At 34.8% G+C, this 144,179-nt stretch overlaps 1 protein-coding gene and 1 long non-coding RNA gene across 3 annotated transcripts; one reads left to right on the top strand and one right to left on the bottom strand.

Moving 5' to 3' along the window:
- Positions 1 to 21,027: 21,027 nt before the first annotated feature.
- LOC141559407 (uncharacterized) lies at positions 21,028 to 27,184 on the bottom strand. Its single transcript, XR_012487389.1, has 3 exons — positions 27,074 to 27,184; positions 26,940 to 26,981; positions 21,028 to 21,615 (listed from the first exon to the last, which is right to left on the bottom strand). It is a non-coding gene; the product is annotated as an uncharacterized LOC141559407 (long non-coding RNA).
- Positions 27,185 to 32,594: 5,410 nt separating this feature from the next.
- LOC141560811 (uncharacterized) lies at positions 32,595 to 115,228 on the top strand. 2 transcript variants are annotated; one of them, XM_074299556.1, is made up of 8 exons: positions 32,595 to 32,810; positions 38,027 to 38,071; positions 46,859 to 46,951; positions 54,685 to 54,762; positions 54,850 to 54,942; positions 84,696 to 84,779; positions 112,051 to 112,198; positions 114,387 to 115,228. In XM_074299556.1, the coding sequence occupies exons 1-8, from the start codon at positions 32,711 to 32,713 to the stop codon at positions 115,063 to 115,065; spliced, it is 1,320 nt and encodes a 439-aa protein (XP_074155657.1). In that variant the 5' UTR covers positions 32,595 to 32,710; the 3' UTR covers positions 115,066 to 115,228. The 2 variants fall into 2 exon arrangements, with proteins under 2 accessions (XP_074155657.1, XP_074155658.1); XM_074299557.1 differs by lacking the exon at positions 32,595 to 32,810 and adding an exon at positions 33,345 to 33,350 and having other exon boundaries at positions 38,023 to 38,071.
- Positions 115,229 to 144,179: the final 28,951 nt, after the last annotated feature.

Consider the following 144,179-nt stretch of genomic DNA (forward strand, 5'->3'; position numbering starts at 1 on the left):
ATTAGTAATCAAATTAACAAAAACCATATGATCATCTCAATAGATGCAGAAAAAGCATTTGATAAAATCCAACATCCATTCCTACTAAAACACTTGAGAGTATAGGAATAAATGTACTATTCCTTAGAATAGTCAGGAGCATATATTTAAGACCATCAATAAGTATAATATGTAATGGAAATAAACTGGAACCTTTCCCAATAAGATCAGGAGTGAAACAAGGTTGTCCACTATCACCATTACTATTCAATATTGTATTAGAAATGCTAGCCTCGGCAATAAGAGTCGAGAAAGAGATTAAAGGAATAAGAGTAAGTAATGAGGAAATCAAACTGTCACTCTTTGCAGATGATATGATGGTATACTTAGAAAACCCCAGAGATTCTAATAAAAAGTTATTAGAAATAATTCACAACTTTAGCAAAGTTTCTGGGTACAAAATAAATCCACATAAATCCTCAGCATTTTTATACATCACCCATAAATTGCAACAGCAAGAGATACAAAGAGAAATTCCATTCCAAACAAATGTCGAGAGCATAAAATATTTGGGAATCCATCTACCAAAGAAAAGTCAGGAATTATATGAACAAAATTACAAGGCACTTGCCACAAAAATAAAGTCAGATTTAAATAATTGGAAAGACATCCAGTGCTTGTGGATAGACTGAGCGAATATAATAAAGATGACAATACTCCCCAAACTAATCTATTTACTTAGTACTATACCAATCAGACTCCCAAGAAACTATTTTAGTGACCTAGAAAAAATACCAACAAAGTTCATATGGAAGAATAAAAGGTCGAGAATTTCAAGGGAATTAATGAAAAAAAAAGTCAGATGAAGGTGGTCTAGGTATACCTGATCTAAAGCTATATTATATAGCAGCAGTCACCAAAACCATTTGGTATTGACTAAGAAATAGACCGGTCGATCAGTGGAACAGATTAGGTACAAAGGACAAAAAAGGGTACAACTATAGCAATCTAGTGTTTGATAAACCCAAAGATACCAACATTAAGGATAAAAACTCATTATTTGAAAAAAAAACTGTTGGGAAAACTGGAAATTAGAATGGCAGAAATTAGATATGGATCCACACTTAACACCATATACCAAGATAAGATCAAAATGGGTCCATTATTTAGGCATAAAGAATGAGATCATAAATAGATTAAAAGAACAGAGAATAGTCTACCTCTCAGACCTGTGGAGGAGGAAGGAATTTATGATTAGAGAAGAACTAGAGATCACTATTGATCACAAAATAGAAGATTTTGATTACATCAAACTAAAAAGTTTCTGTACAAACAATACTAATGCAAACAAGATTAGAAGGGAAGTAACAAATTGGGAAAATATTTTTACAGTTAAAGGTTCTGATAAAGGTCTCATTTCCAAAATATATAGAGAACTGACCCTAATTTATAAGAAATCAAACCATTCTCCAATTGATAAATGGTCAAAGGATATGAACAGACAATTCTCAGATAATGAAATTGAAACTATATCCACTCATATGAAAGAGTATTCCAAATCACTATTCATCAGAGAAATGCAAATTAAGACAACTCTGAGATATCACTACACACCTGTCAGATTGGCTAAGATGACAGGAACAAATAATGATGAATGTTAGAGGGGATGTGGGAAAACTGGGACACTAATACATTGTTGGTGGAGTTGTGAAAGAATCCAGCCATTCTGAAGAGCAATTTGGAACTATGCCCAACAAGTTATCAAACTGTGCGTACCCTTTGATCCAGCATTGCTGCTATTGGGCTTATATCCCAAAAAAATACTGAGGAGGGGAAAGGGACTTGTATGTGCCAAAATGTTTGTGGCAGCTCTTTTCATAGTGGCTAGAAACTGGAAAATGAATGGATGCCCATCAATTGGAGAATGGTTGGGTAAATTATGGTATATGAATGTTATGGAATATTATTGCTCTGTAAGAAATGACCAGCAGAAAGAATACAGAGAGGCTTGGAGAGACTTGCATGAACTGATGCTGAGTGAAATGAGCAGAACCAGAAGATCACTATACACTTCAACAACAATACTGTATGAAGATGTATTCTGATGGAAGTGGAAATCTTCAACATAAAGAAGATCCAACTTACTTCCAGCTGATCAATGATGGACAGAAACAACTACACCCAGAGAAGGAACACTGGGAATTGAATGTAAAATATTAGCACTACTGTCTATCTACCCAGGTTACTTATACCTTCAGAATCCAATGCTTAACTTGCAACAAGAAAATTGGATTTACACACATATATTATATCTAGGTTATACTGTAACACATTTAAAATGTATGGGATTGCCTGTCCTCTAGGGGAGGGAGTAGAGGGGAAAATCTGGAAAAATGAATACAAGGGATAATGTTATAAAAAAAATTACTCATGCATATATACTGACAAAAAATTATAATTATAAAATTAATTTAAAAAAAAAAGAAAGAAAGAATCTGTTGATCACCTTTGGAAAGAGATCCCACAAGGAAAATCCCCAAGGAACATTGTTGAAAAACTCCAAAACTATGACTTCAAGGAAAAAATTCTTCAAGTTGCCAGACAGAAACAATCCATATATCAAGGAGCAACAGTTAGGATTACCCAGGATCTAGCAGCTTCTACAATAAAGAATCAAAGGGCCTGGAATACCATATTCTGGAAGGCAAAGGATCTGGAGTTACAACCAAGAATTAACTACTCAGTGAGACTCAACATCATCTTTCAGGGGAAGATATGGAGCTTCAATAAAATAAAAGACTTTTAATCATTTCTATTGAAAAAATCAGAACTAAACAGAAAATTTAATCTATAAACACAGGATTTATCTAATCTACAAACACAGAGAATCATAATAGGTAAACAGGTGAAAATATATATATACATATATATATATATATATTTAAAGGTTAAACAGTTTACATCTCTAAGTGAGAGAACAATACCTATAATTCTTGAGAACTGTATCTATCCCTGGGACAGTCAGAGGGGACATCACATGAGAGTGTGGTTGTGAATGGTCCCGATGTGATGACATCAAAGAAAAAGACATTAAGAGGTGGGAAAATGTCTGTGGCAGAAAAACAGGAAAGGAGAGGTATTATGGGACTATTAGATCATATGAAGAAGTACAAAAGATCTATTTACAATGGAGGGAAAGAAGGGAGAAGGAAGAGCATTGTCTGAAGCTTAATCTCATCAGTTTTGGCTTTGAAAGGGAATAATTTAATCATTAATTTGGGTATAGAAATTTATCTAACCCCACAAAGTAGGATGAGAAAGGAAAAGAAAAGGGAGGGATAGGATATAAAAGAGAGCAGAAACACTAGGGGGAAAAAAGGCAAAAGAAGGGGAGAAGGGTTGATAGAAAATAAGGTAGTGGATGGAGTGGGTAGAAAGAGAATGTTATTAAGAAAAGGGGAGATAGGTGAGAGGAAATAAGATAGTGAATGGAGTGGGTAAAAAAACACATAAGGACAAGGTGGAGAGAACAAAAGTATAGACATGGGAGAAAACAGGATGGAGTTCCCTCCATCCCATACAGAGCTAGTAATCATAACTAGTTATATGAATGGGATAAACTCTTCCATAAAACTGAAGTAAATAGCAGAGTATATTAAAAAATAGAATGGTGACTCAGTGAATAGAGCACCAGCCCTGAAGTCAGGAAGACCTGAGTTCAAATCTGGCTTCAGACACTTGACACTTCCTAGCTGTGTGACCCTAGGCAAGCATTTAATCTCAATTGCCTCAGGAAAAAAAAAGAATCCTGCAATATGTTATTTACAAGAAATGCATTTGACAATTTGACATAGAGACATATACAAAGAAGAAGGCTGGAGCAGAATTTATTATGCTTCAGCTGAAATAAAAAATGCAGGAGTAGCAATTCTGATCTCAGATAAAGCAAAAGTAAAAACATTTCTTATTAAAAGAGATAAGGAGGGAAAGTAAATCTTGATAAAGGGTACTGTAAATAATGAAGTAATAATGATACTTGGTGTATGCACCAAATGGTAAAGTAGGCAAATTCCTAGAGGTTTTAAGCCAGTTACAGGAAGAAATGGACAGCAAAACTATTCTAGTGTGAGACCTCAACTTTCCCCTCTCAGAATCAGACAAATCTAACCACAAAATAAACAAGAAAGAAACTAGGGAGGTTAATAGGATCCTAGAAAACCTAGATATGATAGAACTCTGGAGAAAATTAAATAGGGATAGAAAGGAATACACATTTTTCTTGGCAGTACATGGCACCTACACAAAAACTGACCTTGTTTTAGGGCATAAAAATCTCACAATTAAATGCAAAAAGGCAGAAATAATAAATGTTCCTTTTCAGACCACAATGCAATAAAAATTCCATTCAATAAAGAGCTAGGGAAAGATAGACTAAAAACCAATGGGAAATTAAATAATCTAATTTTAAAGAATGAGTGGGTCAAACAACAATTCACAGAAACAATCCATAATTTGAAAAAATAGCAATTATTCATGGCTAGGCCAAGGTAATATGATAAAAATTAAAATTCTGCCTAAATTGATCTACTTGTTCAGTGCCCTGCCAATCAAACTGCCAAAACATTATTTTATAGAACTAGAAAATACAATAACAAAATTCATCTGTAAGAACAAAAGGTCAAGAATATAAAGGAAATCAATGAAAGAAATATAAAAGGTCACTGTGGCTTAGCAATACCAAACCTAAAATTATATTATAAAGCAGCAGTCATCAAAACCATTTGGTACTGGCTAAGAAATAGTGTGGTAAATCAGTGGAATAGATTAGATACAATGAGATAATAATCAAGGCCTATAGCAATCTAGTATTTGATAAATTCCCCCATTCCAACTATTGGAATAAGAACTCACTATTTGACAAAAATTACTGGGAAAACTAGAAAATAATATGTCATAGCATAGACCTCCATCTCACATCCCATACCAAAATTAAGGTCAAAATGGACACATGACTTGGACATAAAGGATGATACCATAAACAAATTATGAGAACAAGGGATGATGTATCTAATAGATCTTTAGAGATGTGATCAATTTATGATAAAAGTTGAACTAGAGAACATTATGAAAGGCAAAATAGACAACTTTGGTTACATTAAATTAAAAAGTTTGTGCACAAACAAAGCCAATGGAAACAAGATTAAAAGAGAAGCACAAAGCTGGGGAAAATCTTTACAGCCGGTATTTCTGATAAAGGTCATATAAAATTATATAAAGAACTATGTGAAATTTATAAGAATACAAGTCATTCCCCCAATTGATAAATGGTCAAAGGATTTGAACAGACAATTTTCAAATGATGAAGTTAAAGCCATTTATAGTTATATGAAAAAAATGCTCTAAATCACTATTGATTAGAAAAGTACAAATTAAAATAACTCTGAGGTACCACCTCATGGTTCTTAGATTAGCTAAGATGATAAGAAAAGATAATGATAAATATTGGAGGGGATATGGGAAAACTGGGACAATAATACATTGTTGGTGGAGCTCTGAGATGATAAAACCATTCTGGAGAATAATCTAGAACTATGCCCAAAAGGCTATAAAATTGTGTGTACCCTTTGACCCAGCAGTGCCAATACTGGGTCTGTATCCCAAGGAAATCATAAAGGAAGGAAAAGGACCCATATGTGTAAAAATGTAACAGCTTTTTTATGGTAGCAAAGAATTAGAAAAGGAGTAAATACTCATCAATTGGGGAATGCCTGAACAAGTTGTGATACATGAAGGTAAAAAAAAAATAATGAACAGGCTGATTTTAGAAAGACCTGGAAAGATTTACATGAACTGATGCTGAGTGAAACAAGCAAAACCAGGAATACATTTATACACAATAACAGCAAGAATGTGCAATGATCAACTATGAAAGATTTGGTTCTTCTCAGTGGTTCAATGATCCAAAGCAATCCCCATAGACTTTGGACAGAAAATGCCATCTGTATCCAGAAAAAGAATTAAGAAGACTGAATGTAAATCAACACATACTATGTTCACTTCTTTTTTCTGTTTTTGTTTTTATCTCTCCTATGGTTTTTCCCTTTTTTTGTTTTTTTGTTTTTTCTCTCCCAACATGTTTCATAAAGCAATGTGTATTAAAAATAAACTTAATATAATTTTTAAAAAAGAAATGAGGCCTTTATCAGAGACATTGACTATTAAAAATTTTCTCCCAGCTTTGTGGTTCCCTTTTAATCTTGTTTGTGTGGTTTATATATGTGTGTGTATTATATATATTAACATATATGTATATATCTATATATACAAAAACTGAAAATCACAAAATCTAACTGAAAAAAACACATACCATAGTAAGCCCTTCTTTGGAACTTTGCATCTTCCTATGAAACAGACATGTTACATCGGGAGAAATGAATTAAATAATAGTTGGATGAAAAAAATTCATTAAATGCTAATTGCATGAAAAATGCTACACTAAATACTAAGGATACAATAATATAAGTGGAAAAGCAAAATAGTTACACTTTTAACAAGCTCACTTTTTTGGCTGAATAGTGTAAAACAGCTGGGGTTAAATGATTTGCCCAGGGTCACATAACTAGTAAATATTATGTCTAAGACCAGATTTGAGCTCAGGTCCTCCTAATTTCATGGCTGATGTTCTAACTAAGCAACAAACTCACATTTTAAATATGAGAGACAACATATATTTGAGGTTTCAGATTCAGAGCAAAGGAAAAGACCTGATGTTCCCTAGGTATGATGGTAACATTGATAGAGCTATTCCTGAAGTCATTTCTGTCGTGCATTCATCTCTAATTACACAAAATATGACAATATTGCTCTAATTTCACTCTGTTTAGACATATAACATGTACATGACCATACCAAGTACTAAGTATATGCTTAACTATAAGTACATTGCTGACCAAGATTCAAGTACACCTTTTGGCCCTCTACAGTGGAGGAGAAATACTAAGGATATACTAACATAATACATAACTCCAATAAAGTAGTTGCATTAATTTTATTTAGTGGGATGATAGCTCAAGTTATATGTCTAAACAATATATGTGATGACTATAACAATATAAATGAAAAGAACAATAAAAAGGATACTGAACCATGAGTAAGTGCAACAACAAATCTTGGTCCCACAATAGAGTATGCTATAGATGTCTCTCCTCTGATTGGAGGAAAAACAATCACTTAACTTATTGGAGCTTCAGTTTCTTTTGCAAAACAAGAGAGCTGAACTAGCTGATTTCTGAGTTTTCTTATAAATCTATGATCTTATCATGCAAAAATGCAAGTGGCAATCTCTGCAATTAGCTACTTCTTATTTACCCTATATATACATCTTGTATACACATGGTTGTTTGCCAGTTTTTTTTTGTTTTTTTTGTGAGGTCCTTGAGGGAGGTACTATTTTTACCTTTCTATCCCTAGTGCTTAGCTCAGAGCTTGGTACATAGTAATTACTTAATAAATTTTGTGTTAACTAATATGCAAAAATAAAAGGAATCAATAAGAACTATCTACAATAAAATAGCCATCAATGTCTGAAAGGATAGAGGCATTGTAAGCCATTTAAAAGAGATTCTTCTACATTCCATTAGTCTCCCTTTTTCTCTCCCTCTTTCTCTCCTCTTCCACTCCTTACCAAGCATAGAATCACAGAGCAATATAGAAGAAAAGGTTAATAAACATTTCACAAAATGCTCATGATTGAGTGAAGAGAAGAGATAAAAATTAGCCTAAGTATATCACCAGAAAAAAATAGTCTAAGAGCATTCAATTCTTTAAAAATCATAGTAGAGATGGAATTATTTTTTCAATTGTGAAATACATTTGATGAGTTCTCAATGATTCTTAGACCTCAGCAACATTATCTTACTCTATGAATTATTTTAAATGCCTAGACATGACAGATTCAATAAGATGATTCTTCTTTTCCTCAATTGGAAAAGAAGATGGCTTTATTAAGAGAAAGAAATAATCTTTCCATAAAGTCAGTTGGCCATCTACAACTCAACCCTCTCAGTACTTGGTTTATAAAACCATTCAAGTAATCTTTAGTGGCTCAGCCCTGCAAAAAGGATGGGTGGCTAGAACCCTGGTTCTTATTACAGGCAGTTCTATAAAAGAGAAGGGGATCTTTTCAAGACAGCAAAACAGACATGAGTTCAAATAGATCTTGTCCTTGGAATTCCAGCATCTGCCAAACATTCATAGAAACAGTTTGAAGATGAGTTGTTTCACTAAGGTCATCAATCTTCTTGCATAATCCCTTGAGCACTCAATGTCTTCAGTCAGAGGGTTACAAAAGTTGTTTCAGAAATCCTTCATTAACTATCCCTCTGGAGTACAATTTACCTCATGAAATCCCATGGACTTGATCTTAGACTCTTAAAAGAAAGCACAATTTGACCTTGATTGACTACCAAAATCTACTGTGTACAATACAAAGAGTTTTCCTTATAACAATATAAGGAATAAAGTTATTTAAATAATAATCTTAGAAATGTTTTTAGGAAACTGAAACCCAGGAGAAAATAAAATTATTTGGGTTGGGGAGGGGCTGGCATAAGAGAAGGTAAGAGGAAGAAAAATGTTTACATCACATTTGATTACAAGTTATTTCAAGAATTGGCTTTGCAGAGGGAAAATAAATAAAGTACCTTTGATATGATTTATGATGTGGGATTTGGCACCAGTGATGGCAAGCACCAAAAGTTAGAGTTCAGTCATGTGAAGAATTCACAATGGCCATTCTCTTTGGTAAAAGGTAGATTTATTTAGAGGAATAGGTAACAGACAAAATGAAGGGATAGAAGCTGCACCCCATCACCTTCATTTGAGAATTAATAGGCTACTAGTGAAATATAGGTTCTGATGTAACCAAAGACTAATGTGATGGCTCTAGAAAGGGAGAGATTTTATTCCTAGTATATGGTACATAGTGTTATGCCACAGTTCTTTTTTTTATTGTCCTGAGCCAGTTGTTTCCCTAATATTCTGAGTCAGTTTCCCTAATTGTTCTGCCTCAGTTTAAAATTGTTCTGCTCAATCCTGCAAAACCCTCCCTCTTAATCAGAATATTTGATAAGTATAAAAGATCTTATACTTTAGAATATCAGAATGCCATGCCAAGCTATTAGAATATCAGATAACCATCTTATCAAGATGCCTCTCCCCATCTCCGGGATGCATCCCCCTATTATGTCATCCCCCTCTCCAGTGACTCATCCCACCCTGTCAGAGTCCCATTCCTGCTCTCAGCACCATGACTTCACCCTTGCCTCAGTCTACTCCCTGAGTCTGAGCCACGTATATATATGTCATTGAGAACTCACATTGTTTGCTGAATTCTTGGAGACCATAATCTCATTCAGCCCTAGGACCAAACCATGGATCCATTTGGTCCCAGTAAATCTCTCCCTTTTAAATAAATTATTAAATACTCTCTAATCTCTATCTTGCCGCAGTTTCTCTAGCATTACAAAAGTAGGTGATTAATAAGTGCTTATTGTTTCATCAATTGCCTTCTACAATATAGTGAAATCAACAAAAGTATGTCTTTAGTCCTATGTCTTCCCACTTGAAATAAAAATAATAGCAGCTGCCATTTAAGGTTTACAAGATGCTTTCTTTGCAACAATCTAATAAATGAGGCAATGAAGGGATTGCTAGCCTAATTTTCAAGAAAAAGAAACCAAGGTTCAGAGAAGTGACTTGTCCAATCACAGAGATGCTAAGCACTAAGACCCTACATCTTCAAATACCAAATCCTTTCCTTCCCTCCCCTTCCCTTTCTCCCTCTTCCTGTCCATCTACCTATCTCTGTCCATCTGTCTCCCCATCTCTCTCCTTCTCTCTCTCCTCTCCCACCCTTTTCATCAAATCCAAGGAAAATTCATAAGACAATTTAATTCACCAAACACATATCAAGCAATTATTTCATATAAAGAAGGCACTATGCCAGTACCCTAGGATACTAAGTAAAAAAAATTAAACAGTACTTTCTTTCAGGGACCTTATAGTTTATTATAGTTGTATTTTTACTAGTTTCATTTTTAATGCAAAGCATATAATTATGTATCCCCAATGATTGGCATACAGAAGTCATTTAATAAATACTAGATAGATTTTTAAAAATTGATTTAAATTGATTTTAAAAAGATACAAATAATTTTCTAAAAGTTGAATTATTCCATTAATCACCATCATACTCAGACAGCTTACATGTATTTGGCACTTCCCAATTTATAAGAATTATCTTTCCCAATCCTCAAAGTAGTCCAGAAAAAGTTAATATACATGTTATTATCCCATTTTAGGTATGAAAAAAAACCCCAAAGAATTAAGTGGTTTGCTTAATGTTACACATGTAGTGAGCAGCAAAGCTGAGAGCTGAATGCAAGAAATGTGATTCCAGTCTAATGCTTTTCTGATTTCCCCTGAATCCCTGGAAGTCAAAATAAAAGTGGGAGTAATAGGTCATTTTCTTCAATTGACTTCAAAGAAAACATTGTTTAGAATCCTCCAGTAATTTTTGTCTTCAGTTACTATTGTTCTTTTGCATGCTATTTCTAAATTTCTGTTTAGTAGACAAGAGCAGGAAGCATAAGGTATGTCTTTTTGTACAAGTACCCAGATCCATCAAGTTCTTTATATTACAATAATGGCACTGATGTGTATATCAGAGAGCTTTTGGCACAAATTTGATCTCTCAGTGAAATTGGCCCATGAATCCCCATCCCAGTTGAGATTATGTGACCCTTTCCCTTCTATTTTCCTAATGGTTTTTCACTACAAAGACCAAATTGAATGAATATTTCAGCCATCCCCAAGATTTGGAATTAAATTTATCTAGTATAAATCAATAGAATGGAAATCAAAACTAAAAGCCCAGAATTATTTTTGTAGGGCTCTTTGTATAAGACAACTTTGCATTTAACCTCTGGACCAACTGGCAACTCCCTAACTCCATCTCAGTCACTGAATTCCTGTTTCCCTTACATTAATGTAATGAAGCTGTTCTAAGAACAGACATTAATGACAAGTTCTATTAAAACAGGCTTATACAACTTTGGTTCACTCACTATCATGAATTGTAGGATAACTAAATTAGAAAATTATAAATTGACTTTAAGTGTTCAAATTCCAGTTGGGAGAGAATTCAGAATTTTCTTCCTGTATCAACTTGCCTTCGTTATTTCCAAACACAGATTCGTGTATTACATCATATTTTAATTATTTTAAAATTCATAAACAAGCATATGACATTCATCATTCAAAAGACAGGGTGTGTAAATAGGACTCACCCTAAGCAAACTGTGAGGTTATCAAGTTAAAATTATACTGGAGTTCACTTTTTACCCTTCATGTATCTCTTGTGGCTGATTCATGGCATATTCCATACTAAAAGCTCACAGGATATCCAACAGCTATCCAGTCCCACCCCCTTGTGGCAGCATCCCAGAATAGTGACCAATGACCCTATAGTATACTAATAATGACTAGCTTTTCCCCACAACATGAATTAAGCCTATCCCTCCTTCTTCCCTTCCAAATTAATTAAATTAAAAGGGCACAGAGTGATTTCAGTAGCTCATTGGTCTCTGTATCCTGGGTATACTTTAAGTATATTTTTAAAAATACTCCACCTACATAAAACAGTGGATAGAGCTCTGGGTCTAGTTTGAGGAAGATTTGCATTCAAATCCAGTCTCTGACACTTGCTAGTTTTATGACTCCCAGCAAGTCACTTAACTCTGTTTGCCTCAGTTTCCTTGTTTGTAAGATTGACAGGAAAGAGAAATGACAAATCACTCAAGTATCTCTGACAAGAAAACTCCCAATGGGTTCATGAAGAGTTGGACAGGATTGAACAACAACATAAAGCTGAGGGTCCCCTAAAATTTGGTAAACTTCTAAACACTACAAATAACTTGCAACCATTTATGCAAGGTTTTCAATACTTTGCAAATACCATCTCATTTAATCTTCACAAAAATCTTGGGACTCAGGACTCTATTATTATCTCCAGTTTACATGTGAGGAAACTAAAGTAAACAGAGGCTAAGCGATTTGTGTAGAGTAATACAACTAATAAATGCCTGACTGGATCTGAACTCAAATCTTCCTGCCTGCAAGTCTATTCACTGAGCCACCCAGCTGCCATTAATAATCATTATGTCTGTCAGTCCCTGATATCCTGCCCTGATACCCAGAAGAGTATCTGTGAGATTCACATCCATAGAAACTAAGTCCCGCTGTATCCTTATTGCATAACTATGCTATGTTAAAGCAAAGCAAATCTTTTGTTAAGTGTTCAATGACTTTCAAGTGCCTCATTTTGGCCGAACTTAGATCTGAACTAAGAAAGTATTGTCATTAGAATCTTCTTCCATGGATTTTATTGCTTCCTTTAAAGGAAAATTGCTTATCTTGTGTCTGATTCCTTCAGGATATTATAATTCATCTGGTCATCTTGATGGAAAGCAATCACCAAAATTACTTTACCCATATAAAAATAACGGCTTTATATACAACCCCTAATGAGACATATTTGCATAAAGAGATTCTTGGAGAAAAAGTTCATCATCAAAGAAATGAATCAGCCAATGATGAGATTTCAGGCACTATATAACAAGAAAGCAGAAGAAATAGGAATTTCCAAAAGTCTCAATGCTGTTTTACATTATTGATTAATCTTTAATCCTTAAGTTTTAAGAGTTTAGAACTTCTCTAAGAGTTTGGGGAAACCCTGTATTTGAGTTACCATAATGTCATTAGATGAGGAGCCACTTATTTCACTATCTCTGAAGGTTTCCCCTCTTTTAAAGGCCCTCTTCTTTCTTAATGCATTTCCACAATGATTTATCATAACTCTCAAAAACAGTTGGATTGCGATCAGGCCGATTTTCTGTCAGATCTTATACTGTCAATCAATCAATTTTGTGCCAATCAAAATGATCCATGACAAAACTACAATAATTAGAGGTATTATTATATTTACTTCATAGAATTATGGTATCATCACTTTATAGTAAAAAGGGATCTTAGAGGCCATCAAATCCAGTTTTACAGATGAAGCAATTGAAGCTCAGAGTTAGTATGACTTGTCTAGGGTCAGAACTCTAAGAAGTGTCTGAGGCAAGATTTAACTCAGTCCTTCTCTAAGATAGTGTAGTGCACAGAGTTCCAGATCTGGAATCGAAAAGATTCATCTTTCATAAGCTCAAATCTGGCCCCAGACATTTATTAGCTGTATGAATTTGAGCAGTTCACTCAATCCTGTTTGTCTCCAGCTCCTCATCTGTAAAATGGGTTGGAGATGAAAATATCAAACTAATCCAGCCAAGAAAACCCTAGATGGGATCACAAAGATTCAGACATGATTGAAATAACTGAAGAACAAAAAAAAAATTACTTTATTCTACTTGAGATCCTAAATACTCCAGACTAGTATTGCTTTGCATAGTTGTAATAAATAATAATTCTTATTTTTTATTAATTGCTTTATTTTTCTGTTTATACATGTATATTAACTTTTTAAATACACATTTTTAATGAATCATGTTGGGAAAGAAGAATCAGAATAAAAGGGAAAAACTACGAGAGGAAAAAAAAAACAGGAAAAAAAAGTGAACATAACATGTGTGGATTTACATTCAGTCTCCATAGTTATCTTTCTGATATGATGGTGCTTCCCATCCATAGTTTATTGGGATTGTCTTAGATCACTGAATGACTGGGAAGAATTAAATCTTTCATAGTTGATCATCAAACAATCTAGCTATTACTGTATATAATGTATTCTTTGCCCTGCTTTTTTCACTCAGCATCAGTTTATGTAAATCTTTCCGGGTCTTTCTAAAATCAGCTTATATGTCATTTTATAGAATAATAATATTTCATTATTTTCATATAGCATAACTTATTCAGCCATTCCCCAATTGAAAGACATCTGCTTATTTTCCAATTGTTTGCCATCACAAAAAGAGCTGTTGCAAACATTTTTTGCACATGTGATCATTCTCCTTCCATTAGGATTTCCTTGACATAAAGCCTCAGTAGAGACACTGCTGAATCAAAGGGTATGCACAGTTTGATAGCCCTTTGGACATATTTCCAAATTGTTCTCCAGATAGTTGGATCAGTTCACAACTCCATAATTACAAGAATGTATTAGTGCTATAGTCTTCCCACATCCCCTCCAACATTTATCATTATCTTTTCCTGTCATCTTAGCCAATCTGAGAGGTGTGAGTGGAATTTATTAAATTCACATTGTGATTAATGACAGCAATAGCCAGAGATGACTCACTAGGATAAAATCTTGAAAGAGCAAAAAGAAATTTAATATTATTACCAAATTAGTATAAAAAACAAAAAGTAGTTGTTTTTGAAGTACATAGATGAAACCTCTCTGAACCCATTTAATAAGCAAATACTTTTTTCTATTCTTTAAAAAACAATACTTGACTGTTTCTGACTAATGTTGACTTTAGCTAAAGCATATTAGTATCATAAAAATAAAAATTAGTAGTATTTGAAGTCTATAGATGAAACCTCTCTGAACCCATTTAATAAGCAAATATTCTTTCTGTTCTTTGAAAAAAATTAACATAACTGAAATGTACTTGACTGTTTCTGACAATGTTGACTTTAGCTAGAACATATTAACCATAAAAAATGAGACATGCCACTTCTTCCAGGGACAGTTTTTCATTATTCAAAGCACCATTGTTCTAAAGAATCCTTACCTAAATTTAATTTTTTTAAAAAAATTATCATGTAGATGAGAATTCTCTTGGCAAGGAGAGTCACAATTAAAAATAGCAATCTGAGATTAAAAATCTAATGTCTCTTTACTTTGGAATCTAAGATTCTCCTAAATTCCATTAGAATAACAATACTCTTTGCATAGATGGAATGCCTCTCCTTATAGGAGGGTAAGAATAGATATATTTCTGGGATTTGGAGGCAGAAGAAGAGAAGGAGGTACTGCTCATCTCCTGAGGCAAGAAGAAATTATATAACTACTGAGGAAGGACTAAAAGGCAAAGAGGAAGGTACACATTGAACAACTATGTGCCTGACCACAGCAACCAGGGCTGGGACTTCTGCCTCCTTCTGAGAGACTAGAAAGGAGAAAGCTAAAGGGTAGCAACACATAAGAGTTTTGTTATATTTTGTTTTAATTCAAGAATGTTTGCTTTAATGTAGAATGAAGAAGTTGAGACAAAATAGATCTGCAGAGAAATGTGAAGAAACGAAGCGGTCCTTATCCTGCCTTCATCTGAGTGTATCTAGCACCTATTTCTAAAGATATTCATTAATTATGTCAATAGATGCAATTGTGGTTGACCCTAATTTTTGTATTTCTTTTGTTTGCCAGTTGAGGGCGCAAGTCAACTCTGGGAGCCACAAAGTGGAAAGGAACCTTTCTTAGCTAAAGGCTGGAATGTCAGACATCTCTAATTGGGAGCATAATCATGAGGCAATCATTTGTTTCATAACTACCTTTCCCAGGATAAAATTATTACTAACTTGGGCCTTTAAAAATCTATCCCTTTCAAAATCCAATCCTAATATGGAAACTCCAGGGATTATCTAGGGGAAAAAAACACATACATACACACACATAAAGGTGTGTGTTAACTCAAGAGTTTGGCAGCTATGAAAATGCTGCCCTGAAATTAAGGAAATTTGGATTCTGTCTCAGCCACACCATTAACTAAATGCACGACTTTGGGAGAGTTAATTATCCTTCTTGGGAGGGTCTTAAACTCACCACCAGTAAAATAAGATTGGACTAAATTGTTTCTCAAATATTGTCTAGTTCTAAAATTCCAAATTTCTAAAATTATGGGATGCTCAGGTATTTCCCTGCCCAACTTTTCCCATCCCCCTCAAATATTTCCCATTAAGTTTAAGAGATCTTGGAAATGCCAAAATAAAACTTGGCTGCCAACTCTCTGATTTCAGTGATCAGTGTCTTTAAATAAATTACACATTATTTGAATGAATGTATATATGTTCAATCTGTTCATATCTGTACACATTTTCTTGCTCCATTGATTTGATTTTAAAGAACCCTGACTAATTCACTTTAGCATGAAGTTAATCCTAGACTATAGGGCTAAGTATAAAACAAGTGACATCTTCAAATGGGTGACAAAAATGAGCCGACTAGGGATCATTAAATACTCATTAACTACATGTTGTCACATTAACTACAGGGTGTAGCACCAATTTTCTCTTCTTTGTCATGAACCGACACTATCCCCCTTTTATGGAGCAAACCACTGGTGTGATATGATGCCCAATGTCTGTTCTTTGGCTCTGTTCTTTATTTGGGATTAATTCTTTCTTGTGTTTATTTCTATGAAAACAGTTACAGAAGTTCACCCTGAGAAAAAAAGTAGGAGATGATACTGGCAACATGGAGTCCTTGAAATAGTTAATTTTCAGGAAAATCATTTTTCCATTCTACTGGCAATGTGTAGCTATTTTCAGCCATGGGTGATAATTGAATGCTTTTGTTTCTTTCCACTATTTTAGGATTTCAAACTTGCCCACATCCTCTAGATTGCTAGGGTTTTCTATTTTAACTTCTTACTCATTCTAAGACTCAGTTTCTCCAAGGTACATTAGCATTTTTTACATGGATATTGCCAGGGATTGAGGAAGTCTATAGGACATAAAGAATTCACAGTCTTTTTTATAATGTGTGTTCCACAGGAATTGCACTACAGTTGAAATCCAAAAGCCTAGTACCAATCCTATCTTCACCATCAGCTAGTTTGCTGTTATAACCTTGAGTAAATATCTTAATCTCTTTGTATCTTAGCTTGTCAATCTATGAAACTGGAGACACAATCTGTAGTAGCTAAACCTCGCTGGCTGTAACATAGAAAATCACCAGTAAAATGCAAAGCATTAGGTAAATAATAGGCAGCTTGCTAGGTAAAGTTTTATATAAAAGATAGGCATCTAGATGGTACAATCCTGAGTTAGGAAGACTTGAGTTCATAGCCTACCTCAGACTTTTACATGGCTATACAAGCCTATATAAATCACTTAATCTGTTTTATCAACTGTAAAATGTGGATAATAATATCTAATAAGATTGGTGTGATAATTAGATGATATATATATATATATGTATATATATATATATATATATATATATATGTAAAAGTGCTTTGGAAACCTTAAAGTTTGTGTGTGTATATATATATATATATATATATATATATACAAAATTTTATAATATATAAATTGTTATATAAATATATATATAATATAAAAATTTTATATAAATTATTTATTATAATGTAAATATGAATTTATGTAATCCATGCCATTTTAACTAATATTTTAAAATTAGGAAGATTTATCTCCCTGAGTTCAAATCCAGCCTCAGACATTTATTAGCTGTGTAACCTTGGGCAAATCACTTAACCCTGTTTGCCTCAGTTCCCTCATCTGTAAGATGAGCTGGAGAAGGAAATTGCAAATTACTCCAGTATCTCTGCCAAAAACAAACAAACAAATGGGGTCAAAATAGTTAGACATGACTGAAAAACTTGATCAACATATATTCTAACAGATAACTGATATACCATAGAAAACTTGTAAATCACCAATATATCAAAGTGTTTCAACCCTGAGACAAACTGAGCCTGAACTAGGAAAGATGTACATTCTAATAAATCCAAAGGAAATATTTTTCTTCCATTGACCTTGTTATAAAATGTTATCTCTCCAGCTCCAATTTCTTTCTATCGTGACCAGATAAAAATGTGTGATTAGTTTAAATTCACTGAAATTTAGTTTGATTTCATGTTTTACTCAATATTGCCTGAGTATTTTGAAAGTCCTTTTCCAAAAAAGAGGGTGCCCTTTTATCTCATTTTGTGTAGTTGCTAAGGTAATTTAAAATACATTATATAAGAATTTTCAAGTGCCTATTTCAAATGTCCTTTTTCAAATTTCTTATAGTATTGAGCAAGAGTGGAAATGAGGAATACTTATGTGGGGGCGGGGGAGAGCTGGGAGAGGAAAGACTCATTTTCAACTTCTATGAAATTCCATTAGATTTAAACCTCACCAACAAAAGTCCTACATTATAGCTCAAAGCCTAGACATTTAATATATAGACATTCAATCAAACTGAAAAAAAGAAAATATTATAACAAAGCTCAGAACAATAAATCAGCTTGATATCCTTTAATTCTTTTCTTAAATAAAATTAATACATTTTAATACACTTTATTTAAAGTTAGGTGGTACAGTGGATAGAATACTGGAGTAAGGAAGACCCCAGTTCATATCTAAACTCAGATATTAACAAACTATGTAACCTTAGGTTGCTCATTTTCCCTCAGTTTTCTCACCTATAAATGTGGGTACTAATAGCACTACCTCCAAGGGTTGTTCTAAGACTCAAATGAGATAATATTTGCAAAGGGTTTAGTATAATGCCTGGTACATAGTAGATATTATAAATTGTTTATTCCCTTCCTGATAATTCCAGGGTCTGCTCCCTTTCTTTTATCCTCCCTAATCTGTCTTCCAAATGATGCTTACTAAAATGACTTGGTGGTTTTCCCTTTAAATTTCAAGGCAACTTTTATTCAATAATGCAACTTTTCTATTTAGTGGAAAGACTGTGCTTTTTGGCAAATCACTTTCCATCTCTTAACCTCAGTTTTCTCATCAATAAAATGTGCCTAAGAATACTTTTTTTAATGAGTTTTTATGTCTTAAAAACACTTGTTGTGAGAAAGGTATTTTGTAAACTTTAAAATACAAAATAATATTTTGTTATATTAACAACAGCTGTAATTGTTATTCTTCAATCTGTGCCAGAATACATTTTTCCAACATTATAAATTTTTTTTGAAGTCACACAACTAAAACAGGAATATGAGACATATGCATTCAAGAGAAGTACTTTAAATCAATGAATTATATAGATAGAATTTTTAGGCAGCACCATGGATAGTGCACCAGACTGGAAGACCAGTTAAATTGCATACTTAGACACGTACTAGTGGCAAACTACTACAGTATCTTTGCCAAGAAAACTCCGAGTAAGAACATGGACAGTTGAATATGACTGAAATATGACAACAAAAATAGCTGTGGGACTCTGAACAAATCCCTTAACTCCTATTTGCCTCTGTTTTCTTGTTTAAAAATAGGCATAATAAAAGCACCTATCTCCAATTTAGCATAGTGTTGGATATATATTTTTGTTATTGTTTAGTCAGACTCACTCTTTATGATCTCATTTGGAGTTTTCTTGGCAAAGATCCTAAAAGGGATCTTTGCCATTTCCTTCTTCAGATCATTTTACAGACAAGGAAACTGAGACAAACACAGTTGAATGATTTTCCCAGGGTGACAGCTAGTAAATGTCTGATGCCTGATTTGAACTCAGGAACATGTCTTCCTGACTTCAGCCATGACACATATTAATGCTATAAAAATACTAATTATTCCTATTAACCAATAAGGAAGAAATGATTTAAAAAGGAAAATGATTTTGTTTTTTAATGTTTTTTCTTAAGCACAAAAGCATTGAAAAGTTATTCTCAGTTGCAGAGTTGAAGGACTATGGATGCAATATGCCTACAATCTTAAAAATCAAATGATGTGTTGGTTGGTTTTTCTAATTTTTCCTCTCTTTTTCTTTTCTTTTTTAACATATATGTATATATATATATATAATATTTCTATATTTTTATTTTATATTATTTGTATATTATACATATATTTATAATTGAATATGTAATGTATTTAGCAATCCTGTTGCAAAAGATGGCTTGCTATGCAGGAGACAAGGAAAAGTATATTCAGAAATGAAGGTGATTTAAAAGATAGCAAGATTCAAAGAAAAAGAAAAGTAGTTCTCACAGGATATTTCCTCCATGAAATCATTGAACAAAACCTACAAATTCTATGAGCATCTTCATGCTCATAGAAGCTTTCCTTCATGTTTCTCCAAAAGAGATGACACTTCACATAAGCAATTTGGGCTCTCTCAAACCACTCTCACAATCAATCTCGAGCAAAATTTCCCAGTGGAGAGAAAAGGAAAGAAGAGATGTTATGAGCTGATGGAAAAGGTTGGAGAGAATAGAGAGAGTACCTCCAGCTAACCTTAAGAAAGGACATGTTGGTAAATGTTTAACAACTGGCTCTTGGGAAAGCATACATTTTAAGATTTAATTTACATTATTAACATTTTCTAAATCATTTTCTTAAGTCCGCACAATTAATAGAACAGTAAATCAAGCCCTGATGTGTAATTTGCTTATTTCTGAGGTACGAATGCTCACATTGAAAATTTTTAAATGGGGCCTTTCTTCCAACTCACTTCCCTGGTGTTCCTGTGTAAATCTAAGCCCTGAGCAATAGGGAGATTGACTGAAACTTGCCCTCTCTCAGGCTTCACCACCCTCATTGACCTCCATGGTGGCTGTGGGGACCATCTTTTCAACCCAATGTGTCCTTTAATGCATCAGCAAAATATCTCTCTACAATTAGTCTGTAAAACGCATGAGAACTTTGTGATTTTGACACAGCTAATCGTTCCCAGTTACTCTATTTAAAGCTTTATAAAGACAAAAGTAAAGAAGACAATTAAACAGATTGCAGAGACCAGAGAAAGAGGAGCAAGAGAGAAAGAAATGCAAAGAGCCAACAACAATATATCACAAACAGCTCAGCAAATAATAGTGCAGTTTCCCAGCTAATAGAATGGTTTAACACCTGAATACATTCACATGCCTGATTAAACACTAACAACATAAACCCATAAAAGAAGATTATAAGTTGTAATATGTCTTTGCAAGAAACAGCATATTAACCACTGTTTGTATGCTTCTCCAATTACATTCCTTTAATTCTTTTCATTTAGAAAACAGTTTACATTATAATAGCCAACATCACTTCTGTTTTAAAACAATTGATTACATGCATATTGCCAAATTATGGGTCTACAAGGATATTTTCATAAGTGAGTACAATTGAAAATGTGCAGCGGAAATGATTTTTAACTAGGGTTTCTGTGAGAAGAGAAAATATGTGCTCTTCTGGTCATCCCTTCTTACCCTTCCAAGGCTTCCTAGCTTTAGGAAACTTCCCCATTTTCATTCTCAAGTTCTGTAGAAGCAAGCTAGATTATTTTAGGCTTAGTTCTGTGGGAGTCGGATCATAAAATTTTAAGTTTCTCCCTAAGTTCACTTATTTAACTTCTGGAAACTGAGGCCAGAAAGATAGATTCTGTGCACTCTTTTGATTCATAAAATTTTGAGTCATAAGACCTTAGGATTAAGTAATGGAAGGCATTTTAGAGGTCAGCTAATAAAATACATCACTTTACATATGAGGAAACTGAGGCCCAGAGAAGTTAAGGGTAAATCACCTTTATACTTCTGTTGTCTTTGAACAAGCTGTCAATCCTCTTCTTCTTCCTCTTCACCTCTGACTCTCAGAATATCTAATGATATTCAAGAGCTATCAGCTATCGAAAAACATGTTGTATTCTTCCTTCCTCCTCTGCCAGGCAGATGTGCTCTCACTATTGCCCTGAATTAGTAAACAGAAATAGATAGATAAATATACACACACACACACACACACACACACTTACATAGAAAACTAGATAGAAAGAAAAAAAACTAGATTGAAAGAGATAGATGATAGATAAATAATGGAAAAAATGATAGCGATAGGAAGAAAACTATGTAGATAAAAAACAAAAGAAAGAGACCAAGATAGACAGAGATAGAGACAGTGACAGAGACAGAGAAAGAAAATACAGAGGGGGAAGGGCAAAAGGGAGAAACAGAAAAACAGAGAGAGAGATAGACACAGAGAAGGAGACAGACAGACACAGACACAGAAAGACAGAGAGAGACAGAGAGAGGCAAAGAGAGATAAAGAGAGAGAGAGAGAGAGACAGAGAGAAAGAGAAAATCCAGTTAATTTTCATACTTTGCTTTATGGGTTGCCATGGCAAAGCAGTTCATCAGCTACTAGTGATGAGCTTTTCTGTACTTAATTAGGTTGGTCCTTGAAGAAAGAGTACCCTAACTCTTTCTGGGTCCCTACCATAACCTCCCAGCTGACAAAATCTGATGAAATTTATTCTTCACCATCTTATTTTTTAAGAGCTCAGAATTATCACTGTGCAATGATGAAGCATCAGAGGAAGACTTTGGGAACTTCTGTCAAAGTAAATAAAAGATATCATCAGGGAAATGTACAATAAACAAAGAAGGGCTATTTACATAGTTTGTGAAGAATAAGTGGTCAAAGATCTATGGGTTCCACTATTTTTATAACATCAGGGGAAAGCTAAGTACCACCCCCCAACATATTTAGTAGATCTTATGGTATATCAGCTAAACACTGCACAGTTTGGACATGCTTGGATGAGGTACAATCTATATGTTTTGAAGTAATAGCTATATCAATGAATTCATAGAGTCATCCGAATATTTGTTTTCCTGCAGTATAATATACTATTAAGTATATTATAATAAGAGTGGAAACAATTTTGCTTTTGTCTCTGTATCTCCAATAACAGAGAACCCTGAATATAGGACCAAAAAGAGATGTCAAAAGTCATCTAGGCCTTTATTTCACAGAAAAAGAAATTGAGGCCCAAGGAGGTTAACAATAGACATATATTTAGAGTTGGAAAAGATCTTAAAGACCATCTAGTCCCACATTTTTATTTTAAAACTGAGGAAACTGAGGCCTAAAGAGGTTATGGGAATAACCTCAGGTTACAAATGGATCAAGTAGCAGGGCTGGGATTTCAGCTGAACCTAGGAATTCAATCTCTGACTCTAAGCCCAGCATTTTTCACAATGGATTTGGAACTGCTTTAAACCCTATCTCCACAAAAGTTCTTAAAAAGAGAATACTGTGAAATGCAAAAAATGTGAAAAAAATGCAATTTTATAATTTTGATTGCAATACATCAAGAAAAGGTTGTACAAATAAAATTTATGTAACTAAGATTAGATGGAAAAAAGAAAATTGGAGAAGGGGATTCATAGATAGTCTCTCAGATAAAGGTCTAATATCATATATAGAGAGAATTTTGTCAAATTTATAAGAATATAAGTCATTCTCCAATTGATAAATGGCCAAAGGATATGAATAGGTAGTTTTTCAAAGAACAAATCAAAGGTCTAGGTAATCATATGAAATCTAAATCATTATTGATTAATGAAAATGAAAACAACTTTGAAATATTTCACATCTATCAGATTGGTTAAAATGATTGAAAAAGAAAATGACAAATGTTGGAAGGGATTTGAAAAAACTGGGACATTAATATTGTAGTTAGAACTATGAATTTATCTAATTATTTTGCAAAGCAAACCAAAGAGTTATAAACTATGTATACCCAATACAACTATTAGGTCTACTTCTCAAAGTGAATAGAAAAAGGAAAGGAACCTATATGTTCTAAACATATGTCTTTGTGGTGGCAAAGACCTGGAAAATGAGGGGATGGCCATCAATTGAGGAATGGCTAAATAAGTTGTGGTATATGATTATGATAGAATACTGGGGTGCTATAAGAAATTATGAGCTCAGTGATCTTAGAAACACATGGAAAGATTTGAATGAAATAATGAAGAGTAAAATGAGTAGAACCAAGAGAATGTTACGTATAGCAACAGCAATATTGTTTGAAAAATAACTGTGAACAACTAAGTTCTTCTGAATATTATAAAAGCTCAATCAAAAGACCTATGAAAGAAGGTGCTATCCAACTCCAGAGAAAGAACTGATAAATAAGAGCATATGTAGTTTTTATATATACATACGTATATATGTAGGTTTTATATATACATATACAAATATACAAATGTGTATATGTGCATATATATTTGTATATAATACACACACGATTATATGTTTTATATATGCACATATATTGCTAAATTATGTATAAATATATAATATATAAGTACACACATGTATACATACATGCATTCACACAGATATATGTGTGTATGTATATGCATATATATAAAATCTGTGTTAAATGATAGCCTTCTTTAGTGTGGGGTTGGGTAGGGAGGGAAGAAGACAGACTGGAACTTAAAATGTAACCAAAAATTTTTAAATTAAATTTTAAAAAGGGATTATGAATGGAGCCAGTTCCCATAAGTGGGAATATTTTGATTATTCCTTTCTGAAAACCCAAAAGTCAAAATTCATGAGCTTAACCCGACACCTGAAAGGCTGGTCACAAAGTAATCATATTCCTTCCAAATACTATACCAAAAAGACATGAAAAAAAAAAATTCGAAGGTACAGGATTTTTTTCCCCATAGAAATTCTGTGACCAGACATGCATGGACTGTTTGATGAGCTCCCTGGGTCTGATAGAGACACATTCCCCACTGTATATGTAACTGTTGAAAAAACCCCTACAGCTCATTTTCTATTGCTATGACAGTTGCTCAAATGAATTAAAGTCTGCATTCAGAAAAAGCTGGTGTAAATAGATTAATTTGTTAAATTCCCATCTGGCTCTAATATTGTATGAAAGCCATGGTATAAAGCAAGGAATATCAAACATTCTTGCTAAATAAGGGCAAAGGCTGATGAGAATTTTTGTCCTTAGTTTCCCAAGAGTAACTATGCCTGTCCTGCCCTAATGCTTCTATAGTAGATAATCTCTTCATGCTACCTGACCTAAGAAGATCAGGAAGCTTAGTTGTGGACAGCCTATTCCAGGCTGCAACCTGTGAAGCCTTATCATTTGCTTTGTGAATGATCACCTCTGAACATAGTATGCAATTCTGAAAATCCCTCTTAATTCTTCCCTCTGCTGATTATTTCAAATTTATTTTATATATAACATGTTTGTGTCTAGTTGTTTGCATGTTGTCTTCCTCAGACTGTAAGCCTCTTGAAAGCATGCCTTTTACCTTCCTTTGTATCCCCAGCAGTCAGTACAGTTCCTGGCATACTATAGTAAATGCCTAATTGACTGACTCACTTTGTTGGGTCCTAATTTCAATTTCAAGAAATCCCAAGCCAGTGGAAAGGGAGACCTCAATGCAACCTCCTGGCAAATGGAAAGTTAAGAAAATCCCATGGGCCATGACATTCTCCAAGGACCAATATGGCATCGTAGAATGAAACCTGAATTTAGAATCCAGAGGACCTTGGGTAGAAATTTAGTTTTGTCACTTACTTAGGTAAGTTCCCTATTAAATTTGTTTGGGCCTTAATTTCTTCATCTGTAAAATAAGAGGGCTAAGAACAAATAATCACTAAGTTACTTTCTAATCCCCAAAATCTCATGACCCTTGACTATTGTCTCTTCCTCACTAATACTGCAGAATTCACAATGAGGACTCTAGGAAGAAAGGATCTAAAAACTCTCTTCTTCCCTTTTGCTGAAAATTCTACATTGGGATGACACTACACCTAAAAACCAGACAGGAGTCAGCTAGGGGGAATAGTGGACAGAGCTAACTCTAAGAGTCAGAAAGACTCGTCTTCCTGAGTTCAAATTTGGCATTAGCAGTGTGATCCTGGGCAAGGCACCTTACCCTTATCAAAGGTGACTGGATCTACTCAACAACAATAAAAAGGCAGATATAATCAGAGAGATAGAATCTTTGAAAGGATTATTATTTGTGGAATTTCTCTTTTTGTCTATCTTTCTATCTCTGTGTGTCTCCGTCCTTCTCCTTGCTTCTTTCTATCTCTGTCTCTGCTTTTATCTCTATCTCTCTATCTTTTATTTCTCTATCTCTTTTTTTCTGTCTGACTATCTCCAACTCTTTATCTGTTTCTTTGTCTCAGACTTCTCTTCTCTGTTTCTGCCTCTCTCCTTCCTCTCTCTCTCTCTCTCTCTCTCTCTCTCTCTCTCTCTCTCTCTCTCTCTCTCTCTCTCTCTCTCCGTTTCTCTCTCTCTCTCTCCGTTTCTCTCTCTCTCTCTCCGTTTCTCTCTCTCTCTCTCTCTCTCTCTCTCTCTCTCTCTCTCTCTCTCTCTCTCTCTCTCTCTCTCTCTCCGTTTCTCTCTCTCTCTCTCCGTTTCTCTCTCTCTCTCCGTTTCTCTCTCCTCTCCTTCTCTCTCCCTTGATCTCTGTATTCTGTGTCAGACCCAGCACATTGAGGGTACTCAATAAATACCAAACAATAACAACCATGTTTACCAGAGCTGTGAAAAGCAAGTCCACAGCTGTCTTTCCTCTCTTTTAGCCATTCACACTCTATTTGCTCCATTCACATCTTCACTCCCCTGTTCTTAGCACTTCAAAACATTTCCGCTCATATTTAACTCGGGAATATCCAAGGCACCAGTTGGAGCAACAAAAGAAAATTTAAAAGTCAAACATTCATGGAGCTTTAATAACCTCCAAAAAAGAGAGTCCTCACCATCAGGAGGCAGGTTAAAATGCAACCATGAGTGGAATAATTAGTATATTTTTTTAAACGTCAAAGAAATTGGATCTGCTTTACCCTGTCCAAAGCTATCCAGAAACTCTGTTTTCCATATACTTTAAAAAGTAGCCAGGTACACTGGAAAGAGAGCTGGGTTATGAGCTCTAGCCTGGCTCTGACACTGTCTGTATGACTTTGGGCAAACAATTTAACCTCTGAGACCTCACTTTCCTCTCTATAAAGAAAACCCTCATAAAAACATAACCTCCACAGACAACTCCAAACCCTACTAGAAAAATCTGGGACCTATTCCAGGTTAAAATCTATGAAACCATATAATGAAGACTTGGGAATGTAAAGGTCCCTGCTTCAGAAATGGGTGCTGGAACAAAGCAAAAGCAAGCAAGAGATGATTAATGGGAACAAAGCCAAGTTTGCATAAACCTCATGTCCCTGAGATGATTTGAGAAGGGATGGCCTACCTGTTCAAAAATACTTCTTTTACTGATGTGCCATTCTGGGAGCTGGGGAGGAAAGAAGAAGAAATGAACTCTCTTTTATTAGATTTTTAAAAAATTAATAATATTTTATTTTTCCAAATACATGCAGCATTTACCTTTGCAAAACCTTGTGCTTCAAATTGTTTCTTCTTCTCTCCTTCCTTCCCCTTCTTCTAGATATATTTCCATATTCACCATGCTGTGCAAGAAAAATCAGAACAAAAAAGAAAAAACACAAGAAATAAAAAACAAACAACCAACAACAATAACAGCAACAAAAGGTAAAAATACTAAACTTTGATCCACATTTCAGTCTCCATAGTTTTCTGGATGTGGATGGTTCTTTCCAACCCAAGTCTATTGTAATTGCCTTGAATCATTTGTTGAAAAGAGCCAAGTCCATCACAGTTGATCACCACATAATCTTGTTATGCTCTTGGTTCTACTCACTTCACTCAGCAGCTTTTCTGAAATCAACCTGTATTGAATTATTCTTTAATCTAATTTTTAAAATATTTCTCTGGGCTACCTGAGAAAGTCCTTTGTATTAAGAAGTTGTTTTCTTTGAAAGAGTAACATAACAATACAAGGATAATGTAGTGGAGGTGGTTAGAATCCTGGTTTGAAATCAAAGAACTGGGTTCAATATCACACTTTTACTACTTATTACCTGTGTGATTTCAGCCAAAAAAAAAAAAAGATTAACCCTCTCTGGGCTTCAATCTCTTTTTTTTTTAAAGAGGAGATTTGTCTAATCAAGTACTCTTAATGTAGAGTGCATGAATCTATTCATAAAAAATGTTTCTAATTTTAAAAACACATCTATTTAATATTTTATTTTCTTCCAATTACATGTAAAAAAAATTTTAACTTTTAAAAAACTAAGTTCCAAATTTTCTTCCTACTTTCCTTCTTTCTCATCTCATTGAAAAGACAACCAATGTGATATAGATTATACATGTTCAAACATGCAAAACATATTTCCATATTAGATGGTGAAAGAAAACAGATCAGAAAAAAAAAACACTTATGAAAATAAAGTTTTAAAAAATATGCTATGATTTGCATTGATTCCATTGGTTCTTTCTCTGAAGATGGATGGGATTTTTCATCACAAGTTTTTTGGAATTGTCTTGGATCATTGCATTGCTCAGAATAGCCAAGTCATTCACAGTTGATCATCATACAATATTGCTATGACTGTGTATACTGTTTTCCTGGTTCTGCTCACTCCACTTTGCATCAGTTCATGGAAATCTTTCAAGATTTTTCTGAGAGCATCCTGCTCATCATTTCTTATAGCACAACAATGTTCCATTATAATTATATGCCACAACTTGTTTACCCATTTTCCAATTGATGAGCATCTTTTCAGTTTTCAGTCCTTTGCCACCACAAAAAGAACTACTAATTTTTTTTCCTTTTTTAAATTATTTCTTTGGGATATAAACTTACTAGTGATATTGCTGGATCAAATAGTATGCAAAGTTTAATAGCTCTTTGGGCATAATTCCTAATTGCTCTCCAGAATAGTTGTCTCAGTTTGTTTTCAGAGAAAGTTCTAGGGATCTGTAAGTTTTCAGTTTCTCCAAAGGGATATCATCTAAGAAAAGCTAAGGTTATTGTTCTGGCTTGTGAGTGATCACAAGCACTTTTTTCCACCTTGGAACTGTGATCAGGGTTCCTGCTCCTCTAGGGCTACAAGCTCTGATAAGCCAATTCTTCTTGTCCTAGAACTGGGACCTAAGACCGCAACCTGCATCTACAAACAGGCAATGCAATAGAGTACCTCTAGCTAGCAAGGGAATTCATTCTGAGGCATTATTTAAAGTTGTTCAGAGGGGAATTTGGAAGAGTTCAGGTGAGTCCTTGCCTTTTCTCTACCATCTTCTCTTTTTAAAAATTACAATACAGGTGTCCAACCTAGAATATTTACATAAGATTCTTACTTATAGATGGAGAAAATGATTACCACATGGTATGTTTGCATGAGAGGCAGAGTTGAAACAAGAGCCTTAGTGTGAGAGACAATTTTCTTTCTTCCTGCTTCAAGAGAAAGGATATATGATATTCCAGCATTTCTTTAGCACACTGAGGTGAGAAAGAAAATATTTTGGAAGGCAAACACATAGGAGAAAACTTGTTCCTCAATATGTCCATGATTTCTAATTTGCTTCCCTGAAGACTTCAGAGACATTCCCCTTTGGTGAGATCGGGGAACTGTCTGGGTTGAGTTGAAATATTTTGCTCTTTTGCTTCATGTATTATTTTGTGTATTCTAACTTCTCTGATTTCTTTTTGCTATGTACTTATATTAGTGAGCTTGTTCAGTATTAATTATTGGTGCTTGTTGTTTTTTAATGTAACTTGCATTTGGAAAGTGTCAGGCTTTCAGATGAGCACTTGGGAAACCTACTTTTTCTTTAGAGATAGTGACCAGGAAAATAAGACCCTGAGAAAAATACCATTCCCCTAAATTAGTGAAATTAAAGAGGCCAAATTATTATAATTCAAGCCTAGCACCTTCTCTGTGAGGTGAGCAAAGAGACTAGTCAAATGACCCTTTCCTCTTCTCCCTTCCAGATAGAAATGATTACAGAGATTTTTCCTGCATATCTCTGTGACCTGTAGTTAGACAACCTACATGAACATAATCTACATAGGCAACTCATAAACTGTATATAACATTTTGATGACTGTATTTTGATAAAAACAGTGTTCCTTAACAATCTCTTGTGTTTTATTTTATTCATTTAAACAAGTTATTCCAAGAAAAACTTTTCTAAACTTCCCAGGAGGCCCTTGTTACATTAATATATATAAAAGATTAAAAATATCTAGGTTAGATATCATCCAATAATAAATTATATAATCTATGAACAAGTCATTTTCAGTCATTAACACCTATTGAGAATTCATTTATCAAATTCAGTCTTATTGCTTGGCAAGGCCCTTGTGGAATGAGAAAGGAGACAGGTAGGTTTTGATGGAGTACAAGGAAAGTGATGAAACTGAAAGTGAATGAGGAGAGAAAATCACTTAAAACAAAACCTTTATCTGCTCCTGAAGCAGATCATCCTTTACCTCAATGTAAGAATACTGATATTTCTAGCTTAGCAGTAAGGAACAAAAAAAGACTGAGATGTGTTTGTTGTTGTTATTGTTGTTTTTTTACAAGACAAGGAAATACCTTTAAATATGAGCACTAAATAGAAACAGCATCAGAAAAAATAAGAGAGTGTTTCAGTGGACAGAGAATATAAGTCTCAAGTTGAACCCAAAATTCTGAGGAGACATTTGCTACAGTATCGCTTTTGGTGGTTAATAAACCAGAGGACAGCAGTGATTTCATGCTGACTCCATGCATTAATGGTGATCTTAAGAAAATAAAATGATGTAGCACACTCATCATAAGCTTACTTAGCTATTCAAACCCCAGCTCTACTCAAGGATTGAAAAGCTAACAAGCTAAGCTTAAATCAATGTCATATTAATCAGAGAAGCCGAAAAGCCCTTTGGCTTGGACACATGTTTTTAAAGGGACAGTTTTATAGAATGAGCCTTTGGGGGAGAGGAAGGAGAGCTTAGTTATCTGTAGCATGTCATAAGTAAAATCCCTTTCCTTTCTAATATCACCCAAATGATATCTTGCCAATGATGGATTTCTCTGTCTTTGTTTCCCATGGTGTTAAAAATGCTATCTGCTTTCTCCCACCAGAGCCCCCAGCTCTGTATTGAGGACCACGATTGTCACTTTAGTTTTTTGTCATCCATTTAAAGCCAATAAGTGGGCATCCACATTGCTGGAGAAGAGGCATTAGCCAACAGTCATGAGAACATGCATGAAGGAGGATGTTAGTTTAGTGCACCACATAAAAATCCTCACAAAGCATCTCTACTCAAATATTTCTTTTCCAGCCCCTCTAAGATTGATTTGGGGTATCAGGAAATCATTTTGCTTACTCTGTACTCCATCATCAGCAGACTGAATCTCTATCTTCAAAGAAGAATGGCTTTCAGCTAGTCCTCTGAATAGTGTCCTGTGAGGAAACTCCACACATGTTTGCAATTTTCAGTCTTTGACTCTCTCTTGCAAAAAGTACCTTCTTATATAGAAGGAAAACACTATTTACCATGACTATAATAATGACGATGAGTTACTGTGGAAAAGACAATAGAAAGAGAAATCAAAGCTGAACACTAAGACTGTCTCCAAAGAAGAGATAAGGAGATGTATTTCCATCTCTTTGTAAGAAATTTGGGGGACCAGGTAGGGACTAGTAAACAGGAGCCAAAGGAATGTTGAATATATTCTCACCTGTTGTATTTGCTAGTTTTTTTCTTTTGTTTTTGTTTTGGAAAATAACCTTCTAAGTAGCAGAAGCAAGGAAGGCTGTATTTGTAGATGGAGATAAAAAACTTGATGGCATCAATAAAAACCAATCATTCTGTCAATCAACAAGCATTTGGTAAATGCCAACTTGGCTCCAGGATACAGGATCCAGAAGTACAAAGACAAAAATGAAATTGCTTCCAAACCTGAGGGGTTTATATTCTATTGGGGGAGATAAAAAATGCATAAGTCCAGTATACACAGACAACATGCAAAATAAATACATGATAATTTAGGGACAGAGGCTAGTAGCATCTAGGTGATCAGAAATAGCTTAATGGAGAAAGTAATACATGAACAGACTTTTGAAGGGACCGAGGGATTCATTATGGGATAACAATGTTTTTCAGGAAAGGGGTTCATGAAAGTCAAAAATGCAGACAGGATACAGAATATCATATGTATCAAATAGCTTGACTAGATCATAGTATCCTATATAGAGAGTAATGTATAATAAAATTGGAAAAGGAAGTTGTGGTCAACTTATGAAGGATTTTAGAAGTCAGTCAGAGAAACTTTTACTTCTTAGAAGCCACAGGGAGCCATAGAAGTTACTTAATTCTAAGTAGAGATAAGGTCAGTTTTGTATCTGGGGGAAGTAACATTGGCAGTAGATTGTAAGATGGGTTTTGATAAGAATTAAGACAGAAAGGCCAATTAGGAGAGCCTCACAAACAACCAGGAGAGAAGTGATGAAGTTCTGGCCTAGGGTGGTAGCTGAATAAGCACAAAAGGGCTAAATATAAGAGGTGTCATGGAAATAGAAATGACAGTGAAATAAAATGATTTTTGGGTTTTTTTAAATGAAGTGTTTTCCTAATAATGTAAATCACTCAGAAAGGTCCCCTTTCTTCAATATATCTTCATATCCAAACAGAAAACTTAAGATTTTCTTCACTTCCTAAGATTGCCACTACACAGGTCAAAAGGGAAAGTAAATTTTTTTAAGTATATAAAGGTACATATTATAATAAAAAATGGGACAAGTACCTGATTTGCCAAAGTCTGTGTGAATGTATGTGTGTGCACACACACACACATGGATGTATGTGAGAGATATGTTCCCTTTTCCTCCTCCTCCAAAGTTGGCAAAGGCTAAGAAGAAGAGAAATTGAAGGTTTTCAGGATTTTGTGGGAGAATTATAGGTCAAAATCATCATAAGATATTTGCCTTCTTTGCCACCCAGAAAGTGCTATGCTACTCACTTCTGATTTGTGACATAACAAAGCTCTCTGCACATTCCATAGTAAAACAGTATCCTGGAGACCAAGGCCAAGGGGGGCTGCAGGAATTCAGGGAGAGGGGCTTCTTCCAGGTGAAAAATGCAAGACCCTCCTACTCCTGTAACCTGTGCTAAACATGACAGGGGTTAGAGCAAATGTGACTCCTGTCTCCTTCTTTGTCCTCCTTCTTCACTGTTGGGGAGGTACAGAGCCTCAGATGCTCATCAATGACTCAGGTACAGTCAGAAGGTTCAAAATTAGAACAGACAGAAAGATTGTTTTTTATCTTTTCATAGAATTAATTGTGGACAGACATCGAGCAAGAAAAAAAATCTCTCCCCATTCTATTTTCTGGTCAAAATAGATTTCTCCATAGATAGAGAGATGAAAGAGAGAAAAAGAGAGTAGTAGATGTATAGATATATACATGTCTGAGTCTGTCTGATTGTAACTCCCTTTCCTTCTTTCTCTTCTTGTAGACATTTCAGAAGGATAGGAAATAATGGAGAGCTGATTTCTCCAATGGAGATAAGAGCTTTATCTTGCTCTCCTTAGTAATATAAATTTCTAGTTAACTTTGGCTATGAGAAGAACTGAGGTGATATTTACTCCTAAGAGGCAATAGCAGATTAATGGAAAAATCACCAGCTTGAGAGCCAAGAATGAGAGAGAATCCCAGACTGAGTGCTACTCTTGACTCAATCACTAAATAACAATCTGTGTAACCTTAAGTAAAACATATAACCTCCTTGATACTTAGTTAACTCATCAATGACACTAGAATATACTATTGATTCCAAAGGGTGATGTTACAGTGAAAACAGCTCAATGTAAGGAAGAGCTTCTTAATAATTAGAGTTATTCACAAATAACTTGGTGAAACTTCCCTCCTTTCCCCCCTCCCCCATCAATATTAGTCATAAATAGATCTAGGTTTGGAAGGAATTTTAACAATTAGTCCAACCGTTTCATTTTAAAAATGAGGATGCTGAAGCCCAATGAAATTGACTTGTCTAATGTCATCCACCTAGTAAGTAGTAGAGTCAGGATTTAAATGCATAGACTTTTGACTCCAAACTAGTGTTTTTTCGCTGTCTTCAGGGTTCATATGGAGACTAGATGCCCACTTCTTTAGGGATATTGGAAAAGATTTGTTCATGAACTGGGCATGAATTCGTGCAAATGGCATCTAAGGTCTCTTCCAGCTCTGAGATGATATAGGATCTCCAAAGCTTCTTTCAGTTCTAAAATTGTATGAAATAAGCACACTTGGGAGAGGTAAATTATTTGTCCTTTTTTCATGGCTACCAAAAATGTAGTTTTGCTTTTCTAAAGAAAGTTTCTCTTTATTCTATTTTTACAACATTCAACCCCTATAAGGATTAAGATAAGGATATCTTATCACCTCATCTGCCTGTGATTCTTTTATATATCCACATAACAGAAGCCCAATTGAAGCAAGATATCATTCTGGCAATTATAATCTATTCCCTCTTCCCCTCAATATTAGCTAAATAAAAATTACAGAAGGAAACAGGAACACCTTTCCTTTTGGTTACAGCACAATCCAAAGACAGTGAATGAAGCTTTTGTTTCAGGGCTTGCCCAGGGGTATATAGCATTTTTACTTGGTACAGATGAGGTGACAAGGGGAAAAGGGGAAGTGTCTATACTCGACAATGCACTCTTGGAAACCATACGGCTATTATAAAACATAAATATTTTACTGCATGCGCTTACTGGCTGACTTGCACAATGCTTCCATTATAATTACGGGACAGACACAAAATGAAAAGAATATTTTTAACAAAGTGCTTGCCGATGATGCAGCTGTATCCATTCTTAATCATTCATTAATGTCTCATCAAAAGAGTACTGTACTTTCTGTTTGTTTCATTTACCAAAGGTCAGCATACTTGGAAGCAATTGTCATACACCATTACAGACCTTTTTACATATTTTCCCTGTATTGTTCTAAGCCATCATGTGCGCAAATGAGTCAATTGGTATGCAGATTGTCTGTCATTAAAACCATTTGAAAATCAGCTTTGTCACTGGTTTACTGTTGGAACTTGAGATTCTGGGAATACTCGGCTTGAATATACTGTGCTGCTCAGAGCAGGTAGGTGCCTGAGCCCCATGGAAGATTTGCTTTGTGCCTTACGAAGCAGCTCTTTTGAAGTCCACTTGCGTTGACTATCTACAAAATACAAAGGCTGGTCTTTACCTTGATGTGGCAAAAATGTAGTGACAAGGGTGGAGGACTTAAGAGTGTGAGAATCTGTGTAAATTGTTGTGTGGCTTAAGACAAGTCATTTCATCTCTCAGTTTACTTATCCATAAAATGAAGGGGTTGGATTAAAGCTGATCTGTCATTCCATGATTCTATGATCTTCTACTATTTAATTCTAGGCCCAGATAACTATTCACAAAAGATTCAGGACTCTCCCTTCTTTGGAGAGAATGAGGGTACTATATGTATGTAATCTTGCCAAAGATTAGGCCTAATTTGTGGGTTTGTTGGTTTTACAAAATTTAAAAATTAAAAAAAAATTTTTTTAATCTCTGTTAAAAGGCATAGTGTATCTAGTATACTAGGTATGAAAGGGCATACATTCAGAAATTAAGGTTATGTAAATGTAAATAATCTCAATAGCATGCATGACAAAAAAGTAAAATTCATTTCAATGAAACTATAAGATATACATATTGATGGATTAATTAAATAAAATGTCTTTTCTCTATATTTTACAATTTGGGCTAGATACATTTTTTTTTTATCCATTTTGTTTCCTCAGTGTAGATTGTTAGACCAACGTTTCTCACATTTCTGTGGATTTCACTTGAGACTTGGAATTTAGAAACCTAACACTTAAAAAGATACATATTAACATTATATTTTACTATATTTTTATTTATTTTGTTAAATATTGCCCAATTAAATTTTTACATGGTTTGGGCTGTATTTGGAAGTATTGTGCACCTCTGGTTGTTGATAGGTTATGTGTTGACATCTCTGATATGGAACATTCTCAGAAAATATTTGTAGAAATGGGAAAATAATCATATGGACCAATTTTTTTTCTGATAATTTGAGAATAAAGTTCTCAGCGGCTTAAAATTGTCTTACCTCCAAGACAAAGGGGGAAAAGAAGGGAATATTTATTATTGTTATTATCTATTATGTGCTGCTAAGCATCTTACAAATATTGTCTCATTTGATCCATTCAACAATGTTGTAAGGTAACTATTGTTATTATACCCATTTTGTAGCTGAGGAAACTGAGGCAGAGAGATGTTAAGTTACTTTCTCAAGATCACAAAATTTGGAAGTTTCTAAGGCCATGTTTGGACTTTAGTCTTAATGACTTTAAGCTTAGTGTTCTCTCCACTCACACCACCTAGGTGCCTGATTGTCTAAGCACATGGTTCGCTTCATTGTTAAAAGTTCAAATATGCTCCATCCACTGTCACTGAAATTGTTTTTTCTAGAAAATCATCATGGCATAGTGGTAAATAGCGTATCAGGAAGACCTCAATCCAAACCCTCATTTGGCTATTTACTAGCTTTGTGTCTGAGGGCAAAATCATTTTCCTTCACTAAGCCTCAGTTTTCTCATTTATAATACTATCATATTAATGTTTATAGTACTTACCCTACGTGGTTGTGAGGTTACTTCAAATGAGGTTATATGTGATTATAAGGATTGTAGATTATTCAGAAGTCCTATGTTCATAGTTTATTTGAGAAGACTGTCAGGAGACACTAGATATGATAAGCATTAAATAACATTATCAAATGAAATTAATAATAATAATAAAACTATAACAAATTAAATTTATAATAAAATTAATTAATTATCTCAATTATGAGATAATAATTTTCAAATTTTAGAAATCTTAGAGGTGTAATATAAATATTAACCATTATTTTTACATAATGATACATACTGACTGCATATCAGTAACAAGTTGCTTTACATCTTAGTACCTTAAGCAATTTTCTTAAATAAGGTAAAATCTGCATTGGTAGAAAAGAGGTATTTCTCTGTAACAATGGAATCACAGACCAACTCTATTTCCTACCATAATTCCTATTACTTTTCTAAAAATCTCTTACAAAGTCTTATGTGTGTTTTTTTGTTTGTTTGTTTGTTTTTTGGTATTTATTGCATTACTTCAAGTTTTATTTTTAGGTTGAATTTTCTTAGTTGAGTCCTCAGGCTTTCTACAAACTTGTTTTTCTTCATATTGCTTCTTTTTTGCTAAAACATAATTTATTATTGTTGTTTCCAAGAGCTTATGGAAGAGCTTTCTTTAAAAGTACATTTCATATTGCCTTTGGTTGTATCTTTTTGCTTTGTAAAGATATCAGGTATTGCTGGTCAACATGATTTCCGGTTTCTTCTGATCTCCTTGTGGTGATTGGTTTATATGTTAAAGTTCATTAGGAAATGATAATAATCTCCCATGAGATATGTTCTTTTATCCATACCCCATTCTGTGATGGCTGTGAATTGTTTAAACAGATTCTTTGGACAATTCAATTGTATGTCATCTCCACTTTATTCCTCTATTTTGATATTGATTTTGAACTGCATCAAGTTAACAGTAAACAGAAATCTAATTTGAAAATTATCTCATAATTGAGAGAATTCATTTATTTTATTATTAATTTTATTTTTTATAGTATTTATTATTATTAATTTCATTTAATAATGTTACTTAATGCTTATCATATCTAGTGTCTCCCCTGACAGTCTTCTCAAATAAACTATGAACATAGGACTTCTGAATAATCTATAAGCCATCACTTGATCTTCCTTATTTCTTAATCCTGAACCATATTTTCCAATGTAATTTTCACTGTCTTCCCTATGCTAACCTTCACATGAAAATCAAAAAGCATTAAGTACATTGGTTTTACTTTGTGTATTTTATCAAGATTTATTGCTTGTGTATTGCAATTTATTCATTGTAGGAGCTGAACCAGTTATTTCATTCTTCCTTCCTTTGGGGAAGAATTCAATAAGTAATTGTCACTACTTGCTTTGTCTCTTGGCAAGTGGAAACCTGAACAGCATCAATATTTTAATAAATCTATTTTTCACTTTTCAGAATTATATTGGCACATTTCTGAAGTTTCCCCATTTCATCCCTCTAGGCATTGTTGTTAAGGAAGGGGAAAGCACTTTTTTAACATGTGATTATGTGTTCCTCTTCCTTTGCCTTCCAAAAATGAAAAAAAAAAATAAATGAAATAAATGAAATGAAAAAATAAATGAACAAAAGCATTAGTGGGAATAGTGTGCTGAGGTGTATTGGTGAATATGTGATTGTCTTGTCAAAAGTACTGTGCAAAATATAACTCATTTTATTGTAATATGCCATTTATTCTTAAAGCAAGTGTAAATTCAATGAGCAATGAACTTTGAGAATATCTTTTTTTCAGTTTCAGATATTTCAAAAAGTCACAGCAGATCAATGGCTACACTTGGTAAGCAATTGTCTTATAACATACTCCTACCTGGTCTTTGTATTTGAAGAGCATACTAATGACAATGGGCTTGTTCAGTCATGATGATAATAATTAAGACTAATAGTTGGAGTTCTGATTCTGAACTCAGATACTCAACCAGATGTGTTAATTGCATCACCAAAAAAAAAAAGATTAATAATAAATATTTATATTTTAATGTTACAAAACTTCATGAGTGGAGGACAGTAGATGGGTACAGAGGACAGATCACTGAATATGGTTAAATTCAAATTCATCCCTAGGTCGCTTACTACCTGTGTGACTTTGGGGCAAGCCATTTAACTTCCCTGGGTTTTTTTTAGCTTTCTCATGTGTAAAATGAGAAGAACTTCCGGTTCTCTTTTAGCTTTATATTATGTTTTGTTTTGAGGTTTTTTTAAAGCCTTTCCCTGTGAGTCATGTTGGGAAAGAAGAATCAAAACAGAGAAAGAAAAAAGCAAAAGGGAAAAAAAGTAAAAATATGTGCTTCAATCCACATTCAGTCTTCATAGTTCTCTCTCTAGATGTTGATGGCATTTTCCATCCAAAGTTTATTGGAATTGCCTTGGATCGCTGTATTGCTGAGAAGAATTAAATTTAAATTATGATCCTAAATTACTTACTTTTATCATCACAATATCCCTTTGAGGTAAATGCTGTAAGCATTATTATTCCCATTTTATAGATGAGAAAACTAAACCTGAAGGATGTTAAGTGTCTTGCCTATGGTTGAATTTCTAGTAAATATTTTGAGTAGGTTTATTTAACTTTCTCCCAGCTCCTTTCTAGCACTCTTTCCACTAGAGTGGAAAAGCTGTTGTTCTTTTCACACTATACATGCATTAAGAGAAAGTACTTCTCTGTGAAGCCCTTGTTTTCAGAATCTGCTACATATATTTCATACATTTACAGAGTCTTAGAGATGCAAGGGACTTTAGAGATAATTCTAAACCTTTCTTTTTATAGATAATAAGAACAAGATAGTAAGTATCTATATAGCACTTTATGGTCTGCAAAGCACTTTACAAGTATGATCATATTCTCCTCACAACAACCTAGGAGGCAAGTGCTTTTGCTATTCACATTTTTAAAAATATGGAGCCAGAAGCTTATAGAATTTAAGTAAATTGGCCAGTGTAATTTGAACTCAAGATTTCCTGACTCTAGGTCCAACATTCTATCCACTAGAAACAGAAGTCCAGAGAAATAAAGTGATTACCCATGAGCAGTAGCATAATAGGGATAAAAACTCACAGCTTCTGACTCACAATTCAGTGCTGGATCCCCCTGTTAAGTTGGTCCAAATTCCCAAATAGTGTCTCCTCATTGGTTCTTTCCAAGTAGACCTAGAATGTATCATTTCATCACTAACGGATCCCTACGGGTTTGAAGGTTTGACATGAATGGCTGTCAGACCTATAACTAAGATGAAGTGGTCAGGTATAGTATAAGCCATGCTATTAGGGAAGCTGAGACTAGTGAATAACCTGAGCTCAGGAGTTGTGAACAGCAATAGGGCAAAGCTGTGATTGAGTATTGATACATAATATGACACCTCTATGGAGATCCCTGAGTACTAGAGGCCACCCAGCTGTCTAAAAAGACACAAACTGGAGCAGCTAGCTGGTTCCGTGGATAGAGCACCAGCTCTGGAGTCAGAAGGATATAATTCAACTCTGTTATCAGACACTTGATACTTATTAGCTGTGTGATCTTAGATAAGTTACTTGATCCAAATTGCCTCATAATGTGGGGAGAATTACAATTACTCTTAAATTAAAAATGGAGTGTGTCAAAGTTTCCATGCTTATTTGTGATGGGATAAGATTTATGAATAGTCAGGGTGAAACAGAGATTCAGTCTCAAAAACTAAACTGAAATGTCACATGTTCATAAGTGTCCCTGATGGGGACATTTCAAAGTTAGTTAACATTGATTGCTGTTCTGCTTTTAAGACTGAAATCAGGGGGTCAGTAAACATTTATTAAATACCTCTTATGTACCAGAAACAAAGAACGGTAAAAGACAATCCTTGATCTCAAGTAGCTTACAGACTACTGATAGGGAGCCAACATACAAACAAACTATACATCAGATAAATCAAAAATAATCAAAAGGCAGAAGACACTAGAATTAAAGAGTATCAGGAAAGACTTTCCATAGAAAGTGGGAGCTTAGCTGGGACTTGGAGGAAGACAGATAAGTAGGAAAGTAGAAGTGAGGAGGAAGAGCATTCCACGCATGGAGGACAAGGCAATGAAAATGCTCACTTTGGACATTTGACAATACCACTACAAATACTGTGACTTTGTTCAGTACAAATGAACACTTCTACCTAGATAGTTTTTGTGATTAGTACTGTCTTCTGTGGGAAAACTCCTGGCAGACTACATTGAGGTGTCTACACACATAAGTTCAGAATTTAACTTTTTTTTTTTTCCCCTGAGGCTGGGGTTGAGTGACTTGCACAGGCTCACACAGCCAGGCAGTGTTAAGTGTCTGAGATCGGATTTGAACTCGGGTCCTCCTGAATTCAGGGCTGGTGCTTTATCCACTGTGCCACCTAGCTGCCCCAGAATTTAACTCTTTTTAACTACTGACTGTTTGATATCGGGAATACATTTAGGGAAACGGCCCCATCTTAATTATTTTTCTAAACCCTTTCCGTACCAGCATAGCACTTTGAATGGAGCAGACACTCAATAAATATATATATTAGATGAAATTGAGACTGTCTAAAAGATAGGAATAATATTAATAGTATTAATAAATTGTCATTAATAATAAAAATTATTGCTATAAATAATTAATAATATTAACTTTCTGGTCTAAACACACAGCTATTATGAGCAATGAGTGAAATAGAGTTGCATACACATATAATGCTTAGTAAATACTTGTTGTATTGTCTTAGAGAAACAACTTCCATAATGGGTAAAGAGCTGGATTCAAAGCCAAGAAGACCTAGGTCCAAGTCAAGTCTTTCTAATGTACTGACTCACAGTCCCAGGCTCCATATTCAGCAAAACTACCCAAACCAGATTTAGAATGTAATGGGAAATGTTAAAGTAAGGAAAAGGATAATCCACATAGATAACTGAGAAGCCGTATGCATATATAAAGTATTAACATAGCCATACCTCTGGTTAACTGAATTTTCTAGTTAACTGGGCTTGTTTTTTCCCCTCTGAGGCAATTGGGATTAAGTGACTTGTGCAGCGTCACACAGTTAGGAATAAGCGCCTGAGATCATATCTGAACTCAGATCCTTCTGACTTCGGGACTGCGCCACCTAACTGTCCCTCTGGTTAATTGTTAGTCAATATATTATGCAGTGAAACAACTGAGAGAAAGCTTCCTTTGCACAGGTTTTGGGGTCCTGCCTCTAGAATTTTTGTCAATTACTTTTGGTCTTTCATTTAAGCATCTCTGGGATCCCTACATGGCTTCCATTAATTTTTCATTCAGTGTCATACACAAGTCTCCCCTCACTGCAGTCCATGCCCCATTGAACTATGAAAATCATCTTCTTAAAAGCATAAATCTGATTATATGACCTCCCTATTCAATAAACTCCAGTGGTTCCCTAACGCTTTCAGGAGGAAACATAAAATTCTGTTTGGAATAAAAGTTCTTCATAAGTTGCCCTCCTCCCATCTTTTTAGTCTTTTACTTTAAACAACCCTCACCCAATAACCCCACCAGCACTATGACTACCACATACTGGGAGATCCAGTAACACTGTCTCCTTGCTATTCTTTGAATAAGACTCTGGCTATTTCCACTGGCTTGTCCCTCACATCTAGAATGCTGGCTCTCCTCACTTCTGCCCTTGGCTTCTCCAGCTTCCTTCAAATCCCAACTGTAGAAAATCTTTCTTAATCTTCCTTGATTCTAATGCCTACCCTCTCTTGATTACATCTAATGTATCCTAGATATAGCTTGTTTGTATGTGGTTGTTCACATGATATCTCTCCCATTAGCCTGTAGCTTCATGATAGCAAAGTATTTTTTCATTCTTTGCAATCCCGCTGCTTAATACAGTTCCTTGCCCATAGCAACCCCATAAGATTTATGGATTGGCAAAATTATTTATCTTAGAAGCATACTATCAACTATAGTTATCCCTTTCATATCAGTGGGATTAAGGATTTGGTATAATCTGGAATCCCTAGAATCTGGAAAATCCAATTAAAATTTTGTGACTCTCTTTGTACCAGAAAAGAAGTCAGATCTTTTTCTTTTATCCAAAATTTGGGCTGATTATTATACAATACAATACATATATTTCGTGCATTTCTGAGTTCCCAAACTTTTTTGTGGCTTCTACAAAATTCCCCCAAAATTTCCATTTAATTTCTTATGCTGACCCACAATATACTGAAACCACAGTGGGGAAAGTTACAGTATGGAGGGGATAGCTATGGTGTCAAACTTTGAAAGAGACCCCAGTTTCATACTTTGAAAAGTGGATATAATAAAATCTGCCCTATAAATACCAAATTAACCTACTTTCTGATCATTTATTTTTCTTTTTTAACTAAATCCAGAAGGGAAGGAAAATCTATCTCCAGTTTCATACAGGGAGAATGCAAAAGGCTTGAGAAGTTTATAAAAGTGACAAGTATTTCAGAAATAAATTTTGAGCAGGAAAAGAAGAGGTGACTCTAAAGTAATTAGAAATACTTGGAAACGAAAAGTACTTGACACAACTAGAAAGTACTTGTTAAAGTAATTAGTGATAAAAATATCAATCTCAAGATACTTCTGGGTCTCTTAGCTAGAAAAATAAACCTAGACTGAGTCAATGTTTTTCCCCTCTGAACAAGATTGCAGCTTCTCTCTAGGATGAAATCACAGAAGGGATCATAAGCCTTTAGAAGTGCCTAGGCAATGACAAATAAATTGGCTGCAAACTTTTCATGACTCTAATCTTTAGTATCCAGATAATATATCTTGTACAACAAGTCTTTGACATATGTATGAGAGATTCAAGATTGTTATTTTATATAGAAAAAAAAATAACAGAAATAATTGGAAACTACAAGAACTCTCTGTTCATGGCTGTCATGTAAATTTGCCTTTGCTGACCTTTTCATTGGCTCTGACCTGAGATCTCTCTCCCCCATTGTACCCCATTATCACTTTTCATCAAACACTAGGGTCCTCTTCATTCAGAACAGGATGGACAATGGCAGGATGAACCAGAGCAAGGAGGAAAAGTAGAGAAGAGGGATGAAAAATTGTCTCACCTCTCTACAGAACTCTGATGGGGGACTTTCCCAATTTTAAAGCTACTTTCTACAGCAGTAACTTTGAGCCCCATCAAATCTCCCGCCCCTCCCAGAGATCTAGTCCATATTATTCTTCCTCCCACATGTCCATATTTACCAAAGATCCTGTGATGAAATGTGTAAGATAATCTGTCTGATTTTCTTCTAAAATATAGAGAAATGTTGCCTGAATCTTGTGCACGGACTCACCTTTAGCCACAAAATAAGATCTAACTGTCCAGCACAATGACAGTTGGGACAAAGAGTATTCTGTCAGGAAAAGGAAATAGAAACAAATGTCAGACTGTTTGAAAGCCAAAGTCACAGGCATGTGCATTACAAGCCATCTTGAAACAATGCTAATCATGGGTAGGCCAAGCGAATATAATAAAAATGACAATACTATCTGAATTAATCTACTTATGTAGTGCCATACCAATCAAACTCCCAAGAAATGATTTTACAGATCTAGAAAAAATAATAATAAAAGTTCATCTGGAAGAAGAAAAGGTCAAGAATTTCAAGGATATTAATGGAAAAAAATGCTAATGAAGATGGCTTAGTTGTGCCAGACCTAAAACTATATTATAAAGCAGCAGTCATCAAAACCATTTGGTAGTACTGGCTAAGAAATAGAGTAGTTGATCAGTGGAATAGGTTAAGTTCAATGATAGTCAATGACTATAGCAATTTTGTGTTTGACAAACCCAAAGACCCCAGCTTTTAGGATAAGAATTCACTATTTGACAAAAACTGCTGGGAAAATTGGAAACTAGTGTGGCAGAAACTAGGCATGTATCTATATCTAATACCGTTTACCAAGATAAGGTCAAAATGGGTTTGTGATCTAGATATAATGATATGAGCAAATTAGAAGAACATAGGATAGTTTACCTCTCAGATCTGTGGATAAGGAAAAAAAATGTGTCCAAAGAAGAACTGGAACTCATAACTGAACACCAGATAGATGATTGTGATTATATTAAATTAAAAAGGTTTTGTACAAACAAAACTAATGCAGACAAGATCAGAAGAGAAGCAATAAATTGGAAAATCATTTTTACATTTAAGGATTCTGATAAAGGCCTCATTTCTAAACTATATAGAGAATTGACTTAAAATTATAAGAATTCAAGCCATTCTCCAACTGATAAATGGTCAAAGGATAAGAACAGACAATTTTCAGATGAAGAAATTAAAACCATTTCTAATCATATGAGAAGGTGCTCTAAATCATTATTAATCAGTGAAATGCAAATTAAGACAACTCTGAGATACCATTACACACCTCTCAGATTAGCTAGAGTGACAGGGAAAGATAATGATGAATGTTGGAGAGGATGTGGAAAAGCTGGGACTCTTAATACATTGTTGGTGGAATTGTGAATACATCCAGCCATTCTGGAGAGCAATTTGGAACTATGCTCAAAAAGTTATCAAACTGTGCATACCTTTTGATCCAGCAGTGTTACTACTGGGCTTATATCCCAAAGAGATCTTAAAGAGTAAGAGACCCACATATCCAAAAATGTTTGTGTGGCAGCCCTTTTCATAGTGGCAAGTGGAAACTGAGTGAATGTCCATCAGTTGGGAAATTGCTGACTAAGTTATGGTCTATGAATGTTTTGGAATATTATTATTCTGTAAGAAATGATCAGGAGGATGATTTTAGAGAGGGCTGGAGAGATTTACATGAACTGATGCTAAGTGATATGAGCTGAACCAGGAGATCATTGTACATGACAATATTATAGGATGATCAATTCTGATGAACGTGACTCTTTCCCACAATGGGGTGACTGATGCCAGTTCCAATGATCTTGGGTTGAAGAGAGCCATCTACACCCAGAAAGAGGACTGTGGAAACTGAATGTGGATCACAACATAACATTCTTACTCTTTTTTGTTGCTGTTCACTTGCATTTTGTTTTCTTACTCATTTACTTTCTTTTTTTTGATCTGATTTTTCTTGTGCAGCAAGAGAATTGTATAAATATGTTTACACATATTGGATTTAACATATTTTAAACATGTTTAGCATATATTGGATTGCTTGCCATCTAAGGGAGGGTGTGGGGAGATGGAGAAGAAAATCTGAAACACAAGGCTATGCAAGGGTCAATGTTGTCAAATTATACATGCAGATGTTTTGAAAATAAAAAGCTTTAAAAAAAATTTTTAATTAAAAAAAAAAAAAAGAAACAATGCTAAGACCATTGCAAACATTCTGCAAAAGCAAACTTTAGTGTCTGTCTTTACAAACTGCTATCCTTCACTTATATCACTATTTTTTCTTGAAAGATTTTTAAGTAAAATGATTAATCAGCCATTCAAGAGGGATTGTTTTTTTGGGAGGGTTGGGGGAGAAAGCAGGCATTGTATTATTGGGAGAAAAGAAGAAAGTCATATCTGAAGAGATTTTTTCCTTATAAAATTTATAGTTAATAATGAAGCAATATATGCAGTTAAGATTTAAACAAATTTATCATTTCATATAGCATTTATATAACCAATAGGAAAACATGTATCTTATATAGGAACTAACTATATGTATATTTATCAATTAAGTGCCTAAAAATAAGAAATAAATTTCTATTTACAAGAGAGTCAGAGAATTCTCTAATATTTCATATCAAATATTTGTGTGAATAAACATTTTCATTTTATTGTTTTAAATTAAAAGACAAAAATAAACTATTTGCAGAACTATATCTAAGATCATCAAAGTTAAATCTGTATTGCATCGTGTTGGACCATATAACTTCAAGTTACAATGTAAATTAACATAATGATATAAATATCATATAATAATAATATTATATAATAAATATTAAATAATCATATAATAAATATGTAATAAAATACGTATAACATTTCAAGTTAACATGTTATTTATATTCAACATTTATAAAAATAAATTTAATATTAAGTATTAGTTACCTATAATATAAGGTCTTGCTGAATTATTTATTTTAAATCTTGCAGAATTACAGAATTCATTCTCATATAAATAGTCATAGTAATATTATAATTAAAGTTTTATTTTAAAATTAGCTTTCATAATTATAGGCAGAATAACATATTATGTTTTATAATTACATTTAAAAAGTAAATTTTAATTTTGAGGCAAAAGTTATCACTATTATAAATACCCAATGAATAAAGCTGAAAGAATATTGCAGAATATTGTGAAAACCTAATTAAATTATGGGGAGATAATTAACAAGGTAAATTTGTTTTTTGGTACAAAGGGGTTCATAGAAAAAAAATACTTTTCCTTTTATTCTACTCTAGATTAGAAATGTTTCTTCATATTTGTTTTTCTTCCAAGTTAAGACATGGAAAACTTCTCCAACATTCATCCACAAATCATTCTTCTTAAATTCATTGTATCTGATAATGTATCATATAATCATATTAGATAGTTATGGGGTATAGTGCAATGACATAGGCAATGTTGGCATTAATATAGTTTTACCTTCTTTCCTTGAAGGCCAAAATGAAAAGCAGTTTATTTTTAAAGAAAGTCTACCAGCAAATGAAAAAATAGCAGAAGCAATTGGAAAAGCAAGAAATGTAGAAAAATGCAAGTACTTTTATCTTTTATAATTTTTAATGCATGAATATGTAACAATAAAAATATATCATCTGGTACCGTACATTATTAATGTCTATAAATTTCTACATGATATCTTGATAGGATTCAGTGGTCCAAAGGGGGGAAAAAAAAGTTTTTAAGAGCCTACAGATAGATGCTGACCTCATGGAGTTATGACAAAGAAAAAACTTTGCAGGATTGGGTATGAAAAAAGTCTGATGTACACATTAAAATATATTTGTTCAATGACAAAAGCATTTGACTTTATAGTTTAATTATGCAGAATTATGACTGGATTGTTTCATTTGGGGAAAAATAACTGGGAGAAGGGAATGGTGGCAACAGAGAGAAGTGAGACTATAGAGGGGTAGCATTGTAGAAGATAATCCCATTACAAGTGCAAAAAGGTCAAGACCATCAAGGGAATTAATGAAAAAAAAAAATAGATATATATGTGAAGGAAGATTGTCTAGCTGTACCAGATCTCAAACCGTATTACAAAATGGCAATCATAAAAACAATTTGATACTGGCTAAAAATTAGAGTAGTGAATTATTGGAATAGATTGGGTATACAGTATACAATAGTAATCATAGAAATGTGTTTGATAAACACAAAAATCAGAACTTTGTATTTGACAAAAATTTGTGGGAAAAATAAGAAAGTCATTTGGCAGAAATTAAGTATAAACCAACGTCTCATGCCAGCTACCAAGAAAAGGTCAACATAAGTATATGATTTAGAAATAAAAGATGATATCATAAGCAATTTTTGAAAATATGGAATACTTTTCCTGTCAGATCTAGGGATAAGGGGGGAAATGTGACAAAACAAGATAAAAATAATATTAAAGGATATAAAATAGATAATTTAAATTACATTAAATTTAAATTTTTTTTGCACAAACAAAATCAATGCAGCCAAAATTAGAAGAAAAGCAAGAAATTGGGGGTGGGGGGATTTTTATAGCAAGTTTCTTTGATAGAGGCATCATTTCTAAAATACATAGAGAAATGAGCCAAATTTATACAAATATAAGTGATTCCTCAATTAATTAATGGTCAAAGGATATAAATAAAGACCGGGTGATACAAACACATTTTAGAAGAAATCATAGCTATCTATAGTCATGTAAAAATGTTCTAAATCACTCTTGATGAGAGAAATCCAAATTAAAAGAATTCTGAGCTACAACCTCAAATCTATTAGATTGACTAATATGACAGAAAGGAAAATAACAAATGTTGGGGGTGAATATGGAAAAATTGAGACACTGGATCCCAAAGAGATCAAAGAAAAAGGAAAAGATCCTTATGTACAAAAATATTTATAGTATCTCTTTTTGTGGAAGGTTTGGAAATTGAAGGAGTATACATCAATTGGGAAATGGCTGAATAAATAAGGCTACATAATTGTGATGCAATACCATTGTGCTATAAGAAATAATGAGCAGGATGGTTTCAGAGAAACCTGAGAGGACATATATGAACTGATGCAAAGTAAACTGGACAGAATCAGGAGAATATTATGCACAGTAACAGCTATGTTGTATGATGATCAACTGTGATTAATTTTCATGATATAATGATCCAATATAGTTCTGAAGGACTTATGATGGAAAGTGCTATCCACCCCCAGAGAAAGATTTGATAGCATCTGAATGTAGATCAAAACATAAATTTTAAATTTTCCTTATTTATCTTGGTTTATTGGGATAGAGGGGGAATATTTGATCTGTTTTTTTCTTTTGCAGTGAGATTAATATGGACACATATTTTCTATGTCTGCATATGTACAATCTATATCAAAGTGTTTGTCTTCTCAAGCAGGTAGAGGAGAGAAAGGAAGAGAATTTGGAATTCAAAATTTATTTTTTAAAAATTAAAAATTATTTTTACATGGAATTGAGAAAAAATAAAATAAAAATATTATTTAAACATTTATTAAAAAAAAAAAATTAAGTGGTGAGAAGACAGTCTTCCCTAAAGAATATGAACTGCACTCCTTCAAGCATTGTAGCACAAGACAAAGCTCAAGAAAGGGTGCCACAGTGACAAAAGGTATACCAGCCCAAAAGCAAGAGAGAGAAAATGGGGTCATGCTATGCAATACAGGGTATTAGAAAGTCATGAAGTAGCAGGCATCATGGTATCTAGACCAAAGTATGGAAGTACCTCTATAGCTTTTGATGCCCAGGGCAAAGTACTAATTACATTGATCTTCTTGTAGCACAGTAATTTTGCACAAAGATAAGAATAGTAGACAATGACTAGGGTGAGACCATAATAGTATATCTTTTGAGTTCATAAAACTGAGAATAAAGGCTGCCAGATTAAATGCCTACTCTGACTTTGTTGTATATTAACTTTCCAATTTATATATTCAAATAGAATTGGAATGTCATTATAGCAATCTAACTTGAAATTTCAAATAAAGAGACTAAAAATATACATAAGTATAATCAAACATATTTGACCTCTTCATGTCCCTTGTTTTTCATATTGTTTCATCAAAAAGGTAATAGAATAAAAGCTGCTTGAGGGCAATTGCTTTTTCTTTTACAAAAGTTCAATTCTGATATTTCTTTGTGGTATGAAACAGGCTTCTCAATAATATAGCTATGAGATCTTTGGCTTGTTAGTCAATTCTCTGGGCCTAAGCTTCCTCAATTGTGAAAAGAGAGAATTGGACTAGTTTGCCTTTTATTTATTTATTTCAATATTTAATATTTTATATTACATACTACATGTAAATAAAATTTCCAATATTCATTTTTTAACTTTGAGTTCCAGATTCTCCCCCGCCCCCAATTGAGAATGCAAGGAATTCAATATAGATTATACATGCGTAGCCTTTTAAGATACTTTTTAGTTCTAAATCAATGAGTCTATGTTCCCATTGTAATGCTGGAGAAACTGAGGTAAGATAGAGATTAGGGAGTTTTAAATATTTTATTTGAGAGGGAGAGATTGAGTTGGGGACATGTTGCCCCCAGGGCTGATGTCTCAAAGCACTCAGCAGGGAATGTGAGGCTCTCATGAAATATATATTCACACATGTGGCTCCAAGTTACAGAGGTAGACTGAGGCAGGGGCAGAGTCAGAGCACTGAGAGCAGGAATAGATTATCAATCCTGTTCTGACAGGATGAAGGGAGACACCAAACATTCTGATAAATTGGGATCAAGAAGAACAGTGACAGAATGGGGGGGGGGAAGGTCTGGGATCATGATGTCTAAGATAGAAAGTCTATCTCCTTATCTGGATTAAACATTTACAATTTATAATCTTAGCATAGCCAGCCTTAAATTATATCAGTTCTAATGATTTGGAGAGAAGGGTGGTGCTGCAATCAGGGGGATTGAGGCAGAACAATTAGGAACTGAGGCAGAACAATTTAAGGGAAACTGAGGCAGGACAATTAGAAGGGAACTGTGGCACAACACCATGTCAGCAAAACACAAGTAAGGCTCCTAATTGTTTGGCACAATATTTTTTTCCAATTTTTTGTTAATATAAATAAAATTGCTCTGAAATATCTATGTACATAATGTACTTTTCTTGAGGGAAATAACATTTTTAGTGTGCAATCCCAATAATGGGTGCTCTGGATAATATAGATAATAATTTAGTCACTTTACTTTCATGATTTCAACTTGTTTGCCAGAATGGTTATCAATTAACAGGTCTACCAACAAAGCACTAGGTTTAAAGTAGGCAGGCTTTTAAAGATGATTTTTTTAGTAGTAGATCACATTTTCAAAAACAACCAATTACCTGAAAGGTTTAGGAAATATATAATCCTACTGTGATTGGTCTTTACCAAAAAAAAAAAAAAAAAAAAAAAAAAAAAAGTTAATTAACTTAATAAAGCAACATACCTCCTTGAGACTCTCATTCAACAATTTATATTTATATTAAATGCATATGTAATTTGTTAAGTATAACCACAGAGATAATTGTTCAATGATCCTCTGATTACCAATATTAAATAAAGTATAAAACAAAGATGCATGCATGAATAAGAGATTTCTCATTGTCACAGGGAATAGTCTATGTTGAATGTTTTAATTCCTAGCAGAAAGTAAATTGATAAATCTTTTCCTCAACATATTTTTAAAAATAGCACAGAATCTCATTTATCTGGGCTGGTTTGGTGTGACCCTACCTGAACACAGGTGTGTGAACAAGATAACTTATTCAGGACTCTTGCAGTCTTAGAATCTGGTGATTAAACTTCCCTAGGGTCCCTTCTTGAAATTAATCCTTCTCAGATTTTGTAATTTGTTAGTACATTGACTTCTGTGAGTTGCCTGGAAGTCATAAATTAAATAGAGTTGAGTATCTTTTTGGTGTCTGTGCTCACATTAGGAAACATTACAGGGTGATTTCAAGACTGAATGCACTATGCATGAGATATAATGGCCCCATTAACACAACCAATTTGCATTATACCCATTGTCCTCTTTAAGTAAATCGAAGAGAAAATAAGAATAGGCGAAAATATGTTCCAGAGAGAGACAGACAGAGGGGAGTGGTGAAGGAGGGTTAAGAAGAGAAAGCAAGCACAAGAGAATGGAAAAAAAGGAAAGATTGGGTGGAGCAGATGAAGTTACTAAAAAATCTTTGGAAAATGAAGTTCAAGTCACTAGGTGGATTTCTTCCCTCTTTGTCAGAGGAAAATATATGTGCAAGGTCAGCTAAGGAAAACCAAGATGCTTTCAAATTCTGTGAAGATTATCTCTCTACCCCTTTTTACTTTCTTTATGCAAGAAGCTTGGCCCAGATATGCAAAGGACTCTATACCTTGGTCCAAAATTAACAGAGTCATAACCAGAAATTTAGTTGAAGGGGAGAAGGAAGGAGGAGGAAGAAGGTTGAAACATGGTAAACAATCTTCTCTATTCTACCACAGTTGAGTCAGGAAAGCTAAGGATATTCCCTAGAGAGTCCCCAAACCATGATATACAGTCCCTAAACTCCCAAGCCTCAGAAGAGAGGAGAAGGTAACAGATGAGGAAGGAAGAAATCAGGCCCTGAGAAAGGGGTGCTATGGCACCATGGGGTATATCCTTTTAGATTGCTACTTTAAGGGCAATGTAGAAGGCAATTCCTTCTTTGTCCCAATCTAGTTAGATTTTGAATTAAAACAGGATTGATCAAGTGATTTGAGTGCTCAGTACCTCGCTGATTAATTCACAGGATACTGAAAACCAAATATAATCCCCTAAATTACTATTAAGTACAGTTTAGTTTTTGTTTGGCTCTCCTATAGATTTTTAGAGGCCTCTGACTTGGCCTTATGGAACACAACATAACATAGTAGATAGCTAAAACTGTGCCACAGTTGCTTAATAACTGTAATCAGCCTAGGCAAGTCATTTACCTTTCCTGAACTTATTTCCACATCTATAAAATGAAGAGGTTGAACTTGAAGACAGTAAGCTTCTTTCCAATCTAAACCAATGATCTCATTTTCCTACAATCTCAAGGGGAACCAGCAGTCTACAACTAGCCTGCTTTCCTTTGGAATACAATGTATAAAAGTAATAAAACATGGTGAAAAATAACCATCGGGGTTATGTGGGGATTGAACTTCTGATGATAGTACCATTGGTATTTATTTTATATGCACTAAATGCCTTTGGAAGCCCTATTGAAAACAGGCACTTCTATTCCAAAGTCCAAGGACCACAGAACCTTCCCATCTAATACACAGCTACAGTTTCCATGTGTATGGTCTTCCCATCAGAATGCAATCTCCTGGACATCAAGGACTGTCTTGCTTTTTCTATTTGTATCCCCTAAGCTTAGAATATGCTTTGTACCCTCTTCCTCCCCCTATCCCCACAGATATCCACACTAGTTAAGAAATCACATTCTTCATAACCCAATGTTATAATATGTAGGTTGCTGTGAAAACATGTTCAGGGCCTTCCAAATCAATAAATACTGCTGTATATTCACTGTACCTTTTATAGCCACACTCACAGAAACGAATATTAAAGGTGAGCTACAGAAAACTCTCAAAGTTGCCACATTGCCCTCAATTTCTTCTCGGTGATTATATACCAAGGAAGCTTTTCCTTGAATTGAATGATCAAGTGGCAGTTTTGTGTCTGAAAGTCCCATCAGTCATATTTTATAAAGTGCATTAAATAGTGGAAATTATATATATATATGGGTGTGTACACACATAGACAAATATTTATTTACACATACCATATGTGATTGTTGTTTAGTTTATATATACAGCTTTATATAATAGAAAAGGTCTCCAAATAAGAAGGTCCAGGTTTGAGTTCTTATTTCATTGTTCTCTCTAGCTTTGAGTGAACACTGTTCCCCTGAGATTTTTTATCCGTAAAATGGGGATAAGAACACTCTAGCATAATACTCCAGTTATCATTGTCATAGAGTGATGGTGAAGAATACCTGAGATCAGAGAAGTTAATGCATGTTAAGTGTGCTTCATAATGTCAAGTACTATGCAAGTATGACCAGTGGCAAGTCATTTAAACCTCTCTGTGCCTCAGCTTCCTTAGATGTAAAATGGGGATGGTAATAACTACAGCACTTACCTCATTAAGTTTTTATGAGGATCAATGAAATCATGTGGATAAAGTGGATTGCAAATATGTAAGTGCTAAAGAAAATATCAGTTATTATCAAAGTGAGCTTATCATTGTCAAGTGATGCAGAGGCAGTGTGTGCCTCATAGTTAAAAAAAAATTTTTTTCTTGATCTGTATTCCGTTGGCAATTTCCCCCTTCTCTGAAGGAGACAAACCAGGCACTGAAAGGATTGTAGCCCCATTCCCCTCCAGGGTAGCGACTCTCTTGCTTGACAACAGGCATTTCTCTGCTACCGTTCAATGCATCCCAACAAAAGACAGATGGCCTCTTACTAAACACTACACATGCTCAGAAATTGATGAACAGAAAAATTTTGTGAGCAGTTGGTACCACAAGGGATAGTATTCCTTCCTCTGCCTTCCCATGCCCACACTGCGATAGGAGTTTGTTACTCACAAGTGTACAGCAATATATTCACTGTGCCCTCACTCTGTTCATCTCTGGGAAATCCCACTGCCAGAGGCTGTGGGGAGGCCCCCTCCCTAATCCAGCCCAGAAACTGCCTGCCGGCCTTTAGACTTGGGTACCTCCCCTGCCTTAGGCAGCATGCAGTGTATGATTTCATTGAGTCATTTCTTTGTTGGAGGCGGTTTACATTTGCAGCTCCATCCCCATAGTGTGCAGTAGCAAGAACCATGAAATCCAATTGCAGATATTCCATGGTGCCTTCCACTTGACTAGCTATGTAATTAATCAAGACAAAAGACATCAGGGCTTGTTTCTTTTCAGCTGCAGTGCTCTTCTTCCTAGATCTGTCTAGGACAATTAAAGTGTAAACAGGGAAAGTCAGAACAATTGGCCACTGGTGTTCTGTTCATCTATGTCTGTCGGTCTATCCATCTATCCATCCATTTATCTATATATTTATCAATCATCATCCATCAATTCGTCTATTTATTTGATCTATTTATTAATTGTATTGCTTATTTGATCTGTTAATTGTATTGTTTGAGTGCTAATTTTTAAAATCTATTTATTTGATCTATTTATTAATTGTATTGTTTATATGATCTGTTAATTGTATTGTTTGAGTGCTAATTTTTTTTTAATCTTTCCCCTCCTTTCCCCCCACCCCACTCCAATGTAGATGCACCTGACTCGCCTAACAATCTTTGGATTAATCAAATTTTAAATACCTTGGAGAATCACTTGGGCAAAAATGAAGGTCAGAAATTAAGATCAGAATACATTTTTACAGAAATGAAAACATGATTGCCAACTATTCATGTTCTATTAACATTTCTATTTATAGATTCCAAAGAAGATGATCTTCAAGACAAAAACAAAGATATTACTGAACTTATTAAAAACTTTCCAGAATCCATTGACCTAGATCAAACACATGGTAGGTGAATTATTCTAGCTGTTATGTTTTAATCAGAACAGTTCTGTATTTGAAACGTATTCCATATTTTAAAATCTAAACACATATAAACATTTTCATTGTATTTTATAGACACATTTCTACGTCCAGGGAAATAATGACCATACTTTTCATTTGTATTATGTTTTAGGATTACAATGTTACATAATCATATTTGACATTCATGATTATATATATTAAGGTATTTTATATAACAAGTTGAAACCATGGAGCATTGGGGTTTTATTACAGATCATTGACACCTGGAAGGACAGGGTGGGGTTTACTTTGTCACCAGGAAATTCACATGGAGTACTTTCTTTGCCAAGGACTTGAAAGGACCATGAGAAAAAAGAATACCAAAATGGAAAGAAATCGCATGCTTCCCTTCATGGAACATCAGTGAGGGTCTAGATTAATCTTTTTCTAGGTTCACCTTCACTCATTTAGATGACTAAATTTGACCAGGTTGGAGTCTGCGTGAGGACTCAAACTATATAGAACTTGTATAATAAAAGGCAACATCAATACAGGCTGTCCCTAGGGCATTCCAGGTTTTCTTTTCATAGTTATCATAGCTCTAGAGATGGAAGTACTTTTTAGAGACCATCTAGTTAAAATCTCTCCTTTTATGAAGATGAGGAAACAGGTCCTGGGAAATAGTGGCTTGCCCTAGGGCCAGAAAGCAAGCTACAGACTAGCTTGAACTCAGGGCCAGTGTTCTTTTTAATCTTATATAAGAAGTAAGTGAGACTTTGAAGAGGAGATTCAAGTGATGTTTTTTAAAAGTCATATTGGTAACATAGAAGTCAAGACCAAGACCCAAACCTAGAGTTCTGTTTTTGAGTCCATGGTCCAATTACAGTATTTACACTTTGCAGAAGGTTGGACTAAGCTAAACTTTAGCATTTGGCAACCCTCATGTTTTTTCGACTCTGCAGCTGGTAAGCTCACCCTTGAGATATAAAAGTTTATTATAGTATAATATATATGTTATATATATTAAAGATATCTTAGATTCAGATTCACAGGATCTTTGCCATTTACAACCTGTGTGATCCTGGCAAGTCATTCAACATTTCTGTGCCTCCATTTTCTCACCTTTAAAATGAGGGAGTTAGATTAGATGGCTGTGAGATCTCTGCCACCTCATGTCTAGTCAAGAATGTATCTAAGTACCAGCTATGTGTCAGGTCCTGTGCCAAGCAATAGGAATACAAAAGGGGAGGAGAGGGGGGAAACAGCCTATGCCCTCAAAGAGTTCACAGTTTAATGGGGAGACATGCAAACATGCAAACAAATAAGTTATAATTCAGGATAATTGGACATCCTTAGTGGAGACAGATTTCTTGCAGAAAATAGGCCCTGAAGCAAGCCAGAGAAGCTGGAAGGTAGAAGTAAGGGAGAGAATTCCATACATGGGGAACTGGGAACCCCCAATGTAAATACACAATGGAGAGGTGGAGTTCTCCATCTTGCATGAGGAACTACAAGGAGTCCAGCGTCACTGGATCTCAAACTACTTGGAAGCAAGTACAGCTGTGAAGCTGAGTGCTTCAGAATCAATGCTTTTGAAATACAGTGCTACAGTAATGAATTGAACCAGCTACACCCAGTGAAAGAACTCTGGGAGATGACTATGAACCACTACATAGAATTCCCAATCCCTCTAATTTTATGCTCCTGCATTTTGCATTTCCTTCACGGGCTAATTGTACACTATTTCAAAGTCCAATTCTTTTTGTACAGCAAAATAATTGTATGGACTGTATACATATGTTGTATTTAATTTATACTCTAACATATTTAACATGTGTTGGTCAACCTGCCATCTGGTGGGAGGGGGGAAGGAGGGGAAAAGTTGGAACAAAAGGTTTGGCAATTGTCAATGCTGAAAAATTACCCATGCATATATCTGGTAAATAAAAAGCTATAAAAAAAAAAAGCAAAAGAAATACAGTGCTACATGGTTAACCTATATTGGATTACTTGCTGTCTAGGGGAGAAAATAGGGAAAGGGAAGGAGAAAAATTTGGAACACAAGGTTTTGCAAGAGTAATGTTGAAAATTATCTTTGCATATATTTTGAAAATAAAAAGCTATTATTTATAAAAGAAGAAATGTGGTACTAGAGAAGGCTTTTGAGAATCCCTTGGTCAGCAAGGTCAAATTAGTCAATACCTAAATTTAGATTATTCACTGAAAGGTCAAATACTGAATCTGAAGTTTAAATACTTTGGCCATATAATGAGAAGATGGGATTCCTTGGGGGAAAAAACTTCATGTTAGGAGTGACTGAAGGCAAAATGAAAAAAGGACAGCAGAGGACAAGATGGGTAGATAGTGTCATGGAAACAATGAACATGAGAAATAGTGGAAGGTAGAAGGGCTGAGAATGCTATAGAACAAGAGGTCACTAAGAGTCTAACATAACTGAACGACTGAACAGCAACAAGGGACAAGAAGATTGAAAAGGTAGGTGGGAAGCAGGTTATAAAAGGCCAAATAAAAGAGTTACTTTTTGTTCCTGAAAATAAAAGGAACCCATTGAATGACTGAATGGATTGAATGATGTTGGGGGAGGAATGACATGGTCAGATTTGAGCTTTAGAAAGATTATTTTCGGTAGCTGAGTGGAAGATGAACTGCAATGGAGAGAGACCTCAGCCAGGAAGATTAACCAGAAGACTATTGCAACCTTCCAGTTGTGATGAGGACCTAAAATTAGGTAGTGGCAGTGTCAGAGGAGAAAAAGAGGGATATAGGAGATGTTGGGAAGATAAAATTGCCGAGCTTTGACTACCGACTAGATATAGGAGGTTAGAGTGAGGAGCCATGAATGACATTTAGAGTGATAGACTGGGAGGATGGTGGTATCCTTGACAATAATGAAGTTAGTGGGATAGCTAGGTGACTTGATGGATAAAGCACTGGCCCTAGAGTCAGGAGAACCTAAATTCAAATGTGGCTTCTGACACTTAATACCTATGTGACACTTGGCAAATCACTTAACCCCTATTGCCTAAAAAACACCATGGCAAAAATGTGGAATGAACCAATACTAGGTATGCTCTCCAGAAGGACTGCTTAATGACTTTCTCTTTTTCTTACAAAAAACTATCAGTATCTCCCAATATCTACCAAATAAAATATAAATATGTAATCTTGGCATTCAAACTTCTCAAACTTTCCAATTTTGGCTTCTATTATTATACTCTTCACATATTCTTATCTACCTTCCTTACTTTTATTCATTAATTCAGAATTTCTTAAGTAACTCAATGCTAGGCAAGATCTTAGGAGATAAAAACAAAATAGCCCATACCCTCAAGGAGCTGATATTCTGTTTGGTAGAAATAACATTTGCAAAAAAAATTCAATACAAAAATAGATACAATACAGATACAAATTTTCTTGGGAGTAAATATAAACAGGTGCATCAGGAATGAGTCTCCTGGAAGGAAGGTAAGTATTCCATGTTGTGGAATTGTTTCAGTTGTGTTCAACACCTTGTGACCCCATTGAAGCTTTCTTAGCAATACTGGATTAGTTTGCCACTTCCTTCTCCAGCTCATTTTGCAGATGAGGAACTGAGGAAAACAGTTGCCTATGGTAACACAGTTAAGAAACATCTAAAGCTGAATTTGAATTTAGGAAGATGAGTTTTCCTGATTCCAAGCCCAGTGTTCTATCTATTCTACCATCTAACTGCCTGTTATTCTATGTAGGATTCTATGTAGCTGAAGTGGGGTAGAAGTCTTGGGATCACAATCTTGGGGGAGAATACTAAAATGAAGGAGGCAGGAGATGAAATGTTGTGTAAGCCATTTAACTGGAGCACAGATCTAGCTCATGAAAAAAGTAGTGTATAGTAAACCTGAAAAAAGTAGCTTAGGACCAGATAATGAAGGACTCAAAAAGACACTCTCTTTTCTCCTTCTGTCCTCCTTCCTCTCCATATCTTTTCACCTTGTCTTCCATGTTAGGAAGGGATTCTCTGTCCCTTATCTTTACCTGCTCCTGAAGTCCCTTCCTTCAAGGAAGGTGCCAATTCACCATAAAATTCCATCTTCAAGTGATCTCTCTTTCCTCGAATTTCTGATAACACTTTGCCTGGATATCTCATTTGCACTCATCTCACTTTGCCTTGTATGCCTGCCATTTATCTACATATGTCCCTCATCAGACTTAGTTCCTTGAAAACAAGGTATAAATAGATGGATAATAGATAGATAGATGTATGAATGTATGGATAGACACATGTTTATATACGTATAGGGGTATATGCATGCATATACACATGTATACAGAGCTATGATGTCAGGTATATTTGTATGTCTGTAAGAATGATATGTGTGTGTGTGTATATATATATGTACATGTAAGTGTACAGGCATGTAAGTGGTGCAGTGAATAGAGCATTGGCCCTGGAATCAGGAAAATCTGAATTCAAATCCAGCCTCAGACATTCACCTGTATGACCCTGGATAAGTCACTTAACCCTATTTGCCTCAGTTTCCTCATCTGTAAACTAGCAAAGGAAATGACAAATCACTCAAGCATTTTTTGCCAAGAAAATCCCAAAATGGGATTTTGAAGAGTCAGATATGATTCAAAAGACTGAATAACATTTCTAAATATGCATCTTTAAACAGCTCATTTCAATAAATGTATTAGTGAACTGAAGCTGCTCATGATGTAGTAGAAAAAGTAGTGACTGTGGAGTCAAATTCTATCTGGGATACTTAGCATCTCTATGTTAACATCCTTGACTTTCAGCTTCTTCATATGGCTTCTGAGTGTTAGATGGCTTCTGAGGTCCCTATAAGTTCTGTATCTAACATCCTATGATCAACTTTGCATATTTGATTGTGCATATTATGACTATACTCTTAATAGGTTTGGAGGTAGAAGGTAAAGGATTGCTCTATCTTCTCATTCCTACCTTTATAATGTGTATATTGTCAGCCAAGACTATATTTTTTTCCTTCCACTTTTTCCTTCCTACTCCTCTATAGACTCTCATTTCTATGAATGCAAAGCACTTTCCCTATATACACATATGGGTAGCATATTAGAGTGAGTTTTCACTCTACACAATTTTATTGACCAGTTTAGACCTAGATAGCAAAATGGTGTTCTACTTATTCTTGGCCTAGGGCAAAGGAAAATGCAGAACCTCTGTTTGGTTCTGCCCTTTTGGGAAGCTTATTTTTTAAACTTTAAGTATGGTGGTGGTGGTTATGATTGTTGTTTGTCCTTCATTCTTAAAGAGGACCATGACATCAAGGAAGGGATGTCATGACATGCAAATGAATTGGATTTAAGTGAGAAAGGGCTGTGAAAGATTACCCATTTTACTGCCTCCTCAAGAGACGTCTGGATCCAGTGGCCAGATATAGATCAGAGATCTATGAGGAGACCTTGTTTTTTTTAATTTAGGGTTTTCAACAAGTCTGTTTGACTGAAGCATGACAATCAATGAACGCTATCATTTTCTCAGAGTCCCCAGCTAGGATTAAAAAGAGAAAAACAAAAAAAGCCCACTAGCATCTAGATAGAGGGCTTAGACTTCTTCCTCTCTCAGTACCAATTTTAGCCACTGTCTTTATCTCGCTGGTGATTCATTCATTCCTTTGTTTGCACATATGGATTTATACCATTTTAATAATGTTAAAATCTTATTTTTAATCTAGACAAAGGCCCCTTTAAAGAACTTTAAAGTAGTTCCATAAGGGCAGGGACTGGTTTGTTTTTGTTTTTGTTTTTAAATAGCCTCAGAACTTAGCATAGTGCCTAAAAAGTGCTCAATTAATGGTAGCTGTTTAAAAAATATATAGTTTCCATTTAACATAAACTCACCTGATAAGACAACGTGGTGGCAAAGGAAGTCAGCAATACTGTTTGCATCCATACTTTAAAAAAATTTTTATTATAAATTTTTTATTTACAAGACATATATGCATGCAATTTTTTCAGCATTGACCTTTGTAAAACCTTCTGTTCTAACTTTTCCCCTCCTTCCCCCCACCTCTCCCTTAGATGGCAGGTAGACCAATACATGTTAAATATGTTAAAATATATGTTAAATGCTATATATGTATACATATTTATATAGTTATTTTGCTGCACAAGAAAAAGAAGGTAAAAATAACCTGAGAAGGAAAACAAAAATGCAAGCAAACAACAACAGAAGGAGTAGAAATGCTGTGCTGTGGTCCACACTCATTTCCCAGAGTTCTTTCGCTGGGTGTAGCTGGTTCAGTTCATTATTGCTCTGTTGGAACTGATTTGGTTCATCTCATTGTTGAAGAGAGCCACATCCATCAGAATTGATCATCATATAGTATTGTTGTTGCCATGTATAATGATCTCCTGGTCCTGCTCATTTCACTCAGCATCAGTTCACGTAAGTCTCTCCAGGCCTTTCTGAAATCATCCTGCTGGTCATTTGAAGGAGAAGATCAGTGATGGGCCGACAAGCCTTTATTGCCCAAGGTGGATAAGAATGGCATTATTCCAACAACCATGAAAGTGACTTAAGTAGGTACTTTGAGGTTCTCAGAGCTTGGTCAGACAATGAACATGCCATAGTCATCTACTGCATCCCAGACTATTGCCAGTTGTTTTGACTTTTGTTCTACCATTGATGTGGCCTCTGTCAAACTGAGACCTGTTGAAGACCTTAGCTTAAGAAGACCAAGATCTCCCATTTCATCTGGGGCCATCTTCAGTTTTCTTGATCTATATCTGGCCATTGGACCCAGATGATTCTGCAGGGGGAAATGAAGTAGGGACCTTGCACAGCCTTTCCTCATTTAAATCCAATTCACTTGCATGTCATGGTAAAACCTCCCTGATGTTATTGTTCTCTTTTAGAAAGAATAGACAAGACACAGCCCATTCAATTCAGTTAGAATCATTTTGGCACTGACTAGAATTAGAGAACCTATATTCAAATCCAGCCTTTGTCATTACTCATGTGACTTTGGGACAAGCCAATTAATCTTGCACCTCGGTTTTCTCATCTATAAAATGGGAAGAGTGAACTCGATAATCAAGTTCTCTTTCAGGTCTAAATCTATGAGACCTTGAAAAAGCAATTATTAAGAGCCAGCTACATGCCAAGCTTTTACTAGATTCAAAGACAAAAAATGAGATAGTCCCTGGTCTCTGCTGAGAGGAAATTAAAAATAGATGAATGCATGCTTACTATCTAGTAACTTATCAAGTTAAGCAAAACCAAAATACTTTCCTCATAACAACCCTGTGCCATGGCGCTGTCATGATGCCCTGAATTGTTAGTCACTCTGTGCCCTGCTCCTGGCTAGTAAATTGCCTCTAAGGTTCTTGTTAGCATTAAATTTGTACCAAATGTAATCCAAATGCAACAAAACTCTGAGATTATCTCCTGAATTTTTATGAAGATTTACAAAATACTTTCTCTACTGCCTAAGTGGAACTTAATATTTTTTTAAAGTATCCTATACATTAAGGATACTATGATTCTTCCAATTACTTAGAATTAAAACTTCATATAAAGAGACAGACAGAGACAAAAGGACAGAAACAGAGACCAAAAAAATGGAGAGAGGCAGAGACAGAGGGACAAGTGAGAGACACAGAAACAGACAAAAAGAAAGATGGAAAGAGACCAAGAGACAGAGAGACAAAGACAGAGATAGTTTTAAACATCAGCAAAATCAATTACATATTTTAAAAATTATGCAAGTGAACTCCAAAACTTTTACAGAACAAAATAATCCTTAAACAGCACATCCTCCTAAAATTCCAGTCCACTCATGGCAAAGGGCTGAAGAAACAGACTGAGCCATAATAACATTTCTAAAGTATCTCCCTCTGGGAACCCTATCCCTGGCAATTATTGCTTTCCTTCCCTTACTTCCTCCTACAACACTTCTATGCCAGTCTGAGTCATACCTTTTAACTTTTAGAAAAGGCTAAATTGGGAATATTAAGGCAGCTCCCAATTTAGCTTTGCTCCTAGAGAGTAAATGAAAGATTTAAGGTAGAACCTGATTCTAAACTGCTATTTTGTGGCCACCAAGTAAAACAGTGAATAGAGTGCTAGTCCTGGGGTCAGGATGACCTGAGTTCAAATTTGACCTCATACACTTGATAATTGCTAGCCTTGTGAACCTTGACAAGTCATTTAATCCCAATTATATCAACCAAAAATAAATAAAGCTGCTGTTCTAAGGTCACAATCTCACAACTAAAGACAGCCATGATTAATTTGGAATAGAAGAACTAGTAAAAAAAATCTATGATGGAAGGTTAAAGAAAATGAGATAATTTAGAACTGGTTATTTAATATGATTGTCCCTCCCTGTTGCCTCCATTTCCTCTCCTCCTTCTCTGTTTGTTTGTTTTTTTTTTTCAAACAATAAGCATTTATTAAGTGTCAAATGGGTAGGGAATAAAAATTCAGAAACAAAACAATCCTTGCCTCCAGAACATAGGTATATGCCACAGCAGACTAGGCGGTGGTCTCTCTCTGGAAGAGGACCCTCAGCTCTGAGCCCACATGTCTAGTTCAGTTTTTGAAGTACCTAACCTCTAAAGAGAAAGTCAGACTCCTTTTATTTGGCTCTTTATGCCTGGAAACCTGAGGGGAAATCCCTAAAAAATTAAGAGTCTCACATCTCTCCAAAAGGAGCAAGAAAGATACTCATTGAAAAATGTAGGTCAGGTATAAGGCAACTATTTATTTCTCCACAGAAAAGAAATGCTCAAAACTCAAAAGATTTATAAGTATACCATCAATACAGACTTAAATCATGGTACCACAGTCCATAATATTCTGGAGATGGGATGGCAAAAGTGTTTTACTTAAAACATCAAAAAATGAAACATTTAGTGGTATCCCTAAAATCAATTTTATCTTCACCTTGGATCTTCAGTCTCTAAACAGCTCCCTCAAGGTTCATGACTTCAGGAAAGCTAAACCACATTTTGGCCTTATTCTATTTCTATGGTCATCTTTTCTGAGAAGCATTGTAATAGCTGTGTTGCTCTTGCATTACAAGAGCAGATAGGTTAAAGCACTAGGTTTGGAGTCAAAAAGGTCTGAGTCAAATTTGACCTCAAACACTTAGCTGTGTGACCCTGGGCAAATCAGTTAACTTCTATTAGCCTCTGTTTTTTCATGTGTAAAATGGATATAACAAAAGTAGCTATCTCCCAGGCACTTATCATAGTGACTGACATATAGTAGGTGCTATATAAATTTTGGTTATTGTTAATTATAGAAAGTTTTCCCAAAGTGTAGCTGATGCCAAATGTGAAAAACAGGACCTTCAGAACTTCTTCCCCTTCCCCAAGCAAGATCCAGGAGAGCCTCTTCAGAGTCCCTACGTACTTGCCAGAGAGGAAAAGAGAGCCTCATTCATTTCTTGATTTCTTACAATTTGGCTTCAGACACCCCCACTTAAATTGCTTCCTCCAAAATTATCTATGATCCTGGAGGAATTTCCATTTTAACTGGAGATTCCTTTCTGGGGCCACCATTTTAGGAAGGACCTCTGCCATACTTTACATCAGTTAAGCTTAGATTCACTTACCAGACTACTCTTTCTCCTCTCCTGCCACCTTCCCCCATACCTATCCTTTATCCCTCACTTCCAGATTTTCTATATGTGTCTCCTTCTATCAAAATGTAAAGTCCTACCAAGAGATCATTATACTTCAACAATACTGTATGATGATCAATTCTGATGGACGTGGCCCTCTTCAACAATGAGATGAACCAAATCAGTTCCAATAGAGCAGTAATGAACTGAACCAGTTATGCCCAATGAAAGAACTCTGGGAGATGACTATGAACCACTACATAGAATTCTCAATCCCTCTATTTTTGTCTGCCTGAATTTCTGATTTCCTTCACAGGCTAATTGTACATTATTTCAAAGTCCGATTCTTTTTGTACAGCAAAACAACTGTTTGGACATGTATACATATATTGTATTTAATTTATATTTTCACATATTTAATATGTATTGGTCAACCTGCCATCTGGGCGGGGGGGAGGGGAAAAATTAGAACAAAAGGTTTGGCAATTGTCAATGCTGTAAAATTACCCATGCATATATCTGGTAAAGAAAAACTATTAAAAAAAAAAAAAAAAAGTAACGTCCTAGAGGACAGGAACTGCCCTTAATTATTTGTGTTTATAATCCCACTATTTAACACAGTGCTTGGCACAATAAACACACATAATAAATGCTCTATTTATACAAACTTCAATTGCTAAATCCAATGATTTTTTTCTCAATTTTCTTAATTTCATCCTCTATAGCTAATGACCAACTCCCTCCTTTAAAATACCCTCTTCTTCCTTAATTTTTGTGACCTTGCTTTCTTAATCTTTCTCTGATTGTTCTTTCTCAATTTCCTTTACTAAATCACTCTCTAACTCCAGTCCTGAACCAGGGTGAAAATCACAAGACATTAGCCTCTTGAGCCCTTTTTTTATTTGCTCTTACTCTTGGGAATCTCATCAATTTTCATGAGTTCCATCAAATGGGTAACTCCCAAATCTAATATAAGCAGTCCTCCTATTCTCTCTCCTAAATATCAATTTTATACTACCATATACTTGATAGACAGTTCCACCTAGATATTTTGTAGCCACCAAAAGTCAACACAGAAATTCCTGATTCTAGGTTGCATCCATTGCAGCACATTCCTTTTTACATAGTTAAGCACAGTAAAATATTTTTAAATTAAACTTGAGATAGTAAAACTACACAATGGTCATTTTGTCTATAAGAAGTTGTTGAACGATTATTTATGAAAAAGACTGAGCAATTTAATTTACAAAAGGCAGATGACAGACAGACTTAAGCTATAGGATGTATTCTTGTCAGATATAAGAAAACACTTGCTAAAGAAAGAAGTTCCACCTTATTCATGAGAATGAGTTATCAAAGAGGAACAGATTCTTATTTGGCTAGGATAATTTAATCAAGACACTATCAATTAGTAAATGTACTGGCTCATGTGATCACAGGACACTAGCATAGTACCCACTTAATAAAGGTTTTTTTGTTTTGATTTGTTGCCTTAAAGATCATCTGATCCAAACTTTTGTTGTGCAAATTAAGAAACTGAAGCCCAAAGTAGCAAAGGGAAGAATCAAACTCAGGTCCTTTGATTCTCAGTCCAAGATCAGGTCATTACTTTAGGGTCCTTTCTGACTTTTTATTCTACGAGAAGGAGCAAAAAGATGTGATTGGAGTGAGTTGCTTTGCCCAATAATCTTCACAAAGCAGTTTAAATCTATTCCTGTGATTCTATGCCATAGTTTTATAGGCATGTAAAATTCAAGCTTAGAAGAGTTGATCAAGTCCATCCTGTTTCATTTTACAAATGAGGAAGTTGAGGCAAAGAAGTCAATTGACTGGTGCAAGGTCCTACAGGCAGTAAATCCTAGAGCCAAAATTCTAATCTAATCTCTGCCTCTAAATCCCCTGTCCATAAGTAGAAATACAGGTTAACCTACAGACTCCTAGAAAATTCAGTTTAGAAAATATTTATTATGCATCTATTATATTGTAGAAGGCATGGTGCTAGGTGTTAGACTAGTTAAACTTAAATTGTGTTTTGTTTTTCATTTGAAAGAAATTTCAATCATCATAATTGGTATATCCTTTCCCATGCCTGACCCCTCAGGAATTAGATATATATATAGATAGATAGATAGATAGATAGATAGATAGATAGATAGATAGATAGATAGATATATTAGTATATAATTTATACACTTTCTCCTAAGCAAAACCTAAATCTAGACCCTAAAATAGTAACTGGGATTACCAGCTGCCATAAGGCTGGGAATGAAGAGATTCATTCTATCCATAGATATTTTCTTTTGACTGCATTTTTGCATTTTGTGCCTTCTTTTAAAACTGTAAGAACCTTAAAAAGATGAATTTTACTATCACTTCTTTTATCTTTCCTCAGTGTTATTACTCTGAAGAGGGCTTAGGTCCCTGTCATGCAAATGGAATAGACTAGTGATGAGGGTGGTGACCTGGTTTCCTGGGGGATTTAAACCGCTGCAAACTGTTGTGAGAAAGGCCCCACTGGTCCATCAGGAAACCGTTTTAAAGTAATCAGTGTCCAATGCCTCATTAGAATATCAAATCAGTCATCTGAAGCTTTGTCTGAAGGGATTGTTGTCTTTCTGGAAGGTGAAGATTTCAGGCATTTTTCTTCTTCTGAGCAAAGATTGACACATGCTCAATTTTGTCAGATATTTTCTGTGGAGCACAAACCAGAAACAGGTTGTTGGAATCTTCCCCCCCTCCAAATTAGTGTGTTATCTCCACTTCAAAAGAGTTTTTCTGGACACATAAAAATAAGCATATTAAAAATCCAAATTTCATTTTCAGTAATCAAAATTAAAATCTTTAAAACTTTGCCTAGAAAGATGCCATCATTTTCATGTAAAGTCCCTTGGTTTTCCTTGTTTTTTAATATAAACTTGAAAGTCAAGTAGACTTGCTTCCACAAAGAAGGCCAATCAGCATCTATTAAGAATCTATACACTAAATAATTATATGGCAGGGACTATTTAAAGCTCTGATTATATATAGAAAGAAAAAATTAAACAGTACCTGCTCTTAAGAAGTTTATATTCTATCATGTCAGGAACATTTCCAGAATATAGGATCACCAGATAACATATTTGGAGGGGAAAATAAGCTTTGTCACTTTTTCTTACTAGACAAATATAGAAATGAAGATTACCCTCACAAGTGACCTGGCAAATGCCAATATCCAAATAAGATAGTGAATATACTAAATTGAGATCCTGTCACAATTGGTTTTATCATTAGTCTCTGAAAAAATGCTGACAAAATAAAACTCATTAATGCAAAATCCTACAAAATAATTCCAGGATATTCAATCAGTCAATTGATTAGTAATTCAGCAAATCACATATATTAAACACCTACTATATGATCAGTAACTTCAAAATTTTCAGCTTTTCCCAAAAAGCTATACTAGATTTTATTCTAATCCTATCCTCATTTATTCCATCTAATCCTTTCTCATTTTATCCCACTTTATTCAATCCCATCCCAACCTACTCTAACCTATCTTGACCCATCCCATCCTGTCTTATTCCATTCTATCTCATCTCATTCTATCCTTAGACCATAAAATCCATTCTATTCTATCCCATTTCATCCTATCCTGTTCTTTTCTATTTTATTTTATTGTGTTCTAATCTATTCAACATACTTTTTTATTTATTACCTAACACATACGTGGTACTTGGGGGGATAATTAGGGACAAAAAGACAAAAAAAGAACCAGTATGTGTCCTCAAAAAGCCTACATTCTACTAGGAGAGTGGGAGAGAAGAGAGAAGAGGAATATACTAACTACACAGATAAATGTTATTTTGTGCTAATAGGTATTCCTAAGAAAAATCATAGAATCAGAGAGCTAAATCTGGACCTTAAAATAAAGATCTCTAACCCTCTCATTTTAAAAATTGGGAATGTGATATCCATAGAAGAAATATCGTTTACTCAGTCACACAAGTGACAGAGCCAAAATTCCTATCCAAGTCCTCAGACTTTAAAATTTTGTGCTCTTTCCACTACATTGCATTGTCTTCCATAAAAGAAGTTTAAAAAAAATTTTAAAAAGTAAAAAATAAGCAAACATCCAGTAGTGCAGGAATTGTTCAGTCTTCTTTCAATGAACTCTGCCTTTCCTCCCTACTTCTGGATAATTGCTTTGAGATATTTGAAATGAACTAAATGACTTCAAGATTGTTTAATCCTAATGAAATGAAAACAGTTCCAAGTGGTTCCTGATGCAAAAATAATAGATCTCTGTTTATAAAATTAGTTACCCCAGATATTTTTGGTTTTAATCATTTTTCTTTTCTTTTTTTAATTAAAGCTTTTTTCATTTTCAAAAGAAATGCATTGATAATTTTTAACATTAACCCTTGCAAAACTCTGTGTTCTAATTCCCCCCTTTTTCCCTACCCTCCCCTTGATAGCAAGTAATCCAATATAAATTAAATACATGTTAAGTCCAATATATGCATACATGTTTATACAATTATCTTGTTACCCAAGAAAAATCAAATCAAAAAGGAAAAAAAAAAATGAGAAAGAAAATAAAATGCAAGCAAACAACAAAAAGAGTGAAAATGCTATGTTGCAATCAGTTGCTACAGTGCTCTCTTTGCATCCCAGATATTTTTAGTCTTAGAAAACACAGTCTGTCGTATAGGGAACTCACACATGGCAAGCGTTCACAAGATGGTCAGAAAAAGAAATACAAGGACACTCTCAAGATGTCAAGAACTTTAGAATTGATTATATGACATGGGAGACACTGGCACAGGACTCTCCAGCTTGGTGTGCCCTCATCAGAGAGGTATGAGCAAAGCAGAATTGAATTAGCTCAGAAGAAATATAAGATGCACAAAATTAGAGAAACTGCTCCAAATATTCATAGGGACTATTTGTGTCCAACCTGTAGCAGAGCATTCTGAGCTCATCTTGGTCTTATCAGCCACAGTCAGACACACCATTATACAATTCTAACATAGTGATGTCATTTTGGTCTTCTTTGACAACAAAAGACAACAATCAACTAGAGTCAGTCTCTATTGGACCCCATTTTTGCATCAATCACTCAGTCATTTTTGTGATGCTGACAGCTATACCAGCAATACAGTAGCTCCATTTTTTGAGGCTTAGACATGACTTTTAATGCCCAGTCCTGTTCCTAGTTCTGATTTTTCCTGCTTTTAGATTATTCTGTTAGAATGAGAGCAGCTAGGTTAACAAGTGTAATGTTGACCTCATGCTCCAGAGATCCAGGCACTCATGGTTTTTTCCTTAGCCTTCCTAGTTCAAAAGGGCACATGCTCAGTTTATATGCAAAAGTACATCGAGAAAATAATCTCCTAATGAGTAGAGCTACAGATAGTACTACAACACTATTAAGTGCTCTACAGACCTGAAAGTGTTAATGGTGAAGAGATTTTATTCCTTATGATTCACAGGAAAATCATGAGGTGTTTATCATTTTTCTCAATCTGACTGTTCATTGGAGCCTCTCAGAACTGAAACCTTTGCTCTCCAAGATAATCTAACTAATAACAACATTCATCATCTCTCACCTTCCTCCCTCCCCTCTCCAGAAAATAAATTGCTCTCTACTAACTCATTTTGAAGAGCCAATATGGGAATTACATTTTAAAAAATATAAAACTCTGCATCTTTGCAATATATACAATATAAGAATAGTTCCCTTAAAATGAACCAAAAATATACTTGAATAAATTCAAAAGAGTTAGATTCAAATAATCATTCTAATAAAACATGTTAACAGGATTAATGCTGTATTCACCATAATATAATATGATATTATTGATTTTAACTGGATCCATTTTTTTTCTCCCTTTAAAACTACACATTATTATTTCCATCTTCCCCTTTGAGTCTAGGAAAAAAACTTTTTTTGCAATGTAATCTTCTAAGTAGTAAGGAGGAAAAAAAGAGATCCTCTTGTCCCTTTGACATTTCATCTTCCACCAATATCTCAGGGACAATAATCTTCCAAGGGAAAATTGTATTTTTTATTCTCTGTGATGCCATGAGTCTAATATATCCTAAACCTAAGGACATGACTTGTTGGAAGCTTTATTTAAATTGTTGAGGATATTCATCTCCTTTTCTGGACTAGATTGACCTACAGGAGAAAACAAGCATGTAGAAAAGGAAAACATGAAAAAAGGCTAGAAAAGTAAATGGGAATTAGGTAATAGAAAGCATTAAATGCCAAGTTGAGAAGTTTTTATATTCTCCAAGAAGCAATAGGAAATCAATAAAAATAGCATAACTAGATCAATGTCTTAGGAAGATTAATTTGTTATATGTAAGAAAGATGGGTTAGAAAGGGAAGAGATATAGCTAAGTGGAACAGATGATAGGGCACTGGCCCCAGAATTAGAAGGAGCTGAGTTCAAATGTGGTATCAGACACTTACTAGTTGTAAGACTCCAAGGGAAAGAGGGAGGGAAGGGAGGGAAAGGAGGGAAGGGAGGGAAGGGAGGGAGGGAGAGAAGGAAGGAAGGAAGGAAGGAAGGAAGGAAGGAAGGAAGGAAGGAAGGAAGGAAGGAAGGAAGGAAGGAAGGAAGGAAGGAAGGAAGGAAGGAAGGAAGGAAGGAAGGAAGGAAGGAAGGAAGGAAGGAAGGAAGGAAGGAAGGAAGGAAGGAAGGAGGGAAGGAAGGGAAGGAAGGAAGGGAAGGAAGGAGAGGAAGGAAGGGAAGGAAGGAGAGGAAGGGAGGGAGGGAGGGAGGAAGGGAGGGAGGGAAGCAGGAAGGAAGGGAGGGAGGGAGGGAGAGAGGGAGGGAGGGAGGTAGGAAGGAAAGAAGGAAAGGAAGGAAGGAAGGAAAAGAAGTTAATTATTAAAAGGAGTCTAGGTAAGACGTGATAAGGATTCAAAGTGGTAACTATGGAATGGATAAAAGAAGAAAGATGGCAGAGATGATGCTGAGATAGAATTCTAATGCCTTGGCAACTGAGAGAATATGAGAAGATCTGCAAAGAGGGAAGAGTCAGAGGAAAACAGTTGAAGAAAGAGAGAAAGCCACTTTTAGTTCCTTTGAACCTGCAGAGGGTAGTAGGTAAGAAGACCAATTGAAGTTAAGTGGGCAAGCTAGTGTTTCCTGATGAATACCATTTCTGTCCTGTGAAGACTAGCCCGACATGTACATATTATTTTAAGGTATCAAAGCCTTTCTCCACATGATATCTTACTTGAGCCTCACAACCATCCCATAAAGTTTTACAGATACTATCATCTTCATGTTACAGAAGAGGAAACAGGCTCTGGTAAATGACATTCCCTTAGTCATGTAGCAAGTAAGTGTCAGAAATGAGAATGAATCCTGGGGATCTCCGAGTCCAGGTCTGCATTCCATCCACTATGAAACACTTGTTTCTTCAAGATATCACTTAAGGATCTGAACAAAGCTCTATACTGAGTGCTGTGGGACTAAAGGTAGAAATGCAAATCAACAACTCATAAAAGAATCTTGCCTTCCTAGGACTTAAAAAAGGCTTTCCTGTTGCCTTATAAATGATACCTTATGGTAGATGACTGTTTTTTGTTTTATTATTATTTGTTTGTTTTGAAGCAATCAGGGTTAAGTGACTTATCCAGAGTTACAAATCTAGTAAATATATGAGATACTTTACAACTCAGGTGTTCTTTACTCCAGAGCTAGTACTCAATGCATTCTACCACCAGCCATTCCTAGATGACTACCTATTTTGCCTTTTTGTAGTGGTCCTTGCCTGTCTAACCCAGTTTTACCTCAACTTCAGTCATAGAAAAAGTCTAGATTGTAAAAAAATATCTTCATTGTAGGGTGATAATAAAGAACCAGAGAAATTCAGAAGGGACCTGAGAGGTCATCTAGCCTGACCCCCTTATTTTATAGATGAAGAGATTTTGATGAAAACTCAGATTTTCTGACTTAAAAAGTCCATTCCAAATCATGCCTGGGTGACCATATTTCTAGTATGTAGGTAACAACAATGACAAAAACAATAACTTATGTTCAATACTCTTTAAGGGTTGCAGAGTGAGACAAATATAGAGAGACAGACAGAGAGACAGAAAGACAGAAGGACAAAGAAATAAGAGAGAGATTGATATATATACATATATAGGGATATGTTAGTGTATATGCAGATATATATATATATATATATACACACACGTACATCTTCATTTTCTATATATTCACATATTTTTATATGTGTTTCATATATGGATGGAATGTTAGCCTTGAAGTCAAGAAGACTCCTCTTCCTGAGTTCAAATCAGCTTCTGACACTAACTGTATAACCTTGACAAGTCCCTTAATCCTGTTTGCCTCAGTTTCATTATTTGTAAAATGAGCTGAAGAAAAAATAAACTACTCCAGTATCTTTGCCATGAAACCCCTAATTGGTATCACAGAGGGTTGGAGATGATTGAAAAATAACCAAACAACAAAGTATTTAACTAAGAAAGATAGACTTGAGAGAATTGTGAAAAACGGGAGCATTTTCTCTGGGTAACATGATTTTTTAAATGTGAATTAACTTTAGCTTAGTTAAAATCAGAACAAAATAAAATTATAAAATATTGAAACAAAAAAGTCTTGGAGAGCATTTGGTTCAACTCTCTCATTTTCAAATGAGAAAAGTAAAACTTAGCATCATTCTTGCAAACTATAGTAAAAATTTGAAAGGTAATATTGCAGGAATGCACTAGAGTCAGTTCTAATTGATTTGTGAGAGCCAGTTGTTAAATTTTCAGTTTGAGCATTTACACCTCAGAAATTGTCAAACACTACAAAATCAGGGCTTGATTTATTAATCTGTTGATTCCCCAGACTTTAAGTGATGAAGAAAGTGTTAATAACATAGATTAAATCTAAAAGTATTCCCCGCATAATTTTTTTCTCCCAGAGAACCAGTTGTTGCATATTTACCAGTACAATTACACATAAGCAGTAATGTAGCACTGTGCAAAGAAAACCAGTGTCACAGTAAAGAGTATCAGGGTTCAGGGACAGTCTCTGTCATAGACTAGCTGTGTGATATTGGACAAGTTATTTAATCTTTCAGAGTTTTCTAGATAACTCTTTAAGAATATAATTTACAGATGAAATCATCTATATCATTTGAGGGTGTTTCTAGAACAGAAGTTTCATATAACAGAGAAATTATAAACCTGAAATCTCTTGCCCTCAAAAAAAAAAATCAGGTTTGGGATTATTCAAATCAGAAAAAAAAAAAAGCACCATGGACAGAGCACTGAATCAGGAAAGCCTAAATTCAGCTCACTAAACGTTCACTAGCTAGGTGACTCTGAACAAATCACTTAACCTATGTTTGCCTCAGTTTCTTCATCTATAAAATGGGAATACTTCTACCTCCTAAGGTGGTTATGAGAATCAAATAAGATAATAATTGCAAAGCATTTAACTAGATATATAGTATAGATATAAATATATATATATGTGTTGTGTGTATAATTTATATATATATATGTGTGTGTATACACAAACATGTGTGTATGTGTATAATATATACACATTATATACACATATATAATGTACACACATACATATGCAAACATGGTAGAGGGAAATGACAAACCACTCTAGTATCTTTGTCAAGAAAACCTCAAATAGAGTCACAAATCGTCAGATATGACTGAAAATGATTGAACAACAAAATATAAACACATATATTACTAAATTTACACTATTGTGTATATATATATGTATGTATATATACATACATTATTAGATATCATATATAGTACATACTTTTATAAACTTATTATTTATGCTGTGTAATTATACCATAATTACATATATATATATATATAATATTATACACAGTAAGTGCTATATAAAGTATTGCTGCTATATAAAGTATTGCTATCATTATTACTTCTCTTCTCTCTTCACAAACATTTTTTCCAATTGAAACATTATCTGTCTTTGGGACATCCATTTTTCCCCCTTTTATCTTTTGCACATAATTATTATTCTAGATACTTTATAAACTGGAATATCTATAAGCAAAAAAATCAATAATGCTGGCAAGGAAGATGTTCATTCATTTTTTTCACAGTACACTAAACTTATATACACAATTTATACATATTTATATTCATAATTTTTACACAAATTGTATCTCTTTGAGGGACATATGGAACCCCTAACCTAGAAAAATATTCAAGGTGACCTATAGTCATAATTACCTGCTCTTAATGAAGGAGACTATTTGTTTCTTAATGATAGATTTTTTTTTAAATTCAAGATAGTCACCTAAAGTCCTAGAAGTGAAAAGTTCTCTATATTCCTGAGCAATTTCACCTTTGGTACAACTGATTCCACCTGGACTATGGAGCCTTAAAAAAATTACCACAGGAGAACAATGAAAGGAGTGTTTTTCCTTTCAAGTATTCACTGAACAAAATCATTTTTATCTGCAGAGACTGGGAGCAAGCTACTTCCTGCCTTCCGTGCTGCAAAATTGGAAAGTATAATGACTTCACAATACCCTGCTGAGCTGAGTTCTTCTCAAAAACGTGTGACTCCCATTTTTCAGTCATTTAGGGCAGGCCCTCAGCCAACTTAATATTGGGCTGATTTCACTGGAACTTATGGATGTTCCCAAAAATGAAATCATCCTCAATAAATGGTGTTCTTCTGCAGTAAGTGTTATCGCTGCTTTCTAGTCTTTAGACTTTTTTTGGCAATGAATTTTAACCTATATGGAAGTCACTGACTTTCCTTATCTTAGTTTCCTTATATGAAAAATGCAGGGGTTGGGCTAAACAAGCTCTAAGATCCCTTAGTTATAAATTTTTTGTCCAAACCAGAGGTATAGACATATTAGCCATTTGTGGTCATTAATCAAAGTCTGTTTGAACAAGTGCTCACACTAAAGAGATGTCACTAATTATTACTTTTGTCTACAATAAAGTTTCCAAGATGAGAAATTAAATTATAAAAATAAATCCTTTGAAGACTATTACATTTCATCAAGATCCAGAACATTCAAGATGCTGAAGCCCATCTATGTACAGATATGTCACATACCTTGTTCCAAACCTCTGAGTCTGAGTATAATTAAAGATGGAGATGGTAGCACCTACCAATTTTAGAAATAATAATCTAAGAATCATTTTTCCCTCTATTCACAAATTAGAGTTACAATCAAAACACCAATGACAGCAAGTTCAAAACTTAAATACTAAGATGTTAGAGTCAGTTTCCAATGGAACCCTTTTAGAGAATTCCCTTCTTCCATGAGCTGGACAAAACCTGAATTTATCAAACTTCACAATTCAGTTTAAGGTTGATTTTTAAACTACCAGTATGTAAATGTGGCCTAGCCTCATGACTTACTTCCCCAATGCGACCTGGTCACCATTATGAGGCTGACTAAATAAAATAACAATCAGCATATGTGTCTAAATCTAATGGCCTTTTCCCCCCCATTCTTCATCTTCTTTGTCATTATCAGTCTTTGACACTTTAAAACACCTCTTTCCTTTTTAATTCTCTTTTCCTTTCACTTCCTCCATTTTATTCTGCCTCCTCTCCTACTTAATCTTATTGCTAATTCTCATAGTAATTCATTGGTTCACCTTCCTCTGCCTGCTTCTTAGGCATGGACATTACTAAAATTTAGTCTTCATCTCTCTTTCCTCTGTTTCTCCCAAGCTGTAATAATATCTATGCAATACCCTTTGACCCAGCAGTGTTACTACTGGGCTTATATCCCAAAGAGATCTTAAAGAAGGGAAAGGGACCTGTATGTGCAAGAATGTTTGTGGCAGCCCTCTTTGTGGTGGCCAGAAACTGGAAACTGAGAATGCCCATCAATTGGAGAATGGCTGAATAAATTGTGGTATATGAATGTTATGGAATATTATTGTTCCCTAAGAAGTGACCAGCAGGATGGTTTCAGAGAGGCCTGGAGAGACTTACATGAACTGATGCTGAGTGAGATGGGCAGGACCAGGAGATCGTTGTATATTTCAAGAACAATACTATATGATGATCAATTCTGATGGATGTGGCCATTTTCAACAATGAGATGAACCAAATCAATTCCAATAGAGCAGTAATGAACTGAACCAGCTACACCAGCAAAAGAACTCTGGGAGATGACTATGAACCACTACGTAGAATTCCCAATCCCTCTAATTTTGTCCGCCTGCATTTTTGATTTCCTTCACAGGCTAATTGTACACTATTTCAAAGTCCTATTCTTTTTGGATAGCAAAACAACTGTTTGGTCATGTATACATATATTGTATTTAATTTATACTTTAACATATTGAATACGTATTGGGCAATCGCCATCTGGGCAGGGGAGAGAAGGAGGGAAAAAATTAGAACAAAAGCTTTGGCAATTGTCAATGTTATAAAATTACCCAGGCATATATCTGGTAAATAAAAACTATTAAATAAAAAAAATTTTAAAAATAATATCTATGCAAGTCTACATATCCAGTCTATCCCAAGTCTGTCTATCTATCTATCTATTTTTTTTTCTTGAGCTCCAGTTCTCTATTTCTAATTGACTAAGGGACATTTTCACTTGGATGCCCTTCTACCTTCTCTAACTCAAAATAGCCAAAAATAGAACTAATAGAGCCAAAAGTGGATTTAATATTTTCTCCAATTCTAAACTTAAGAACTTTACCTATTATATCTATGTTATAGAAGCATCATTTTCCTTCTGATGTAAATTTGAAATCTCAATCATTTTTGACCATTCATTTCACTCTTCATCACACATTACCAAGTCCTATCAATTTAACTAATAAAATACCCATGCCTCTTCCCCACTCATACAACCTTCACCTCAATTTTAACTTTCCTTACCTCTTCCATTGACTATTATTAAAGCCTCAGAATTACATTTCTGGATTCCAGTCCCTCCTCTCCCCAGTTCATTTTTTACACACTCATTGTGAAATACAGTACTCATCTTTTTATTGTATTTTTAATTTATGGATTAAAACAAACATTTACATAATATAGGACAATAAAAGACATGATTATACAGGGAATTGGAAATCTATTATGCACAGTTTGCTATTATTTTCAAATAAAATTATCATGTAAATTTATTTTTCCCTCTTCCCCTATAGGTGCTACCATTAGACACAAATAGATATGTATAGGTAAAATTATTCTATGCATACTTCTATTTAATTTATCAGTTCCTTCTCTAGATGAAGATATTGTCTAACTCCTTATGTCTTTTATAAATAACTTGATATACATTAGCTCAAGGTCATTCTTAAAACAATATTGATGTTAGTGTATAGAGTGTTCCCTTCTGCTCATTTTATTCATTATTATTTGATGCAAGTCTTTCCATGTTTTTCCTAAAATTACAGAGTTTATCATTTTTAAAAGTACATTAATATTCAAACACAATCATACTCCTCAACCTATTCAGTTATCCTGCAATTGATGGGCATCCCTACAATTTTCATTTCTTTGCCACCAAAAAAAAAGTGCTGCTATAAACATTTTAAAACATATAAGTTTTTTTTTTCCTTTTTACTTAATCATCTGGAAATACACTAGGTAATGGTATTAGCTGGGTTAAAGGGTAAAGATAGTTTAACAATTCTTTGGTGATAATTCCAGATTGTTCTCCAGAATTGCTATTTCCATATTCAAAATCTTTCAATGTCTTCCATAACCTATGGAACAAAATGCAAACTCCTTAGCTAGTATTTTCAAATAAGGATAGCAGTCTTCTATAATTTGGCTCCTAACTATACATCTAGCCCTGTTTCATTCTACTCCCATTCATACATTCCAGATTCTAGCTAAATTGAGCTACTGCTATACCTGTTTCCATACTTTTATATACAGTATTCATCACACCTGAAACACATTTTCACATCTCTGTAGAATAAAGCTCTCTTCTTCCTTCAAAAGTGGCTCAAATATTATCTTACTTAAAGGCTTCCCTAAAATGGATTTTCACGTTTCCATATCTCTCTCTCTTTTTTTAAATAATAAATTTGATTGATGTCTTTTGTTTTTACATCATTGTCAGTTTGGGATAGCAAATGCTCCAACAAATTAGTCTCTTCCTCATAACAGTTAAACAAAACAACACATGTAGTGATACCATGTGACAGTGTATACAACATTTTGCCCTTGTGCGCTCGTGTACACACACACACACACACACACACACACACACACACACACACCCCTCTTTACTCAGAACATGTAGGTAGGTGCATTTCATTATCTGTACTACAGTACTAAGATTGATCATTACAACTACTCAAGGGTCAGCTTTCATTTAGCAATCTCCTCATTTAAAGTGTTCTACTTATTTCAATTAGTATCAGTAGATACATCTTTCCTATATTTCTTTAAATTATTCATATTTATCTTTCTTCCTGCAAAATAATAATCTGTTATATGCATAGATCATAGTTTTGGGTTACCTAGGTGATGCTGTGGATAGATTGCAAAAAAAAATTGCTGCTTTAGATGTCTATGAAATTTTATTTTTTTGTCTGACTCCATGGGGCACATGAATTATAGTGGGATCACTTGGTCAAAGGACATAAACAGTTTAGTCAGGCTGTTGTTTTCTTTAAAACTCAGATAAAATGCTATCTTCTCTAGGAAGCTATTTTTAACTAACTTCTCCAGCTCTTAATCCCATTCCCAAATACATTATATTTATCTTGTACATACCAATTCATATATATGTTGCTCCTTTCCATAGAATACAACCTATATTTCCATACAATACAAAAAGGCAGGATTTTGTTTCTGGCTTTTATATTCCCAGAGTCTCACTCAATGTCTATGCACCTAATGAATGACTAAGAATGCTTATTGATTAATAATTTCAATTTTTTATCCCACAATGATTAAACCTATCCAGCAAGTTCAATAATATACCTGTCTTCCCACAGTCTTCTAATATTGTTTTCATGTTTATAGAGCACTGGACAGGGAGACAAGATAGACCTGAGTTCAAATTTGGATACAATACCAGTATTGTAACCTTGGGCAAATTGTAATCTCCATCTGCCTCAGTTTATTCATATAAAATGATGATAATAATATTACTTCTCAAGATTGTTTCTAGAATAGAATGAGATATTATTGGAGACCACTTTGCAAACTTGAATGCTAGGTATATAATTATTATTATTATCCTGCCTGCCAATTTATAAGGTATGAGGTAAACCTCAAAATTTTTAAGCTTACATTTTTCTTATTATTACTCATTTGAAAGACAAAATTTCAAGCAATTGTTGATAATATAATGATTCTTTTTTTGAAAATTTTCTTCATATCCTTTGGCCTCTTAACTAGTTCTTCCCTTTATTTTTTAAGGTACTTTGTCTAAATACCTTCTTTGCCCTTATTACATTCTTTTGTACTTTTGTACTAATTTGAAGATATTTTTCCTATTAGATTTAAGTCCTTTGAGAGCAAGGACTAAAGTCCCAATGCCTAAAATAATGATGAGCATAAAATGGATATTTGTTTTTTGATTTTGTATTTTTTTATATTTCAATGTTATGTCATTCTCAGGGTCAGAATGGGGCTTAGCACAGAATGGATGGCTTAGAGTGCTTTTTTGGCTGCTAAAATAAATGTTTGATATGAACACAACTATAACAATCTTAGAGAAATTCAACTATGAGTTTACTCAAATAGAAAAGCTACTTGGGCACCAAGATTATTGCAATCTTTCTGTTGGACTGAGTAGAAAGAAAGCTGATTGTAGGACACTGGATTTGACCTTGTTATTTCATAGAGTCATAAAATGTTAGTGGTGAACGAATGGAATCTTAGAGATGATTTAAGAGATAATTTAGTCAAACACCCTTATTGAGACAGCTAAGTGATGCAGTGAACAGGGCACTGGGCTTGGAGTCAGGAAAATCTCGAGTTCAAATGTGACCACTAGCTGTGTCATCCTGGGCAAGACACTTAACTTTTGTCTCAGTTTACTCACCTGTAAAATGGAGATAATAATGGCCCAACTTCCCAGGGCTGTCATAAGATAATGTTTGTAAAGTCTTTAGCACAATGCCTGTCTATAGTAAGAGCTATATAAATGTTAGTTAATATTATTTTATAGATGAGGACACTAAAGATCCCATATGCCACAAAATTAATCTGCCCATTAGTCCATTCACTTACTATTTCTGGGTTTCAGAAGTCACAAAACTAGTTAATTGGAATCAAGTTCAGACTACAGTTTTCTTAACATTTTGTACTTCAGGGTTTCCAAGGACTAAAGCATGTATCCACATCCTTCCAATCAAACTGAGAATGCAGATCACAGATGTTGATAAAGTTTCCATGTTTCTTGAATCATTTTCTAAGCAATGCTCTCTAAATTATAATTATAGTTTTATTGACTATATGCTCAACAAAATGATAAAATCCAGCAATAGGCTGCCAATGATGCATCTCTCTCATTTCTGTCTATGTAGCTTTGTGAGGTATCATTATCACCCATAACAACCATTAAAACCAAGTATCAGGATAAACAGAACTTAGAACCAGGCCTTTGAATCACTCTATTGAAAAATTGTTAAATCAAGATTTTCACATGCAATGAAGTCTATTCAATCACACTCATTTTACTAAGATATTATTAATCATTTTAGTGAGAGCATAGAGTTTTGCCCAAATAATAATAAAATAAAATTGTTTCTTAAATATCATTTCATCTTTATCCTAATTTTGTATGTCATTAATGGTATATCTAACCTATATATTATACATATGTACAAGTCTCCTTCTCTCTTTCTCTCTCTTTTCCCCTTTCCATCTTATATACATACAAACGTATATACACACAAAAATACATATATGTAGTATATGTGTATAATGCTGTATATGTATGTGATATGTATATATGCACAATATATATATTTATACACTTATTTTTATATACATATTCAATTATGTTTATAAATTATGTATATATACAATGTATATGCATATACTAAATAAATACATATATATGTATAAAGGAGTACTTGCTCAAGAACATTTAGTAATCAAAATACACTGTCAAAAAGTTTGGAGATCACTGGTACAGTAGACAGTTGTTGGACTTGGAATCAGGAAAATCTTTATTCAAATTCTACCTCTGAGACTGTGTGATCATGGACAAGATTCTTACTATCTTTTCATCACAAAATGGGAATATTATTTATCACATATCTACCTTATAAGGCTATTGTGATACTAAAAAAGGAAATTATAATTAGTTATTAGTTAAATAACAAAATACTTTGCAAATTTAAAGTGCTATGTAAATGCCAGTTATTATAATAATCATTTTTGGGTGTTTGGGGGGGAGGTAGTCCCAAATGTATCTTTTCATTGGTATAAAGACCTTCCATCATGTTTCCATGATGAAATACGCTAGAAATTTCCTCCATCAACTAAAGTCATAAACATATATCTGTTGAGATTGGGAAGGAGACCCCAAAAGTTTGGGATCACAGACTGATGTTGCAAGGTGTCTCAAAAGAATTACAGCCTTGAATGCATTTTCTGATCAAAGGGCAAAGTTTTATTGTAATTATAATGCCATTACAAGTGGACTAAATTCCAAGAGAATTCATCAAAGAAACAGAAGCAGAGAGACATATTTATCCAGCTTTCTATCATTGATACGCTAATTCTATGGCCCAGAGAAGTGGTCTCCAGAATTTGGTTCTCACTGACCAACAGCTTATCTGTCTGACAGTCAGCAATGAACTGAGGAGTGATCTATATTCACTATTGTCTCAGGAGTTTGATCTGTGGGACTATCCTGAGGTCAGAAGCTATCTATAGGAAAGTTCTATTTAGAATCAGACAGGTGATTGTTCTTAGACTGGGAGTATGGGAAATCCCTGAGGCAGACTTCAAAACCGGAAGTTTTAAGATTACTAATTTATTGTTAGAACAGAAGCCCTCCTAAGATCAGGGGACCTCAAAATCATTGCTGTCTTACATCATATCTATAAGTGATGTTTATTGTTCAATCTAAGAAAGTTTCCTAAAACAGTTAAGCAATTTGTCCCTGGTCACATAACTAGTATGTATCAGAGTCAGAACTTCTTGGCTTGCAAGAGGGTCCTCTATAGATTACTTCTCTTAGTCTCTCACTATTGCTCCATTCCATTCAGTTTTTTTAAGCATTTATATACTGAGTTTGATCATGGAGACTATGGATCCAATAGAATATTGAGGACCATGATTATGTTTGTACTATCCTAAGGGACTACTTTTAGACCTGTGTAAGCTAGATGGCACAGTGGATAGACCACTGGGCCTGTAATCAGGAAAGCCTGAGTTCAAATCCAATCTCAGGCATTTACCAGCTGTGTGATCCTGAACAAGTTCCTATTTGCCTCAGTTCCCTCATCTAGAAAATGAGCTACAAAAAGAAATGATAAATCACTCCAGTATCTTTGCTAAAAAACAAAAACAAACAAAAAAAACCACCTAATGGAGTCACAGTCATACTGAGGAGAGTTAGAGGAACCCCTTTTGGTTTGGCGCAAGGATCTAGTGATGGCGCAGAGTCCCCTGTAAAGGAATTTACAGGCCCGAAAACCTAGATTGATTAAAAACATAAAATAAAATAAAATAAAATAAAATAAAGGTTTATTGTAGGGGTTTGGAAGTAAGGGTAAAGGTAGAAAGACGCCAGGGCCAAAGGTGGTCGCTGGGTGGACAGGAACCCTTACATGGCTGGAAGGATACCATGTTTTAAGGCTCCTGCAAAGAGTGGACTTCCAGGGTTCCCTTTTTTATAATCCTGAAGATGGGTGGAGTCCCAGGCTCCTGGCTGGTTTCCACCAGTGTTAGCATTAAATAGAATTTCAATGGGTTTTTAGATAAGGAAGAAGCTGTTTGTGGGGGTTGGGGAAACTTGAGCAGATAGTGGGGGACTGGGAAAGCCCAAGCTAGCTCAGATCCGGTGGGGGCTGGGAAAGCCCAGATATCAGAAAGGAATCCATATTATATTTGAAGAGTTTGAGATTCAGAAAGATAACATGACATGACTAAAGTTGTACAGTTTTTCAGACCAAGATTAGTGCTTTATGAATCATATTCTACTGCCCTACATTCACTCCAATATGATACAGGACCACAAGAGACACAGTTCTACAACAAAACAAAAACAAGTTTATGGAGGAGGGAGGAGAATGGAAATCCAAATTATCCAATCTGTAAGAAAACCCACTGAGGCAGAGCTCCAAGCCAATAACCCTTTATTAAAGGATTTGTGCTTCCCTCCAATGAAGTGGATCTCAGATTTTCTTCATGATGTGAGATGCTCCTGGCCACTAGGACTTTGTTTGTATAGGTCTTGAGATTTGGACACTTGAGAGGATAAAGCAAAATCCAAAATTCTCTTGGTGGATGGGTCTTGCTCTTGATTCTTCAGGAAGTCCAGAAATGATACTTCAGCATGGGTGGTCACAAGATGGGCAAGGCAAGGATCATCTCTGGTGACTAAGTGCTCATAAGATGGTCACCTGCTCAGACTGAATAAGTGAGAATGGTGCAGAAGGGGGGAAAATCAGTTGAGGGATTTTCCAAAGAATCAAGGTATTCCACTCACATTGGGTTTGGACATGGAATTTTAGTAAAACAAGATGGAGTTCTCTGTCAACATTCTTATTGTTGCAGGAGTGAACTTCATAACTGGTAAACAAGTAGTGCATGTTGGATTAAAGTTTGAGGTCTACTATAAAAGCCTACTAGTAGAACCTATCTTATCTAATTATCCTTATATAATGCATATAAAATATCAAACTAATACTGATTGAAATAGAGTAGGGGTCCAAATGAATCATTTCTCACAACAGCCTAGCTTTGGGATTATTTTGAAATTGTTTTAACATTTTGGGTAAAGTTCAGGATATTATTTATTCATACCGTGAAATGACTTTCCATTATGAAAAGATAATGATTGACCATAGCCATCTCTTAACCTTACAATGAGGCATTGCAGCTGGGCCTTGGCAGAGTTAATAGCTTTCTAAACTTAAAAGCAAAAGCATTTTGGAATTAATCCCAAATTATCTGTTGGAGCTTGATAATTATGCTTATTTTTCTCTCACAGAAAAACAGATGTCTTTTTCGGAAAATTCAAGGGTCAACATATCAATTATAGAATCAATCCTTCAAACACTCAAAAAAAATTCAGGTAAATATAAACTTAAAATCATGTTAATGATAATGTGCAAAGTGGTTATTAATATAATTTTAAGACTTTTTTCTGGACTAGAAAGAAGGAAAATAAATTTTCTACTCAAGTGACAAGAACAATGAATTCCCTACCCACTTCCCTGTGTTTTTTTTTTTTTTAAACAGGAATGATGAGGAACAGGGTTAACTGTAGCAAGTCAGGCTTTCTCTCTGAATAGTTACTAGATGTGGAGGAAATGTGATCTGTTTCATGACATCTCCAAATTTAAACCCAGCTCTGTCATTTAACTTTCCTGAGCTGCAGTTTTCTATTCAGTAAACAAGATGATCAAGATGTTCTCTCAAATCTTGTCCAAGTATAAATCTTATGATTCTATGAATTTTTAAAATAAGAGGGAGGGAAAAATGAAAGACTGAATGAAGATTCTTTCATTTTTGAGGATCCAAAGTTCAGAAAACTCACTTTAACTGGTCTTTTAAATTAAGGAGGAGATGAAGTAATAACCACTACAGCAAGCATTTTTTTCCTTTAATTTTTATTAATTTTCAGCATTCTTTTTTTAATTTTGAATTTCAAATTCTTTCCCTTGCTTTTTCCCCTCCTTCACCCACTGGGAAGGCAAGAAATATGATACCAACTATGCATGTGAAATCATGCAAAACCTATCCCCATCTTAGCTATGTTACCAAATTGGAAGGAAGGAACAAATAAAAGAAGAGAGGGAAGGAAGGAAGGAAGGAAGGAAGGAAGGAAGGAAGGAAGGAAGGAAGGAAGGAAGGAAGGAAGGAAGGAAGGAAGGAAGGAAGGAAGGAAGGAAGGAAGGAAGGAAGGAAGGAAGGAAGGAAGGAAGGAAGGAAGGAAGGAGAGGGAGAGAGGGAGGAAGGAGAGGGAGAGAGGGAGGAAGGAGAGAGGGAGGGAGGGGGTGAGGAAAGGAAGGAAGGGAGGGAGGGAGGAAAGGAAGGAAGGAAGGGAGGCAGGAAAGGAAGGAAGGGAGGGAGGAAGGGAGGGAGGGAGAGAAGGAGGAAGGGAAGGAGGGAAGAATAAAGGGAGGGAGGAAGGAAGGAAGGAAGAAAGGAAAGAGAGAGGAAAGGAGGAAGGGAAGGAGGGAGGGAGGGAAGGAGGGAGGAAGGGAAGGAGGGAGGAAAGGGAGGAAGGAAGGGAGGGAGGGAGGAAAGGAAGGAAGGGAAGAAAGGAAGGAAGGGAGGGAGGGAGGAAAGGGAGGAAGGAAGGGAAGGAGGGAGGAAAGGGGGGAGGAAAGGGAGGAAGGAAGGGAGGGAGGGAGGAAAGGAAGGAAGGAAGGGAGGGAGGAAAGGAAGGAGGAAAGGAAGGAAAGGAAGGAGAGAGGGAGGGAAGGGGTGAGGAAAGGAAGGAAGGGAGGGAGGGAGGAAAGGAAGGGAGGGAGGAAAGGAAGAAAGGAAGGGAGGGAGGAAAGAGAGAGGGAGGAAGGAGAGAAGGAGGGAGGGGTGAGGAAAGGAAGGAAGGGAGGGAGGGAGGAAAGGAAGGGAAGGAGGAAAGAGAGAGGGAGGAAGGAGAGGAGGGAGGGGTGAGGAAAGGAAAGGAGGGAGGGAGGGAGGAAGGAAGAAAAAGGGGGAGGGAGGAAAGGGAGGAAGGAAGAAAGGGAGGGAGGGAGGAAAGGAAGGGAGGGAGGGAGGAAAAGAAGGGAGGGAGGAAAGGAAGAAAGGAAGGGAGGGAGGAAAGAGAGAGGGAGGAAGGAGAGAAGGAAGGAGGGGTGAAGAAAGGAAGGAAGGGAGGGAGGGAGGAAAGGAAGGGAAGGAGGAAAGAGAGAGGGAGGAAGGAGAGGAGGGAGGGGTGAGGAAAGGAAGGAAGGGAGGGAGGGAGGAAGGAAGAAAAAGGGGGAGGGAGGAAAGGGAGGAAGAAAGGAAGGAAGGAAAAAGCTTTTTAAAAATATTTTTAATTACACTTTATTTTTCCAAATACATGCAAAAATGTTTTTCAAAATTCACCTTTGCAAAACTTTGTGTTCCAATTTTTGCTCCCACTCCCAAGACAGTAAGCAATATAGGTTAAACATATTTACATATTTGCTATGATGCACAAGAAAAATCTGATCAAAAGGGAAAAAACAAGCAAACAACAACAAAGGTGAAAAATTATGCTTTGATTCACATTCAGTTTCCATAGTTCTCTCTCTGGATATGAATGGCATTTTCCATCACAAATCTATTGGAATTGCCTTGAATCCCCACATTGTTGAAAAAAACCAAGTCCATCCCAGTTAATCATCATAAAATCTTGTTACTGTGTACAATGTTCTCTCCATTCTGCTCACTTCACTCGGCATCAGTTCGTGTAAGTTATGTAAGTCAAGTAAGGCTTTTCTGAAATCAACTTGCTCATCATTTCCTATTACATTCATATACCATAACTTATTCAGTCATTCCCCAACTAAGGGATATTCAATTTCCAGTTCATTGCCATTACCAAAAAGGGCTATTACAAACATTTTTGCACATGTGGGTCCTTTTCCCTGTTTTATGATAACTGCTGCTTTGATGCAGTTTGATAAGCCCTTTGGGTATAATTCCAAATTGCTCTCCAGAATGGTTAAACCATTTCACAACTCCGTCAGCAATGAATTAGTATTCCAGTTTCCCCACACCCTCTCTAATATTTATCATTATCTAAGAAAGTTTTAAAGCAAAAAAAAAAAAAAAAAGGCTTTCAATTTGTTCTGATGCACAGAGTACCTCTGGTCTCTCTCTAGAGATGAATGAGATTTTTCATGGGCCCTTTGAATCTGTCTTGGATTATTGTCTTGAACAGAGCAGCTAAATTGTTCATAGTTGATCACTGTTACAATGTTTTCCATTTTTATTCACTTCACTGCATTTTTTCATGTAAGTTTTCCCAGGTTTTAATATTTTTGTATGATAGGTCTCCCCCTTTCTTTGATGTCTTTGGGATACAGATCATGGTGGTACTGCTGATCAAAGTGTATATGCAGTTTTAGAGCCCTTTGGACCTAGTTCTAAATTGCTCTTTAGAATGGTTGGACCAGGTCATATTTCTACCAATTGTGCATCAGTTGAGGCTATTTTTCCACATATTTTCTAGCATTTATCATTTTCCTTTATGTCATGTTAATCAATTTGATAGGTATATCTGGTATCTTAGAGTTGTTTTGCATTTCTCTAATCAATAATAATTTAGAGTATTTTTCTTGTGATCATTAATAGCTCCTTCTGAAAACTGCCTGCTCATATCTTTTGACCATACAACTAGCATTTATATAGAGTTTTAAAGTTTACAAAGCCCTTTGCAAATAATGTCTCAACAACACTATGAGGTAGGTGCTATCATTTCCATTTTTCAGATGAACAAATCAATGCAAACAGAAGTTGTGATTTTCTTCCTTCTCCTTTTCCCCTTTCTTCCTATTTTCTCCTACCTTTTCCTTTTCCTCCTCACAAGTAATAGGTTTATATATGAAGCCAGGTATTTCTGATTTCAGGTCCAGTATCCCATCTTGGGATACTAACAACTGAAAATGATTCTGATGAACTTTCACAAGGCCTGAAATTCATGATGGGGTTTAATAGACAAACTGAAACTCATAAAGTCATAGATTGTCAGAGATAAGAAAGAATATGGATTATTCTGTGCCTAGACCAACAATATATTCATATATTGTTTAATTTATGCCCTACATGAGCAAAGTTCTCCGTTCCAGATCATCTTCTGTGGAATGACTTTGTCATTCAAAAATCTATTTTATCCATGATATTTTGAGGATCATATGTGATAATAGTAGGTACAATATAAATAATTATTTCTTTCCCTTCCACCCCCTTCCAATGATCCTGTTGGTTATCTTATCCTTTTGTAGATTTTTTATTTTAAAACTACCTAATGCACTTACAATGTAATATTGTATATTATAATTTTATATATATATATATGTATATATATATATATATATATATATTCTTTTTATTAGACTGTGATATCCCTAAAGGAAGTAACAATGACTTATTGAAATGTCCTGTTTTTCCCTTTGTCTAAGAGAATGCTCTGGACCTCACAGGCATATAATAAATTTATGAATGAGTGATATTTCAAAATCTTACAGGGAATTGTTCCATTGAAAGGATATAACTAGAATGAAACACCAACCTATTTCTAGTAAAAACATTTTTCATCTAAGCAAGCAAAGTAAATGAAGTTCAGATTATCCGTTCTCGGACATTACAATTGATGGAAATTGGAAAATATACTTGATAATAGCTAATGATGTCCTTTTGATCATCAAATGCCATTAGTCATGTCTTGATTTACTTAATGTCACTAAGTAATGCCCAAATTTTTTTGATGAACTGGAATTATTTGAGTTACATTAATAATAGCTTTAAATAACTTTACCATCACACAGGGTTTGGAAATGGCTTTAAATGGGATTTATAATATAATTAGTGAAGCATAGTCCTTAAAATATCTATGAAGATTCTACTAGTCAGTTTTCTGAACCTAGCAAAGACAAAGCCACACAATTCATTATCTCTGTGGTATTATATATATATATATATATATATATATATATATATATATATATATATATATGATTAAAAATACAGCAATGGAGAGTCAAGTGGCTTTCAGGTTCCTTCATGGAAAGTGGATTGTTACTCAAGATCTTCCACAGAATCACCAGTGGAAGATACTGAGTATCTTTAACATTCATTATTTTTGTCTATATATTCTTTTATTGCCTCCTTTTATAAAATACCATTAGTATGGATTATAAAAAAACTAATAACTGAGTGAAAATTTATCCTCTTTTCAAGTTTATTTCATCTAGATTTAAATGAATAAAAGTTTGCTTTTGTTTAGAATTTCAATGCATATTTTTTTCCTTTTGCTAAGCACATATAATCAATTCTGCTATACATATATATTCCCTCTCCCCCCCCCCCAAAAAAAAAGGCACTAGGCTATGCAAATTGTGCAATTTAACACAAGTCTCATAGGAAAAACAGGGTTAGGAGCACAATGATCAAAACCTTAATCCGTGATTCACAAAAAAAAGATAGGAACCTATTTTCAAAACAGTAGCACAGTTTGATACAAGTTAAATAACTAAGAGAAATAAAATATTATGAAAATAGTGACTGATGTCTATGTTCTTGAGCTACTGCACAATTTGCATCTGGGTTTGCCACCTACCAAGTCAGGAAAGTTGGACAAGCCACAATTCCAGATTTTGGGGTCAGAAGCCATAACAGAAAGGGAGGGGTGCCAACTAGCTTTCCTCCAACCATAGTTCCTACTATACCAGAAGATATAAAATACAGTGTTTTACCTTTAAAAAAAAAAACTTGAAGTTCGCTTGTGGAAGTGGGTATCAGTAGGATTGCAGCTTGTGAATAATTGTGAAGTAATGCAGTTTTCTATTCTCAAACAAACCTAATACTAGAGTTATTCAGTAATTGTTCCCAAATATATGTTTAGCATTGGAATAGATTCAGTTTTCAAAACAGGCATTATAGCAGAACTAATGGGTCAATGAGTAGTAAGGAATCTTGGTTCTCAATTTGTAGAAATCCAAAATAAGAAAATATAAAGAACATTGGACTCAGAGTTAGGTGATTTGAGCTCTAATTTTAACCAATCCACCAAGCAACCCTTCCCGGTTCAGGAATCCTGTGATTCCATGATTCATAGGTATCATCTCCAAACAACTAGAAAATAACTGAATTCTTTCCCATCTCTCTACTTTTTGCTTAGAAGTACTCTTTCTTTCTGATTGAAAAGAGGTGATTTTTGAGAATGGACAGGTGTACCTCTGGATCCTCCTAGTAACTAGTTTTCATATTAGCAGACCCACCCGCACAATAGTCATGCATAGAATGTATGTATAGCATAGAAGCCTCTGACCAGCTTAAAACTTGAACTTTTCAGTAACTGTTCCTCATCTATGTGTAGCAATAGAAAAAATGCTCTGAGAGTAGAGAAGATGAGAGACATCCATTTGCAGATAAACAACCTCACTTTTTGACTCTTTAGCGTCGTCATTATAAAGCACTCAGAGCTGATCAGCCAGTCAGATTGCTGGACTGACTGAACATTCCTTACCCTATAATTTTGCATTTAGAGAACATCTCATGCTGTGGCGCTAATGGTTCTTAGATTGTTCCATTGTGACTGTTGGACTTTGACCTCTTTTTAAAGGGGGGGGGAAGGTTATCCTGAGAGAAGGCAACTGCTTTAAATGCAAGGAATATTTTTGATATTTCCCTCACTCAGGTGACTTTTTGTTTCTGTATTATAGGAGGTATATGGTACCTTGGAAGGGAGGAGCTGTTGCAATTACAATAATTCCCAATGACCAGGAGGGCAGAGTGAGGATAGAGGTCACAAATTGGAGTCAGAGCTTTTGAGGACCACTTCCATGGCAATTTTTTAGGGGATGGGAAGAGAACCTTCAAAACTCATGTGGTATCTAGAGGAAAAATGAATATTTATTTGGCTATAATACTATTTATTATCAATCAAAGAATGCCAGCTTTAGAAGAAGCTTTAGAGGTCATGTAGTACACTTATATACAAATCTATTCAATTGGACTAAATAGATAATGCAAAGCAGCTGTTCTCAAACTTTTTGGTTTTAGGAAACCTTTATGCTCTTAAGTTTTATTGAAGACTCCAAATATATATTATGTCTACTGATACTATATTTAAAAATACACCATCTTAGCATTATTATTATTATTATTATTATTATTATTATTATTATTATTATTATTATCTTTCCATTTGTATTCAGACACAATCAGTTCTTTTTTTGGGTATGGATAGGATTTTTCATTGTAAGTCCTTCAGAGTAGTCATGGATCATTGTATTGTTGAGAATAGCAAAGTCATTCACCTCTGATCATCCCACAACATTGCTTTAGTTTGTACACAGTATATTTCACTTTGCTTGAGATCATGGAGGACTTTCCAGGCTTTTCTAAGAGCATTTCCCACAGAACAATAATATCCCATCATAATCACATAACACAATTTATTCAACCTTGCGCTTCCCTCAGTTTCCTTTTTTTTTTTTTTTTTTTTTTTTTTTTTTTTTGCCCTGAGAAGAAAGCTGCTATAAATATTTTTGTACCTGTAGGTCCTTTTACTTTTTTTAAATCTTTTTTGGGGATTCATGCCTAGTAGTGATATTGTTAGGCCAAAAGATATTCATGATTTTATGCTCAAAAGGCAGATATAAACCTTTGGGCATAGTTCATATCATTAATCATTTATTGATTATGGCTCTTATTTTTTATAAATTTTACAAATCTTAATAAATTTTTTGTTTGAGAAATGAGTTTTTGTCAGAGCAACTTACTTCAAAAAACTTTTCACAATTACTATTTATCTCAACATTATTATGAAAACTTTGAAAATGTCTTAGGGACCCCCAGGTTTCTTTCTATACACTGTTATCAGTAACAACTTCAATATTATCAGTAAATAAAGAACCACTATTGTGCAGAATCAATATCAGTTTACAATACTTCCTCATATAAATGACATTCATACATGCACACATATATACATGCATGCATGCATACATACATAAATATGCATTTCAATAAACAAAATGTGACCCTTTAGACTTCAGCAAAGTTGAAAGCCCTGAGGGGCAAAGAAAGAGACTAAGAACCGTAAAGGTGAAGTACTTTCACATATAAATGAACACATCTGAAGGAATTCTGAAGACTTTAAATAATGCTGTTGCATATGTGAAGGCCTACAGAGGCAATGAACTTGCCCCCCTAGATGATAGGCTGCCCAAGTACCTTTATTTTTTAGCTACTCATAATATTATAAAACTCAGCACAAATTATGAAATTTGCTGGAGTAATCAACGAAAGTTAGAGAAATTTACCTCACTGGGACAACCTAGATTAGAAAGAAGAAAAATTGTTGAACAGGAGAAGCTTTGTCTCTCCTACCTCATTAATGAACATCATAAATTTCAAAGCCCAGGCCCAGAGGGAGCCTTTTGGGGAGCTTCTGCCTTCCAGTGTGGGCTAAGGTGCTCTTTTTTGAGACAAGCACAGTAGCACTCCAGGTGAAAAGAACATTGCAACATTTCACCTGGAAGAGCCCAGTCACACCCACTGGGGGTGGAATGGAAGAGGTGGAGATTGCAGCTGCCCCTTGAAGATCATTGGATTAATTTGTAAGGCTTGGATGCCACACCTGTACAAACAAGTCCAGCGGCCAAGCAGAGCAAGCCCAGCTGAGCAGTAGGGCATCTCATCTACCACTGAATCCAGTGCCCCTTACCTGAAATGAATTATGGGAATACTCTGCAGAGAAAGAAAGAACAAGGCCCTGTGGCTCTAGAGTCATGAGTTGCCTTGGCCACATGGTTCCCCACACATAAGCCTCATTACAATTTTATTTTATATATGTGTTCACTCTACCCTATGTCCATGGAACTAAATGTATTTGTGGAGAACGTGCCCCAGGTTTGGCAGTGACCTCCCAGCTTTGAGGTGACAATGTTTTGAGGAGATTCCTGTTATTATCCCATAAGCATCTCTTTTTAAGGAGTTAATTGAATCTGTTTGGTTTTTTTTTCAATTATTCTTTCATGTCTCTTTGTGACCCCGTAAACTGTAGCCCTCCAGGCTCTTCTATCTTCCATTATCTCCTAAAGCCTGTCCATTGCTTCCATGATATTATCTATCCATTTTATCCTCTTCTTTCTCCTTTTGTCTTCAATCTTTCTCAACATCAGACTCTTTTCTAATGAGTCCTGTCTTCTTATTATATGGCTTCAACTTCAGTACTTGATCTTCCAATGAATAGTCTGAATTAATTTCCTTAAGTATTAACTGATTTGATCTTCTTATTATCCAGGGCATTCTCAAAAGTTTTTTTTTTTTTTTTTTTTTAATAGCACCACAATTCAGAAGCATTAATTCTATTGAGTTCAGCTTTTTATAATTCACCTCTCCCAGCCATATATCACTATTGCAAAAATAAAACAAAGCAAAACATCTAGATTTAATTATTATACAGTCCTTTGTTAGCAAGGTGATGTCTCTACTTTTTAGGATACTATCCAGATTCGGCATAGTTTTCCTTCCAAGGAGCAAGTGTCTTAATTTCACGGTTATCATTACCATCTACAATGATCTTTAAGTCCAAGAATATAAAATCTGACTTGCTTCCATTTCTTCTCTATTTGTCAGGAAATGATGAGACCAGTTGCCATGATCTTAGGTCTGTTATGTTTTGTTTTATTGATGTTAAGCTTCAAGCCAACTTTCACACTCTCCTCTGTTCACCCTCCCCAAGAAGTTTCTTAATTCTTTTTCCCTTTCTGCCATCAGAGTGGTATTATCCACAAGTCTGAGATTGTTAACATTTCTCCAGACAACTTTAATTCTGCCTTTTGATTCATCCAGCCTGACATTTTGTATAATGTATCCTGCAAAAGAGTTAAATAAGGTTATTAATATGCAGGTTTGTCATATTCCTTTTCCAATCTTAAGCCAACTGATTGTTCCATCTTAGGCTCTAATTGTTGCTTTTTTGACCCACATACAGGCTCCTCAGGAGAAACATAAGATGATGGCCATCTCTCTGAGGACTTGCCACATTTTTTTTTTTATCAGCATAGTCAAAGGCTTTGATGTTGCCAACAAAGCAGAAGTAGATGTTTCTCTGGGAACTGTTTGATCCATAATCCAACAAATATTGACAATCTAGTTTCTACTTCCTCTGAGTCTTCAAAAATAAGCCTGCTCTTCTGGTAATTCTCAGAAGCTTAGCTTGCAGAATTGTGTAAGGTGAATACAATTGTTTGGTAATTTGAATGTTTTTTTAGGATTGGGATGTAAACTGATCTTTTCCAATCCAGTGGCTATTGGAGAGTTTTCCAAATTTCTTAATGTATTGTGTGCAACACTTTAACATCTTTTAGGATTTTAAATAATTCAACTAGAATTGCATTAGCTCCACTAGCTTCACTTGACTTCATTATCCAGAATGTAGATCAGTAACTATACCATCATGGTTATCAGGAACATTAAAATCTTTCTTATATAGTTTCTATATATTCTTGCCATCTTTTCTTAAGGTCTTTTGCTTCTGTTAAGCCACTATTATTTTTGTCTTTTATCATGTCCATTTTTGCATGAAAGGTTCCCTTGATATTTCTAATTTTCTTGAAGACATCCCTTGCCTTTCCCCTTTTGTTGTTTTCTTCTATTTCTTTGCATTGCTTTAGAAAAAAGCTTTCTTGTCTTTCCTTACTACTCTCTGGAACTCTGCATTCAATTGGATATGTCTTTCCCTCTCTCCTTTACCTTTCATTTTCTTCTTGAATGTAAATCTTTATCAGATAATCATTTTGCTTTCTCACTCTTCTTTTTTTCTTTTCTTTTTTCCTGAGGCTGGGATTAAGTGACTTGTCCAGGGTCACACAGCTAGGAGGTGTTAAGTGTCTGAGATTTGAACTCAGGTCCTCCTGAATTCATGGCTGGTGCTCCATCCACTGCACCACCTAACTGTCCCTCTTCTTTTTCTTTAAGAGATTCTTTGCTGCTTCCTTCTATACAAAATTCTGAACCTCTTTCTATAGTTCTTCAGGCATTCTCTGTACTTGATTTAATCTCTTCTATCTATTTATTACCTCCACTTCAGATTCATAAGAGATGTTATTTAAGTGATATGTACATGTTCTGATGATTTTCCCTACTTCAAGTTAAGTCTAAAACTTACAGTAACTAGTGCATGATCTGAGCTGGTCAGCTCAAGATCTTGTTTGGTTACAAAATATATAATCAATCTGATTTTGATATTGACCATCTGGTTGATGTTCATATTTAGAATTATCTGGGGTAGAGGAAGTGTTAAAAAAAAAAAAAAAGTGTTTGCTATAATCAGCAAGTTATCTTCACAAAACTCTATTGATCTCTGCCTTGCTTCCAGGGCCAAACTTGCCTGTTATTTCAGTTATCTTGATTTCTTACTTGAGGATTCCAATTCCTTATGACGACTATGACATCTTTTGGGGAGGACTTTATTTCTAAAAATTGTAGATCTTCATTGGACTGATCAACATGAACCTCTTTTGCATCAGTGATAGATATGTTGTTGATGTTGAAAGGTTTGCCTTGGATTCAAACAAATCATTTTTGAGATTGCATCCCAACCCTGCTTTTATCCCTCTTTTATGGACTAGGAGGGCTACTCAATTTTTAAGAAATTCTTGCTCACAATAGTACATGTGATGATCACTGAATTAAATTCACCTGTTTCCATCCATTTAAATTCACTGACTCACAAGACATGTTTAATCTTTCTATCTCCACTTTGATCACATCTATCTTATCTTGGTTTATAGATCTTGCATTCTACTTCCTATGCAAAATTGATCTTTATAGCATTGGACTTTCCTTTCATTACCAGAAAAATCCACAGATGAGCTTCCCTTCAGTTTTAGCCCAGACACTTCTTTCCAGAACTATCCTCTATCCTATCTAGGACTATCCTGGGCTCTTCCCTTGTAGTGTTGGATGTTTTCTAACCTGAGGGGTTCCTCTTCCAGTGTCATATTTTTTATCATTTTAATACTGTTCATGAGGTTTTCTTGGCAAAAATACTGGAGCGATGTCATTTTCTCTTCCAGAGGATGCTCTTTTGTTAAAAATCTCTACCATGACCTATATATCTGGAGTAATAACTATACGTGGTATAGCTTATAATTCATTGAACTATACAAGCCATTCTTCTCTGCAAGGGTGGGATCTAGGAGGGGATTGAATATGCTAACTATTGTTAATAGAAGCACCAGGGTGGGGTAAATCAATTACCCACAAGGTAACATCAAGTAGAAATGGCTCCTCTACAGACCCAACTTGTCAGGACCAGTGAAAGTTGAAGGATTGAGCTGAGAAGAAGCATTATACATAAATGATATATACACACAATGTACATGCATACATGAATGTGCAATAAATACACATTTGTATATGTGCACATGTATCTTTGCCCATGTCTCTTTGTCTTTGAATAAAGGAAAGAGAAAGAACTAGACATGTGATTTTTGGTATAAAGCTCTCTGAGTGAAGAAAGTCCTTTTTTACCAACATAAAGCTGCAACTGCTCTGTAATTTATTGAATTAGAGATTTGCCCAGGGCACTGAGAGTTTAAGAGATTTTCCCAGAGTAATCTAACACATACTGTCAGAGGTGAGACTTGAACCAAAATATTCCTGAATTCAAGGTCAGCTTTCTACACACAACACCTCTGCCTCTTATATCAAGGGGAACTATTCAAATTATTCATGTAAGGACCATGTTATTTTTCATTTTATGTCTCTCAGCACTTAACCTGGCACAGAACTCTGCATTTAATAGGAATTTAATAAAGACTTGGTTGTTGAACTGAACTGAGCTGAACTTCCTCCTAGCGAGAATTGTTAGATCCTGGAATAAATTTCTAAGGGGGGGGGGGACAATGGATTCCTTCCCTGAATGTACTCTGATGCATAATAAGTTCTCATTTGCCAGGGCTGATTCAAGAGTGACCCTGTCAGAAGACAGAAGAAGGGATTGAACAACCCCTCAAAAGTATTCCGTAATCTTGAAATTCAATGCTGAATATCTACAGTCATTTTTATCTCTCATGAGGATATGCATTTGTTTATTTTGTGGGTTTTACAGAATAAGCAGCCATGGGTGGGTTGTAATCTTTCTCAATGTAGGGACCTCTTAAATCAATGAGATCCCAGTTGAGTGTTTGAGAAAAAGAAGCACAGCTATTGAGAATATAGTAAAAGTTTGAAGAAAAGAAACTACATGTCACCTACCACAAAAGTTTCACATTTTAGAAGACACTATTGATTAACTTATATGCCTAGAATGCTGAATAATTTAAATGACTAGCACACGCTTTTACTCAGATATCTATATTGAGATATATGTTTATACATTAGATATAAAATATATATATTATTCATACATTTTATGTATATGTACATATATATGTATGTAAATATGTATAATGTTGGGAGCCATTGTCAGTCATCTTAACTTTTGTCTTGTCAGTACAGCTCTGTAAGAAACTCTGGAAGGGACAATGAGAATAATTACTCTGCACAGCTTTGATTCACTTAAATCCAATTCATTTCAAGTCAAGACATCACCCTCATGATGTCATTGCACCTCTCTTCGAAGGAAGGATGAACAACAACAACAAATATAATAGTATAGTTTCACTATTGTGGGAACTTTTGTTGAATTTTAGTAGTGAGAATGAGATGGCCAGCCTTATTCACAGAGTCATCCATAGTCATTTGATTGAGCATAGATATTAGTTTATTCTACAAATTCTCTTGGAAACTGATGCTCACTTTTCAGCAAGTCTTTACACTGATAAAATCAGTGCTATCAGATCAACTTTGTGAATTAATTGAATTACAAAACTGCATTACATTGCCCAAAGAAGGGGATGGAAAAGAATGTGTGTCTTTGTGTCTTGTTTCCCTATTTCAAGCTTTCTGGTACATGATGCCTTTTGCCTTCTTGGGCAGGGCTCCAGAAGCTGAGGAAGAGAGAAAAGGGGTAAAGAAAAAATAAAGGAGGCACAAAGCTGACTTCTAACTCATTGAGAAGCAGAAATATTTTTGTTAATTAAATTTCTACTGAATATGATACATGGAGTTCATAGATAGACAGGTAAGAAATGTTTTACTCCAGAAAGTCCTTTTATTAGTGTGTTCATTTTTGTCTTTGTATCCCCAGTGCTACTTAATTAATGTTGAATTGAATAAGAGGTGGGAGTGGGGAGTGGGAGGGAGGACCAATTATGACAATGCATATGAACTTTTTCTTCAAAATTTTTAAAGAAATCTGGATGACTTGTCATTTGTAATCTAGAGGAAGCTATTCCCACTAGGGAAATGAATTAGGAAATCAGAGAATGATAATTTTTCATGCGTTCTTTCTTCATAGAGGGAATAAAAGAGTTAAATGAGGAAGAGAGTGACAATGATATACATATTACCTGAGTGGTAGATTTTAGGATTCAAATGAATCAGGAAATGGACTTTCTGTAGTGATTTGGGCCTCCGATAATCTGGACTTGAATGTTTTCTTGAGGGTTGAAGAGTAGGTCATATCAATCAGAGATAACTAAGGAAATCAGTACTTTAGGTTTCTTTCATGGAATTTTTAGCAAAATAACTGAGTGCACTCTGGACTATGTGAACTCAAGCATTTGACCTTAAACCATTGCTAGAAATTTCCCCCTTGAACATAGCTGCTTGTGAGCTTGTGGAGGTCTTTGTAACCAAGAATGAACCATGATCCTCACTGAGGAGCCTTCCAAACTATATTTATTCTATATTTCTATATTTTACTTTAACTACACTTTCTTCTTGTCTTCCAGCTTCAGGTGGAAGCCTAGGGCAGCTAACCACACACAAAGCAGAAAGGAGCTTCTAGAGTTAAACTCTAGGAATCAGGGTGGCTCATGCACATGTATAAGAAAATCTGATTGAGGCAGATATTTTCTATCACACTGTGTATACTTAATCATTCACCAGTTATATCACATCTACGAAGAAGTATTCTCTCCTTCCTAAATGTTTTCTTTGTTATTGTAGTTATTATAATTCCAGCAAACTATCTATATTTCCAGAAGAAACCTATGGAGATATAAATGTATCTAGAAGATGCAAGATAATTTTGGATTCTTCTTTTCCCATAAGAGAATTGTTAGTACCATCTTATACATAACAGATTAATTAATATGACAGAAAAGGAAATGACAAATGTTGGAGGGGGTGTGGGAAAATTGAGACACTAATACACTGTCGGTGGAATTATTGATCCAACCATTCTGGAAAACTATAAAACTGTGCATACCCTTTGACCCAGAAATTTCATTACTAGGTTTGTATTCCAAAGAGATATTTTTAAAAGAAAAAGGACATATATGTACACAAGTATTTATAGCAGCTCTTTTTTTGATGTCAAGGAAGTAGAAACTTAAGGGATATTTATCAATTGAGCAATGGGTGAACAAGTTGTGGGGTATATGATCACAATGGGATACTGTTGTGCTATAAAAATGATGAGCAGGATGATTTCAGAAAAACCTAGGAAGACTTACTATTGCAGAGTAAAGTGAGCACAACCAAGAAAACATTATACACAGTAACAGCAATGTTGTACAATGATCTACTGTGAATAACCTAATTATTCTTAGCAATACAAAGATCCATTATATCTCTGAAGGACCTCAGATGAAAAATGCTATCTGCCTCCAAAGAAAGAACTGATAGGATCTGAATGCAAATCAAAGTATACTAGGATTTTAAAAACTTTAAACTTTATTTTTTTCGTCTGTTTTCTTTCATTATGTGACTAATATTGAAATATGTTTTGTATTATAATAATATAATGCAATATAGTATTTGTCAAATTACTTATCTTCTCGATGAGGTGATGAGGAAAAATAGGAAAGAATTTTGGAACTCAAAAATATTTTTAAAAAAGCAAAGTTTAGGGGCAGCTAGGTGGCCCAGTGGATAGAGCACCAACCAGCCCTGAAGTCAGGAGGACCTGAGTTCAAATCTGGTCTCAGACACTTAACACTTCCTAGCTGTGTGACCCTGGGCAAATTACTTAACTCCAATTGCCTCATCAAAAAAAAAATAATAAGCAAAGTTTAAAATTGTTTTCAATGTAATTAAGGAAATAAAATATTAAAACTTTTTTAAAAAACTCAGTTGCTATTCCAGGTATTTATTCTTTTTATTATTATCCTTGATAATAAGAATACTGTTATAATTATTGATACTACTAATAATAACAGGGCATTTAGACTAGATCTGTGGTTTTATTGATTTAGTTAACTCCATGGATGAAAAAACTCCCTCTACCGTTGCTGGGTAGTCCATTTTCTGCAATTTATAAATTGAGAGTTTCCTACACTATAGCAACAAGATGTTAAAAGACTTATTTAGGATCACAGAGACAACATGATTAAGATTTATACTTGATCTTCATGGTACCAAGGCCAGCTCCCTATACCATTATAACTGCTAAAAAAAAATAATAACATTATTATTATTATATATTGTTATAACATTTTGCATTTCTAAAGTACTTTATAGGTTTGCAAAGAACTCTCACATCTATCTTTGAAAAATCTGAAGCATATGATTTCCTCTAACTTCTGATGCTACAAACCACAACTACAGTGGTACAGACTCTCATCACCTCATGTTGGACTTCTGAATAGTCTGCTCCTTAGTTTCTCACCTGCCTCATTTCTCATCATTGCAATTCATCTTCCCCTCAGCTGCCAAGTTTATTGTCCTAGAGCTCGACATTGACAATCTTGTTCCCTTGTTGATAAATTCCAGTGGTTCTCTTTTATTTTTAAGATCAAACATAAAATCCTCTATCAAGCATTTTAAAATCCTTATAAAGTGACCCCTTCCTACCTTTCCAGCTTTCTTACATCAGACTTTTTTTTGCTGTTCACATGACACTCCCATCTCCTGACTCCAAGCATTTTCTCTGTCTTTTCCTTCTCATCTCTGCCCTCTAACTTCTCTGGATTCCTTTAAGTCTCAAAAAAAGTCCACCTTCTACAATAAACCTTTCTCATTCCTCCTTACTTCCCTCTGAGACTATTCCCAATTTATGTGGCGCACACACACACACACACACACATATACACACACACACATTGTTGTTTGCATGCTGTCAGGTATATAATATATATATGTATATTTATACATATATATGTATACGTACACACACACCCTTCAATTGTGAGCTATTTTGAGAGTGGGACTAGGTTTGTTTGTTTTTCTCCTTTTTTCTTTATATCCTCAGTACTTAGTGCAGCATTTGGAACATGATAGGTGCTTAATAAATGCAAATTGGCACTTGCCATATATTATGTCATTTTATATCCTTACTGCAACCACAATGAGATAAGGGCTGCAGATAGTATTCTCTTCATTTTACATAAGAAGCCTAGTAAGTATGTGAGGTTGAAGTTAAACATAAGTCTTCCTGATTCTTTGGGAAAGATTTGGTCATTGTTTTCCTTGAGAAAAGTAACAATAGAAACTTCTCTATTGTTTTGTGTAACAACTTCATGATTATATAATATAAGAAAATGTCACCCTGAGCACCATCCATTTAGTTCAATTCGGCAGCTTTCAGAAGGAAAGAATGCAAACATGGGATTCTAAGCCGATGATTCTTAACATTGTTCATGAAGTCATAGGGTCTTGAAATTATAGTCTTTTAAATCTAGAAAAGATTTTAAAGTTCTAATCCAACCATTTATTTAATAAATGAGGAAATTTAGAGACCTAAAGGAAAAATCATCCAAAAGCATATGACTAATAAACAGGAGAAAAAAAATTTGAACTAGGTCTTCTGATTTTAGACCCATTGCTCTTCCTATTATATTGCTGATATCTGAAGAGTACTTGTCTAAAAATTCCACCTTAAAGCTCCCGATATTGCTACATGAGTCTTGGAGCTGGGGACTCACTAATGGGCTATTGATCAAACATGGCCATTAGCTTCTTCAGATGAACCAGCTAGGACCAGGGGGATCAATGGCCATGGCTTGGCTATAATGTGCTAGGCTGGTCTGCCTATGTGAGCTGTACTTCAGCCATAATGGTTCCCCCATTTGCCTCTGCAGTCAGTGTACAAGCTGCATTCAAGCACATTGTTCTGTGCTTTGAGATACCTCTCTTTTGAAAAGGATTGAACAAAATCAGCCTCTATTCTAACACTAATGTAGGCATTAAAAAGGTTAGAAAAACAGTTTCTGTGCGTGCACAGTGGCCAATTTTCAAACATTAACTCCTCTATCCTTAATATTTTCTGTAAGCCCCAAAGAAGGTTTGTTCCACATGACAGAATAAATGGCTGCATCATTTTATTTAAAAGAGAAAAATTGATTTTGAGTTTATGAGAAGGCAAAAAAAGTGACAGCCCCCCAAAACATTTTTTTAAAAAGACATGACTTTTAAAATGGTCAAATAGGCTTAAAAATATTTGTGGAAAAAAAATGTGTTCCCAGGCTAAGATCCTACATGATGTATTTCAAACCAGAGTGCACTTTCACAGTTCAATTCTAAATCACTGATAATAGGACTTTATAAAAAGCAATTCTGACAACCCTTTAAGAAACCAAGGCACTAAGCAGATAGTATTAGAACTCCAGGAAAGTTAATTACTATGTCAGCTGTGCCAAGGGTTTAGGAGAGCCCCGATGCTCAGAACTATGATTCTAGGCCAGCTTAATTTTGCTCCTATAATCTAGCCATGCAAATTAGTGCATACCCACAGAGCCAGGGCCTTCCTGGAAATCAGACCAAGGATTAGCAAATCAGAATGACTCCAACCTCACCTCAATGAAGCTTTTCCCAAAAAGCCTGCTTGCATTCATCAGTGAATCCATTCACTCAAATATTTATTGAGCACCCACAGGGTGCATGGCGAGTAAGTACCCTGGGGTCAATATTAAGGAAGGGCAAGAATCTCTCTTCTCTCAAAAAGCTTAAAATCTAATAGAAGAACAAGACTGATAAAAGTATAATCTACAGCAATCTGTCATTATAATATTACAGAAGTACAGGGAGAAGAAAAGTGGGCCAAGAGCTAGCTGCCCAGGCCTACTGAAACTGCATATTGGGCTGAAGCCACTGAAGGGTGGACTTTGGAATTTCCATGGAAATTTAAAGTAATAAAATACCATTTTTAATTCATCCTTTTTCAATGAGCAGAAATCCATCTTCTCTTTTTTTTTCCCTCCCCTCTACAAATGAGAAAGAAAAATAAAATGCTGTTACAAAAGTATAGTCAAGCAAAATAAATTTCTGCATTTGCTATATTAAAAACAAATTATCTCATTTTGCAGTCTTAAGTCTTTCACTTCTTTTATGAGATGAATACCATGTTTCATCATTGTCTTCTGGAATCAATCATGATTGGTCATAATTCTGACTGGAGTTTTTAATTCTTTCAAAGTCAATTAGTTTTGCAATACTGTTGCTATTGTATAGGTTGTTTTCCTAGATCTATTCTCTTTACATCAAATCATATGTATCTTCTCAGGTTTCTCTAAAACTATCCCTGTCATTATTTGTTACAATTCAATAGAATTCTATGATATTTATATACGCTACATAGTTCAGCCATTCCCCAACTGATGAGTATTCCTTCTGTTTCCAACTCTTTGACATTATAATAAGAGCTGTAAATATTTTTCATATATCTTTAAAGTTTGTTTTCCTTAGGGCTATTCCCTTTCTTAATTACCCTCCTTCTGATTCCCATCATCTTCTTTCTTCCTTTCATTCCTGTTTTCTTATTGAAAGAAATGTACTTCTGCATCCAACTCTATGTATGTGTGTTTTTTGACCAGTTCAAATGTAAAGTTCAAGAGTTAGCCATTTCTCCTATTCTTTCCTTATTTGTATAGACTTCTAATTGCGAGCAATTATATGTGATAGATAATTTTTTTATATTTTACTTTTTTATTTAGAATTTTTTTCCCACAGTATATATGCATGAGTAATTTTTTTTTTTACAATATTATCCCTTGCATTCATTTTTACAAATTATCCCCTCCCTCCCTCCACTCCCTCCCCCCGATGGCAGGTAATCCCATACATTTTACATGTGTTACAATATAACCTAGATACAATATATGTGTGTAAATACCATTTTCTTGTTGCACATTAAGTATTAGATTCCGAAGGTACATGTAACCTGTGTAGATAGACAGTAGTGCTAACAATTTACATTCACTTCCCAGTGTTCTTTCTCTGGGTGTAGTTATTTCTGTCCATCATTGATCAACTGGAAGTGAGTTGGATGTGATAGATAATCTTAATCTTTCCTTCCTCCTTTAATGTATTTTTCTCCCCTCTCTTTTCATCCTTCATTTTAATATCCTTCTAGACGTTCTGTTTAAATAGTCTCCTTTTAAGACCCCTGATGTTGATAAAGTGTCATCTCCCCATATTTTTGTATTTTTGGGGAGGACCAGTATGGTTGTTCTCACATGTTTACTTTATTATATTTCTTTTTTAACTCCTATGTGAAGCTATTATGGTCTTTTCAAGAATTAAAAACTCCAGGGATTTTTGTAAGTCGTCCTCATTAAAAATCCATTTCCCCCAGTATGATTATACTGAGTTTTGATGAGTAAGTTATTATTGGATTTAATTTTTTGCCTTCTGGAATACTGTATTCCAAGCTCTTCATTTCTTTCTAGTTTTGATTGCTAAATCATGTACAATCCTGACTGTGACTCATCAGTGCTTGAATTTTTTTTTTCTGGGTTACTTGCAGTAATTTTTTTCTTTGACCAAGAACTTCTGGATTCTGGATATAATGTTCCTGAAAGTTTTCTTTAGAGGAGGCTTTCTTTCAGATGGTGCCGAGTGAATTTTTTTTTAAATTTGCTCCTGATTCAAAGAGATCTGGACAATTTCCTTTTAAGATTTCTTGAAATATGATGCCTAGGTTCTTTTTTGGTCATTACTTTCAGACAGTCCAATGGTTTTTATATTCTTTTTCCTTGATCTGTTTTCCAGGTCAGTTAGTTAAACTATGAAATGTCTTACATTTTCTTCTTTTTTTTCCAGTTTTTTTGATTTGGTATTTATTTTTATCTAGTTAAAAATCATTGGCTTTTATTTGGTCCATTCTAATTTTTATGGAGTTTGTTGCTTGAGCAAGGTTTTATATCTCTTGGGTCAAGCTGTTAATTCTCTTTCCAATTTTTTCCCCATAGTTCTTATTTCTTTTCTATTTTTTTCCTATAATGCCTTCATTTCATTTATTTAAAAAATTATATTTTTTACTCTTAACCTTACCTTTTCCATAAATTCCAGTTCAATTTATAACCAATTTCTGTTTTCTTTTGAAACTTTACTCTTAGATATTTTGGGAGTCATTATTTTCTTCTGGACTTATGCCTCAAGGGTCCCCATTACCATAGTAGTATTCATTTATAGTGTGTGTGTGTGTGTGTGTGTGTGTGTGTGTGTGTGTGTGTGTGTGTGTGTATGTTTCCTCACTCTTCCTGACTACATCCTAACTTTAGACTTTATTTTAAGGTCAGGATCTGTATACTTCTAGAGGGAATGTCTGGGCTGGGCCTGCTGTATCTTTGGAAGAGGAGAGAGGGAATATTAAATTAAGTACTGTATTATTTCAGAATCTCAGAAATAGTTCAGTCAGGAAAACTTTAAGCTTGTAGTTCTCTCAAAATGGTCTGAATCAGGACAAAGCCCGATCAATTGCCTTATTGATCTGAGTTCTACACGTTTTTGACTTGGTTTCTAGCCTGAACAATTGATTTGGAATTTCAATAGATGACTGCTGGACTCACCTACTATTAGTCAACTGGAAAATTCTGCTGGTCATGTGACAAAACTACAGACTCTCTCTTTGGTCTGGGATTCCAGACTTGCTTATTCTCTGCAGACTTCAGCTTGGTCTGGAGTCTAAAACTAATATCTCTTTCCCCTCTTGAGGCTCAAGACACACAATGCATGCTTGCTTCTGAATTTATTTTCTGATCAGTATATAGCCTAGGGCCTGTAACCATTTCTCACCCTGGAATGCTATTCCTAGGTATAAGTTTACATCTTGGTCCACTGTGGATTTACAACCTGGGACTACTAAATGAGAGATCTGCTAGTTAGCACTTTTTTTTTTTGGTGGTTTTTTTATATTAATTTTATAATTATAACATTTTTTGACAGTACATATGCATAGGTAATTTTTTTTTTTTTTACAGCATTATCCCTTGTACTCCCTTCTGTTCCGAATTTTTCCCCTCCTTCCCTCTACCCCCTCCCCTAGATGGCAGGTATTCCCATACATATTAAATATCTTATAGTATATGCTGGGACAATACATATGTGCAGAACCAAATTTTGTTGTTGTTGTTGTTGCAAAGGAAGAATTGTATTCGGAAGGTAAAAATAATCTGGGAAGAAAAACAAACAAACAAAAAAATGCTCACTCATTTTCCCAGTGTTCCTTCTCTGGGGGTAGCTGATTCTGTCCATCATTGATCAATTGGAATTGGATTAGCTCCTCTCTATGTTGAAGATATCCACTTCCATCAGAATACATCCTCATACAGTATTGTTGTTGAAGTGTATAGTGATCTCCTAGTTCTGCTCGTTTCACTTAGCGTCAGTTCATCTAAGTCTCTCCAGGCTTTTCTGAAATCATCCTGCTGATCATTTCTTACAGAACAATAATATTCCATAACATTCATATACCATAATTTATTCAGCCATACTCCAATTGATGGGCATCTGTACATTTTCCAGTTTCTGGCCACTACAAAAAGGGCTGCCACAAACATTTTGGCACATACAGGTCCCTTTCCCTTCTTTAAAATCTCTTTGGAATATAAGCCCAGTAGTAGCACTGCTGGGTCAAAGGGTATGCACATTTTGATAACTTTTTGGACATAATTCCAGATTGCTCTCCAGAATGGTTGGATTCTTTCACAGTTCCACCAACAATGCATCAGTGTCCCAGTTTTCCCACATCCCCTCCAACATTCATCATTATTTGTTCCTGTCATCTTAACCACTCTGACAGGTGTGTAATGATATCTCAGAGTTGTCTTAATTTGCATTTCTCTGATCAATAGTCATTTGGAACACTCTTTCATATGAGTGGAAATAGTTTCAATTTCATCATCTGAAAATTGTCTGTTCATATCCTTTGACGATTTATCAATTGGAGAATGGTTTGATTTCTTATAAATTAGAGTCAATTCTCTGTATATTTTGGAGATGAGGCCTTGATCAGACCCTTTAACTGTAAAAAATGTTTTCCCAATTTATTACTTCCCTTCTAATCTTGTTTGCATTAGTTTTGTTTGTGCAAAAGCTTTTTAATTTGATGTAATCAAAATTTTCTATTTTGTGATCAATAATGATCTCTAGTTCTCCTTTGGACACAAATTCCTTCCTCCTCCACAAGTTTGAGAGGTAAACTATCCTATGTTCCTCTAATTTATTTATGATTTCGTTCTTTATGCCTAAATCTTGGACCCATTTTGATCTAATCTTAGTATGTGGTGTTAAATGTGGGTCCATGCCTAGTTTCTGCCATACTAATTTCCAGTTTTCCCAGCAGTTTTTGTCAAATAATGAATTCTTATCCCAAAATTTGGGATCTTTGGGTTTGTCAAAGATTAGATTGCTATTTTTATTCACTATCTTGTCCTGTGAACCTAACCTATGCCACTGATCAACTAGTCTATTTCTTAGCCAATACCAAATGGTTTTGGTAGCACATTTTTCTATACCCTGCACACATTTTGGGGCTCTATGCTGAATCTAGAACCTCATCTTATCCTGATGCACAGCTTTTCCCTGCAATGAAAAATTCCACTATTATACCTCAGGCCAGACCCCCATTTTCAGTGTCTATAGATAGATCTATCTGCTTCTCTTTGAAAAATTGAGCTAAAAATACACAATGTGATTTTTTTTCCCTTGGATTTCTTAGTCAGAATTGAGATTGGTGTATTTTCTAGCTCTTTTTGTAGGAGTTTTTAGAGTGAAACTCACTGTTACCTTTCCCCATTACTCCACAACTTGGCTCCACCAGATCTTTCTCTGACAACTTCAAGGCAGGTTGGAATGCAGTGCAATCTGTAGGCAGAAGGTAACAAATATGTCGGGAGTGGGACATAGTATGAGCAAAAATATGACATCAGAAGCACATGATTTTCTCATTTGGTAAATTAAGGGTTATAGTATGAAAAGAAAGCAGAAAGGAGAAGCTCTTCCTTTCAAAAGGAAAACCTCTTCCTTCAAAAAGAGGTTCCTGTGCAACTATGTAGAGGTCTAGAGGAATTTATGAAATTTCAGAGATTCTGGGATTTCTATACCTGAACAGGGACTAGAGCTACCGTGTTTCCCCGATAATAAGACACTGTCTTATTTTTTTTTTGGACAGAAAAACACCAGAGGGCTTATTTTCAGGGGAGGGCTTATTTTAATGAACATTGACAGCAATTTTAATAAACAGGTAAATGTGAATAAAAAAATGTACCTTTATTCAATAATGATCGTATCATCTTCTTCAACAACATCATCATAAGTGTCCGTACCCTGAATTCAGTCCTGGATGTCTTGCGCCTCCATTTCCTTCAGAAGAAGTGGACCCAATCTGTCATGTCCAGCAATATCACTGCTGCAGCTCTGATTGGATGCAGCTCAGAGCGCGGCATGTGCTTCATGTGGAGGGGGGGGAGGAACGGGGACGACGGTGCATACAGAGGGTACCATAATGTAGTGTGTAGCGCAGGGGATCACCTTCACTACAGTAGCAATCTCAATAGGGCTTATTTTCGGGGGAGGGCTTATTTTAGAGGAATCTTACACAGTAAGGGGAGGGCTTATTTTCGGGATAGGTCTTATTATCGGGGAAACACGGTATTACTTCTTTGTGCTTTCCACAGAGCATAGAATCAGGAGAAACAATAATTTGATTCTTGCCTCTGGAACTTAACTAATTTTGCTTAACCTATCTCAGCCTCAATTCCTCATCTGCAAAATGGGAACAATAATACCTAGAGAAACTCACAGAGGTATTGGTCAAGGTCAGCAATACTTAAACTTTAAAATATATAGCTGTCGGTCATTATTGTTATTAGTAGTTCCTCACTATTATTACTGATCTCCTCATACCCTGCATCCTGCCCTCAACTCCTCTTGCCCAAAGTAAAAAGCAATCATGGCAGCATCATAGCATGAAGAGAGGTAAGAAATGCAGCAGAACATTGGGGTGGCTAGTCTGGTTTTACCTGTGGCCCCAGGAAACAGACTCCATGGCTTTCTTGCTGTCCTGTAGTACTTGACTAGCATACTGACTTAGTGAGATATTGCAATGCACACCCTATTTTTAAATCCTTGATTTATGCCTTTCAGATGGGTCTTATTCAGCTAAGATGTATTGTGTGTATTCAGCTGAAAGAGAGGAAATATTTTTCTATGACTCCAGCAATTTGTTTGCCTAGATCTCAATTACAAAATTAACAGGGCAGATTTTGTTGTCCTCATTGAACTCTGAAGATTACAATAAAAAGCTCTAATGAAGTGAGACATAAGCAATAAGAACTAAAGACAATAATAATGACAAATGGTTTATTTATTTACTGATGTTCATTTAGTAACCTAGCTCCATCATTTAGGTTTCAGAATTGGCGAAGAAAATAATTTTTAAATTACTATTCAGCTCAAAGCCCTAGGCTCAAGCAAAGGGAATGTGTGAGTATATAGGGAAAGAAAGGTGTGGAAGATACTGTTCATGGCTGCTTAGTCCTTGATAAAGAAGCCTTTCCTGAAATAACTAAGCATAATTTGCTTGGGGAAAATAGTATTCAGCTGTAGTATTGCTGAATCATATTGCAGGATGGAATAGGAAAGAGGTGAGGACTAGGAAATGATTGTTAGTACCGAGATATTTGGAAACCCTGGAAGATATGACAGAAAATTGACAAAACAAACAGAGAATGCATTTACATCTAAGACCAATGTCCTAGCCTTCATAAAGCTTCCCTTTTTAAAGTCTTCCCTCTCTTCTTTTAGAGTAAATCAAATTTATCCACTAATTTAATGAGGACTTATAATAAATAACTACTGTATACAGAGCATAATATTAGATGCTAAGAACACACAAAATTAAGAAGGGGATATTGCAAATATATCTGCAAATCCAAAAGAGATCAAGGGAGGAGACATAGATTTTTGGAGTCACCTACATAAAGATGGTAGTCGTGGGAGTAAAAAGAGGTTGCCAGAGGAGAGGATATAAATACAGAAAGAAAGAAGGCCAAGGACAGACCTTTGAGAGGCACTAATATCAATAAGTTAGAAATAAAATGAGGGAGCAGATAGAAAATGTAGTATTTAGAGCACTGGTCCTGAACTCAAGAGGACCTAAGTTCAAATGTGGCCTCAGACACTTAACGCTTCCTAGCTGTGTGTCCCTGGGCAAGTCACTTAACCCCACTTGCCTCAGCAAAATAAACAAATGAATGAATGAGCAAATAAATAGGTTATTGAATGAATAAATAAATAAATGGAAAAGAAGAAGAACAACAAATGACAGAAATGGAGGATGCCCCACTAGAAAGATGAAAGGAAAACTAAGAGTATGGGGTCTCTGAAGACAAGGGGAAAGAAAATATCCAGTATGAAATAAAAAAAACTGCATCAAAAACCTCAGAAAAAGTCAAGGATGATTGAATTTGGCAAACAGAAGGTTATTGATCTTTAAGAGTAATTGCAGTAGAAGGGGTGAGAACATGCCTTAGATAATGAGGAAGTAGAAGAAACATGCAACACTGACAACTTTTTCAAGAATTAAATTCTTGTGCAAGGAAAGGGAAAGTGAATGATTCTATGGAACAAAAGGGAAAGAAATTGAGAGTCAAAGAAGTTAAGAGAGGTCATGTGAATTAGGTATTTTTTAAGATTGAGAGATCTGAGCACCTTTGCAGGTAGATGGAAAGAAGCCAGTAGAGAGGAAGAGAATAAAGATTGTGAGGGAGGAGAGGAGATGACTACTGAAAAAAGAACCTGGACAGAAAATGGGATAGAGGGCACAGGTAGAGGAATCAACCTTAGTGAATTATGGTATGTATTCTTACTGTTAATCAGAGGGAATGCATAAGACTGGTGATGTTTCAAGCTTTGAGGATTTAAAATTTTAGTTTATATGGAGGTAGTCAGAGTTAAGTGACTTGCCCAGGGTCACACAATTAGTAAATACCTGAGACTGAATTTGAATTCAGGTCTTTCTGACTCTAGGGCCAGTGTTGTACCCATTGCACCACCTACCTGCCCCTAATCTAAATCTTCTCAATCATTTTAGTATTTACTATGCGTCAGGCAATTGTGCTAAGCACCCAATGATACAAGAATATCTCCCTTCAAGGAGCTTTCATTCCAGTGGGGGAAAAATAATACAGAAGATGGGGGGGGGGTATATTTCAATCTGCCATCAGGCATTTCTTTTGTCATTTCAGTTGTTTGGGATTTTTCCCCCACCTTTATTTATATTTATTGTGTATGTAAGATAATAAGGACACTCCAGAAATGACAGCATTTTCTGAGACATTTTTGTAGGGAAGAAACAAATCAGGAATCACTTGCCATTGTGCCTTTGCTTTTACTTTACACTCTCTTATCTTCTCTTTTAGATTTTCATCGGAATATGCCAACATCGGCTTCTCTGCTAACAGTCCTAAAAAACATCGTTATAACCTGCCTGACAGTGACAGGCTTACTGTTTGCCTTAGTTTTATTACTGTATATATTTGCTTCACTATGTATGAAGAGCCGGCCAAGGTGAGATAGCTTTTAGCACTCAGTTTTGAACAGGTCACATTCAGTATCCCAAATATCATGGCTAGAGAAGTATATAACTATATTAACTCTTATTCCCAGTGCAAAAAGCTTTCTTCAATGATTTTCATTCTGAGCACCTCCAGTTTTCAACTAGCTCATCATTAAGATCATATCTCTTCTTAAAAGTCAGTTCAGATTGGGTCCAACTGATGTCCTCTGAGATATGGTCATGTGTGGGAAATTGGTAGGGAAAAAAATAAGATTCAAATCAAAGGGTCTGGGTTCAAATCCTAGTTCGCATTTCTACCTATGTGTTTCTGGGCAAGACATTTCCCATTTCTGAGTCTTCAATTTATTTTTCTGTAAAATGGGAGGTAGGGGAGTTAAATTAGATAGCCTATGAGGTCCTTTCAGACATAAATCTTTTAGTAAAAGTAGCAAAAGAAGACAGTGAGAACAATAAGAGCCAAAAGAACAACCCAAGCTAAATAGTTCTAGAGAAGAAATATAGTAAATAGTGGAGGAGGAGACATTTTGCCAAAGAAAGGAAGAGGGAAAGGATAAAGAGTGTGAACAAATTGCTGATCACCAGCAGCCACTAACTAGTATAGAACTTTCTCCTCTTTCCCAGATATTTGCCTTATTTTCCCCCTCTGCTGGAGAAAACCCATTTCTGAACACTTCTGGAAATGTGATAGAATTTTTTTTTTCTACCCTGCACATTTGTAAGGGTGACCTTCCCAGGCAGGAAGAGTCATCTATATTATAAGATCTGAAGATTGTTAGTTAAGTTTGTGGGCCTCCAAAGTATTTCCCTGAGCTAGGTGCTATAGTACCTGAAAGTGCACTTTAATTAGAACTTAATTAATCAGAACTCAAATTAATTAGAATTTAATAGATTAAATTAATTAGAATTTAATTTAATTTATGAGAATTTAATTGCTGCTTTCTATGTGTTCTCTTTTCAAATGCCAACAGAATTGGTAAGAATAAAAACTATTTCATTACTACTATCTTTATGTGACTAATAATTGGCATTTCTGTAGCACTTTAAAGTTCATGGGATCACAGATTTAGAGCTAGAAGGGACCTTAGAAGCCATGAAGAACAAACCTTGATTTTGTAAATGGGACACTCAGAGATTAAATAATTTGCCCCAAAACACAGTAAGTTTCTGAGGAAGGGTTGTACCTGGTCTTCCCTATTTCAAGGTTAGTGTCCGGTCCACTATAACATATCACCTGTCAAGGTTTACAAGACACTTTCCTTACAAATATCCTAGCAGGGAAGTACTAGAAAGATTATTTTCCCCATTTTGCAGAAGAGAAAACTGAAGCTTAGAAAAGCCAAGTGACTTTTCATATTCACAAAGTTAAAAAGTATCAGAGCTGATATCCAATGCAGGTCTCTTCATTCCAAATCCATCATATGGTATTCCTCTAGACATGTGTAATAGTTTCATTTTATACTCCTTTCAGGAGGATCAGGAAAGTCAGAATATTAAAAAACTAGGTGTAAAAAGTAATAATAACAGCTAACATCTATGTAGCACCGGTTATATATGGGGCATTAAGAAAATAAGCACTTTACAAATATCTCATTTGATTCTCAAACCTTGGAAAGCAGGTGCTACTATTAATTCCATTTTACAGATGAGACAAACAGTAGTCAGGTGACTGGCCCAAGATCACATAGCTAATACATATATATATGGGGCAGGATTTGAACTCATGGATTCCTGACTTTAGCCCTAGTACCCCATCATCTGTGCAACTTTAAGATCATAAAGTAAAAAGGGAATAAAAAAGATGGGATCACAATGAAGAGATACTGTCTCTTTTATAATTTTTCCCAGAAATGATGATGCCATGCTTTTGTATTGCCTTGAAAGAACTCATTCCTTTGGTTTATTCCTTGGGAGAATGATGGTCATGGACACTGCCATCTATCACAAACACAAGAGGGAGTGGGGCTGGGATTGAAGATTTTCTCTGCTACCACTTTCCAGAAAGATGAATCCTACATCCTCTCTCCCAATTATAACTAACTTAGGACTCCTGTTTCTTACATGAGTTTGCAAGAATCTGTCCTATCATACAACTCAGACAATTAGGGTGACATACAGGTGAATATATATATTTTACTGATTGGAAAAAACAGGTTTCAACTTCTTTGTATTTTATTATAGGGAGCCTCCAGTAAACAACACATACAACATTTATATAACTGAGGAAATGAAGAAAAATTCTGCCTCCCTTAAGGAAATATTCTCAGAAAAAACAAAAGAAGAGCCATCTAGGATGAGAGTAGATTCCCAAAATCTCCAATATACACAGTCACCAGGAAATAACATCACAGAACCTGAGAGCAAATTAATTCAGAATTCTAACTTCAATAATAGAACTACTTTTTCTGGGGATTTCATGAAGGGACAGATAATGCCATTGAATGGATTCATAGTTCCAAGTTACGGAAACAAATCGAGAAGATCCAAAGATTTTGTTTCATCTTCTGAATTAAGTGACTCAGATGCTATCCAGACTATATTCCTAGCTAAACCAAATAATTACCAATTGCATGATATTCCAGGTTCTCAAGTGAATATGGAATATATGAAGAAAAAGTCTTCTAGTCTTAATGTTCGTGTGTCTCAGCAAGAACCAGACAACTTAGCTCATTCACAGCATTACCTGCATAATCTAGACGAGAAGTATCAGTATATTGCTTCCTCTGACAATGCTGAAGAAACACAATCTGATATATACCCATCTTCAAATACAACAGAGAACTCAGAACGGGCAAATAACCCTCAAATAAATAGGTCAACAATACTACGGAATGCTAGCTCTCCTTCCCATTCAGACTAGGACAGAGCATTACAAGAGTTCAAATTCTCATTTGTCAATGTATTTTAAGCCAGTCCTTTTACCACCTGAAATCATGGTAGAGCCCCCATAGAATCCTGGAAGTCATGTTTTTCTTTTGTAATCTAGCCCCAAAATAAAAATTATTTTTGATATTGGGCACCCACATTTTTTTAATGCTTAAGTTGTCTTTTGATGTGGTAATGACAATTTGCGACATATCAATCAACATTGCTTTTCTAAGAGTAAGAACAAAGCAAAGGTTGCCCAGGGTATGTTGGCACATTTCACCCATGAGCTAGATTTACATAGTCACGGGTATGAAAAATCTCAATAAATCAAGAAAATATCAATATTTGCTTTACCAGAAACACTGGTCTAGTTTCTAGTTACAATTTGAAAAAGAAAAAACAAGGTGAGTGTCTCCTGCAACAATGGAATCAGTGTTGATGACACGTAATGCTATCTTTATACTATTTGTATGGATGGTGTCCAGGAAGATATATATGTATATAGTTGTGTGCAAAGCCTTTAAGCCCAAATGGTAGCAGATACTGAAGCTAAATATTTAATGTATATATGTATATGTATATATATATATTTGCATACACACATATGTTTATGTATATACTTTACCTATATATACATATATATGTAAACATTTAGGTTCATGATCTGCTACCATTTGGACTTAAAGGCTTTGCCCTCAAATTCTGTCCCAGGGAGAGTTGTGTTACAAAGACATTTAAAGTAACATACAATAGAGTTGGAAAGCACTTTAAAGAACATTCAGTACACCAACCTCTTAGTTTTATAAATTAATGAACTAAAGGGCTGGATAAATGACTCACCCAAAATCACACAATGTAAGTGACAGAAGAAGCTTGGGAATGTTGTCGTGACTGTAAGCTCACTATAAATCAATAGTGTGGCATGGCTGCTTAAAAATAATTAAAAAAAAAAAACTAATGTCATCAGAGGCTGGATTAAAATATATTATAATAATTCATACCTATAGCAATTGGCTCTCAGGTGGGGAGGCAGAATTTATTACATACTTTTAAATTTTATTTTCTCCATCACTTTTAAAATCTAGCTAATAAAACAAGCCCTGATTTGTAGCCTTCACCAGTCTCCAAGATATGAGCGCTTAGGGGCAGCTAGGTGGCTTAGTGGATGGATAAAGCACCAACCCTGAAGTCAGGAAGACCTGAGTTCAAAACTGATCTCAGACACAACACTTCCTGTGTGATCCCGGGCAAGTCACTTAACCCCAATTGCCTCAGGGGAAAAAAAGTGCTCACACTGTACATTTAAAACAATAGAATCTTCACATGTCTGTTCAATCTGGCTTCAGCCTACACCTATTAAGCCTTCTCGAATGCCTGATGGTAAAACCAGAGAAATACTTGTTTCCTGAGAGATAAATTAATAAGGGGAAAAAATGGGCTTTTGGGCACATGGCCAACAAGATGGAGAACTAGACCTTCTCTCTGATTTTCATATCTCAAATTTCTCCAAAATAGAAGTTGTGCACAAGACATAAAGCAATTTCAGTAAATTCAAAAAGATGGAAGGAGGGAGAAGGGAAAAGGTTTAAGATAAAAGCAAATTTATTACCAATAGAGCAGGTATTCCAGAGAGGGTAGCTTTGAATAGTTGGGTAGCTTTGGGGTAAGATGTTGAGGAAAGGTTCATTTAAAAATATTTTATTATTTATATGGATGGAGAAAGGTGGGGATCTGTAGGTAGGCATGGCAAGAATCAACTACTGTTCAAGACTATCCATTTGAGAAATCCAAGGCATCTAGAAAATCTTGACTAAGGAATCTATACTCTGAGATGGTTGCTGGGATTTTTCCTCTAAAAAACTGGAAATCATATTTGTGGAGAGTGACCTTTAACTTAAAGCTTGTCACACAAGGTCATATATCCTGCAAAGATTTAAATGATGTTCCCTTTCTTTGTACTCTTGCAAATGATTCATCCTGATGGTTCTAATTTTATGACTGATGAAGCAGGTTTTAAAAGTTTCCACGTTTGAAGTGATCCTGGCCTTGGAAGTATAGCTATGAAAAATATGAATGGCTCATAATGACTTGAAAAAATTATTAACAATGGAATGGGGATTGGGATCCTCAGCTCTGTTTGAAAAAAAAAAAAAAAAAGATATTCTTTTGTGTGTGGCTTCCAGACCTATCTCAATTCTCAGGGCCACTAATGGAACATAAATGCAAGGACAGGTAAACTATAGGTGTTTATGAGAAATAAGGATAGATTAATCAGATGAAATCTTTAATAGGATTAAAGTTCCTCTTTGAAATAAGGCAAAGATGGGAAAAGGACCACAGACATATTCTAGGCACCTGAGTGAGGACCCCATAGTCTTATACTTCCCATTTACTTCAGTACTTTGCAAGATCCTATGGGAAATAATTTTTAACCATGAAGCTGAGATGGTCAGACTTGTGCAGAAGAAATGCTAACAGTACAAGAGTAATAGTTGGAGGGGGCAGCTAGGGGGCGCAGTGGATAGAGCACCAGCCCTGAATTCAGGAGGACCCGAGTTCAAATCTGCTCTCAGACACTTAACACTTCCAGCTGTGTGACCCTGGGCAAGTCACTTAACCCCAGCCTCGGGGGGGGGGGGGGGGGGGAAGTAATAGTTGTACAGCTCAGTGCCTTTTCTTAATAATTGTTTAATCCATGTTTTAATTTAAATTGGTTTTTTAAAAGTCAAAAGTAAAATGAAACAGCATGGGTAGTAGTAGAAAGCAAAATTAGAAGTACAAGACCCAGGATGCATTCATTATTTGGTTACTTTTTAACAATTCTATTCAGCAAAAACTAATAAAATGTCCATGTGTCAGGAACTGTACTATGCTAGAAATATGAGATGAAAAATGATCTTTGTCCTCAAGGAGCTTATACTCTAATGAGGGAAGATGGTTCAGACTACTCACAAGTACTTTATCACCTAATTAGGCTTTTTGCTTGGTCCACTGATTTTTTTCCTGCTATTCTTAGTTCTTCACTTAGAGACTATGAGAACTCAGAATTATAACATTCAGCTCAGCACAGCTGCCAAGCCTTGTCATCACCATCCCCAAATTTGGAAATTGTTTTATGAGACCAGCATTAGGACCACATCTCTGACCAATGGCATAGCTAGGGGATGCTTTCCTATTGTCTGGCTTAATCCGTCCTGACATATCCAGCACTTACTCTAAACGTAGAATTCCCTTTTTGTGTCAGACCTTCTTAATATTACATTCTTAATGTACCCACTCTGGTGGGTCAAGGCTGTTTTGGAGTCAGCTCTAAATATTCTGGGAGCCATTATTAAATTTTCAAAGTGGGCATTTACACATCAGATATCAGCAATCACTATAAATGCATATTTCATTTATTGTTTTGTCAATTTCTAAATTTAATAAATTGCTGTTATTGTTTGTCCTTCATTCTCAAAGACCATCGACATCAAAAAGGTGATGTCTTGACTTGGTGCACTTTATAGATTAAACTTAAAAGTTTATTTGCATATACTTTCCCTGCCTCAGCCTGGTTGTTAAATATTTTTAACTATCCCCCTGTATTCCTCTATTAACATTTCTCAAGTTCAGCAAGAGCACAATTAAAGAGAAGGGAGAGAATAAGCATTTATACAGCTCCTATTATGTGCCAAGGACTGTGTTAAGTGCTTGACAAAGATTGTCTCATTTGACCTTCACAGAACCCTGAGAGGAAGGTGCTGATATTATTCCTATTTTATAGTTGAGGAAACTGAGGCAAACAGATTTCAAGGGACTGACCTATGGTCACATATCTTAAAAGCATCTGAAGCCAGATTTGAATCCAGATCTTAACTCCATGTACGGTACTCTATCCACTATACCACATAATGATATGATGATGATAAATAATAATTCACATTTATATAAGCAATCTTTTGTATCTGTTACTTTATTTGATTCTCATGAAACCCTTGATATACACCCATCATGCCTCATACTTCATAATATTTTATTGTGGATCAAAACAATTTCAATACGTTCTCCACCCTCCATTCTCTTACACATCCCCCTAGTCTACTTCTTTCTCTATAGTACCTTCTTCAAAAAGATATTTGAGAGCCAGCTCTCACAATCCCATGCCAAAAAAAATTATGAACATAAAAAAGAATGCCCTGATGCTTTTTTATAATAGGAAAATTAACTATTTTGGACGGCTACAACAATGAAGACAGAATCAGAAAGACCTAGATTCAAGTCACTTCAAAAGTTTATATCATAGATCCAAGAGCTTGAAAGGACTACAGAAACTGTCTAGCCCAAATTTCTCATTTTAATGAGATACTATGATCCAATGAGCCAAGTTAATTGTCCAAAGTCCCATAGGTAGTAAACACAAGTCCTCTAAATTCAGAACCAGGGCTCTTCCCACAATATCACACTCTTGACACATTCTGAGTAAGTGGTCCTGGACAAATTGATAAAGCTTTCAATAATTCTCTAAAAGTACAAATTGAAAAGCAATTGAATTGGTAGAGAGTTTCCACACCAGGGGTTTCTTACATGCAGGTCTGAACGAAAAAAAAAAAATTTTTTTTTAATTATAAACACTGCTCTTTGCCTGAACTGGCTATCTTCCTTTTCTTTGAAGCAGTTCTAATAAGATTCAAACAATGACATATGCATAAATAAATATGATAAAAAGTATAATGTGAGAGGGGTAAAGGAAGACGCAAAGTTCCTTAAGAAAATTTGACTAGGAAGAGATCACTTTCAGCAGTACGAATGAGAAAAGAATTCATGGAGAAAATGACATGTGAGCTGGGCCTAAACCTGAAAAGATTTCAAAAGGTAAAAAAAAAAAAAAATTTAGAAGGGAGTAAACTGTAACCATCTGTAAGCACCCGAGCAAATGCCCACTGACAGGAGAATTTTGTTGTTTAGTTGTGTACAACTCTTTGACCTCATTTGCATTTTTTTTTGACAAAAATTCAGGAGTGATTTACCTGAAACTGAAAGTTTCAGTGGTTTACCATTTCCTTCCCTAGCTCATTTTACAAATGAGGAAATCGGGGCAAACAGGACTAAGATACTTTCTAGGATCACACAGTCAATAAGTATATGAGACCAGATTTGAACTCATGAAGATGCATTCTTGTGACTTCAGAACCAGCACTCTATCCACTGCATCATCTAGCTGCCCCTACAGGAAAATAAAGGACAAAATCAGGAAACTGCTCATAAAAATATTCAAAATTGCTGGTAATCAAGTAGGTAAACTAATAAATACGACCTTCAGTTTCTCTCTTGGCTAACTGGCAAGTAATATCTTAATGGGCATTTTCAAATCCCCTGGAAATTCTGGTGTAAAAAACATTATACAGTAATAGTGCCAAATATTAAACATGAACATGCAGATAAAGCAGGCAAGCTAATGACATAGTTGATAAAGCATCTGCAGTGGGACAGCCAAAAGCCATATCCTCTGTTGGAAATGAGGCAGGTTTGGCTGTTGCATCTGCAAAGGAAATTAATAAAATATTTGCAGATTATTATGAAAAACATATTAGCTATGGAAGTGCTGGGTTTTTTTAAAAGAATAAATTCTCTGTGAGTTTACATAGGATATCAAGATGGAGTCAGCCCAGATACTGATACAGAATAAAGATATACTGCCAGCAATTAAATATTCATCCAGGATGTGTTCAAGATGAAATGGTCAGCAAACATGTCAGATTTATGAAAATCTCTAGTTAGCCTCTACTTGCCATGACTTGGACTATCAGAGACCCTCTGTCTTCCATTCAATTTGAATTGTGACTTACAGCAAGCCTTAAGGAGTTTGAAATCAGTAATTAACACTACCTTATCCACTTACCTCACCTCTCAACTTGTCTTAAATACAATGATAAGTAGAAAATGTGAATCAAGAGAGAATTCTACAGCTTTCTGGCTCTGCATCAAAATTAGCACTGAGAAAACAGACCAATGGCCTATTAGGAATGTTTTTATTCCAGATTCTAATTATAGTTGTCATACTATAATCATACTGAGACCTAATTTTCACACAATAGCCTGTGGAAGTGTCCAGATTTGGTGGAAATAGTTTTAAGGTACAGATATTCTTTTTTTTTTTTTTATTAAAGCTTTTTATTTTCAAAACATATGCATAATTTTCCAACATTGACCCTTGCAAAACCTTGTGTTACAAATTTCCCCCTTCTTCCTCCAGCCCCTTCCTCTAGATGGCAAGTAATTCAACATATATTAAACATATTAATGTTAAATCCAATATATGTATACATATTTATACAATTCTATTGCTGCACAAGAAAAATCAGATCAAAAAGGGAAAAAAAAAGTGAGAAAGAAAACAAATGCAAGGAAACAACAGCATAAAGACTGGAAATGCCGAGTTGTGACCCACATTCAATTCCTACAATCCTCTCTCTGGATGCAAATGGCAATGTAACTGGTCTCAATCAGCTCATTGTTGAAAAGAGCCACGTCTATCAGAATTGATTATCGTATAATCTTGTTGTTGCCATAATACAAATATTCTTAAGCCAAGGTTCTATTTTCATAAAAAAATTTCTATACTTTCTTTAGATACTGTCTCAAACACAGATGCTGATGTTCACCAAAATGTCAGTCAAGTCTGACAAAAATCCCATACAGGCTTTCTCCAAGAGGAAAGGAAAATGTTAACTTTTTGATGACAGGCTATCATTATTATTTTTGTTTTGTTTTTTGGAGGGGAGCATATCCACACAATCTAACATGGTACCTGACACTTAGTAGGTACTTAATAAATACTTGTAAAATGTATGGATGGATGGATGGATGGAAAATGGTCTGGCCTGCAGTGATCCAGGGAAAGTGGACTATACAGTACAGGAAACTGATCAATCCAGAGCAACTGACTTTTCCTACCTTTATCTCTAAAACACATTGGCTTCAACTGTCTAAGAATATTATAGTTAACTGGTCTTTGACATTTAATGAGTACTTACTGTTTTTCTTTTTTTTTAATAGGGGCTTCCTGAGTATAGCCCCATTATGTACTTTTTATTATGTGACTTGCAATGTCACTTTCTCTCTCTAAGTCTCCAAATCAACAGAAAGAAAGCACAAGGCAAATCTTTTCCAACTTCAATAATCTCTGAGTTTTTGAGAGATTGTTATACTCTCAAATATATAAGTTGACTAGCATTCACCCATTTCTCATATGCATAGCTAAGAACTCCCATTTTTGTCTCTCTATCCTGCTGATAGGCCTTCCCTTTTTCTCCCTAAGACACAGATTTCCCACCTATATTTCCCACCATTATAATGCCAATAGCCCTTTTTATTTCCATATTTGAGAAATCTATGAGCTATATTCCTACATAAAAATAATCCAAGTGCTAAAGTCAAATAACAGATGTACTTACTGAGCTCATTAACTTCTAATGTAACTTGACATCTCATTGTAAGAGAACATAACAACAAATAAGAGAATATAAACAAAATATAGAGCAATACCTAATGTTTATATGAGCAAATCAGGTGACAAAGTAAACAATGTCTGACCTGGAATCAGGAAAATGCATCTTCTTGAATTCAAATCTGGTCTCAGATACTTACTAGCTGTGTGACTTTGGGCAAGTCATTTACTCCTATTTTCCTCAGTTTCCTCACCTATAAAATGAAATGGAGAAGGATATTTTACTATCTTTGCCAAGAAAATCCTAAAAGGGATCATGAAGAGTTAGACACTATTAGACAATAACAACAACCAATATTTGCATAGCTCTTCAAAATTTGCAAAGTGCTTTACAAATATTCTCTTTTTTATTATTTTTATTTATTTTATTAAATATTTCCTGATTAAATGTAGAAAAAAATTAAGTCATTTTTAAAACTTTTGAATTCTAAATTCTCTTTCTTCTTTCTGTACTTTATCCCTCCTCAAGAAGACTAGCACTTTGCAAATATGCTCTTCTTTTATCCTCAGAACTTCTTTAAGGAAGTTATTACTACTATTTTCATTTTACAGGTGAGGAAAGATATTAATCACACAAAGTTAGTCTTTCAATTTGAAGTTAAATCTTTCCAATCCCAAGTATAACACTCTATCCATTGAACCACCTGTTTCTTAATAGTGAATACCGCTGCTTTTTTTTCATTTGGTATGGGCACACATTTACTATTGTTGGTGCCATCAAAGTTTCCAAAAAATTCATATCTACCAATTTTTACTTCAGTGTCTAAGCATGAAAGATGAAGAACATGTCTCAACAAATCCAGATCAACACTCTCCACTCCTCGATCCTGTTTAAAAATGTCTCTCTTTTAAGCAGTGACAAGGTAGAAACAGGTGAATAGTTCAAGTTCAGAGAAGTCATAATATGAGGTACCCTGTGCTTCTGAAGTTTAATTTAATGCCTAATTTTATATCAAATCATAAAACTAAGCATTATGAATCCACTGAACATATTCTAGCCATATCCAGTTATCTCAAAGAAATGATAGTAGTAGGATGGACCTGGTTTAGACTCAAATTTCACCCAAATGCACCACTGTCAATTACTACTACATAAACTAGAATGACTAAAAGCTTACAGTCCCGTTCTTTATTCGAACTTTATTTTTTATGTAACACCCCCTACTATCTCTATGGCAAAAATTTCCTATCACCAATTTCTTTCATTATCCTTGTATTAATCAATTATTAGCTATATAGGAGAAAAATAATCCCTAATTCTCACCTCCTGTTCTCAAATTCGCAACCTCATCCATGTCCCACATGAACCCTATCCATCCATTCACCTGTGCCATTTAGAATCCCTATTTCATTGTGAGCAAAGTTCTTTTCACCTCGAAACACTTTCTTTTGCATTCTTTCCATCACTGAGACATGACTTTCCCCTTGATTATATAATATTCCTGGTCATCTTGTTCATTACTAACTTTATCTTCATCCATACACCCATTTACAGTGGTCTTAGAGGGGAAGTTAAAACATCCTTCCACTCCTAATTTTTAATCAGATGACATCTGCATCTGATTAGGAATATGCCCTCCCACATCCAAAATGGATTACTTGTTCTCAACCATATCCGTTATTAGATTCTAAAACGTTCTTGGCTGACTTCTAACTTTGAGCATGTACTTTGCCTGACATGAGTAGGTTTCTTGCCTCCATGGGATCAAATCTCTGTTCATCTGTATTGCTGTATGGTATATGTATGTTTGTTTTGGTTTTATTTTGGGTTTGGATTTTTGTTTGGGTTTTTTTTTTTTTTTTTGCCTGCTTGCTGTGATGCATACAAAGTTTCTATTTATTCTGGCTTTCAGGGTTGCAATTTCTTATGAGTCCCCAAACCTAAGTCTTTGCTTTAACCAAAGCCACAAAGTCAGATAAAGCATTGGATTCTACTCTTGACTACAAAAAAATGGTCATGCAATCTTGCACAAAAATGAAGACACTAATCCATATGCTCTCTCAAGTTGCTTCCAGTATTTTATGGTCCTATGACACTCCTTTCTACCTACATTTTAGATAGAATATTTAAAAACAATTTATTATGAACTTAATAACTAACACAAACATCTTATACAAAAAAGAGGTTGCATGTGAAACCATCAATTACTGTTTTATATACACATATATATATAATTTAACAATTATATTATTAAGGTACAATAATATTGCCTTATTTTTATTTTTTCTATGCGTTTTTGGAGATCAGATAGGTATACAGGAGATAGAACACTCAGAAGTGTCAGAAAGATATCTTCCTATGTTAAAATCTGGTCTCAGATATGTACCAACTGTGTGATCCTGGGCAAGTCACTTAACCTTGTTTGCCTCAATTCCTCATCTGTAAAATAGAGAAGAAAATAGCAAATCATTCCAGTATCTTTGCCAAGAAAACCCAAATAGAGTCCTGAAGAGTCAGAAACGATTAAACAACACAAATATATTGGTTTTGACTTATTGGTGCTTTTTCCTTCATTTCTTTCTTTCCTCCTCTTTCATTCTTTTGTAATTCTGTCACTAACCACTAACACACGCTTCTTCCCTAACAAATAAATATAGTACAGCAAAATAGAAAGATATAGCATAATGGAGAGACAACTGGTCTCAGAGTCAGGAAGACCTGAATTTAAAGAGACTTTGACATGTTTTGGCTGTGTAACCCAGAGCTAATCCCTTTAGAGTATTCTGAATAATATCCACATTATATAGCTAAAAAATCAGCATTGATGGAAGAAGATTCCTATGTGTTCTCTGTGAAATAAAATCACAGATTTAAATAAAATAAACCAATACATTACCCATGTCTGAAAATGTGTATCTTATCATGCACCTCTAGTCATTCACAGACTGTTATTCATCCTTTGTTCTCAAAGAGAACCAATGACATCAGGAAGGTGATGTCTTGGCTTGCAAGGGAATTGGATTTTAGGGAATCAGAGTTGTACTGTTATCAATCTCATACTCTTCTTGGGAGTCTTTGGGATCCAATTGGCAAAACGAAGATCAGGATGATTGGCTAAAAAAAGGTGAAAATTACACTTCAGCAGTCTTTCCAAAGTTATGATTAGTTACTGTATCTTGAAACATTTCCCATTAAACAAAACCTAGATTAGGAAATCTCCTTCAGGAAAAATTTCTTTGAGTGATTGTTTTAATTCATTGATTATAAGTTAAATTGTAAATTCAAGAAGCAATATTATGTTGTTTTTAAATGCAATTTGCAGTCTTAGAATGAATGACACTTGGTTTGCTTTTACCCCTCCCATCTTTACTTTTCAATGAGCATCCCACTCGTGGATTCTGGAAACAACTCCTAGAAAGGTCTGATGGGGGGTGTGAGTTATTCTGCAATGTTTTCATCGTGATCTGAATTCCACAGACAAGATTAAGCAATAAGTGAATGAACTAAATATTATCTGAAAACCCTTTCTTGGATTCTGACTGAAAGCAATCAATACTCTAAGCAAAAGCCCCCATGTGTGACAAAACATTAAAGAGATGGTTCTTGTCCACTAGCATCTCTGGGACTCAAGATGAAGAGTGCATTCCTTTTGTATTACATGCATTAGGAAAATGAAATAGGCAACATGACATTAAGATGATACATGAAGCAACTAATATAATAGAGTAAGAAAGCATCGTTTAAATGGGCATTTTCTTAGTACAGTGTGCTGAGAGACCTCACCATTCTAGTCAAAGTGTTCTTAATCTAGTTATAAGGTAGCAAGATCAACAATAGAGTATGGTGCAAAGATCAAGAGTTGCCCTTTATCCAGATCATCTTTATTGCATATATTTATTCTATAGGTGTTGCAGATAACAAAGCAATCCAGGACCATGGGACAAAGAAAATAGATATTGAATAGTGCATGGTGTTACATCACCTTGTTTGGATAAAGACGTAATGAATGCAATGTTGCCATTATGGATGTTAAGTCTCAAACATGGACACCTATGGCTTTCAGATAAGTTTAACAAGAAAAAACATGTTTCTCAGTTACCATTTAGAAGTACAAAACCTATGTTCCTCTTCTTTTTTCCCAAAATTGTTCTGTTCCCATCTCCCTGACCTTGGGAAAATTCAGAAATTTGAATGATCAAGGTTCTGGGCTCCGAAGTCAACTTCAAATACGTCCCATGAACTTTTTTTTTTTTTTTTAACAATGGATAATATTTCTTTGATGTCTTGCAGTTTTCCTTAAACACATCTCTGTTATACCAAAAGAGAAAAAAACTACTCACAGTTTCCATATGAAATCACATTTAGGGTTAGAGTACCTTAAAAGTAATCCAATTTAACCCATTTATTTGGTAGAGAACAGGAAATTCGGGCCCAAAGAATGAAAACTTTTAGTTGACTCAATGGATAGAGCATAGGACAGTGAAGACAAGAAGACATGAATTCAAATATGGTCTCCATCACTTACTGGGCATGTTATTGGTAATTTCTGTGTCTCAGTTTCCTCAACTATAAAATGGAGATGATAATAGCATTTATCTCTCAGGATTGTTGTAAGAACCAAAGAAAATTATATTTCTTAAGTGCCTGCCACATAATCAGTGTTTTATTGTTGTTCAGTCGTTTTTGAGTTCTGACTCTCCATGGTCTCATTTGGGGTTTTCTTGGCAAAAATACTTGGAGTAGTTTGCCATTTCCTTCTCCTGCTTTATAAAAGAGGAAACTGAGATCACAGAGATAAGTAACTTGTCCAAGGTACACAGCTAATTAGCATCTGAGATTGGATTTGAACTCAGACATTCCTAACTCCACACCTGGTGCTCCATCTGCTCTGCCACCTGGCTATGCATAGAAGGTGCATACTAAATGCTTGTTCCCCTTCTTCCCCAAACTGATTTGCCCAAAGTCACATAGCTAGTAACTGGCAGAGCATAAACTTGAATTCAGGACTTTTGACTCCAAATCCATAGTTCTTTCTACTATATCTCAGTGCTTTCTTATTATTGACAAATTTCAACTACCCTCCCAAGGTCCTTCTAGTAGTGTATATTATACCATTCCAATAACTTCATTAGGGCCTAAGATTTTTTAAGGGAAAGCAGCTCAAAAGACATGGAAATCTCTTAAAAACAAAATTTTGGTAGGATAGTTAAATCATTCCAACAATTATGTTGACAAACTGGAATGTGTCCAGAGGAAAACAATTAGAATGTAAGGGGAGAGTACTTTTAATATACAGAGTATATTCAATATATGAGGAATATGTATTCCCAACATGGGAATTCAACTGTTGATAGGATATGAATTGATTCAATCCATTTGAAAAGTAATATGATAACTTGATAAACTAGGCAGGTCCTGTGACCTATTTATCCTACTTTTACAATTACATCCTTAGGAATATCGAAGGGAAGAATAACCTGTTAGTACAAAAATATTCCCAGCAGCCAGTTGGAAGTAAACTATGTGTCCAGTGAATGGGGAATAACTGAATAAATTGTAATTAATAAATATAAAATAGTATATTATTGGGCCTTTGAAGGGAAAGGCAGAAGTTATGATTTTATAGAAGTTGTGATTCTCTTTAGCTATCGATTGATTCTTGACTGTCAGTTGTAATCTAAGAGAGATGTCTGGGCCACAGAAGGACATGAGATGATGAAAAATAAAAAAAAGCAGAATTAAAAGAACAATATTTGCCCCAGCTACTAAATAAATGAAGACAAATTTAAACAGAAATAGGAACCATTAAATAAAATTGTATACATTATTAGATGGTTAAAGTTAAAGCACATGGCTATCATTTTCTTTAATAATTAGTAAACCACAGAAGCATATAGTTGCAAGGCAATCACTTGTTTGCATTTTTTTGATTAATTTTCTGCACTCCCATCTGGTCATCTTCCTTCCAGATGCACTTCAAACACAGTCTTTTGCATGAAGCCCTTCCTAAATCCCCAGCTATTAGTATCTTCCCTTCCAAACTCACATGAATTTAACTATTTTGTATTTATTCTCTTTATATTTGCTTTGTACACACACATATATTATTTATATGTATATATGTCATTATATGTAGGCATGTATATACATATAGTCTACATGTGTGTTTGTGTGAGTATACATACATACCTATGTTAGCCATTTTTTTGGCTCCCCCATTAGAATGTAAGCACTTTGTAAGTATTCATTGCTTGTCATTATATTTGTATCCTCAGCACCAGTATAGTGCATGGCACGTAGTAGATACTCAATAAATGTTAATTGTAAAAACAAACAAATAAATATTTAGTGTTAAATTGATTTTAGAAAAGAAGTTTGCCTCTGAGCTTAATAAATCACTCAATAAACATTTATTAAGCACTTACTAAGCACCTATTGATTAAAAGCCAGGCTCTTATATATATATATATATATATATATATATATGGAATCCTGAGCTTACAACTCTGAGATTCTGTGATTATCAGCCTTTCTTGAATAATAATAGCTCACTTTTATGTAGCTTTTCATAGTTGTAAAGCACTTTACATACATTATCTCACTGTAACAGTCTAGTGACTGCTGTTTATAAGGATGGTCCTGAGTCACAAAGAAGTTAAATGATATACTATATCATCCACTTAAGGTAAGGAAGTATGTAATAAATTTTAGAAAGATATTCATCAAAATCAGTTCAAATTTTAAATAAAAAAAAAAGGTTTCCCCCCCTTAAAGTAATATTTCCATTATCTGAAAACCTTGCCTATATGGCATAGCTAACTCATTTTCCTACAATGAAAGGGGGGGAAAAGTTCATGTTCATTCTATAAAACCTTATTAGTTCTTTCCCCCATAGACTTTCCTATGATAGAAAGATAAAGGTGTTTTGTTTTGTTTTTAAAGTCTTTCTACAGTGTTCAATTGTCACTCCAATAAAAAAAAAAAAAAAAATCACCTATATCCCACTTCAGCAATAAAGCCTTTTCCTTTTTTCACTGAAATCTGTCTAAATTTTAAAATTTCTCTCTAGCCTTTCTCCCCACTTTATAGACTATCAAGAAATGAACTAAATCAGTGTCTTGATAATGGAAGCTAAAGAGTTTCCCTCTCTTAGCACATTCCATGTAACAGAATAAACAAGAGCTGACAGGGTCTCATATGTGATATGAGATCTTTGGATCTAACCAACTTCAGCTCCTTGTCAGTCTATGCCAAACTTAGCTATAGTCAGCTGGCCTTAGAATAGTCTTTTGATGCACTTTTATTAAAATCTAAATCAGTTAAGGGTATAGACATACAAATTTATTTTTCTTCCTTAAGAGACACCTAGCAACACGTCCACAGAACAATATCATAATCACTTAGCCAAATTTCCATCCCATTTTACTCAATTTTCTCGAAAGCTGAGGTACATTTTAAGAGAGTGGCTGGCTGGATCATTGTGTAATTCACACTTCTCCCTCCTTTTTCTCCTGTCACACCCACCCTCCACAAACATTCAAGGCATTTTCTCAAGCTTAGCTTTTGGAAATAGTTTAGACTTTTAAAAATGCAGCTTTGTCATACTGTTGGCAAAAGCATGAACCGCTGGTAGGGAAGCACTCCTATCTTGGAGATGCACCCCTTGTGCAGGGCGAATGTGCAGGTATTTGAATCCCTAAGTACCTGGCATATGTATAGCAAACAATTAATGTCCTATCTACCATCCACCTATCTATCTATCCATCTATCTATCATCTATCTATGTTATCTTTTCCATTAGAATGAATGGCTCCTTGAGGGCAGGGAATGCTTTTGACTTTCTTTGCATTCCCAGTGCTTACTACAATGCCTGACACATGAAAAGAATTTAATTAATGCTTTATCATTTACTCATCATTCCTCTTCTCCAGTAGGAAAGACCAAGCACAGAACAATTCCGTTTGAAAGCGACCTTTCACTTTCATGGGTATAGAAATCATCCCTGCTATTTCTCTTTGTCTTCCCATTCTTAGAATCTTTAGGGGCATTTAACCACTCACATTTTAGAAGCTAAGGAAACTGAGGCTTAGAGGAAACAAGAGAAAATGTTTAAGTCACATTGCGAATCAGTGGCAAATTAAGACTTCCATGCATCGATCCTGGTTTTCAGACCAGCAGTTTCTCTACCCCACCCCATCTGTCTGCCAAAAGGGTAGAGCTCATTTACATGTGTCTCATTAATCCCACAAACATCTAAACTTTTTTTTATTATTATTATTGTGGGGAAGGTTAATGAAAAAATACACATCAATTCTGGGTATATTGTAATCTACTAAATTCAGAATAGAACCCATGTCCCAGGAAGGTTCCCAGTCTTCAGGATGTCTAATTGATTAGCTTAAATGATCATTAGAACTGTAGTGATGATGCAAAAAAGAGGGAAAAAAGTCATTGTTTGACTGTGCTTTTTGCCTTTTACAAAATTTGGTGGTTGAGAAAAATGGTGGGGGAGGAGATTGCTGAAAATACTTGTTTAAGTCAAAATGGATTTTACCCTTTACAGATCATGTCAGTCATACAATTCACTGACCTAAAAGGAAAAACACAAGGTAGATTCTTGTAAGACATTCAATAGGTCTTTAAATATCCTTAAACCGACTGTGTTCTTCTGAAGACAATTAGCAAAAAAGCTTGTAGTGTTTTGGAACAGCAGGGAGATGACAAGCTGAAAACACAAATTCCCCAAGAAAAATAACATTACTGGTGCTTCAATGTAGCTTAAGTAGATACAGCATGAAATGAATGCATAAATATCAGAGGAAAAACATTGTTCTAATACATAATGATTCAAGGCACTCAAGACACTCTTCATCTCCTTTATAATATATGCACTGAAATACAACTTTTCTCCCATGTAATTTTTTTCATTCTACAAATAAATTCTTAATTTTAAAATGTGCATTCTCATAGTTTTTAAAACTGTGGTCATAAAATTGGTCATTAGGAAGCCTTGAATAAATTAAATCTTCATTCAGGAGCAGTTTTTTTTTTTAAAGAAGCTAAAACAGTGTCCTGTGATTTTGGTTTTTTTTGTTTTTTTTTTTTTAATGGGAATTAATATATTTTGGATGAAACTTCTCTGTCTTCTCCACTTAAATTTATGGTTATTAAAGATATAGTTATCAGAGATGTATGAGGTATTCAGGGAGGACATATTTCACATCTTTGGTGTGAGGGCTGCTGAGACCTTTTCAAGGCTGTTCATCTACTTCAGTGTTTATCTGGCACTAAGCTTCCATCTGTGACTCCAAGAAGCTGTAGGATGCACAGACAGCACGCTCTGCTAAAACTGTTTCCACAGGCAGGCTAATCAGGTTGAAGATAATTGAAAGACCTCAAAGCCATTGATAAATTCACAGGAGGTGTCTACCCCAAGCACATGTATACTTCTCCCCAGTGGAATGAGTGGATAAGAATAATTTGTTCCACAACCATGATGAAGGTGAAGCAGGCATTGTAGAGTGCCTAGAGCTTGGTCAGATAGTGAAGCACCAAGATCACTCACTGCATCTCAGGCCATTGTCAGTTGTTCTGACTTTTGTCCTCCTACCGGACTTTGATGACTCTTGAAGAAAAGATGAGGCTGGCAATTTTGTATTTCACTTAAATCCAATTCATCCACTAGACATCATCCTGTGAGGTCACTGGTCCTCCTCAAAAACAAGGGACAAAAACAACATACAGTCATCATGCTGGACAAATCTTAAGTATAAGAGGGCATGATAATGATATTTTTGAGTTGAATTAAGCCTTCAAAAATCCTTAAGAGTCATATACCAGTCTCATTCCACTTTATGCAATGGGTGCCCTGACTCCTCTTCTTAAGTGTGGACAAGCAGAGGCTTCCAAAGTCCCACACTAACTATCGAAAGTAATAATAGTTTATTTAGGGAGAAGAGGATTTTTAAAGAAATAGAGGATTTCCAAATATTCCTGATGAAATAAAAACACAGGAGTAGAAAGAAATATAAAAAGGTAAACTTGAATGAATGATGGAAAAAAAAAAAGACTATAAACGAGGATAAAATGCTTATATTCAAATATGGAGAAATGATGCATGTGTCATCAGTGAAATTCATAGGAATTCAATTACACAAGGTCTGGGATTAGTTTTCTTATGATGATTTCAAAAAATTAATAGAAAGAAAGAGGAATGTACTGGGAGTAAATAGGAAGAAAGGTTGAGGGGAATTATCTCATAGAATAAGGGTTTACAAGTATATATTTACAAAACAAGGAGGAAGAGACGGAGGAAGTAGCTAATACTTGAACCTCATTCTCATTTAAATTGATCGAAAGAAGGAAGAATACAGAAAGAAAGAAAGAACTGGGTATAGATACACATTTTACTCAACAGGAAAAGAGAAAGAAAAAGGGAAAATGGTAGAGAAGGAGAATTAGAGGAGAGTAGGTTAAGGGAGGCATTAATCCTAAGCAAAAAACATTCTAAGAATGTACAAAAATACTTAGTTATTTTTTGAGGTGGTAAAGAATGAGAATCTGTCCATAAACTAGAGGTCTGATCATCAAGTTATGGTGTATATATCTATTACATATATATATATAAATTTACATATAGATAGATCTATTACATAGATAATGGGATATGATTGTGCTGAACTCTTTATCAGCAAAATGACCAATCAGAATCCCAGAGAGGTAATGACAAAACATGCTACCCACTTCCTGATCAAGAAATGGGGGACTCAGAAGACAAAATGTGAGAAATATTTTGAGCATGGTCAATGTGGAAATTTTTTTTGATTGACTATACATTCTAAAAACACAGCTTTTATTTTTCTTGCAGGCTCAGTAAGAGGGAGAGGGAGAAGACAATCTTTGTTTGAAAATAGAAACTTTTTTTAAAAATGAATCGATCCAAAATCTTTCAGGTACTGAGTTAAAGTGAAAGAATTAATACCAAGTGATGGTTGATTAAGATATAATATAAAACTACAGATTGTTAAATGTACATTTGTATGTGTAGACAAATATATGTATATAGGCACATATATACAAACTCTGGAACTGGTCGACCTCTACCTTTATGTAGGTATATGTCTGAGAAAGATCAGATGACACAGTGGACAAGGAAACCTGCATTTAAGTCCTTCCTGAGAAATTCAGGCTAAGTAATTTAACTTCTAAATGTTCCAGATACTTTTCAGGGTATACATGACAGAGAACTGCTCTGATAATGCTTATTAAATCTAAAAAAAGATAAGTTTTGAAAGAATATGTAGAGGGTCACAGTCAGTGGGGAAACTGGGTAAGGTATAAGACCCTTCAGCCCAGAGGGAACCTGCCAACAAAGTCTGGTTTGACTCCCCATTTCCCCTAAGGGCTCTCGGCCTTCCTGAGAAGTGGGGGGCATGGGGGGTGACAGCCTGTGTTGAGATTGAAGCAGAGTGATGGCAGATGGAAGAGTGATACAGGTGGCAAATTACATAACAAGTTGTTTATGTGGTCCCACGTGTGCAGTGTTTGTTAAGTTATAAAAAGGGGAAAGCCCTGGAAATAAACAGACTCCATTTTTCCACCATCCTCAGAAGTCCCGCCTCATCACTTCTCCTTTAGGAAGGTATATTTAATCGCTCCAGCGTGAAGCAACGGTACATTTTATCACCCCAACTTGGGGACTCTAGAAAGCAGAACACATCAAGAATAGCTGTTTTAAAAAGCAGTGGCCCAGATGTCAGCCCAACTACTAGTCAATCAATCCAGTCAGAAAGATTTACTACAGTACTAAATAGTTTTCTTCAAAGTATTCTAATTTTTAACAACCATCATTTCACATTTATTCTTGCACTTTAGCTCACTATTTTCTCAAATATTTGAATACATGTCTATCAAATACATACATACATACACTCTAGAACTGATATGCTCTTTTATTTGTGAGGGAAAATAGATCATAAAAAAGGGAAAAGAACACATACAAAAATGTTTTGTGGCAGCCCTTTTTGTAGTGGCAAGGAACTAGAAACTGAGTGGATGCCCATCAGTTGGAGAATGGCTAAATAAGTTATGGTATTTAAATGTTATGGAATAATATTGTTCTATAAGAAACAATCAGCAGGATGGTTTCAGAGAGGTCTGGAGAGACTTACATGAACTGATGCTGAGTGAAGTGAGTAGAACCAGGAGAACAATATACACAGCAACAAGATTACATGTTGATCAATTCTGATGGCCGTGGCTCTTTTCAACAGCAAGGTGATTCAGACCAGTTCCAATGGCTTTATGATGAAGAGAGCCATCTGCATTCAGAGAGAGGACTGTGGGGACTGGGTATGGATCACAACATAGTATTTTCACTTTTTTGTTGTTGTTTGCTTCCATTTTGTTTTCTTTCTCATTTTTTCCTTTTTTGATTTGATTTTTCTTTTGTAGCATGATAATTGTGGAAATATCTATAGAAAAATTGCACATATTTAATCTATAAAGGATTACTTGCCATTTAGGGCAGGGGGTGGGGAAAAGAGAGGGAAAACATTTTGGAACACAAGGTTTTTCAAGTGTGAATGCTGAAAATTATCTATGCATATATTTAGAAAATAAAAACTTCAGTAAAAAAAAGAGAAAAAAAAAAAAAAAAGAAATTACAGTGATTCCTCCTAGAGTAGCAAAAGGTTTAGGATCAGAGTATGAGGTTGGTGCCTTTAGGAATTACATGACTAGATAAGTTGAGAGGTATTTTACTACCATATTAAACAAGATATAAACTAGTTTATCGGGAGATGAAGATTCAGAATTTGTTTTTCAGAAGCTAAAATCCAATCAAACAGTCACTGATGCACACACATACATATCAACAAACACACACTTAGAGTTGGAGAAGAACCACAAATTTTATTAATGACTGATGAGGAAGCAATGAGATTGAGTTCACTTCCAAAAAAAACAACAACAAAAACAAAAACAAAAGTAGCTCCTGTCACTATCAATCTTTCTTTGGCCTTTATCTTCTAGCTTCAGAGAACACCAGATAATAATGACAGTGAGAATAGATGGAAGATCCCAAGTGGCAATTATTTTCTAGTGCTGTTAATAATATTTGAAGCAAACACCTCAGTGGCCCTCATAGGGAGTAGTCTGCTATGGACTTCAGATTATCTATTTTTTGATGTAATACACAGAAATAATGATTTTGTTGCTATTGTTCAGCTGTTTAAGTCATATATGACTCTTTATGATCCCATTTGGAGTTTTCTTGGTTTTGGAGTAGTTTGCCATTCCCTTCCAGAGAAAGAAATTGAGCCAAACAGAGTTAAGTGACTTGCCTAGGGCCACACAGAAAGTTAAGTGCAAAGGCCAAATTTGAACTCAAATCATACTGACACCAGACCTAGCATTCAATTCATTGTGCCACCTCTCTGTCCCCATAGAAATAACATATGTAACATCTGTATTTTTGTGGGCCACCTAGATATATAGATGTGACTCATGCAATGGGTCATAACGGATAGATGTGATCACAGGTCTAAGACATACCACAGCAAAGATATCTTTAGGAGGAGGGGCAAGGCCTGAACCACCACACTAATTGGGGGTTAAGCCCCTATGCTGCTGAGGCAGGGATCTCTCTTCTCAAGCCTCCAAGTTGTTTTTTGAGCCAAAATTGTATTTCTCTGCCATCCTTCAAACATTTCTGTTCAACAAGCATGAGGGAGGGAGGGAGGTAGCCCTTAGCTCATACTCACCAGTTTAACTGCTTCACCAAACACAGGTTGCCAAAAAAAAAAAATAAAAAATCAGAAATAGTGAATAGCAAGCAAACACATTTATTCAAGCAAATAGCAAATGGAAGTCAGAGAAACTATATAGATTAGAATATACCAAAGAATAAATGAGTGAATACACTCTGCTGCAGAAGAGAGATTGATGAGAACCAAAATGGGATTAGGGTTCCTGGTGGTCAGGGAGGATGAGGTTAGTGATAGGTTCAGGGTTCAGGGAACCAAATGAAGAGGTCTGGCTCCTCTAAATCCCCTTGGGATTTGGCACATGGGTAGGGAGTTTGGGGAGCCCCCCTTCTGGTGGCACTGGGGTTCTTTGTAAAGGAATTTATCAATTCGAAAAGCTAGACTGATAAAAAGGAGCTTGTTATAGGCATTGGGATGTTAGCCTTTGTTATGCATGAATAGAAAGACTGAATTCCTTAATGGCAAAGTCCTGTCAGAGAAGTAAAGTTTCTAGTAGAGAAATCCTGACAGAGAGGTATTAAGTCTCGTTAGGGCAATAGGAAAGGGAGATAAAGAGAGGGTAACACTGCAAGAGAATATTATTCCAGCGGGCAGAGTTTTCTAATATGCCATGGGTGGCATATTAGCTCCTCTGCAAGGAGTGAGTTCCAAGTAGGCTCTTTTTATCTACAAGCTGGGTTTCAGCTTGAGCTGGAATTGAATAGAAAATCTTAGAATTAAATGGGTGTTTCTTTAATTCAATGGGGTTAGAATCTCCAACTCTGGACTCAGCTAGTCCCACCTAGATAACAGAATGAAGCTGTTTCTCCTTGGGCAGGGTCTTTACAGAGGCAGGATTCAAGGAGAATTTATCCTTCAAGGAGTTTTAGAGTTTCGGAGTCCCTTCGTCAAGATGAGGTCTCAATTCACACTAAGAGAGAAATAAAAATTTCACACGGAGGAAGTCCATCCTAACATTTTAAGCAAAACCAGAGATATAATTTCCCAATTAGGTCTGTAATTCCACAAGACCAAAAACATGATTTCTCATTTTGGTCTTCAATTTTAAATTCTTTCCTCTCAAGAGCATGTTCTCTTTATATTGTATCTTGAGTAATCTCTAGAACCGATTTAGTAAATCCCTCAGGCAGGTCTGCAGAATCACATTCAGCATTTTCTCTAGCAATCCAAAGTCAAATTTCCCTCTCCATATACACATGCATGCGAAATGCCTCAGACTGGTATTGAAGCTAGGTTATGTGGATGATGTTATCTGGACTTCCCAAAGGAATTTATGAGTGTATCAACAAGATCATCACTCTGGAATTGCTATGTCTGGGCCCAACAAACATACTATATTAAGATAAGAGATCTAGAATAAGAAGGGACTTCAAAAATTGTTTAGTCCTATTCCCTAATTTTGTAATGCCTGAAGCATTGGATTTGGGTTTTCTTTAGGACTAACTAGAGACTAGTCACAGGTTTTTAGGTGGCTTAGTGAATGGCGCCTGGAGTCAGAAAGATTCCTTTTTCTGAGTTCAAATTGGCTAGTGAATTCTACTACATAAATGGCTATGGGACAAGCCCAAGAAGTGATAAACACAGTCCATCTCTACATCTCCTGTACTTTTTTTTTCTTAATAGAGTCTCAGAAAATTGGTTTTGATTATTGAGGTTTCATACCAAATTTGACGTTTGAAGATTTCACTCCTTTTTTCTTTTTTTCATTATTTCCTTTGATCAAATTTAGATTAGATACATTGTTGGTAGAACTGTGAACAGATCCAATGATTCTGGAGAGCAATTTGGGACTATGCTCAAAAAGTTATCAAACTGTGCACACCCCTGCTACCACTGGGCTTATATCCCAAAGAGCTATTAAAGAAGGGAAAGGGACCCACATGTACAAAAATGTTTGTGGCAGCCCTCTTTGTAGAGGCAAGAAACTAGAAACTGAATGGATGCCCATCAGTTGGAGAATGGCTGAATAAATTATGGTATATGAATGTTATGGAATATTATTGTTCTGTAAGAAATGACCAGCAGGATGATTTCAGAAAGGCCTGAAGAGACTTACAGGAACTGATGCTGAGTGAAATGAGGAGAACCAGGAGATCATTATACACGGCAACAAGACTATATAACGATCAATTCTGATGGACATGGCTGTCTTCAATAATAAGATGATTTAAACCAGTTCCAATGGTCTTGTGATCAAAAGAGCCATCTATACCCAGAGAGAGGACAGGGGGAATTGAATGTGATTCACAATATAGCATTTTCACTCTTTTTGTTGTTATTTGTTTGCATTTTGCTTCTCTTTTTCTCTTGTACAACACGATAATTATATAAATATGTATGCATATGTTGGATTTAACATATTTTTACCATGCTTAACCTATATTGGACTACTTGCCATCTAGGGAAGGGTGTGGGGGAATGGGGGCGGGGGGAGGGAGAAATTGGAGCACAAGGTTTTGCAAAGGCTAATGTAGAAGAATTATCCACGCATATGTTTTGAAAAATAAAAAGCTTTAATAAAAAAAATTAAATTTAAAAATAATAAAAAATGATTAAAATTAAAAAAAAGAAAAGTCCTTTAAAAATCTAGATTAGAGTTTTCATTCTTCCAAATTGAATTTCTTTTTAACTCTGTAGAGTATCTCTTTGGTAGTTTGCATAGCACTAAATCTGGAAATTAATTTTAGTAGATTGTAATTTTTATTGAATTGGCATAACTTAAGCATAAAACATTTCCACAACTATTTAAGTTGTAGATTTATTTCTTTAAGGAGAATTCTGTAATTAAATTTTCTCTGGTATTGAATATGCTTTAGTAGTCTGACTCCCAATGTTTCATGCATTTTGTAGTTATTTTAAATAGGATTTCCTTTCTATTATTGTCAACAGTATTTTTGTTATTAGGTAGAAATGCAGTTGATTTTGTGAATTTATTTTATAAAATGTTACCTTGCTGAAACTATTAATTTTCCCAATTATTTTTATTGCTGATTCCTCAAGATTTTCTAAGTAAAAAGGTCATGGCATGGAATAGGGATTGCTTTGTCTTTTCCATGCCCACTTGTATTTTTAATTCCTTTTGTTTGTATTATTGGTAAATAGTATTTCTATAATGATATGAGAAGAGCAATGAAGTAATTATCTTTATTTTACTGCTGCATTTATTTGGAAAGCTCCTAATGTTTCTTCATTCTACTTTTGTTTCATAGAAATACTTTTCTGTCATATTCAAAAGAACCTTCTGTGCCTATGTTTTGTAGAGTTTTCAGGATGAATAAAATTTTTTTTATCAAAAGATTTTTCTACATTTAATAAAACAAATGTGTGTTTTGGGATGCTTTTTCTTTTAATATGGTTACCTTATTTTCCTAGGCTAAATGCCATAAATCTAACAGTTCATTGAGCATTATTAATGTTTTTGAATAAATTGCTAAAATCTTTCTGCTAGGATTTTATTTTAAATTTTGAATCAATATTCATTAAAGTTACCAATCTACAATCCATTTCCTTTGCTTTATCTTTCCCCAATTTAGGTATTAAGGTTACAATTATTTCACTAAAGGAGTGTGAGTAGGATGTTTTCTTTCTCAATTTTGAAGAAAAAATTATGTTATGTAGTTAGTAATTTTTCTCTAAAATTTTGATAGTAAAGACATTTAGAATAAGAATGGTTTCTGAATTTCTTAGTTCCTATATAGCTGGTTCTAGTTGATTTTCTGAAACTGGATCTAAAATCCCTATTTAGTATTCTGTTAATTTGGGTATTATATACTTTTGAAAATAATATTTTCTTTTTGGTTCACAGTTTTCTGGATGTATAACTGTGCATAGTAGGTTTTGATAAATCTTTTATTTCTTCTAAATGTATTGTGTGTTGTTTACTCATTTTAAGATTTTATATATTTCCTACTATTTTCTGATTAAAATAAGATTAACAGTTTATCAATGTTGTCAAGTTTTTCGAAGGAAGAGCTTTTTATTTTGTTTACAAGTCTTGTGCATTTTTTGATTTCTAATTTATCTATTTTTCTTTTGCAATTATTTTATGGTTGTTGCATTTAAAATTTTGAAATGCGTATTAAGTCAATTAATACTTTTACCTAGTTTATTACTGAATGGCTTTAGGTATATAATTTTTCATCTGAGGATTGATTTAACTGTATAAAAGAAATGTATGTTTTATATGTTGCTGTATTTTTGTATGTTCTCTCATTACCATTGTTTTTCATGTAATTATTGTTTCTATGATGTGTTCTTTGGCCCACTCATTGTTTAGGATTTTATTATTGTTTCTATTTAATGTTTTGTGTGTTCTTTGAATTGATTATATCCTAGCCTCTTAGGATTATTATTATTAAGATCTTTTTGGAATTCAGTTGATTTTTCTTTTTTGGATTTACTGTTGTCCTATTTGAAGCATAAATTAAAATAGGACAACTAGATGGCATAGTAAGAGCACCAGTCCTGGAATCAAAAAGCTCTAATTCAAATCTGGCTTCAGACACTCTGTGTTATCCTGGACAAGTAATATATTCCTGTTTGCTTCAGTTTTCTCATCTGTAAAATGACCTGGAGAAGGAAATGGCAAAGTGCTCTTGATTTTTGTCAACAAAAACAAAACAAAAAAACCTCCAATGAAATCACAAAAAGCTAAACATGACTGAAATGACTAAACAAAAGTTTAACGTTGATATTCTTTTATGCCTATTTCCTTGTAGAAATGTGATTTCATTGTTTATCTCTTTATTAGTATTCATATTTGCTTTCTCTGATAAGATTCATATGATCCATCACAAAAGATTATGGAATTGTTTTCTAATCTAACTTCTCATTCTTTTTTATTTTATTCAATTAATTCATATTTAAGTTATGAATCAGAATGCTTTTTAAAATCTTTAATATTTTTGTTAGTATTTTTGTTGCTCTTCCTCTTTTAAGTCAATGTTTTGTACTGATTAGTTTTTATACTATTTTGATCAATTCAGTCTCTCTCCCTTTAACACCTCCCAATTGTCAACTATTCCCTTAGCTTTGAAGTTTTACTTCTTTGACCTATTTTTCTTTATTTATTACCTAATTCTTCCTTTTTTTCCCTTAATTAGGTTAGTTTCAAATTTTTTCTCTCCACACCAACTTTTTATTTGTTATGATTTTCTCAAGAAAAATATTTTATCTCTTTTATTATTTTCCTTTTCTACCTATTCTTAACTTTAATTATTTGTTATAAGATCCATCTACCTATTTTTCCCTTTTTCAATCTTTTTATATTTTTCATGTCTCCAAAACCTTTGCTTTCCCTTTTTCTGAGGTAGGAAATTATCCAAAGAGGAATGACATTCTCTCAGAAGAAGTGTTCTCCCTATATATCAGCTATCTTCAGATTGGACTCATTATAAGATCCCTCTCTCCCAGTACAGAAATACATTTACTCTCCCATAGGAGTATGTTTCAGTGGGAAGCTCTTTCCCCATCAAGTTGCAACTTGTAACTTTCATCCCCCCTTTCTAATTTCTCCCTTCCGACAGTTCACTGATAAGACCTTTTCTTGATGAGAAAATATAAGAGTTAGTTATCTCACTTTTGTTGTTCACCTACAGACATGATGAAAGAACAAACATTTTTGCAGATGTGCCTTTACCTCCTTTAAGATCTCTTTAGGCATAGTTCCAAATTGCTCTCCAGAATTGTTGGATCACTTCACAACTCCACTTACAATGTATTAGCGTCCCAGTTTTCTCACATCCCCTCCAACATAAGTCATTGTCTTTTCCTGTCATCTTAGCCAATCTGAGAGGTATGTAGTGATACCTCAGAGTTGTCTTAACTTACTTTTCTCTGATCAATAGTAATTTAGAGTACCTTTTCATATGACTAGAAATGGTTTTAATTTCTTCATCTGAAAATTGTCTGTTCATATGCTTTGCCAATTTATCATTTGGAGAATGGCTTGGATTCTTATAAATTTGAGTCAATTCTCTATATATTTTAGAAATGAGGTCTTTATCAGAACCTCCGAATGAAAAAATGTTTTCTCAGTTTATAGCTTCCCTTCTAATTTTGTCTGCATTAGTTTTGTTTGTTCAAAAACTTTTTAACTTAATGTGAACAAAATTATTTATTTTTTTGTTTAATAATGATTTCCAGTTCTTCTTTGGCCACAAATTCCTTCCTTCTCCACAGATCTGAAAGGTAAACTATACTTTGTTCTTCTGCTTTCTTAGAATATCACTCTTTATGTCTAAATCATAAACCCATTTCAACCTTATCTTGGTATAGGTGTTAGCTATGAGTCTATGCCTAACTTCTGCCATATTAGTTTTCAATTTTCCCAGCAGTTTTTGTCAAATAGTGCGTTTTTATCCCCAAAGCTGGGGTTTTGGGGTTTATCAAAAACTAGATTACTATAGTCATTGACTATGTTGTCCTAGGAACCTAAGCTATTCCACTGATCAACCACTCTATTTCTTAGCTAGTACCAAATGGTTTTGATGACTGCTGCTTTAGAATATAATTTTAGATCTGTCACAGGTAGGCCACCTTCATTTGCATTTTTTCATCAATTCCCTTGAAATTCATGATCTTTTGTTCTTCCAGATGAACTTTATTTTTTTTCTAGATCTGTAAAATAATTTTTTGGGAGGCTGATTGGTATGGCACTGAATAAGTAGATTAATTTAGGTAGTATTGTCATTTTTTAAATTATATTAGCTTGACCTACCCATGAGCACTTGATATTTTTCCAATTGATTAGATCTGACTTTGTTTGTTAAGTGTTTTGTAGTTGTGTTCATGTAGTTCCTGACTTTTCCTTGGCAGATAGACTCCCAAATATTTTATATTATTGACAGTTATTTTAAATGTAATTTCTCTTTGTATCTCTTACTGCTGAACTTTGTTGGTATTATATAAAAATGCTGATGATTTATGTGGGCTTATTTTGTATCCTGCAATTTTGCTAAAGCTGTGGATTGTTTCTAGTAGTTTAGTTGATTCTCTAGGTTCTCTAAGCATATCATCTGCAAAGAATAATAATTTGGTTTCCTCATGACATACTCTAATTCCTTGAATCTTTCTTTTTTTCTCTTATTGCCAAAGCTAGTGTTTCTAATACAATACTGAATAGTAATGGTGATTGTGGGCAACTTTGTTTTACCCCTGATCTTATTGGGAATGGTTATAGTTTGTTCCCATTATATTTGATGCTTCCAGATAATTTTAAATAGATGTTACTGATCATTTTAAGGAAAAGTCGATTTATTCCTATACTCTAGTGTTTTTAATAGAAATAGATGTTGGACTTTATCAAATTCTTTTTCTGCATCCATTGAAATAACCATATGATTTTTGTTAGTTTGGTTATTGATATAGTTGATTATGCTAATAGTTTTCCTAATACTGAACCAGTCCTGCATTCCTGGTATAAATCCTACTTGGTCATGGTGTATTATCCTGGGAATGATTTTTTGCTAATGTTTTATTTAAAATTTTTGCATCAATATTCATTAGGAAAATTGGTGTAAATTTTTCTTTCTATTTTCACCCTACCTGGTTTAGGTTATTAGCATTATATCTGTGTCATAAAAGGAATTTGGTAGGACTCTTTCTTTCATTATTTTTTCAAATAGTTTGCATAGTATTGGAATTAATTGTTTTTTAAATGTTTGGTAGCACTCACATGTAAATCCAAGTGGGCATGGAGATTTTTTTCTTAGTGAGTTGATTAATAACTTGTTCTATTTCTTTTTCTAAAATGGGGCTATCTAATTAATTTATTACCTCTTCTGTTAATTTGGGCAATTCATATTTTTTGTAGGTACTCCTCCATTTCACTTAGATTATCATATTCACTGACATATAGTTGGACAAAATAAGTCCTAATTATTGTTCTAGTTTCCTTTTCATCAGTGGAACGT

Source organism: Sminthopsis crassicaudata, chromosome 3 (genome assembly GCF_048593235.1).
Source record: "Sminthopsis crassicaudata isolate SCR6 chromosome 3, ASM4859323v1, whole genome shotgun sequence".
NCBI lineage: Eukaryota > Metazoa > Chordata > Mammalia > Dasyuromorphia > Dasyuridae > Sminthopsis > Sminthopsis crassicaudata.

What these genes read in the sequence shown, in the direction of transcription:
- LOC141560811 (XM_074299556.1), top strand. Translation starts at nt 32,711, where the DNA reads ATGACAGGGGTTAGAGCAAATGTGACTCCTGTCTCCTTCTTTGTCCTC. An exon ending in AGCAAGAAATGTAGAAAAAT is followed by an intron (nt 46,952 to 54,684) that starts GCAAGTACTTTT and finishes ACTCCAATGTAG; the next exon opens with ATGCACCTGACTCGCCTAAC. An exon ending in TGACCTAGATCAAACACATG is followed by an intron (nt 54,943 to 84,695) that starts GTAGGTGAATTA and finishes TTTCTCTCACAG; the next exon opens with AAAAACAGATGTCTTTTTCG.